This window comes from Pelodiscus sinensis, chromosome 18 (assembly GCF_049634645.1).
Source record: "Pelodiscus sinensis isolate JC-2024 chromosome 18, ASM4963464v1, whole genome shotgun sequence".
Taxonomy (NCBI): domain Eukaryota; kingdom Metazoa; phylum Chordata; order Testudines; family Trionychidae; genus Pelodiscus; species Pelodiscus sinensis.
The window spans coordinates 13,848,274-13,963,104 of record NC_134728.1 but is presented as its reverse complement, the minus strand read 5'-3'; the positions used below and the strand labels follow the sequence as shown (position 1 = coordinate 13,963,104).

The following is a 114,831-nucleotide window of genomic DNA, read 5'->3' as shown; positions in this document are numbered from 1 at the left end:
AATTAACTCAAAAGAACGCAGCCGTTTTTTCAACCGTGGAAAACCTCATTTTACTAGGAACAACACCTTTTTTCTAAAGTGCTCTTTCAAAAAAGGCGCTATTGAATGCAAACAGGGCTTTTTCAAAAGAGAGCATCCAGACTTATTTTGCTTTTTCAAAGTAAGTGGTTGCAGTGTAGATGCTCTCTTTCGAAAAAGGCTTTTTCTAAAGATTCTTTTGAAAAAGGCTTGTAGTCTAGATATACCCTGAGATTTTCATAGTCAAATCCAAAAGAATAAAAGGAATTAATTTAGTTCTTCAATGCCAACTTTATGAAATCTTATGATAAAGAAATTTAAATAAAAATATTTTGAACATAACAGGGCTATCATGTAAGCCATGTACATGAGCTCTACAGTTATACATGAACATGAAGAAAACAAATTGAATCTAAACAGGTCAGTCCCCACAGAAACACAGTGAAAAGGCACTCCCAAAAGCTTAGACTGAATTCACCCGAGTCTCAGGCTATGTCTACACTCGCGGCTTCTTGCGCCAGAAATATGCAAATGAGGCTAAGCGTGGAATATCGTTCACCTCATTTGCATACCTAATGAGCTGCCATTTTTGCAGAAGAGGCTCTTGCACCAGAAGGAGCTGCCTACACAGTAACAGCATTGCGCAAGAGAGGTTTTCTTGCACAAGAAGGGGCCTCAGAGTCTTTGATCACCAGATCTACATGGTAAGCTGAGTCAAAAGCAACAACTTCCCTCCACTTGCCTGTAGAAATGTTCAGCTGGAATTCATGCAGAGTTTTCCTCCTCTGCTGAAACTACTCAGCTAATCAAATAACCAACTGCTTAGTTAAGCATATAGAGTTAAAACAAATACAAAACTAGACTAGCAAAAGAAATGTGGCTTCCCACTCATCATATTTAGATAAGAGTAACATTGGTGAATCATATTAGCTGAGACATTTAACTAAAACAAACATTCAAAGTATATTTCCCTCCCAGTTTCCCCTGTCTGTCATCAGCACTGACAGAACCACCCTGTTGGAGGGTGAACAGTATCACTAACCTGCCGCAAAAGGCATCTGATTTAGGGAAAACACCTGCTTCCTGCCGCTGGGCAAGGTATCTCCCAACCCATTCAGCACCCAAGTCATGGCCTTTTGCAAGCTGTCTGGTGTCCTGTGAGTGTAGCAACAGGGAACCTACTGAGCATATCCAAAACTACCACATCAAATCCCAGAAACTTCTGACTATGGAGAATTAATTGTGTGTTCCTCTATCAACACTGACTCAGACACAAGTCATTCCCACTCCCACCCAGGGGTGGCCCATCCACATAGGCGCCTAGGGCGCCAAATTACATGGAGCGCCAAATGGGGGTGCAATATAATTTGGAGGTGGGGGCGCTGATTGCATGGTTCACCTAGGGTGCCAGTTGCTGGCAGCTAGTCTAGGGCCGCCTTCCCCACCCGCACCAATAGATTTCTTAAAGAGATATCTCTCTAGTACGCATGTTACACACAGGCTACGTCTACATTGTCCCCTATTACGGAATAGGCATGCAAATGTAGCACTTTGGAAGAGGCAAATCCGCGGGGGATTTAAATATCCCCCGCGGCATTTGCATTTTCATGGCTGCCGCTTTTTTCCGGCTTGGAGATAAGCCGGAGAAAAGCGTCCAGACTGGCCCGATCCTCCAGAATAAAGCCCTATTCCGGAGGATCTCTTATTCCTACTTGCAAGGAATAAGAGATCCTCCGGAATAGGGCTTTATTCTGGAGGATCGCGCCAGTCTGGACGCTTTTCTCCGGCTTATCTCCAAGCCGGAAAAAAGTGGCGGCCATGAAAATGCAAATGCCGCGGGGGATATTTAAATCCCCCGCGGATTTGCCTCTTCCAAAGTGCTACATTTGCATGCCTATTCCGTAATAGGGGACAATGTAGACGTAGCCACAGTGAAAATCTGTCTAAGGTGATTGTAAGCCATGAGAACTGATTGTGCTTCACTGTGGAATCACTCCAGCTTTACACTGGCAGAACACCTTTGATTTCAGTGGTGGACTAGAACTGCTATATCCATGGTTTACATGCCATCACTTTGAAATACTACAGGGGGCTTTCCAATGAAACACATTGTCTTGGGGCCTCCTCCAGCAGAGGGCAATACACAAATAGATACAACTAAGGACACATTGGCATTGTTCTCTGCTGTTTCTCCTTAGAGAGGAGTTAGCCCCAAATTTACCTTTCCCCTTCTCCCCTATGAGCTTTGAAGTTCTAGCTTTTATCATTGCAGACCATCTGCAGAGGAGATGTGGGATCATGAAGCAGACTTTAGCTATTGGATGAGACTTCCCAAGCTGCTAAAGAGCTTTGGATGACTAATTCCTATTGGGTTTAATGGGAAACAAGCATGAAAACCTCTTTGAAAAATCCCACTCACTGCTCTTGATGTTAAAATAATTAGCACCATGTTCTATTTTATTCTATATAGGCCCTAATAATGTGTTCATTACTGAAGTATTTGATCACTTTCCGGTAGCACATGATGTGTTGTGCTTAACATCTTTCACATGTTGCATTCTCTCATCTCCCCCGCCCCCACCACAGATTATGTTGCAGAAACTCAGGTCCCTGAAATGCACCATGCAATTGGCCTGGAAGTTTGAGTTAATTCATATAATGTAAAGTGTCCTGCCCCCTTTTTTTCCCCTTGTGGCCCTAATCTGGAGCCACTCCAGGATTCCTCCCACATTTGGGCCTCAGTAACACTAGCTGCCTGCACTACAGCTGTGGTTTCGATGGAGTTATAAGATCCTTTTTCCTGTGCAAATCTCTCTTTATAGCCTTCTAACATTGACAGGTCTGTGCTGGCACTGGAGGGGCAAGAGATGCTGTGCCTGAACTGACTGGCAGCAGGCGAGGGGCCAAGGCTGAAAAGAGAGGGAGAGAGATGCTGGGGAAAAGCAGTGACCAGAGATGGAGGGAGAGAAAAGTGAACTCTTCTGAGCCACACTTTGTTTCAGAGTAAACCAATGAGAGCAGCGTTCCCTGTAAGCTGTGTGCTTGTGTGGCCACTCAGGAGAGACTCAAATGCTGCCTAGCTGATTAGTAGAGTGCTCACAGCTAGATTTGTGTTTCTACTGAGGGTGCACATTCACACATGCTTTGGTGCACATAAAATATTCCACACATGGATGGAAAAAATCCACACAGGGACAGAAAAGGTTAGAAGGAACGTTGAATGAGAGGTATTTTATTTAAACACAACCAATACCGATCAGTGCCATCGCCTCCCACGCTTTGCCTGCCATTCCCACAATACCTGGTGTTTTTTTTAAAGCCTGAACTGCTGAAGTCAAGAGAGTGTTGGCTTTCATTTTAAAAAGACTGGACAATTCTAACTCTCATGATGCAATCTTGGGGCCCTGGAGCAAATGTACCGTAAAGGCTCACAAATAAAAAAGCAGCCCCAAATGGTTAATATAAAAAAACTTTATTTTTCCATCAGTGTCATGATTTTTGTGGGGCCCGACTCTCGGTGTTGGACTTCTTGGGACAGCGGATACTCGGTGAGTTGGCTAAAGTGTTGCTCCCTACAGCCCAGCTGGAACTGGAGAGACCAAGAATCAGACGCTCTCCCCTCCTATCTCCCTGCTGTGGCAGTTCAGCGCACGCTGCAGAGAGGCACCTGGAGAAAGTCACATCTCTCCCAGGCTGCCACATGCAACCCAGCTGGGGCTGGGAATCCAGGGATGTTCCAAACTTAGTCCCCCACCCCTCCGCCCCTCTTTCCAGCACCTACCTCCACCCATTTCCTATTTCCTCCCACCTACCCCCTGCTTCTTCTCCCACATCACTTTCCACAGTCTCTCTCCAGGGTCCAGGACCAGGATGCACTAATCAGGTCTGAGGCGTACACCTTAGAGCAGGGCTACTCAACTTCGGAAGCCCTGGGGGCACAATGATACTCTTAGCACATGACGAGGGCTGCAACTTAAGTGTGGTTGCATATACATGCAAATCTATGCAAATAGCGTCTTTCACACTGATAGGAAAGATGAAGGCAAGACTACACAACACACAGGCCCCATTTAAGTCAGTTCTGCTGACATTAATAAAATGCCCATATGACAGTACTTTTAATGAGTAATGACAATTCAGGAATTTAGCTACTAAAATGCATCTCAACAGAAGACCATTACATTGACTACTTTTTTGTTTTGACTGCCACCTATGGAACACATGTTGAGCCCCATGTAAACCCAAACCACACCCCAGGCTGCAAACAAACGGGCCCCAGATCGCACGTGGCCTGAGGGCTGCATGTTGAGTAGCCCTAATTTAGAGGAAACTGCCCTAGGCACCACGTAAAGCAGGAAGGGACCCCCCAGTCAGTCATTCCTGTGAACTCCCAGCTGCCCTCACTTTTCCCTCCCTCAGAGAGGTCAGAGATACTCTTAGTTACCCAACCCAGCCTCAGCCCAGGAGCTATGGGCCATATCACACCTGCCACCCAGCAGACAAGAATGGGAAACTACATCAGGATCTGCCCACAGAGACTCATTTTGCAACATCTCACAGACTAAGTGGCAGGGTTCATTCTCAGGCCTTACAAAAGGAGGGCGCAGCACAGCTCCCGGTAGGGGAGAACTAAGGGACCGTAGTGCAAAAAGGTGATTTACATTTGCCATCTCTGCCCAAACCCCGGTGAGCCGAACTGGTAAAAAAGGAAGCGGGATAAAAGTGTAGCAAAGCCAATTCAACCAGCGCATTTGATTTCTTTCGAGCGGTTTGTTTTGGTTCTTTCCCTTGTCGTGCTCCTCCTGCCCACTAGCAGTGCACACCACCTCTAAGGCAGCCTACCCGGTCCTTCAGCACGGCACTCTTGATCCAATCCCATTCAGCAGAGACACACTGACCTCATGATTCAAGATCCAGGTTCTCTGTATTTGCGAGGGACAAATACGCCAAGGAGGCACTTTTTGACTGGCCTGCAAAATTCACCGCTAGATGCTGTGATTGTGATTTATGGCTTCTGCTTGCAAATCAATCCCAAGCCACCGTGTGTATTCTAATGGGGAGCTTGAACTACAGAGAACAAAAATATGAATAGCTACTGACAGCTGACGAACAATTAATCCTGACTGATAAGTCAATGCTCCCCCAGGTTTCTGCATTGCAGAATCCGCTCTGAGCACTGCAGGTTTAAAGCAACTTCCCCTTCCCACAGCCTGGTGCCATTGGTTTATGAAGTTAGGGTTGTAATTTCATTAGTATGTCTTTTAATCTTCTCTGACAATATACGCTTAACAGGCTGAGAGGTGGGAAAACCCAAGCTGCTGGTCAGTCCATTTTCCCTCTTGTTCACTGAGCCAGAGGAAACCCTGAGTTGGGCAGGGTGACATTTCTGCCTGCAGTGATCCCAGCCCATGTGGGGACTCAAACAGGGTTCACTCCCTAATCAGGACTGGAGGGAGCCCAGCTCAGTGGCAGGACATGGTGTTGGTTATTCAGTGGGGTGCACCGGTCTTTCTGAGCCAATTCTGAACTAGTAGCACCAGCACGACACTGCAGGAGACTGATTGAGTTCTGACCAGGTGAGATCATTAAAGATCTTGAAGCACATTTTCCTGTGCACCCTTCAAGCACACTCAGACTGACTGTGACAACCCCCTCCGATAAGACAGGCCTAGTGGGCTGCCATTCCACAGCTTGTCCCTTGATCTTCCCCTGGTAAGTGAGAGGCACATCTGGTCTGTTCCTGAAACATCAGCAGCTCCACTGAAATTAAAGTTAGTACCTCTCTGTGAAACGTCTGGGGGCACCAGGGCTGAGAGGCACCTCACTGCAACCTGTTCTTAGCATGAGGAACCCTTGCCTGTGCCCAGAGCTGTCCTGTCCATACGATGGTTTGGGGTGGCTGCCCCAGACTTCGTGCTTTTAGGGCCCCCGTGGTGACTGCCCCAGCTGTTCTATGGACGGGATCAACAGGATTACCTGGGGGCGAGGGGCCTGGCACAGAACACTCACGCACATACCACGGCAGCAGGAGCCAGCTCTGCTCCGCCCTGCCATCCTCTCTCTGCTTACTGCGTTTGGCTCCTCCATGGCAGCAGAAGGCAGAGTACAGTTGTTTTTAGTTTATGAACATGGAAAAATATCTGACTTTTCACTATGAAAAAAGGCAGATGGGGGGCGGGGATAAGGTAAAAATATGCCCCAATCATTTTCACATTTATTTTCTATGAAACATTTCGGGGGAAAATATATTTTTGTTTCTTCAGAAATTTTGAAAATACCATTTTTCAATCAACTCTAGCAGGATACCTCTGAACATTTCCCATTCTATCCAGTAGAGGGCAGCTGAGCCAGTGTGTTACGTACTTATCCACAGCCCACCACAGTGACTCCGGGACTGTGGTCTACTTACTGAGACACTGAGGAAACATTCCCTGTCGAATGTGCAGCTTTTCCTTTGCTTCTCTGCAAACACTCCTCCAAGTAGCCAGCCTGGAAAGCTGCCATGATTGCAAGCTTACATTGCCAGATGCCTTGCACTAGGAGTCCCCAAGAGTTTGACCTTCCTGCAAGCCATGTTTATAGCCTGCTCTTCCCTCGCCTACTTGTCGAGACAGAAAGAAGGGGCATTGTTGGTATGAAGGAGGCGGAGAGAGCGGGGCTATCATTCCGAAAGGATTCAGTCTTGCTCTCCATTGAGCTCGAGTGAAACTGTTCCTACCAGAACTCAAGTGAGAAACCGTCTACTCAGTTGTATGCTTTATACCAAAGCAATAGTATATGTGACCTGCATGCTATGCCTTAAGGGGCAATACAGGGCTAGGGAGAATGAAGGGTCACATGTCCCCACCCCCAAATGCCATGGGGCCAGCGGTCAGAGCTGTCCTGTCCTATGGACGGTTTGTCCAACCACCCCAGGCCTTGTGCTTTGAGGGGTCCCATGCTCTAGGGAGCTTTGAGAGGCCCAGGGGACTAGCTCTGGGGAGGCTGGTACCAGCATTAAGGGTCATCCATCCCCCACTCACTAGCGGCAGGGTGGCAGAGCAACCTGGCCCCAGCTCCCAGCCATATTGTTCCAGGAAAGGGGCTGGAGGAAGGGGTGGAACCACCTTCCCTCTACTCAGTGGCTGCTAGAAGTGGAATGACGCAGCCGGGAGCCCACCAGGGGTGCAGAGCAAGTTGGGGCCAGGTCTCTCTGTTTCCCTCCCACCGCCAGTGAGCACAGTGGGGATCTGACCCCTCATGCTGGCACCACCCCCACCTCTCACTAGCCACATAGCTCAGGGAAGGAGCTTGGGGGAAGCGCTGTAGTGGGGGTAGGACAGAGCAGGGGTGCGGGCTTGGAAGAAGGGGTGGAGTGGGGGCAGGAAGAGGCAGGCCTGGGGTGGAGTGGCAGCGGAGCAGAGCCAGAGCCAGGGCCGGCATGGGGAGAAGTCATGTGGGGGGCAGATGACTGGTGGGTGTCCCCTTATGTCCCTCCCCAGCAGTGTGCCTTTGTTAGTGCAATCCAAACTATATGCTGTTGTTAATGCAATCCAAATTTGCATTTGCTTTTTTTTTTTTGGTAACGTCATCACATTGTTGACTCACGTGGAGTTTGTGACCCATCACAACGCCCAGCTCTTTCTCAGCTGTGTGGCTGCCTCATCAGTTATCCCCCACTTTGTACTTGTGCATTTGGTTTTCCTTCTCTAAAAGTAGCACCCTACATTTCTATTTGTTTAATTTGGTTGTCTATAGCAGAGTTTTCCAAATTATCAAAATCCCTTTAAATCTGCAGATCACACCACGTTAGGAGGGGTTGCAAACACTTTGGAAGATTGAACTGAAATTCAATCAGTACACTCTTTACTCTTGCGTATTTAACAAAGATGTTAAGTAGCATCTGACCCAGAACAGCTCCCTGTGGAATTCCACTTGAGACCTCTGAAAATTATTGCATCTGTCCACCAAAACTAGACAGAAAATCATATGCTATGCATTTTCACAATTTAAATGGAACAGATATTCTACTTCCTGCGAGGAAGAGGCACTAAATGGAACTCATGGCTTCTATTTATTCTAAACTGCTCTACAGTAATCTCTTTGATTGGAGCCAGGTTTTGTTTCAGATCAGACGAAGCAATTTCTTAGGGGATGACAAGTTAAGTGTTCTGGCCCAACCAAATGTACACTAATGAGCTTCAAGTCTGGGATTACTCTTTTGTCCTATATGCCAAAATCTTGCTACCATATGACTTCTGACTCTAAGCACTAAAACTACAGGCCTGTATCTGTGCTAAATTGGAAAACAAAAATAAAAACATACCTCTTTTCAATCGACACGTATCATTTGCATCATGCTCTTCAACTGCAAGGCAATTTTAGATGCACTAGATAGGACGTCCTTGGAAGAAAGAACAGTGTTAGTTCGATTGTGCAGATGGGAAAACAGAGACAGAGAGGTTAAATGACTCATCTATGGGCCAAACTAACAAACTGACTCACCCATGGGAGAGAAATCAAGAGCTGAGAGTAGAACTCTACCGAATAATCTCAGTGGGACACTGGGAGCTAGGTAGGAACTCCTCTATGAACCAGACCGTCAGGTGGAATAAATGGGAGCAACTCCATTGATTTCAACCAGAATTGCACCCCGATGGCGAATCTGGCAGGGTGTTGTTGGTTTTTTTTTCCTTCAGTGAAATGCCATTGCTTTAAGAAAAGTCCCTTTCAGAGCACAAATTTGCACATCATGTGCAATAACCCCCAGGATTATCTTGTCCTTTCACTTGTAAATCAGGAGCCCCTGCACTGCAATTCATGGAGTTGCTCTGGGGTAGGCAAGAGGCAAATCAGGCCCTCTTATAATCCTTTTACTGCTCTTGGGCAGTGTACACATACCCAGTTCAGAACCAGAATTGCGCTATTGGTCACAGCTAGGGATTTCAAAAGCAGTACAAGTTCCCACTGAATTTGGGCACTTAACTCCCTTAGTTTCCTGTGGAAAAAATCTCAGCTGAAAGCCATCAATCTAGGTGATCATTCCAGGTGGCACTTGTGCTTTGGGTTTCTGGGCCAGTCCCCACATAAACTGTCCTAGCTACTGTCTATGGCATCTGAGAATATAACAAACAGAAGATAAAATCAAGGCCAATTGAATGCGATAATCCAAGTGTTTAGGAGTCTTATTTTTGGCCCTTTTCATCCCTTGCCAGGGTTTTGTTAGTTTGGCCATGATTAAAAAGAACTTTCCTTTGGATCCAAAACATTCTCCACCTCCCCGCCGCATGCCACACACACGGAGAAAAAGAAAAAGAAAGAAACTTAGGATAATACTGGCACTTTTCCCCACTGCTCTCAGCAAAGAGTCCCTGTGGAGTCTCTTTAAAGAAACTACTCTTTAATGCAGGTTACCTTGTTAGCAGAGATCCTATTTCAGAAGGATTTCAATCCCTGCGGGTGACAAAATGATTCTATGCTATTGGAAGAAGGATGCTTTTCGGTGTTTTGAGAGGCGACCCTGATCTGAATCTGCAGCAGGCAGTGTAAATTCCCAGTCCAGTACAGAGAGGGCAAGGCAGCTGTGGCAGTCCACAGAAAGCCAGATGATTTTAAAAACCGAAGCCAAACTGAAACCAAAACACCCAAACACAATTGAGAGGTGGGACCAGATAGGTTGAAATCCAAGGAGAGACCAGCTCTAGGTTTCTCCCTTTCTTTCCCTTTTAGTCTCAAGGCTCTATCATTCTGTCCTCAGCTTCTTCTGCTGAGAGGAATGAATAACAACTTGCACCAGTGATCATCAATATGGACAGGACTCCATGCCCTTCCATACAAAGTCCCTTGGGCTGGACAAATAAATGGACACAAATCAGACATCAGAAATGGTAACATATAAACCTGTAGGCTGTCTCTAGGCTGGCAAGTTTTTCCACAAAAGCCACAGCTTTTGCACAAAAACTTGCCAGCTGTCTGCACTGGCCACTTGATTTTGTGCAAAAGCACTGACATTCTACTGTCCGAAATCAGTGCTTCTTGCGCAAATGCTTTGACGTTCCCGTTCGGGCAAAAGCCCTTTTCCAGAAATGTTTTTGCACAAGAGGGCCAGTGTAGACAGCTAAAAACTGTTTTGCGCAAAAAAGCCCCGATGGCAAAAATGGTGATCGGGGCTTTCCTGCGCAAAACCGCGTCTAGATTGGCACGGACGCTTTTCCGCAAAAGTGCTTTTGCGGAAAAGCGTCTGTGCCAATCTAGACGCTCTTTTCCACAAATGCTTTTAACGGAAAAACTTTGCCGTTAAAAGCATTTGCGGAAAATCATGCCAGTCTAGACGTAGCCGCAGAGAAACATTTTAACCTGCTTGGTCACTCAATCATGGATTTAAAAGTAGCCATTCTTCTACAAAGGAATTTCACTAACCAATTGAGGTATGTCTACACTGCAATCGCGTTCTTTTGCAAGAAAATTGGAAGAACAGAGAGGTTTTTTCCAGCATTAGTAATACTCATTCTATGAGGAAGAAGCCTTTTTCTGAAAGCTCTTTTGCAAAAAGGCATGTGTAGATGGGGAAGAAGGAGTTCTTTTGGAAGAAGAGGAAAGAGGAAAAAGCACATGTGCCCTGGTGGCCATTCTGTCCATAGGAATCACAGCTTTCATGCGAGAGCGCATCTATTCAGTCTGGACACTCTCTTTCAAAAAAGCAAATAGCTTCTTCGCTGCACTTTTGCGGTGTGGATGCTCTCTTTCGGAAGAAGATTTTTTGGAAGATCTCTTCCAGAAAAAGCTTCTTCCAAAAGAAGCCTGTCATCTAGACATAGCCTTACAGGGAGAGGCTGCAGAACTCGAATTCATCTATAAATTTGACACTGTTTCCCTGGTTTTAAATAAAGACATTAACTGGTTGGCACATTACAAAGCCAATTTTTCCTGCCTGTAACATCCATATTTTCAAAGCAAAAGCTATGAATGGGACACATCCGCCCACTTAAGTAGCCTAATTAACACAGGTTTTGAAATTGACAGAGACTTCTTTTGCTGTTTTATATATATTTGTTACGGTTATTTCCATTCCAACTCATCTGATGAAGTGGATCTTACCCATGAAAGCTCATGATGCTATATATTTTTGTTAGTCTCTAAGGTAATGTCTACAGAACTAGATTTTGAAATAAGTTATTTTGAAATAACTCCCAAAATAATTATTTGAAATAAGTTTATTCCTCTTCACAAGCAGGACTTATTATTTCAAAATAACGAGCCCATTATTTCAAAATAAAAGGCTTGGTAGTGTGGATGCTCGCCTTGTTATTTCAAAATAACATCCCCTAAGGTGCCACAGGACTACTCATTGTTTTTAAAATTACAGACAAACATGGCTGCCCCTCTGAGTCTATTAGCTGGTAGCAGCAGTAGGCTATTATCCTCTATTGGCAACTCCTGGAAGGTGACACATTTAATTTTCGGGTTATACAGGTACGTGAAGCATGTGAGTACATGGGAAATTCAAGTAATATAAATTTCACTTTTCTCCAGACGCCCCTCCTCTTTTAATTGCATAGGATTAAGCTTTACAGGTTTTTTGGAAGGAGATCAAGGCAGGGCTGTGGGAAGTGTGGAGTTGCTCTAACTCTCTGAACTTGCAGAAATTAACCCACACTGTGTATGAGATCTCTTCAAACACAAACAAAGTGTTACCTACCCTATGTCCTACCCTAGCCCAATCTCTCTGCCTGGGGAGAAGGCAATGCTAGCAGAAGACTGAAGAGAGTTGCTAAAGCTGGGTATGAAATTGAGCTGCCTCCAGGAACAAAAAATGATGAAATGCAGTCATAGGCAGCGACGTGGCTAGAAGTGCCAAAACTACATGAGAAGTGAATCATCTGTCAAATAGCAATGGGAACAAGGATTAACTCTATGCCTGAGGAAGAAGATCTCGATGCCTTCTGGAAGCTTTAACGAACAACAGTGCAAAACAGTCTAGGTTATGATTGGAAAGATAAAGTATTGAGGGGTGAAAAAAGTAAATTAAAAAGAGATAGATGCTGTGAAGTTTTGATGCTTTCAAGTTTGGTACAAATACCTTCCAGCAAGCAAACCCAGAGGGAGATGCAGAAATCTAACAAAAATAGTCTCAGTGTTGGAAGTGCTGGATAAGGTTGAATTGATTTTTTTAAAGTCTTTAAAAGTTTAAAACAAGGCCCTTGCTACTTGTGGTGTCTAAGAATCACAATTAAAAACTGTTTCCACTGTTCAGAAAAAAGGTTTAAAATAATCTCTCTCCTATCAAATGTACAGTAGCCTCCCTTGTTGTTTGAGAAGAGTAGTTTATTTACAATAATTTTGCCTCCCCACCCCACTAAGGGTACGTCTACACAGCAACTTAGTCCACTTTTAACATAGCAGGCAGTTAGTTCGAAATAAAGTTGAAATTCTGTCAAGCTGGAGGACTTCTTACTCCAACTCCTGAAACCCTAGTTGTACGAGGAGTAAGGGAAGTTGGAGGAAGAGCGCTCTATTTCAAAATAAGTGCTATGTAGGTACTCCCAATTTTGAAATAAGCTATGCAATTGATGTAGCTCAGTTTGCGTAACTTATTTTGAGTTAAGCCCTGTTGTGTAGACGCACCCTAAGGGCATGTCTACACTAGGGAGTTATTTCAAAATGTGTTTTTTTGAAATAATAAATCCTGAAATAACTATTTTGAAATAGCGCTATGAATAGCTTCAGAAGCAGGAGTTATTTCAAAAGAGCACCGCCTGGCTTTGCAGCCTGGGAGTTCAGTCATTCTCAGTAGCCCAGTGTTGGCCAGTCACACAGTTGAGTCAGTGTTGCTCACCGCTTAGTGAAGGCTGATCAGTGACCTGCAACAACTCTTCTTATGAGCTGTGATCCCAAAGACGCTGTGCCCATGAAGAATGCACATTGTATTGGACTTGAAAAATTTGGTAAGAGGTTTTAGCAAGATTGTAAAAGGAGAGTGCTTTGGACAGGGGGTTGGACTTGATTTCCTGAGTTCTATTCCAGGCCTATGATTCTATGATAATAACAAGTATTTGTGAGATTCAGAGTGTATATTTATTGTAGACCAGTGCTTTTTTTTTGTAAAAAAATAAATAAATAAATAAAAAAGTGCCGGTACTCATTTCTTGAGGAAAGTAAATTTGAAAAATGCCTCTCCCACCCTTCTTCTTACTGAATCTCCTAAACCCTTTTCTATTGAATTTGTGATAAACTTTTATAATAATGTTGAAATAAATAAATAGACTGTTGAAATAAAAATCAAAATGAGACATTTGTATATGCCATTTATTACTTTGATTTTAAAGAATTAATTCATGAAAACATACTAAATTGAGTTTCATCTTGCTGTTCCTGCAGAAGGAGTCAGTCAGGCAGGGGGCTGTGCCAGGGGAAAGCGGCACGAATGCTCCCAAAAAAAGGTGCCAGTACGCTGTACCGGTGTGTACCGTCACAAAAAATAGCAGTGTTGTAGACTATCACTGTTAAAGTAACAGTAAAGCCCTGCAAAAGGGTTACAACATAAAAACAGACTCCGCTCCGTATCAAAGAATAAAGATTTTCATAGCTTCCCAGAATTCAGCTTCTTCGGAAGGAAGACAGCTGGCCAGAAACCAAAACAGTGAGTGTCACTACTGGGCATTTTCCATTCTTGACTTCTCATTTTTCTCAACAGTGAATGGTGGAGAGCAAGGGCTTCAAAGTAATAGTTTGCCTACTGTGCCAGAAACCCTTGGGCCAGCCCTGTGCTCCAGTAAGAAACCACCAATCTGATTTTAAAAAAAGGCGATAGATGCTGCTAAATCAAGTTCTGCAAGGAGTGCCTGATCAACAGCTGCTCTAAATATGTGATCTGATCAATAGCGTGTAGGACCGGAAATGGTGTATTTATTGCCTCTTTGATGTTTGATACAACACTGTGCCCAATGTCTTACTCAATGTTCCATGATCCTCCGGACCAATTAGCCTGGTTTGAATTACTAAAGGATTTTCACATACTTGAGTACTTTGCTTTCATACCTGGGCCCTTTGCACGTGCACACCCAGTTCTGGGTTCACTCTCTTTGGAGTAGAGTTTTGTATATCCAGGAATGGAAAGAAGAACAATTTAAGACAATTCTGACTCCCATATGTATTTAACTTTTTTAATGTGTCAGCCCTTTACCTGACCAGTCTTTGATAACTTAATAAAAATGCATGGGGTAGAAATGCCAGGTCAGCAAACTTTCAAATGCACATTTTCAGACACTTTGAGATGAGGGAGAAGCACTTTCTGCAATGTAGTTTTATTAAGTGGGAAAGAAACATCTTAAGCAGATGATAAGCAATGGGTTCTAGCAGGTTGGAGTTGTGACTCTTGTCATTAATCTGTTTCAAGCCATCAAGGCTGAGGTCTTCAAGAGCCATTATTGATTTTGTGTGCCCACTTCTCAGTTTGATTTGAAGTGCAGAGCAACCACAGCTTCAGTTGAAATCAATGGGAGTTGCTCCAAAGAGTAGAGTCATAGGGTCCCAAGCTTGGAACCCAAAAACCTGAGGTGTTTGTGACCAGTGTTCACTTTTGAAATATTACTCTTAACCTCTGTGGTAGCAATGGGCAACTTAGGCTAGTGAATGGGCCACATGAATGGCTCTCCTATATCTCGGTTACGACGATCTTGCAGCCCAGTAAGACAGTCTCCTTGGGCAGGGTAGTTTTGCTCACTACGCTTGCATACCTAGAATTTGCAGGGTGTGCAAATCTGTTTTCTCAACAGTGAATGGTGGGGAGCAAGGGCTTCAAAGTAATAGTTTGCCAACAGTGCCAGAAACCCTTGGGCCAGCCCTGTGCTCCAGTAAGAAACCACCAATCTGATTTTAAAAGTACATTATGTTTGCAGGGTGTGCCAACTGATCTGTAGTGGCACTTTTGTTGGATGCAGAGGGAGTGCACGGCTCTCACAGGCAATGTTGTGTGCAATCAGCACACACCTCACTTCACATGCCCGTACTTTACCTGTGTGTCACACTGGTAACACTGCAGCAAGGAAGAATTAGGTTGGACATTAGGAAAAACTTCCTAATTGGCAGGGTCTTTAAGCACTGGGATAAATTGCCAAAGAAGGCTATGGAATCTCTATTATTGAAGATATTGAAGAGCAGGTTAGATAAACATCTGCCTGGGATGATAGATGGTACTTGGTCCTGCCGTGAGGGCAGGGGACTGGACTTGATGACCTCTCGAGGTCCCTTCCAATTCTAGGTGCTCTTTTGATTCTATGATTCTACTTGGTCCTGCCGTGAGGGCAGGGGACTGGACTTGATGACCTCTCGAGATCCCTTCCAGTTCTAGGTGCTCTTGATTCTATGATTCTGTAATACCAGAAGGAAAAATACTCCATGGACAAAAACCAGCAGAATCTGGCAACTCTGTACGTGGACGGCAGGAAACAAATTTATTTCACGGGCCACACATAAAACCCCAATGGACTACATGCAGCCCACATGCCACAGGTTGCCCACCACTGCTCTGTGGTGTACTTTAGCCATCTATGAAGTGTCGGTATCACCATCAATAGAGCAGGGCTGGTCGGAGGGTTAATTAACATTTGTAAAGCGTGGGAGGCACTTGGATGAGTGATGCTATGGAAGTGCCGAGTTACTATATGCTTCACACTTTTAAGAGAAAAAATAGATTCTGGTACATCCCACAAAGCTGAACCCAGATATTCAGAACTTCCTTATGAAAGTTAAAGAGAAAACCCTGCAAACAGTTAGGTTTTTAATCATCATTTTAATGTGATCACTGCAAGTGGACCACAGCCTCAAAGGAAGCAAGTCACACAATTTATCTGTGCTTGAGACTTAAATCAATCTAAACAGTTCTTCGTTGATTGATGGTTACTCAAATTAAGAAGTTCTCACCATCAACAATGCTCTTGTAGGAAAGGCAGGATCACAAGGATGGTATATATTGGTGTCATAATGCAAAACAGGAATGCTTCTTTTGCAATTAAAGCTGCATATTCCGAGGAGAACAACACCTTGCACACAGACACACCCATGTGCATGCAAGCACACAAAACAAAAGCAACATTTAGCATGCAAATACATCAGGAGCAGACTACAGCTTAATTTGAAAACCACAGTGTCAAACACATATGCTGGCTTATCATTTTAGCCCAGTAAGAATGTTAGTTACTGACTAATTCCCCTACATACAAATACAGAGCTGAGGACGTATTTTTCCCCAATGTTTCAAAAGTTTGGGAAGTGCATTTAAAAGTACATTATGTTGGCAAATTCTGAATTTGGCTAAGAAAGCAAAAGGTGAAAACAAATGTTCCAAAGTATTGTAAAATTTATTGTATAAGTATTGCAGCTTTTAGAATGACATATAATTGCCACTATTGGTTACTGTTACACAATAAGCGTTTACAACAGATTCTTGTAAATTGGCATCAGCGTACATATTCATACTAAAACAGCAAAATATAGATAAGTACTGCATTGCATGTGCTGTCAATAGTTTACATAAGTTTAAACTGGAACAGAATTCAGGATACAGGACTGCCTATAACAAACTTCAAAGCCAAAGCAATGCAACTGGAAGTTTAAGAAAATATCAATACAATGAAATGTGACTATAAGGCAGGCAAATTAGGACTTTAATGCCGTCCTTCATGAGCTTCTATAGTACAGCAAAAATTTGAAGCACAGTTTCTGGAAAAAAAATTTTTTTGTAGCTTTGTGTTGTACATAGAAAATCTGAGCTGACAGAAGAGAATAAAAATTCATTCTGTTCTTGACTAACATTATTTATGCCACACATCTGGATTTAGTTGTTTTTCAACCCTTAATAAAAATGTTGGGCTTTTTTTTTTCAGTATAGCCGTTAGTGCAATTTCATAGATTCATATGCATACAAAAAAAGGTCATTTCCCAAGAAAGCAATCAGTTTTCCTTACTTCCCCACTTAAGATCAAATGGATTATAAAATACTTAAGGAAACAATGCACTAGATTAGTAAAGCTGATATTCCAACTGTTGAAATCAAGGGTTGTGAAGGGAACTTAGTTTTACCAGTGTTTGAACCAAATAAAACCCATTCTTCCTTGCCATCCTTATTTAAAAATCCTTATTCACATTGCAATTCACTTAGGCTGTCTACACAGCAGTGGTATTTCGGAATAACTAATGCTAATCCGAAACAACAAAACGCATGTCTACACTACAAGCCTTTACTTTGAAATAACATCAAGCTTGAGGATCTCTTACTCGGACTCCTGTAACTTCATTTCATGAGGAGTAAGGGAAGTCAAAGGAAGAGTGTTCTTCCTTCGACTTCCTGCTGTGTAGGCAGCGCCAAAAGCCCAAATAAGCTATTTCGACTTAAGCTACGCAATTGATGTAGCTGAAGTTGCGTAGCTTATTCTGACTTTAGCCCTGCTGTGCAGATGTGCCCTACGTTTTGGTGGCACTTTACTGAAGAATGCAGTTTGCCCTACTATAAGATACAAAGAAAAAAAGGTAACATGACTTTAAAGCTAACATGTCAAACTTCTAGCAAACAGGCAGATTGGGACAAGAGGTTGCTAAGCATAAGCAATGTCTTGTTTTTTTCTGCTTTTGTTAAATGAAAATAAACAATATAAAGGATGCTCCTTCTTAAAGGGCTTCAAGCTCTTCCTCTCTCATTTCCATTGACATCAACAGCAAATCTCCCTTTCCCTTCTGGGGTGTAGGATCATGATCAAGTTTAAGTACAATTCTCATCTGTAGAAAGGCTGGGAGAAACCAAGAGTGAAAATACATCAGCTGTTGTGCGCACAGTTGGTCTTTAGTTAACTTGCTGATGATATGGGACATCAGTATTCAATAGAAATGGACCCTGAGCCAAAAAAATTAGACCATAATTCCTAACTCCCTGTTAGGATATTGGAATTGGTTTGGGTACGATCTTGAGTATTTTGGTAAAAAAAATACATAGATTACACAAAACAGAAAGAGGATTTAGGGGGAAAATGATTGGAGTGAAGTGCTGGCTCCAATAAAGTCAACTGACATTTTGTCATTGACTTCAGAGGAGCTTGGATTTCACCCCAAAGGTTTAAGTGATGTTGAAGTTGTAGATTGGTTAGGATCTTTCCATATATACTCTTATCTAAATCCCTGGTAATGGAAGTAAAGGACACCTTGTCAGAAGAAAAGCTAGATCCTTTTTGTCCTCATACAATACCTGGGTTGAAAGAGGAATTCCTTTCCATTGAAAATTCCATGTTTTGAACCTTCCTGTTTATATTGTCATAGCTTCTCCATTCAAGAAATAGGAAAATACTCTACCTGGGAAGTGATTGCAGTAAAGTCAGGGAGGAGGATGGAAAAGTGAACATCTTTATTTAAAAAAAGTTTAAAATGGGATTTTCTGAATTTTGACCATCTCTATTTGCAACATTCTCTTTAGAACACTCTCCTGACAACCTGCATTAGACAGTCCCTTCCGGAGAGCCAGTTATCTTTCTGAATGATTTTTATAGGTTTTTGGGGGGCACTTTAACTCTCCTTTTGCAATGACAAGACAGTTCAGTTACTTAACAACCTCCAGTCCATAACGCTTCCATATTTACTATATAGTTTTAGATGTGATGCACACTCCACCCAAAACCTGCTGAGGTAACCATTTTTGTAGCAAACAAACTAGTTAGACTACAGAACAAACAAAACAAACAAAAAAAGAAAAACCAACAATACTATTCACGCATTTTGGCTCAAGAGGGCAGTAGATATTATATTTCAGTTTGTCTTTTGGTTGGTATCTCATTTACAATATCCACCACAGTTTCCTACCCACTGGAGTAGGATATGTGCATAAATGTATTCAAGTTACCTTACAAACAGTCCATGAAAACAAATGGCAGAAAGGGAGCACCTTACATGGCTAGGCACATCAAACTGGGTCTAGTGTGTGAAAGGGAGCATTTAAAGAAGCAGTACCCCTTTTAAATACATAATGGGAAAATTTAATGCAAGAATTTAAAGGTCAGGACACTGACCCTAGTAACTCATGACACTATCAAAGATTTCTGTCTCCCTCTTTAAAGGGAAGGTTACTGTTTCTTTAATAAGGCACTAAATAGACATGTTACATAAAGGAAAGATAAATTTTAAAAACTTGTATAAATTCATCAGTTTTGTATCTTTTGTGATAAACTAGATTTGTTTCTTTTCATGATTTGTTTTTTTTTGTTTTGTTTTCTTGTTTTGAAGGTCAACAAAATTTAGGTGACGTGACTTATCAAGCTATGAAGATTTCAAAAGGCTGTGGAAAAACAGGTATTGATACTGCAAAGGTAAAGGACTGCTACTCAGCAAAAAAACCCAACAAAAAACAACAAACAAACAAAACAAAACAAAAAACCCACAAGCAAAACAAAGTAATGATCAACTTCAAGTTCATCTGTTCATTATCTTCTTTAAAATATATATAAATATTGTTCAAATGGTCAAAACTTCAAAACTGTTCTCATGGTTTGTCTGTTTTCAAGTAATAGAAAAGTTGCTTAACAATAGTTTATAGTTATTGCCTTTATATCTTTCATTTATGTTACTCTACTAGTTAGCATCCTGCAGAAAATGTAGTTACATCTCCTTGTAAAACTGTCATTCTTTGTGGTTCCCCCATCTGACCCTTCCTCACATTTGTAGATATCCTCTCCCAGCAAATGGAGAAGTGTAGCCTAGCTAATAATATCTGCACACAAGGTAGAGAGAACAGTTATTCCCTTATGTGTTCTCTCTCTTTCTTTCTTTCTCTCCTTATTTCACTCTGTCACATACAAATTCACCACAAGGGTAAAACGTCTATCAGATATCTACACAATAGAAAAATGTAAACAATAGCATAGTAAGACAAAATGCTTATGAAACAAAGATAAATTAAAAACATCCAATGATTCTGAGGAGGTGGTTAGCGGGGGTGGAACCTTGACTTTGGGGACAAGGGATGATGCTTGTTTGAATGAAGAAATAGTCAGAAGAGGTAAAGGGTTTTGCTTCTAAAGCATTCAGCATGGTTTTGTTAGCTTTTATTTAATACATCACAGGAGCAGATTAATTTCCATCTCTTGTTTTTCTCTCTCTTTCTCTAGCATAATAAAAGAAAAACAATGAACAACCAGAGGCAGCATACTAGGACTGCAGATACTTATGCAATATAACCGCACTCTTTTTATCCCAAATAAAGTTTTGCAGTTGAACATCATATGAAAGTGACACGAACAAACTACAGACTGTTCAGCATCTTTCAGTGTCCCATTTAAAAACCTATCCAAAAAGCCAGACTTCAGTTGTGTTACCAATTTACTCACGTTAACCTCTATAACTCTCACTTTCTCTCAAAATGGACCCCTTCAATTTAATATTTAAAAACAACAACAACAAAAAGCCATTGTTTTCCTTCAGACTGTCTATTCCTTTCCCCCTTAAAAATAATAAAAAAAAGGCTAGAGAGTTTCTAAAAAAGGGAGAGGGGGGAAATCAAGTATTCAAGTATTTTTTGTTTGCTTCCATTGTTTTTGATTCTCAGAAGTGTTGAGAGCTTTTTTTGTTTAACTCCAATAATCCTAACTGGTAACATACATGCAAACACACAAACTCCTCTTGTTCTATAGGGAATGTATAAAGCAGTAACTATCATTAAACTGCTCAGTAGAAGACTGTATTGTATGGGAAACACTCGGGTGACCATGGAAATTAAAGATTTGCATAAGATGCAGTCTCTCTTGCAATGTTCCTTCCAGGACAGTGTCTTTAACTTTAGGATTTTCCACCCCCTTCCAGCTAGTTTGTTATTCACTTTGAAATGTATCCCTTAACAGTTTTGTGGTAGACATGATAGAGGCTTTGACCAACACAAGCACTGACATATTTATATTAAAAAATAGTGCAAAATTTCAACATTTATATAAATAACTCTAAACCCCTGCTTTTGATTTTTTCTGTTTCTTTTGTTTTGTTTTTTGTTTTTGTTTTTTTTTTACAATGTAATACATACTTTTTGAGTTGGCACTCAAAAAATTGCCATTTTTTTCTCCTAGTTCAGAAAACAACAAAACTTTTTTTTTTAACTAGGCCTCTTCTAATACAAAAATACTCCTGATCCTCACACATACAGTTTCTCTTATTTTTAATATATATTTATATATATATTGCAGATCTTTAAACAAAACATTTTTGTGCAAATATTTTTTTCTTTAAAGTTAAGTGAAATAAAAAAAGCATTCACACACACAGCTGAACTAGAAACAACGACAACAAAAAATGAAGGACTACGGTTGATTTTTTTTTCCTTTTTAAACTTCTAGATGCAGCTCAATAAAGAAATGTTTTTGCAAGCTTTCTTGGCTTGTGCATTCAGACCAGACATAACAAGTAAATATTATACACAGAGTGATGGGGGAAGGGCTTCTTATTTTTTGCTCATCTTCCCCAACGCTCTCTTTTTCTTTTAATGAGAAGTGCAGCGTGTTCTTACTTTTCATGTTTGATTTTTTTAAAAGGGGTGCCCTTTTTGTTTCTCTTTATCCTTGTTCCATGCGTTTGTGCTGTCAAGGCCATTAATTTGCGAGTGGTGGAGTCTACTGCCCTCCAGTATCGAAGGCATGCCATTGTTGTTCTGCTGGTGTTGGAAAAACGTAGATCCCGGATAGTGACCTATCACTTCGCTGTAGGTCGGCGGTGGTCCTTCCATTCTACCATTGCTTCCGTAGCAGGTCGCGCTGATCCCAGAGTTACTGCTGGGTGGGCAAGGCCCTCCAAACACTGAGTTATCTATCAAGTCACTGTCAAAGATGGTTCTGTTGGGAGGGGCCCGGACCGATTCTCGATTTAGTTCCATTTGTTGCTCTGGATCTCGGAGCTGTAGTGTGCAGGGTCCTTGGTAAGGGGGTGGCTCCTCTCCATCTGATAGTGAGATGGTGGGAGGGAGGTCAATCTCATGTTGCATGTAGGGGTACGTTGGCTGGAATCTATTAAAACGATCCCGCTGCAAAAAGGATGGCACTGCTAGTCTGTCTGCGGGTCTTGGAGTGTAGATTTGCTGCTGAAGACAAGGGGGAGAGAGAGTAAGTTTGGGGACATTGCAGCCTGTATCAGAGCCCACATGCAAATAGATGAGGTAATTATGCAATGCCAGCCTTATCCTCACCTCTGTTACTCCACTTCCGGACACTGTGCTTTCTGAAGGCCACAGACTTCCTTCCTACATTGGAAAGAATAGAAAGAAAATTGAGAATCATTCCTGTCCAGCCAGTGTCTAAACTGCCAAATATTTTCAAAGGAATTCTATCAAGTTATATGCTGGGCCAGAACATCCACTGGTGTAAATGGATGTAGCTGCAGTCAATGAAACCACATAATTTGCGAGAGGGATGAACTTGGTCGGAGGTTGTAAAAAAACAGTCAATATTCTTACTTGCATTATTAAGAGTGTTAGATTATTAACACTGAAAGAATTCTTGAAATAGAATGTTCATCATTTATGCTTTCTATTTTTCTTGTTAAATTTCATTTAGAGTTTGGATTGGACAGTGAAAACAACACCAGCCAGTGTGACTCCCTTTTTCACTAGAGCCTTTTTTTCTTTCTTTTTTGGAGGTCTGTTTCAGTTATTGGTGCTCAGGCATGTTTAGCCCTGTCTGCGTTAAAACCATTGGCCTCCGTTCTGCAATCAGATTACCGTATCACCAACTTCAGGCATTCCAAAATCAAGAGCCAAGCCTCCAAAATGCAGGGATTACCTTAAAATTAATTATTTTTAAAAGGTTCCTTGTATTTCTTTCTGCTATGTGAGCTGTTATAGTTCACACTTTCAAACTTTTCTCTGCAAGTGTAAGGGTTGGAAATTTGTATATAGTCTGGGGGCTTAAATAAAAATAACCAAATATAGTAAGACTGACGATAAAATTGCGGTTGTGGCAATGCTGAGATCCATGTGGGTGAACTCAGGTGCCAAAATGGGGTTTTGTAGGGTTTTCAAAATAATTACAAATGTTTATATTAGGTAGGAGGAAAACTAACTTGTACAAAAGTGGCCATTTTATGTGTTATCCAACAGTGCATTCTGAATTAGAGGACTCCCGTTTCCTCACACCACCTCTCCCTCTCCCTCTCTCTCTCTCTAATTCCCCAATTTTAGAAAAGCATATTTTGTGATGTTGGATTCTTTAAGAATCCAATTAAGTACTTGCTTCTGAAGCTCTGCTTCTGCACACAAATCTTAAGGCAGTTCTGTTATCAGTGCAACAACAACACCCCTCAGCAATTTATATGGAAAAGAGTTGTCCCAGATTCTTTTTCACGTCTCTGTGGTTTTTAGGGTGTCTCTCTTTGAAATGCTAGAGGTTAAGTATTATGACAACTACGTACTTTGGAGTTAAAGATAATGGATCTATTATTTTAGTTTCATACCACATATCAATGCAGCTGAACATGTCTGGCAGTTGTGAGCAATGCAATTTTTATAGGGCATTTTGAGACTTAATACGTAATTGTCTATACAAGCACGAATTGTTTAGTCTATTCGATTGTATATGGCTTCCTTTGCCTACGGGAAGTGATATCCTGTAAGGATAGTCTATGGCAAAATTCCCTCAACATCCAAAACTACAGCGAGCACTTGCACCCATCACAGATTGAAATTTAGTCTGGAAACAAACTCTCTCTCCTCTCACACACACTCAAAAATAAGCAGGGGAAAGGAAGCCTCAAAATACCAAAGAACTTTTGAATCTTTAGAAATATCTTGTTCAAACCAATGGAACCACTTAAATTGATATGCAATTTAAATCATTTAAGGATCTGGCTCTTTGTAACCAAATGCACTCTTCTCAAAATGAGGCAGGGGATTATGTTGTACGGCCAGGAAAGGAATGCCACAGAAGAGATACAACAAACAGGAGGATGACTGATGAACACAGAGCCAAAATATGGCTTTGAGCATTAGGTTCACTGTAGCTGTATGCACGGATTAAAACTTTGCTGGCTTTCAGGTCTTGTGACCTCGATTAAAAGGAATCTGAAACCACTGGGCAGTGGAGGGAATCACATTGAAACAGCTGAGTGTTTACTTTGCAATCGCCTCATGGCAAACTTCCTGAGCGGCTACTGCCTCACTGCCGTATGCTCGATATTTTATATTTAACTTAGCAGTGGGCAGTGCCATTGCAATATCCCATCTGCTTTTCCATTTCCCCTGCAGTGATGTCAACCTGTTTCCATACGGGCGGCTGCCATGCTGCATGAAGGCCAGTGCTTTCGCCAAGGCAGAGGGAATAGCGCTACACCCTGAGGTAGGATTTTTGACTTTGCACTGGATAAGGCAGCTTTCAACAGGGGAGGAGGAATATTGTTAAGTGAACTAAGTTACTTTCAGGACTTTCCTCCCCCTGGAATCCTCACCTCCCAACCCCTTATAGCAGGGCTGCCAACTGGGAGGTAGAGGGGCAAAGGGGGCAGCTGCCCCAGGGCCCACTGATTTAAAAGGGCCTGGGGCTCCTGGATGATGCCATTGCTACTGTGGCAGCAATCGGAGTCACGAGCCCTTTAAATCACCACCTACACAGATTGTTCTAGGTGCCCCTAAAGGGCTGGCTGGGGGAGGTTACCTCAAGTCCCACCCCTTCCACCTGAGGTCCTGCCCCTTCCAGAGGCACAGCGCTAGGCCTCCTTCCACCTTGCCCAGGGGCTCGGCAAGTCTCTCTGCAGCTCTGCCCTGCAGTCTCCAGACATGAAACTCTTTAAGGTTCTGTACTAGTCGCTATACAGGGGGGCTCATGAGCAGGGCTCCTAGGTGCTACCAAAATACAAGCACACGATGCCCAAGAGGAACTAGCACAGTAGGAAAAGCATTAAAATGCAACGACCAGAAATCTCAGCAGTGAACGAGCAGGAGCTGCACAGCTCAGTTCTAGATCAACGTCTGAAGTGGTTTGAGCGTGGATTTTTATTTTAATTCATTCTATTTAAGCATTTCATGGCCTGATCTGGTGAACAACTGAGCTGCCCCCAATGAAGTTAAAGATGTGCTTAGCCACCAAGGGGCTACGTAGGCTAGTGGCCCTCCATCTCAGTGGTACGCAAGATAGTTGCAACCAAGACAGTCTCTTGGGAGAGGGCATTTTGCTAACGGCACTTGCGTGCCTAGAATTTGCGGGGTGTGCCCACTGAACCATAACAACGCTTTGATTGGATGCAGAGGGAGAGCCGCATGCTCCCAGTGCTGGGTGCAATCAGCACTCACCTCAATTCATATGGCCTGGCTTTACATGCCTGTCGCTTTCGTAATACTGGTAGGAAAAAAAATGACACTGACGAAAACCAACGAAATCTGGCAACCCTGGGCATGGGCAACGGTAAACAAAATGTCTTGTGGGCCACACACAGAACCCCCGTGGGTCACACATGGTCCCGGGCTGCAGGTTGCCCACCACTGTACTTAACTACTCCAGGACTGGGGCCTTGAACAGCACCCTTCACTATGGTGCATGAGCAGCACCTTATGTCTCATCTCTAAATATAGAGAGGAAAATACAAAGTGGCCCTGGAAAGCAGCAGCCATGAGAGTGCTATAGTACCAACCCCAAGCATTCTAAAATCACAAAGAAGGCCAAATCTCTCTCCCCCACATCCTCCTACCAAAATTAAGCCCCCCCTAACACACAACCATGAGATTGGCTTAAAATAATCAGATTCTCAAAATATTACATTGAGAGGAGTTATTCTTATTGTCCTTCTAACTTTTGCGCTCTTAGGGCTCATGAGTTTCCAAGCTTATCTCTGCGAGATTCTGGTGTTTGCACATGACTCCTTAGTCTAGGTCTTAATGAAAAAAATATCGTCAAGACTCCCTGCCGCTAGTCTGGCCCGGGCTGCATTCCTGACCCTGGCTGGCTGGGGCTCTCTGGTCCAGCAATATCTGTGGTCTGGCAGTTCCAGGTTTCATTGGTTCAACGCACACCTTGTATTTATAATCAAATGGCATAGCAACACTGAAGCTTTTGGGAGTTAAAACTGTGCTTGGAGAAGCATTTCTGATTGTGATTTCCCAATCCAGGGAATCAGTAGGGCATTAATAATAGAAGGGGGTGTCAAAGTGGAGACTGCCATTCTCATGGTGGAAAAGGCTGTTTCGAAAGGGAAGTTCTGCAGTGTTTCCTAGAAACAGTCACTCCCTGGATTTTTGGAGAAATGAAGGTATTTATGACAGGCAGAGAAGTCAACAGAGAAATATGATGCCCACAGTAGTCACATTAAAAAAATCGGGGATGGGGGAGTTGGAATTGTAAACCTTTCTTCTTCTAATTGCAATTGTTAAGCAGCAAGACAGGGTGGGCTCTACTGCAAATTCTTTAAAAAAAAAAACAAAAACCCTTATTGCAAGCAATAGACCACTCCTGTATTTCAGAACAGTAATTCCTCATTTAACACTATAGAGATGTTTCAGAAAATGATCATGTTAAGTGAAAACATGTTATGCGGGGTCAATTTTCCCATTGAAAATAATGGAAAAGGTGGCGGTTGCGTTTCAAACGGTGGTGTCTGTTGGGACCGAGACATAAGATTGGGGGAGAAAGGGGACTGGGTTACAGCAGGGAGAAGAGGTGTTTGGTTCTGGGGAAGGGAAGGGGAGAAGAAGGGAGGGGGATTGGGTTGGGAGTAAGCCCCTGTGGCGGGTCTGCTGGGACCCGCACTGCGTCTGGCGAGGGGGGGTCGCTGGGGAACTGCGCAGCGAGTGGCGAACCCTCCGCCGCTTTGCAGGGAAGTCGGGGAAGCCCCGCGCAGCTGCCGGCAATGGCTGGCTATGGAAATCGTGTTATTCTGGGGACGGTCATGTAATTAAAAAATGTTCCCCCCCAAAAAATCGTGCTATCACAAAAACGTGTTAAGCGGGCACATGTTAATGAGGAATTACTGTAGATGGAAAGTGCTGGGTCCAGGACTTCTCTGGGCATGCAAAAGTTTGCCATTGAAAAAGAACTTAAGTCTCCAGGCACTCAGTGGATTGGCAAACTGCTATCTAGTTCAATACAGAGAATACACAGGGATGACAGACAGCCATTGATGTTGGAACACTGTTTTCTACAGGAAAAAAAAAATCACACTGTGCTGAATCTTAAATGAGCCACTTTTAAAATCTTTATTATGATTGATCCTACTGTAATGAGCTTCCTGTTTAGCACACTAGGGGGCTTTTCTGTCCGTACAGGAGTGCTCACAGCATGCCAGTAACTAAAGTAATGTGTGGCTGTGAGTTAATTACACTACATGGGGGGGAGGGAGGGCAGGATTTTCTCTGGAGGGGCGGGGAGGAAGGAAATCAAGAGATGATTCATAATTAAAAATAAAAGATAATGTAGCTTTTGATCTATGGAGCTAATTTGTGTTACAGAAGTATTCCTTTAGTGGTAAATTCAAACCGCCTCTGATGGTGTTGTACACAATACAAGCGGCCCTGATCTGGCACAGTGTAAATCTGCCAGGAGACTATCTGGCGTTTTGCACTGCTGCCCTCCTCCTCCAAGCCCCAGAGGTTCTACTTCCAAAGAGCCCTCAAACACCACAGAGAACTACACCCACTTGCTGTCCTACGGTCCATCACCTGCTGGCGCCTTAGTGAAGAGACAGACAGGACTGCAATGCCCATGGATGTCCAATTTATAACAGAGGGCATTGTGGGTGAGCTTTTATTGAAGAGCTCTCTTAATTCCTGCCATGTGAACATCTGTAATATAAGTACACGGTCATATGAGAGACAGAGTTAGGCTATATCTAGACTTCAGGGTTATATCGGAAAAAGATACACAAATTGTGAACCGCAATTTGCATATATTTTTCCGCCTTTTTTTTTTTTTTCCAGAAGAGGCTTTTCCAAAATTTGGCCCATCTACACAGAGCTAAATTTTGGCAAAACATCCTCTTTCAGAACATCCCTTCTTCCTCATACAACGAGGAATACAGGGATACCGAAAGAATGCGTCCGCTTTTTCAAAAACTGTTCCAAAAAAGTGGACGCGTTCCTTGGACTGCAGAGTAGACATAGTCTTAGGTATGATCAAAATGTCTAGGGACCTTATAGGAGAGCGACCAACCCCTAATTGGGAGCAGAAAGATGTTTTCCTGATGTCAATGTTATTACCCAGTTGTCCATGATGTGGTGTCTTGTGCTCCTAAAGCATCTGGGATGAGCCACTGTCAAAGAGCCATGATACCAGACTAGAGGGAACACTGGTCTGATCTATTAGAGAAATCACTATGTCGCCTGCAGTTGGCTGGGAATATTTCAAGAACAGATTCTCTCCTGAACTTTCAGCTCCTGTCTCCAGTTGGCTGGACTGGAAACATCATAAAAATAGCTCTCTTTTGGTATTTTGTTACTGGCAGAAACCAAAGGCATGAGAATTTAGGAAGAACGGCTGTAAAAGTTTTTAAGACTACCTCCCAGGATCTGGATTTGAGTTAGAATTTCAGCTCTAATCCCCTGGCTTGTTTGCTTCCAAACAGGCAGATGCTTTTGTAAAAATGCCTCATCTGCAAGTCACCATCACATGTGTGTTGTTAAAGAGAGTTCACCTTGTAGTTTGTTCTTCTTGCCTGGTTTAAACAACAGCTCATTCCCTCACTCCTCTGAGACACATTCCACTAAGACGACATTACTAAACTGCATGATTTCACAGTTGTCGGTGTCTCTCACTTTGGTGAGAAGACCTTGACAGTGAACCTCAGTGGCCTTGAGTATTTCATGCCAAAGTGAGAGAGAGGTCTGTGGGACAGGGATGGTTTGCATTTTTTTTGGTCATTAAATGAATACTGGACAGTTTCGCCAAATACCTTGTAACTATCGACTTTGGGCTCATCAATAGGGAGTCATTGGGATGACTTACTAGAACTCACTCTTAATGTCAAGTTGCCTGTTTTTAAAAGGATAGCCTCATCTGATTTTATTATTATAGGAAACACTTGATACCTGGGAATAGTGCATCATCCATGACAAACTAAACATGTGTCATAGTGATAGAAATGTAGCCGTGTTAGTCTGGTGTAGCTGAAACAAAATACAGGACTATGTAGCACTTTAAAGACTACCAACTACCTTACCCATTACAAAGATAGCTTCCCCAATTATCACCTCTAATACCATTAGCTCACAGACATCTACCCTTCCCCACCTCTAATATCATTAACTCACAGACATTTACCTCTCTTCCCCCCCCCCCCCCTGCATCTCCCTTCTGTTCTGAAATGTGATTTGTCCTTTTCATATGTGTTCATTTTTTTTTAATTGTATCCTTTGGTATATATGGCTGTGACTATTTTCTTCCACTATTTGATCTGAGGAAGTGGGTCTGGCCCATGAAAGCTCATCATCTAATAAACCATCTTGTTAGTCTTTAAAGTGCTACATAGTCCTGTATTTTGTTTAAACATGTGTCAGTACATTTGCACTTATTGTAGAAACCTGTGATTTGGAAAAAATGACATATTTTGCATGGATTTGGGAACATTCCTTTTTTAAATTTTCTGCCTATGGAAACTCCTGAACAGTTCCAAATGGATGAAGCATTCTTCCTCCCTTCCTGTCCCAAATTGCTGAGCACAGCTGCCATGTCTTGCCTTCTACACCAGTGATAGTTTGACAGATTCTGATTGTTAAAGTGCTTTGTGATTCTTCAAGATGCCAAGCAATATAGAAATGCAAGGTATCAAAGAGCTCAGTAAGAAAAAAATCCCCAGAATGTATTTCTTTTCCATGTAGGTTTTTATAATGTTGCTCATCACCATAGTATCTGAACACCTTCTAGTTGCACATTAAGCAGCATGACTAATATTTGTCACGATACTGGAATGGATTTTGATTGAATTTGTGTCAACACTACAATTAAAAGAATTTTATTTCCTCTTTGTTCAAAAGAAGCAGGAAGCTTAAATTGTACCATGAACCTTTCAGGCATTATATCAGGGAGAATTCTCCTTGTTAGACTGAACAGTGTTTTCTGTGTGCTGCAATACAATAATGAGACAAAAAACTCATTGCACTTCTAGTTGTAATAGTGATATTAATGCAGATTTGTGGCCACTATTACAATACACCCTAGTAAATACTGTATGATATTTGCACCCTCATCTCTAAATTTAAACAGTATTATTTAGGACTCCCTGGCCAATGCAACACCCGCAGGACCAATGTATTTTAGGGTTATGTGAGTCAATAATGCATCTAAGAGTTTATAACTGGTGTTTTCAGATTCAGGGGGTACAAGAAACCCTCCTCCCACTGTCAAGCTGTGGTTCCCCCTTTAACATCTGGCCAGTTACTTGGCAGTGGCTTAAACATCCTCAGCTGCAGTCTGCCTGTTGCAGAGCATACAAAGGCTTCTGCACTTGCTCACATGCAAAGTGCCCAGGTTCCGACACGGGGTGGTTTTGTTCTCAAGGCACTGAATGCTAATCTGAAATTTCTCCACAAAATCCTGCAAGACCCCAACCCACCTGAAAGATTTGGCTTCTTCGAAGATGCCTGCCTTAGGGCTCTAAATAGCATGTGCACCTTACTAGATGGGCAAATGCAATTAAACTGGACACTTCTGGCCACGTGGACAGCAACACACACACAGATGGGGGAGTTACTTACTGAAGATAGATTCTCATCTCTCCTTCTCCCTTGACTGTGCCGGTTGATGAAGGATCGTGCAGAGAGTTTGTAGTGGTTCAGCAGACATGTGATCACTACCACCATCACCATCATCACCACCACGATTATGATTATCTGTACAAACTCCAACTCCGCTGCAAGAGATAGAGACATGCATTTTGAGCCGCCTTAGAAAAGCAACACCAAATAGAGTACAAGAAATCCTAGACCGAGTTCAGCCATAAAGCTAGTGCAGCCGCACAGCTGGATTGTTTCCACGGATGTTTCAAAAGCTCAGACACAGATGTTCCCTTCAAGCTTCCAGTTAAGCAACACAGAAAAGGGAAATGACTAGTAACAAGAAATAACAGTGCTCTATGGATGTAAGGAGTTAACCAGTTATCCGGTAAGTAATAGCCTTATCGGCAGGCTTACCAAGGTAACCAGATAGCTGGCACCTGGCCCAGCGAGAGCAGCCCTGCACCCATAGGGCAGTGTGGTGGACCCTGCCCAGCCCAGCGGGAGCCTGTGGTGGGCTCGGACTGGCATGGTTTGAGCAGCCTGCAGTGCAGTGGGCCCGGACATTTAACATTTTAAACAGGATTTTACAGCCCTAGAGTGCTCATCCATAATAGATGAAGGACTGTCTTTACACAGGATCTGCAAAGACAAAACGATTCTCAGTGTTGGCTTTATTGGCTGCAGTTGCGAGGCCTGAGTCCACGGATAACATTTCTCAAAATGTCCCGGGGGAGCCATCTCAATATCTCTATCAGACATGTTTGCCAGATGCCGCCACTAACTAGGCTGCCAATGTTTTATTTCAGGGCTGGATGCCCTGCCACCCCATTCAGCCAAGACGTGCTTCAAACACTTCTGGTCTTCATGACACAATTTTAAAAACCAAGTCTGAGTTTGCAGTACACTCAACAATGACATCGCCTATTCAGCAGAGGCTCTTGTAGTAAATTAAGCTTCAACAGCCTTGTGAGTTGGGGGGTATACTACCCCCTTTTTTTACAGGTTTGTAAATGGAGACCTCTCAAGGAGTCACAGCAAGCTTGGAATACACTAGGAATAGATTCCCAGTCCCACCCATGCCACAAGACTTCCATGCTAGCTCCAGTTTAATCTGCCAAAAAACACACAGTAGATCAGAATTTGTGCTTTTCAATGAGAGGATGGACATTGAATCTACACTGACAGCATCTCCCTCCTTCCCATGTACATAACACATCTACAGATATCACTCACTTCAGTGCTCGAGGGGCAGATATTGAATAGTGTGAACTGGCACAAAGATCCTCAGCAGGTTACCAATTAACTTCTGTGTCCCCCCAAGAGATACTAGATAGCAATTGGTATGGAATGGCTCCTAAAGTCAAAGGCAATATTTCCCCACTTATACTGCATGCATTGGCTGGAACTAGATATCGGAGACAGCACATGACAGCTTGAGAGAGAGTTTCTTGCAATCCTACTTCTGAGAAGATGTATCCAACATCCAGGGTGAACCTAGAAGACACCCTGTGCAACCCGGCTCCCTGACAACTGGCAACGAAGTTATCCTGTCTGCTAAACACAGATGCTCACCTGTACGTTTGGCTGAAGTGAAAGCACGGTGCTTGTCTATCTGTGCTATCCCCAAGTGATATTTGTAGAGACCAAGTCAAGGGGGAAAAGGGAGGAAAAGCAAAGCCAACAGTGCTGACGACATAGATATAAACCCATTCCTCCATGAGAAAAGCCACAGAAACCATTTTTTCAAAAGCTGTGCCCTCAGCTATCACAGATACTGTAATTGGCATTAAAATGTGAGAGCACCTAAAAAGCACACCATTACAATAAGACGTGTATCCAGTGGGATGAGTTCTGCTGACTCGGGCAGATATTTTATATGGAGCATTTTCCTTCTGGCAGCAGGGACGTAAAAGCAAATAAAAAGCAGAACAGGCCAAGTGACAATCCTGGCTGGTCACCTCAGGGTTATCTCTGCTCAGCAGCAGCAGCCTTTTCTGCCACCAGACCAGTTTTAATATTATATTTCCCGAATCACCTCCAAACCACTGCTGACTGTGCCCACAACCTTCAAAAGTGCTCTTCAGGTCAGTCAGAACATTTGGGAGCTTTAGTGTGAGAGCATGTCTTTTCAGGATTGGAGCCAACCACCCACCACCTGAGAGGGGTGGAAGGAAGCAACTGAGTGAAACTATCAGTCCACTTGTGAATCCAAGTGCCTGTACTTCTGAGGAAGTGGATCTGGCCCACGAAAGCTCATCACCTAATAAACCATCTTGTTAGTCTTTAAAGTGCTACCTAGTTCTGTCTTTTGTTTCAGCTAGACTAGACTAACACGGCTGCATCTCTATCACTATTCTGCACAAGCAGTGATGGAAGGGAATGTTGGCTAATGTCCCAGGGACAAACTCTACCCACGTAAAAAGGGAACCATGGGATCTTCAACGGTACATCAGACAAAGTGGTACCCAAACATCATGGCCATGAGCTCAGCATGCCAACGACACAGAACATCTCTTTTTCAAAGTTAAATCTGAAACCCCCACCTGCCGCATAGTTGGGCATAGCTGGTGGGAGAAAGAAGGGATATTTGACTGTGCCGGGATTGAGATGTGTGGTTCTAGAGATAGAAGGATGCTTAAAACCCAGTAAATCATCCCTGCCAGGCACAACACACCATGCCACACCACACAATTAATGCTAACAGTTTTAGGAGGGGGAAATCTAAGAACTCTTATACATTGCATTACTTTTTGTAATGTAACTGCATGGGGAAAACTTCAGGTAATGCTTCTCTGGAGAAAAAATGTGTGCATTACATGGGTAAATCCCTCTCTCCCCAAAGCTGCCATTTCAACCTGTTACAAAGCTACCGCTTCCAAACATGAGCCTCTTGGATACCATTTTTTAATGCGGGGAAAAACAGCTGGAGAGGAGCTGGGTGGAGACATTTACCCAGCCACAGCAAAGAGTCCGTCCCCCTCCTACCCCCCGCCCCAGCCTTTCAAAGTCCTAAGAATCTAGCTGTAATGCTCTCCACTGAATGGGCAACATACAGTACACATATTGTCCTCTGACACCCACATTCACAGCTGCAGCCTGTCGCTGGGGCTTATTTTGGGGCCTGTCATAAACAGAGGTCTTTAAATCCACTCCAGAGAAAAGGCAGCTCTGCACTTTCTACCTCAATGAGATACATGGCGAAAAGCCACACAATGCCATGAAGGGAAACAGTCACTCAGCCTCTCCGCCTCATTTAAATATTTGCCATTAACATTCAAGGGCCCTTTGTAGAAAGTCTCCCTGCATGACCAAAAAGATGAGAGGCTTTAAACCATTACCCAGAGCCCTTTTGTTTCCTTCCAACCATGAGAGGTTAAAGGTAACAGGCACCCTGACAGGGAGACAATCCCCTTGTCCTTGTGTTAACTGCTAGGGCCCTGGACATGCTTGGTTGCTTCCTAGACAGCTCGAAGCGCTTGGCAGACAGGCAGGCCGCCCTGAGGGTGGAGTGAGGGCAGACCGCATTTGGCAGTCCTATCACGCGCCGCTCAGGCCTCAGCCTCGCCTGTCAAGGGGGAGGTTTACATAGGAGCAAGGGATTTTTTTGTTTTATTAACCAGATTTATGGCTGCCTGTCTGCCACATGGAGGGGATTCCCACAGCCGCCAGCTACGTGTTCCTGTCAGCAGGAGACCTGCCTCTTGGGCTAATCTGCATTTCTTTAGAGTGGCAGAACTGCAGAACGCTGGACTTAACTGGGAGGAGAGATTCTGTTTCCCAATAGGGCTATTGTGGTCCTCCGTGCACTGGGAAACACCAAACCCCCTTTAATAAAAATGTTCCCTGGAGATGTTTATTCAGATCCAAAAGCCAATTGCAAATGTCTGCCATTCATAGAAAAAGAAGTGGGCGTCTCAGGGGAAAGAGTCCCAGTTCACCATCCTTTGGGAGGCCCAACTGTAAGAGAGGGCAGCACGTTGCAACAACCCCTTTCAAAGTGGGGGACTCTCTAAACTCCCATTTTCCATCCAGTCAAATCAGAAACTCTCCACACCCAGCTCCAGTAAAAAATAATTTCCAGCAAATATCCTGATTCCCCCCCCCACATTTTTTCCTATAAGGTGACCCCAGTCATGCAAAATCTGGAGTGGAACCCCATTTATTTATCCAGGAAGAAAAATGGAAGTCAGATAAAATGAATGGATACTGTGAGGCTATGGTATTCAGAATGAACCTGCACAATGGCTAAGGAAACATGGCTACCTCTTGGAATGCTAGGGATTGTATTGTAATAGAGAGGTAGCCGTGTTAGTCTGAACTTGCTAAAACAAAAGGAAAAACTATGTAGCACTTTAAAGACTAACAAGATGGTTTAATAGGTGGTGAGCTTTTGCGGGCCAGACCCACTTCCTCAGAAGTACAGGCACTTGGATTCACAAGAGCTTGCCATACACTAATTTCAAAAAAATCTGCCAGGTACAATTAGCAACTAAAACTGCAGTGGATAATGGGGCTTTGTCTACACTTAACAGTTTAAAGCACAGTCCTGGCAGGGTTTTAAACTGAAAGTGTGACCAGGGCACAAGTACTGGGAGAGAGCTCTTCCAGAGCCATATGTAAACTACCTCCACAAGGGGCGTAGCTAATAGTGCTGGAAGCAGGGCTCCCAGTGCTGTAGCCTGGTTCACACTGTCGTTTTACAGAGCTGTAACTTACTGCACTTAGGAGGATGGGGGTGTTTTTTCACACCCCTGCGCCAGAAAGTTACAGCACTGAAAAGTGCCAGAGTAGATTGGCTTCTACTCAGGCAGCAATGCTGGTCTGTCATTCCAACTGAACACTTTATGTCTGCTCTCTTGCCAATAAGGCTTGGCACAAAGTCTAGACGGTGCACTGCTGAAAAACATTCCTCTTCTAAGGACACTGCCCTTGTCAAAATGCCCAAGTTAGTCAGGGACCCCTTTCAGTAGGTGGATGACAGCTCTTTAAAACATAAGGGCACAAACAACTTCACACCTGGATAATGCAGATCCCTCTTTCCTCTCCTATTTGTTACACAGACTATCATCTGGAGAAACCACCATCCTCACATGATGGAATGTGTTGCTTGCTGTCCAATTCGCACAAAGCCGGATTTTAAAGGAGGCAAGCCAACTTTGCCTGTGATAAAGTGTGACACATGTTTTGGTCACTTGAAAAAAAGTATGTCGGTGACCAAATGGCTCATAAAACCTTAAAAAGGGACATGGTTCTATCCCAAAAGATTCTGAAAACTTTCTAAAGAAAAACAAGACTAGCTGGTTACAAAGAAAAAAGTTCTCACATGATGGGTGTTAGACACATCAATTAGCCAAGTCTTGCTAAACTGCTGAAGGAATTCTGTTGGTATAAGTAAAGCTAAAACTGTCTGGGAGTGTTTTTAATATCTCCCCCATCTGCAAAACCAGGTGTTTTAGTTATCATGTGTCCAATCGCAGATTTTATAGTCCTCTAAAAGTTGTGTAAAATAGTTTTTTCACACACAAAAGTACTGTGACTGGAGAGTCTGATATTGAACAAAGGAAGTTTTCCCCATGGGGAAGATTGGGAATGGTGGCAGGGTCAAGACTTTTAACCTCTCTCTGGTCCAGTAATAAACATTGTCTAGTCTGCCACTAATTTAACTAGCTGATTTAACCTAGATCCAATAGCTACTGTAATATAATGTAATTATTACTGAAGAGGAAATACTTCTTTCCAGCAGGAGTTTTTCCCCCGTTTCTTTTAAGGGCAACTGTTTGGAATATTACAAGTGAAAACTCAAGTGAGGCAGATTAGTGGCAGCGTGCAGGTGAGATGATGTGATTTATCATATGGTTCTGCAGAATACTGCATGGCAAATATTTTGATTACAAGTTCTGCTGTTTAAATGTATAATGTAGTTTAGCCATATGTACTGGGTAGGCAAGTTCATATTATAAACAGAACCAGAACTTTAATTTTCTAATGGGAGTGGGGGGTTACTTTTGTAATCTCAACATCCTACAAGTAGGCCTCCCACCTCAGCTATTGTTTTTTCTTACCTATGCTCATAGGTGTTGACTCCTTGGGTGCTCAATGGCTTAGGGTGACCAGATTTTACAGGGACAATCCAGATATTTTGCTTTGTCTTACATAGGCAGCTACCTCTCCCTCCCCCCACGCGTGCCGCACCCCAATCCCAATTTGTCACATTTGCTGTCTGGTCACCATGGCCTGGTGACAAGGTTGCAAAAGGGGCAACTACCCCAGGGCCTGGCAATTCAAATGGGCCCAGGACTCCCAGCCGTCACTGCTGCTAGGGCCCCAGGAAGTGCAAAGGGCTGGCTGGTGGGTCACAGTGCTGTCCAGCCTGCACTGAGGGCTGCTTGCCCCAGCCCAAGGCCCTGTCCCTGCCTGGAGCACAGAGCCAGCCCTCCCCCACCTTGCGCAGGGACCCACCATTTCTATTGGCCTCCCTGGCTACCCTACAGAGGCTGGAGCCTCCACAGGGAAAAAAAACAGTGGGTACTTTGCACCCACTGGCAGCCCCACAGGCCAACACCTCCCACCTTCTGCAGATCAGCTGTTGTGTGCAGGAGGCACTGGAGGTGGAAAGAGGAAGGGTGGGGTGGGAAGAGGGGAGGCAAAGATGGGGTCTTGGAGGAAGGGGTAGAGGTAGGGCAGGGGTCAAGCAACCTCCAACAACTCGGTAAGTCAGTGCCTATGTCTATGCCCATGTCCTTGATCATTTATCTTCATCTGCATGGGGAAGCACAAGGCTTCCTAAGTGCTTAGGAACCTTTTAACAGAGTGACTCTAGAATGTTATTGAACTAGCGATCTGAACACACGGGCTATTGTGTATCTCCGTGAGGTGTTTTCTAGAAAGGATGTGCTATGTTTTATAAATAAAAAGATTTCTCGCCACTGCACTGCCATCAATGTGCCTCTAGTACAGACAACACATCAGCGACTTTCAGAGCAGGTCTAAATCACAGGATGATAGAGACTTCAGCATCTGCACATTATTGTCCCTACCACAGTTGCTACCCGTGAGGACTGTACCAGTGGGATACTGGTAAGTCTCATATTGCCCCCAAACTCCAGCCTGTAGTAAGCAGCACAGCATGTGAGCCTGGAACTAAGCTCTTTTGAATCGTCTGTATCATTATAACAAGACCATTCACACCCCCCAGTCTGGCCTTATGGGGAAAAAATGCAATTCGAAAATATCCCACACAATTTGCTCTTGTCAAGCTTCAAAAGGGTCAGGTCTACATGAGGCATCAAAGTTTATGTCAACTCTTCCTTCTGTTTTAACTTTTATTCATGTTCCTCTTTTTGAAAACCCATGAAAGCTCCCTGGAAAGCTGGAACTGGGTAGTAAAATTGCATCCAAATGGCTAGAGTCAAACTAATGAATAAAGATCTTAATAAAACCCAAACTGTAGTGTAACCATGCTATTCAGGCACTGCGTAACTCAAAAAGCACACGGGGTGGTGGTGATGGGACTGCAAAGAACGTAATTTACAATTCTGTTGGGATCTTTAAAAAAAACACACAAGAAAAAAAACCTCACTCATTTTGTATTAGACTTCCTAATCATTGTCATTTTTCAATTAGAAGAGACCTCAATCCATTTCTTTCTGTAATTTCCCCCCAGGGAGGTGTTATGAATGCACCAGACTTTATGTGATGGACAAATTTGGCTTGCAAATACAAAGTAAGGTCACTCTAATTTAATTTAGCATAATTTTCACTCCTGAATACATTTCAAACTAACAGGTTCAGACACCACATTTAAGTGACATAACCTACTTCTCCATATTTTCTGTCTAGACAGACATTGCCATTTTGGGGATCAGCGTGTGATCACTCTGCAACTAAATTTTTTTTTAAATACAGATGAATGTATTTCTGGAAATGGATATTCAGGGTCAAGTGAAATCACTTATCAAATGCTACGTCTGCGTTTCTGCCTGCCTCCGCAAACCAGTTCTGTCCTTGAATATTGGATCATAGCATTACATTAAATCAAACAAAGGAGCCCAGAATGCTTCCCAAAGCTTTTGGGCTATGAAAAATACAGGTTACACACTGTTGTCCAGATGACAGACATGCACAGAGAAAAAGCTGCACACACACAGATACTTTGTGAGAAATTTGGGTAACACTTTCACAGTGTGCCACGATCCAGAGGGATCCTTAGCTCTGCCAAGCAAGAGTGCCCCTGTTATGTGGAAATTGCCTATAAGCTAAGAGGAGTGATGTCTCCCTTTCTAGTTAGAACATCATGTGTCCATTTGGTCATTCCTGGACTTCTGTCTGCCCACGGGTATTGGGAACTGAAAGCACCTGAAATGTATGAAAATCTAATCTGGTTAATAACTGCTGTCTATGTGACAAGACAGAGGACAGCTCATTGTCATTCCAACCAGCAGCCCCCCATGTGAGTGACTTTCAACTGGCAAGCCATTTCATTTATCTAGGCTCCAGGAGCACCAGAGCCAAGATTTCCTCCTCATTTGAATGAAGACCTGACTTTTTAGAATTTAAAATCAAATTGAACCAGACATTGAAAGGAATAACTTTCTGATAGCTGCTAGGAGCATTTCACATACTATGTCCACTGAGCATTTAATCCACAACAGGTTTACATTTTGTTTAAAAAGAAGACAGTGATTTGAGTTAATATTCCTTCTGTAAGCAATGGTCATTACTCTTCCCAAATGTATCAGGTTCAAGCATGCAGCGTTTAAGCAGAACTAGCTTTGCCACATGATATTTCTGAGGTCTTTGAAAGGTTATGATTTAAAGCGTTTCCTTATTTTACAAATTTTGTTCCCACATTCAGAACACATAACAATTGTTCTCTTCTGCTATATAGAATACCATTTATTTATGAATGCCAATACTCCAGAGCTGTATGGGAACAAGTATTTATGGAGACTATACCTATATTTTGCTGACTAATTCAAAACCACGGTAAGGTACAAAGGTAATTTTCAGTACAGTTTTTTACAGTAAGACCTTTGCTTTCAACTGGGTACAATCTGCAAGTCAGAACAGTTCTCTTTTAGGGTTGCCAACCCTCCCTGTTTCACCGGGAATCCCCAGGAATTGGGCTACGTCTCCCCGAGGCTGCTGAAGCCAATCTGGGAGATTTTTGCCCACTAACAGTTTGGCAGTGCAGTGGGGCTAAGACAGGCTCCTTGCCTGCCCTGTTTTGCACCACTCCCGGAAGCAGCTAACCCTTTGGGCTAACAGTCTCCGTGTACAGTTCATGCTCGGAGCACTGACTCTACGGCTCCCATTGGCCGGGAACTGAGGCCAATGGGTGCTGCAGGGGCAGTGCCAGCAGGCAGGGACAGTGTGGAGCCAGGGTGGCACACTCACCGCCACCTAGAAGCCACTGCTGGAATTAAGTGCTGCCTGGTGGCACTGGAATTTCTCCTGAGCAGTTGCACAAGTACACAGCTTACAAGGAACATTGCTCCTCACTCCCTCCTGCTTCCTAGCCCCTTACCCCAACTTAGAGCCTGCACCCCTCACTCCCTCTTTCACCCCCAAACTCCCTCCAAAAGCCCACCCCACCTGCAGCCCCCAAAACACCCTCCCAGAGCCTACATCTCTTCCTGTGCCACAACCCCTTGCTCCAGCCTGGTGAAAGTGAGTAGGGGGAGAGTCAGCAAGGAAGGGAAGGAGAATGAGTGAGTGGGGGTGTTTGGCTTCAGGGATGAGGTGGGTCAGGGGTATAACTTTAGGGAAGGGGGGGCAAGTCTGTTTGGATTTGTGTGAATAGAGTTGACAACCCTAATTACTATCCAGAGGCTTCAGTCATTACATGTATTAAATAATTCAGAGAATACCGGACACCCGAGATGGCTGGTATTCTCTGAATTTTTCCCCAGCCAGGAGGCGAAAATGATGGGCACCTGGCAACCCTACAAACACTCAGCGCCCGACTACCCTACCCTCCCGAGTCCTCCCCCCTGGCTCCCAACACCCTCAGCCCCCATGCTTACCTGGTTCCCCAAGGCTGCCGGCACAAAATGACTGCTGGCCAAAAGGCCTCCTAGGGGAAACAATGCTTCCCCTGGGTCTTAGTGCTCAACCTCTCCCCTGTTCCTATCCCTACACTCACTCTTAAAGGGGACATGCTGTTTTAATGCTGTTTTATTTTATTTTATTTTTTTTGGCTTAAGTCCTTGGAGTCCTTTTTTTGTTGTTGTTGCTCAATAACTTTGCCCCCCCCCTTTCCCTTCAACAGATTTTTTTCCCAGTGGTTTTTTTTTGGGGGGGGGGGGGGAAGGGGGTGTTCAGTATTTTTGTTTCAACCATCTGGCAACCCTGGTGCTTGAATTTTTTCCAGGTAAGATGGGTCAGGCTAGGATAGCATGAATCATTCCCCATACTCTCCTCAGGCTGTCCACACTTATTTTCTTCTAGCACAGATCTCAGACCAGGAGAAGGCCTTGCTGGCTCCATTGAGGTGGGAGGGCAAGACAGCACAAGAGGCAACTGAGCCATTGTCCAGAAATGGGGTGATCCACATACAGCAAGTCCTTCAAGGCATAGGGAGAGGAGACACAACCTGGACCAGTACAAGACTTGCTTGTTTTTACACAAAGTCAATCCCTTTTAACAAGGGAAGGGAACCACTTCTGGGTAGGGGCTCACTGACCCACAGAAAAATCTGTCAGGGCCCGCACACAAGTGAGAAGCAAAAAACACCCAAACCCCCAACAAACAAAAAAATCCACCTCACTGACGTGGCTCCTGACCGAGAAGGGGAAAGACGCTCCCCACATTCCCCTCACACACCATAGCCTAGGGTGGCCCAAGCTAGTAGATTTTGTTTGCTCCAGCCCTGAAGAGGGGTTGTGGGGGATTGGAGCAACCAGTGTGGACTCCCCAATCCTGGGGGGGAACACCAAGCCACGAGGGTCAGATCTAGGCAGGTTGGAGGCTGCATCCAGCCCTTGACCCTTAGATTCCCCACCCCTGCCTTTTAACATCTTTCTTCTACTGTACCCTTTTTTCAAGTTCCTGCCCCATCTCGGGCCCTCAGACAGTTCCAGGCTACCAACATAAAAAGTGATTGTCAAAAAACATGGAGGGGGAGGGGGGAGAAGGGGAAAAGTCCTGAATGACGTCGTGAATACAGAAAGTATAACAAGGAAACCCAGTTTATACCAGGGAAATTTCTAAAAAAATCCCCCAGCGTTATTAACACCAACTTATAGAGAGGGAGCCAAAACAGGTTTATGATGGAAACTCAGCTGCAGCTTTCATTCAGTAGCAGTCACTGCTAATCTATATATCAAGGTTAATTAGATTAGTAGGGAAAAAAAAGGAGGAAGTGCGTAAGAATTCCTGAAACTAAAAAAAGAACACAGACTGAGAGGAACACAGATTTTATTATATTAAAAAGTTTTAGCATCCAGTGGAAACCGCGTTTTTCTCTGAATCACAGTCACCCTCTTGCACTGCCTATGTCATTCTCAGCACTGTTCAGAAGTACTGAGCACATTTTCTTTCACTTAGCCTGGCTCTGCTTAAGGGGGAAATTTGGTTTTATCTTGATTTTGACCCATATTCTGCACAAGTGATAAAGGACTGTCCTGTTGAGAAAGAAACCGTGGGGGGAGTGCACAGAGATGGAACTGGACGGGATAAGTTGACAGGTGTCCCCAGACCAGTTTCTTTTTTAATAAGATTGGTAGAACAGCTATTTGCAAATCAGCACATGAAAGCCTTTGCTGCTCAAAGAGAAGGGTCTGACTGGGGTTGAGGGTTCTGGGGTGGGGAGGAGGTTTTGGGGTGCAGGTTGCCCATGGGCTGTGGCAGGGAGCGGGGACTCCCCCTTCGCTCTTTCTCCTCACTCCAGCAGCTGATCTGGGAGTGAAGAGTTGCCTCTCCCATTGATCTTTCCTTTGTACCTAAAGTATCTTTTTTAATTAAGTGCAAGAAATGTGGCAACATTTTCAGAGAAACAGGCCCCAAGAGGTTAATGGAATGGTCAAAGAACAATTTCCAGTGCTGTACATTAGCTTTTTGGCTAAGACATTTCAGCTAACTTTTGTAGCTAATGACACTGGGATATTGAACAGGGTCTCTTCTGTGCAAAAGGATTCCTGTTGCCTGACTACCAGTGCTCAGTAAACTGCGTATATACTGCTATGGGACGATGAACAGATTTAGAATCTGCCTCTTAAAAATGAACTAGGTGCAACTTGACTAACATCCTCCTGAATATCCAAATAGATTTAAGAAGAAATGGACTGAAGACATCTTTTAATAAGGGGTAGTTTGAGGATGTTCATTTTTAAAGCTGCCGATGGAATTTACTTTTAGGCAGGGATGTTACAAAGTGGGTAACTGGGTAACTGTGTAACCGCTAAAAATTTTAGCGGTTACATGAACCTGCAGCGCGGCAGCCAGCTCCCCGGAAGTGGAGCAGGAGCCTGTATGGAACAGTTCACGGTAACTGATAAGCCCAGGCTTATCAGTTAACTGTGTAAACAGTTATCCTATTACATCCCTAGTTTCAAGTCCTTTTCCTTTAGCCACAGCACTCGTGGAGATAATGCATAAAATTCTATATTAACACCTCCACTGGCTAATGAAGTATAAGCACCAGCACTGACTGCTGAAGACTATAGCCATAGTTCAAAGGAAGGAGGGAGGGAAGGTAAAATAAACACTCTCATTTTACACCCTCCCCCCAAAAATGTGTTTTTTTCATTTCAGGCTGACAAATATGCATTAGCTATCTCACTTTAAAATCCTAATGAAAACAAAGCCCTGTAATAGTACAAGGTACAGTAGGGGAGGCCAACAATGCGTGAGAGGACACAGACGGCTAATCTCGCCTTGCTACTTCATGTTCAAAACTACAGATGATTCATCTTTTCTATGATTTTACACCAAGCTAGCACATAGGGGTTCACACTGAGAGAAGAATCATCTTTCTGATGGTGAGGACACACTCTAAGAGGTATAAGGAGGGTTATGTGAATTCATGAAACAGATATGGTTTGACAGTAGGAGGAGAAAGAGGAATCAACAGAAACTTTTAGGGACTTCCTGACTTTGAGCTAGGTTAGCAGCCAAGTTCCCTCTAATCTTTTCCATCCACGTGTGGATTTTTTATCTATGTGCTGAATAATTTTATGCACCAAGACATGTGTGAATGTGCACCACCAGCAAAACCAAAAATCCTAGCTGTGGGCACTCTGCTAATCCACTGGGCAGCATTTGAAGCTCTCCTAAGTGGAAATGAGGTGAGCAACCTTTGAAGAGCTCTTAAAATCTCGCCAAACAGCTTAGAGAAAGGGAATCCTGCTCAAAGGTGAGAGCATACCGCAGAACTACTGAATGGAGAAGTCTGACATCTGTGCACGGAAAGCCTTTATGCAATGCTTTGACATTGTGTCATGCATTTCATATATTGGTCTTATTGCACTTTAAATACCAATCCAACTTTACAGGTGCTTTTTTGCAGACCTAGAGAAAATGAGGCCCGGATAGGTCAAGGGACTTGCCCGCGGCCATGTAATGAGACAGTAGCAGAGCTGGGAATAGACTCTAGGTATTCAGTGTTACTCCTTCATAAAGCATTTGCAACTATTTGTGAAGTCTCAGTTTATGAATGGGATCTAGCCCAATGAAGTGACAGAACAGGGAAGGACTATTAGCAAAGTTTTGGCAAGTTAGTGTGAAATGCTATTTCACATTAGGAGGAGACTTCACTCAAAACAATAACATTCTGATTGGGTAATATCTTTTGTATTCAACGAAAATACGCTGTCCTCTCCTACATTTAAAATAGCTTTGAGCAAAACACAATGAGGTTGAGGAGTGTGTTCTCAAGCCTATACAATCTGAAGTGAATTGTTGACTACAATAGAGCTGTAGTCTACCATTATTTTCTAAAACTGGCAGCACTGTGATCAGTGTTTTTCCCACCCTTGAGCAGAATAATTTTTGCCATGGGCACCAATATGGAGGTGATGTGCGTTACGTCACCTTCTTATTGGTGCACCTAATAAAATGCATGTGGTGGGGGTGGGGCCAGGAGTGTGAGAGGGAGTTCAGGCCTGGGGCAGAAGGTTGAGGTGCAGGAGGGTGAGGGCTCTGGGTGAGGGAGTGGAGTCTAGGGATGGGACGGGTTGAGGGGCTCAGAGCTGGGACAGAGTTGGGGGTGCAAAGGCTCTGGTTGGGGGTGTGGGCTCTGGGGGGGCTGAGGCAGAGGATGGGGTGCAAGGATGTGATGGGGCTGGGTCATGGTAGGATGTTCAGGTCATGTCAGAGGGGAACCCAGGCCTCGATGGGAGAGGTCTGTACCGCCCAGGCTGTGGCTTCGGGGTGTGTGTCTGGGCTACTCTGGCCGTGGCAGTCACAGAATCATAGAACACTAGAACTGGAAGGGACCTCGAGAGGTCATCACGTCCAGTCCCCTGCCCTCATGGCAGGACCTAGTACCATCCAGACCAAGGGTGGCCAACCCAAATCTGAGAAGGAGCCAGAGTTTACCAATGCACATTGCCAAAGAGCAAGTTATATGGCACCAGTCCTGATCATCTCCACACCACTCTCAGCACATCCGGCCCACTGGCAGTCCTACCGGTCAGTGCCGCTTCCTCCTTTTCCTCCTGTCCTCTGGGATCAGCTCTTTCTCAGTGGGAGACACTGGAGGGGGGGGGGAAAGCATGGGTGTGACAGGCTCAGTGGAGAGGGTAGGAAGTGGCAGGATCCTAGTGGGAAAGGGTGGAGGGGGACTGCGCCTACAGCAGAGCTGGGGGTTGAACAGTGAGCACCCTCCAGCCCAGTGGAAAGTTGGCACCTGTAGCTCCAGCCCTGGATTTGGTACCCATGTAAGGAGCCGCCTATTAACTTCTGAAGAGCCGCATGTGGCTTTGGAACCACAGGTTGGCCACCCCTGATCTAGACCATCCCTGCTAAATGTCTAGTTAACCTTCTCTTAAATATCTCCAGAGATGGAGATTCCACACACCACCTAGGCAGCTTATTCCGGGGTTTAACCACAGTAGCAGAACATGCACAGCAGGGGGACGCATCAGACCTGGGCGACCCCAGGTGCAGCAGTTTGGAGGATGGGTTACTTTGTAGCTGAGTGTGGGGAGGCCCTCCCCTGCCTGCCACAGATCCCTGCCTTGCACAGCTTCCTGGATCACCTGCATGGCATTAAATAGGCCACTATGGAGCTTACAGGGAACTTAGATTTTGATACATTTGTCCACACACTTCCTCTATGATCTCTGGAAACTAAACATCAACTTATATGGGTTTAAAGGCCCCAGTCTTCCAAATGGTCTTTAAAAAGTATTCTCTTGGTTTCAGAACCAGGAAGGGGGGGGGGGGGAATTGTACTCTCTTTCTCTCAATAAAAAGGAGGTTCAGAAATTCATGATAAATACTTTGTTCATGTGCTAATTTTCCATTAACACCTCCAGCAGCTGCCCTAGCAATGTGACTCACAAAGCAAAATGTAACGGCTATGTGCACAACCCTAATTTCTATTTTCATCCTGGTTTTCTAATCCTTTCATGTGTCTCCCCGCCCTGGGTATCTTTTGCTTGAACAGATTCCTTGTGGTTCCAGATGGCAGTGCCAGTTTGTAGAAACAGCTGTAAAGGCAAAACTGGGTCAGTGCAAGGTTTTGCCTTTAAGATGAGTTCAGATGTTCAGGATAGAAGATAAGTTGTGGGAAGAAGAGAGAGAAGATGCCTGAATCAAATGGTGTTCACCATAATGTTCTGTACCCCCATTCGGGATTTTTGGGGCAAAAGGTCTCCATGAACCTCAACCACATTTCTAACGTCCATAATTCTCCCCCTGCTAGGGTTGATGGGGGACTGGAAGGGACACAGTAGGATGCTGGACATACAGAACACTGAAGCAATCATCCTGTGGCGATCGATCCACCGGAGGTCAATTTAGCAGGTCAAGTGAAGGTCTGCTAAATCAACGGCCGATCACTCTTCCATCGACTCCAGTACTCCACCAGAACAAGATGAGTACGGGGAGTCAGCAACTGGAGAGTTTCTTCTGTCAACCTAACGTGGTGTAGACCCTGCGGTAACAGATCTAAGCCACGTCGATCTGAATTACACTACTAATGAAACTCAAATGGCATAGCTTAGATCGACCTGTCCGCAGACTGCGTAGACAGGCACTGGGATGCCATTGATAACAGGAGAGTCAACTCAGCCTGCCTGGTGACTTCCAGGATTTCCAAACAAGATGCCGCAGAGAGGCACATTTTTTGAGTAAGAAAATGAAAAGCAGCTCCTAGAAAAGAAGGGAGGGGCAGGAGCCTGGTGTATCCCAGTTTCCATAGGAAACACTTTGGATTCCTTTAGCAATACTATGACTTTCTGTAAGGCGGCACCAGTTTGGGCCCGTTGCCCTACCACTCTCCCGCACGTGAAGGGAGACGCACGTGCAGTTTCCCAAAGAACAAGCTAGTTAAGTTTTGGTGTTACAGCCTGAGACCTACGATCTATCTCCACCAGTCAGGCAGAGATGCTGCCTTATACCAGATCTTATGGACCTGATTTTCAGCAGTGCTCAGCACCCAAACTTCCAGGGTGCTGGTTGTTGAAAAAGAGAATGAGGGGGAAAAGACATTCCCCTCCCCCGCCCTTATGCCCATGTGTCAGCTGTCGACGGGTCAGGCCAGATACAGACAGACAACTTCATTCCTCGGTCATCGAGTTTCAAAGCATGCCTATTATTTGTACTGCAGTAGTGCCCAGTGGCTCAGTCTGGACCACAGCCCCATTCTGCGAGGTGTAGTACAAAGATAACAATAGCTCATTTCTTGCCATGAATTGCTTACAGCCTCCCACTACTCGGCCTGCCCCGAAAATCGGGATCTGCCCAGAGACTTAGTCACTTAAGTAAAAAAAACAAACAACAAAGAAGGGCTACATCTGCCAAAGTCTTGCTGGGAATCTCAAAGATGGCCCTATTGCTGTTTGAGGTGGCCTTGCCTACATCAGTCTCACAGATACAGTATGCAAGTTCTGTAGTTCAGAGGCCAGCAACCTACGGCACGATGCACAAAAAATTCTAATTAAGCCTGCCTACCTTCACATCACTCACTTTCCTGGAAGGTGCGTGTCACGGCTGCTCCTGCTGGTGGGGACAGGGACGGGGACGGAAACAGCCTGGGGCCACATTGGGGGATGGCTGCACAGGCGGCTGCTCTGGTGGCCAAGGCCATGTTGGGAGCCGGCAGCTGCTGGGGCTGAGGCCACATTGTGGGGTTGCTGTCGCTGGCATTTCAGGCCTAGAACACATGACGGGTAGGCAGGTTGCTGGCATGGCTGGGCAGGTTGGGGACCGGAGGGAGGATGCTGAAGCTGTGGTTGGACAGGTTTGGAGAGTGGGGGGTGCTGAAGATGTGGGCAGGTGGGTTGGGGACTGGAATGGGCCCTTGGCCGCATGAGGGGTGGCTGCTCAGGCAGCCATTCTGGCATGCTATAGGTTGCCAAACTCTGACTCACAGGCTTTTGTGCTGCTTAAAGTATCAAGCTGCGAGCCTGAGATCGGAGAACTCAGCAAGGCAAAACAACGTCAAGGATCGCACTAGATGATATGATATGCATCTTTATTTATTTATTAATTAATGAAACTGCTGTAAGTAGGATTATTATTGACTTTAAAAAGTATCACAGGCATGCTGACCCATAAATAGAAGTGAATAAGTTAAATCTCAGCACACCACTTCTGAAAGGTTGTTGACCCCTTCTGTAGTTGTTCCACGGGTCAAACAGAATGGGCAGACCTGGGACCCCAGTTTTTCCAGACAGAACAGGGGAACCTGAATCAGAGCAGAGAGTATGAATGTGTGTCTCTAGGAGTTTTCTTGATGGCTTAAAAAAAGCTTTACGTCAGTCTAAAATGAATAATTAGAAATATAGTTTCTAGCTTGTGTGTAACAACTGTGTTTTGGGCTACCTGCAATGCCCAGAGCAGTCAAAGGAGAAGGCAGGGGTCAATTCCCACTCCTCCACGCAGATAGGAATACGAGAGAGGAGAATTCCCCGGCAAAAGGACAGAATCGGGTTGACGTGAACAGCCTTACACTGGGGAGAGAGCAAGGGGCCTGCTCATGATTCAGCACCTCACAGGAAGCTCTGGGCTGCTATCCTTGGAGCTGCTCCAACTTACTCTGAGCTGTTTCTGCCCTGACAAGATTTCAACAGCTTCCCAAAGGTGGTGCATGCAGCACAGAATCTAGCTCCAGGTTTATAGCTACTGTGTCTACCAGATCCCAATCAAAAAGTGCAGGGAGGCCCTAATTTTCTTGCCACCAAAGTTGGAGAGGTTGGGAAGAAGGGAAAGAGTGAACACTAACTGGTAGATGATACTTGTTTATCACCTGCACATCAGAAGGATGGTTACTGTAAGAAAATTCAGACTGTCAAGCATGGCATCTTGTAATTACTGCACATCTTTATTTACCTTCCAATAACATCAGCTCAGTTCAAACCAGAAATGAAAAGACCCATCAGATCAACATCTGTCGACAACACAAGATAGAAAATAGTGAAGAAAAAGAACATAGAACCCCATTCTGATCTCCCATACTTTGGTGTATTGCAGGAATGACTACGTTGAAGTCAATGGAATTATACTGGCAAAAAAACATGGACATAAGTGAGACTGTAAAACCAAGGTGTCCTGTGGCACCTTAGGGTGCATCTACACAGTAGGGTTTACCTCAAAATAAGCTATGCAAATTGAACTACATCAATTGTGTAGCTTATTTCGAAATAGTTTATTTCAAAATAGGGAGCGTCTACTCAGCACTTATCTTGAAATAGATCACTCTTCCTCCAATTTCCTTTACGGATTGTACAATGAGGGTTACAGGAGTTGGAGTAAGAAGTCCTCTACCTTGACAGTATTTCAACATTATTTTGAAATAACTGCCTGCTCTGTAGACGCGGACTAAGTTATTTCGAAATATGTTGCTGTGTAGATGTACCCTTAGAGACTAACACGTTTATTAGGTCATGCACTTTTGCAGGTAAAACCTACCTCATCAAATGAGATGGAGTGGAAATTACAGAATCCAGGGTATATATAACAGCAAAAGAAGTTACCTGTCAATTGTAGGACCAGTCTTAATGAAGCTAATTAAGTTGGGCTGAATGTGTCTCGTTCATAGTACGTGATGTGGAAATAAGAATATCAAAGGCAGGATTTTACCCACGAAAGCTCATGACCTAATAAATGTTTTAATCTAAGGTGCCACAAGACTATTCATTGTTTTTAAAGTTACAGACTAACCTGGCGATATAATTGAGATAATCGAGGCTGAAATCAGGCTCATCATAGCCTGCACAACAAAGCTAGATACACAACTATGGAAGAGTGCGCTTGATTCAGTTCTGCTTCATGCATCCTCAGCACACACAACAGTTAAATTATATTTTCAAAAAGTCAACATGGCCAATTGTGTCATTCAAAGCAGAAATAACACCGCACAACATACTGATCCCAGCTTTAGAACTGTAGCACTGTGTGGAAGGAGTAACAATTACACCACAACTCAGAAAGGGAGCTAGTTTGCAAGAGAAATCCTTGCTCGAGAAAGATGAAACACCAAGAGATCAATGTCAGTTATCAGCTCAGTTTTTCATTCGTTAGACCGGATAAGCAAGTTCTGTAAGTTCTTATGATCTAGTCTTTTTTGGAGAAAATCACCCTCATGTCATGATTGCAAATGACAGCAATTGTGGTAATATCAACGTACGGGGGGGCTTGGATATTTTTGCAAAAGCATCATCTTGATCTGTTCTGACATCTGCTAGTACCCTCACTGTAGGATGGGACAGACACAGACTTAAGAATCAAGTTCAAAGCCAAAGCTACCTGGAACTGACAAGGACCAGCTTTATGAACATTAATGTTAAAAATCAGCTTTTTTTTTCTCAATTGGGTCACTTTTTTGCATTAAAGTAATTGGAAAAACAAACAAACAAAAGAGAGTTGGCAACAGGCAATTCCAGCACAGTATTGGGAGAATTTTGCAGGAATGGGGGACAAGAGACTAACCAGTGTTACAGGTGTTGTGGAGAGAATATATGACCTGAATGATGATCCCTTAGGAGAGTGAGATGCTTTTAAAGATTAACTCCCCTTTTTGCCCATCCCCTCACCTCTGTCTTCTGAACTAACATCTTCTATGCACAAAGAGACTGCTCCAAAGCCCAGTGGAGTTACTGGAAGGACAGTTGGTACTTCACTTAGGAAGCTATTCGCAAGAGCAGGAATGGTTATTTTACTTTTTAAATTCAGAATCTGATTTTATACTGAAAAACCCACTAAACTTCATGAAAACTTCCAAACCCTTCCTCTAGCCATCACTGATCCAAGAATGAGCAAAACAGCTCCGTCACCATCCCATATTAACTCTACCACAGCTAGATGGCTGCTCAAGTACCAGAAACAAAACCCCTTGCTCACTCTCTGAATTCCCCCTTTCATTGTCCTTGGCAACAGTAATAATGAACAGCTCAAACTTCCTGCCATGATCTCTCTCAGCGTCCACCCACCTCTCCTGCCCAATTCTGCCCTACACCAAAACACAACAATAACCTCCAGGCTTCCGGTTTTCCTGAGGCCTTGTACAGAGCAAAGAAAGTAAGAGAGACTGTGGACTTCATTTTTCAATCACATTGTCAGCAACTCCACTGAAATCAACCTCTTTTTTTCACGGGTGTAAATATCAGAGTCAAGCCCTGAATACAAGACGAAAGACGCTTTGGTTAGCCAGCCATATTTTAAACTTCTATGAAAACAAGACAGAGTAGTCCCATGTACCCTGGAAACACTCGGGATCAATATGTGGTTTGTTGCTGGATAGGTTTTCCTCCCAGCCAGCAGAAACTCATGACAAAAGAGCACATCTCATTTACGAAGTTAGCTATAAATACTTTTGCTAACTGCCATTTAGGAATTTCATTTCCTGCTTGAGCAAGTCCTGTTGAAAGAGGCAATTACCAAATTTGTTTCTAGTTATAGAAATAGATGTTTGTTGCTGCCCACATCTGTTTCGCCAAATTGTCAGCTAGGGACGCTCTAAGGAGAGCAAACTTCTTCCAGGGAGAGCTTTGCCACCTCCCAACAGCAATTAGATGGATTGGTTTTCCACTCCCCCATCTTCTTTTAAGCTCTTTCTGTCACCATAATGGTTTGTAGGACTTTTAACATGCAGATCCACACTTAGTTGTGAAAATCTAGATCCCTTCGGTTTGCTATAGGACAGTAACTTGTTCTTGCATCCTGCTGCTATTGAAAAGCTACTACAGAATATACATGGGATCTATTGTCAGAAATATCACACTAATTTGCCCAAGTTTCTCCCACAAAGTCTTCTGAACCCAACATCTTTTATGCACAGAACTCTACATGGGGCTGCTCAAATACCAGAAACAAAGCCCCTTACATCACACTTTGAATCCCCTGTTCATTCTCCTTGTCATGTAAGTTATGTATGTTCTGCAGTTTTGAATCTGGAGAAGGAATAATGGAATGAGGGGAGAATTGTGGGCGTATTCTACACAGTGTTCTCTGAAAACTGCGCACTTGAGCTGCTACCCAGGAGAGATTCAGGCCCTGCCCAGCTGATTAGCAGAGCACCCACAGCCACCAGCATGCGTTTCTACTGTTAGTGCACATTAACACATGCCTTGGTGCACATGACAAAATTTATTCTGCACACAAATGGAAAAAAGTTAGAAGGAACATTGATACACATGCTCTCCTCACCAGGTCTTGTGGGTCAAGCTCTGGTCTGGGGAGCCGAAGAGTTGGGTCCTGTTCCTGGCTTCTCATGTGACTTCTGACAAATCAATTTATCTCTTTTTGCCTCAGCTTCTTCATGATATTGCCCCACCATCCTTTGCTTGACTTGTCTTCTTAGGATTTCTGGACTATTCTGGACATTATCTGAACTAGTCAGAAGTTACTCTACACAGGGCACCAGTGAGACTCCTGGTGAGACCAACTTCACCAACAGACATAGGCAAGGCTCACTGAGCGGCCGTGAGCTCCGCTCGCCAGCTCCGCAGTTCTGTGCTCTGCGCATGCGCAGATTGCTCTGCGCCGGCTCTTCCGGGGTGTAATCTACTCTCCATGGGCGAGTAGATTACATTGTTTGTCGAGCCCTGTGCACAGGAGAGTCAGGGCTGGCCTTACCAGGAGCCAAACTGAAGCAGCCACCTCAGGTGCCAGACTGTGGAGGAGCACCACTAGGACCCAGAGTGTAGAAAATTGTGTCTGCTGCTGGCCCAAGCATCATTTGAGCTCCCCGCCTCAGGTGCCAAAATGTTGTGGGCCGGCTCTGAGGAGAGTCACAACATGTCTAAGGCCTTGTCTACACAACATAGTTTAGTTGACAAAAGTCAGCTGTTGTCAACAGAACAGTGAAGGAGTACATGCTGAAATACTCCTCCGTGGATGTAACTGCAGAGCTATGCCAGCTAGGGATGCAAAAAAGCCGGTTAGAAAGGTAACTGTGTAACCACTGACAATCTTAGTGGTTCCACGCGCTGTGGGCTCTACAGTATGAAGCTTAAATAAGTTCAATAGTGCAGAGCCCGCAGCAAAGCCTCCCCAGGAGCCCCAGCCATTTCAGGATTATAGTTGCATTCTGAAATTGGCATGAGTGTGTGGGGTGGGGGAGTAAAGGAGAAGGAATATACTGGGCTTGGTAAAATTACAGAAGAGAGGTTAATAAGTTTATTTTCATTACAATTGTAGCCACTGCCTGAGGGCTAACTAACTCCTGGAGCAAGCACTGGAGTTTCTACATATTTTTCTAATATATAATATGTGTGTAAAGAAACCTGAGACCCATTCCCCTGTCCCCTTTACCGCCACAAAGATGTATTTGATACAATCAGAGATCTATGTCTATGTCATATGTGCTTTGGTCACTATGGCAAAAAAGGGACTAGTTTGGAATCCCCATGAGACATCTGCTCGTAGGAACCAGAAGGTAGATGGATGGCTAGGGATTGTGGTGGAAAATTTACAGCTATTCAGTAAGGTCAACGCCAACAATAGGTTTTCACAAGGGCAAGGGGATGGGGAAGAGACACTCTTTCATTCCCTGCTCTTGTTCAACCCCTCCTCACCCTGCTCTTCCCAGATGCGATTAAGATGCGATTTCAGCTTGGTTTGTCACTAGCTTTGTAGGGACTGAAATATTCTGATGTGCTTTGGGCTCTCTCCTTTTTTTAAAAGTCTGGTTGCAGCAGTGGGTGGCTAGCTCTGTCCCCTCCCCTTTGAGCTTGGGTGAGTCTGTGGTGTAAACACTGTGACCCTGAGAATTTCCAGGGGAGTGCAGGGAATAGCAGTTTACATTGCAGTTGGGCTCGGGTGCAGGTAAAGAGTTTGATGGGGGTAGGAATAGGGGAGGATTATCCATGGACACGGCTTGTCCCTTTTTCATGATTTAACAATAAAATAGTAGCTATAGCAACGGGTTAATTAATGCACCTCATTTGCATAACTAAAAACTACAAACCCATTCAAACCATGCTGATATTTTCATTCTTAAACCTGGCCTACCGAGCTGTATTCTTCTTACCACAATGTGAATGCACACAAATAATATTTATAAAAGAAAACCATGGCTTTTTCAATGAGATCTGCCTATGAAACTCCAAGGATTACTCATTCTACCTAGCTGTATTCTCTTAGAAAAATGTTGGCACTTGCAAAAAAAATATTTAAAAAGGCAGCAAATAAGGAAAATAAAGTAAAATGATTTGTGGAGTGGATGGGAGGAAATGGTACATTCAAGGATTGGGGAGTAAAAAGATAGTGAATGTAAAGGTTTCAGACTATCGTATAACCAGAGGGGGAAATGTCTTCTCACCACAAACATGCATCTGCATGATGTCTAGACAGTCATAAAAAGGGCAATTAAAGTACTGCATGCTGCAGTAAGCTAATGTCTCCTCTCTGAGTCTAAGCAGTTTAATGTACTGTACTAACTTCTCCTAAAAAAATAAAAATAAAAAGGAAAAAAAGATTTGCAGGGGAAAATATTTTGAAACTATGTTTAAAATAAGCTGGTACATTCGTTCAACCTTGTCAAATATTCGCCTTGTAAGTTATACCATATCAAATATTCTGCCTGCGTCCTGTCTAGACTGTGATAACAAAGGGCATTTAAAGCCCTGTGAGATGCACAGAGTAGCCGCTTAAAGATGCAGTATTGCTTTCTACATCTGAAACCATTTATCAGATGGAATTAAAATGAAAATGGTTAGTGATCACTTGAGTTCATAACCAACATTTTAAAAAGCAAACCCCAAAACAAACAAAACCCCACCACCCACAGCTGTTAGATCTATATCCCATCAACACCATTCCAATACAGCTTTCCAATGGAATTTGGCTGGCATTTGTTTTTATTAACCAGAGATGTAAGTATCTTAGTTTGGCAAAATAATCTTTAACATGGCTATTCAGGTACTTAAAGCCCATTTCCAAGAATGTTACAAGATCCACAGTAACATAAAAGAGAGTGGGATGCCTTTCTATATAAAGGGTTAGAAATGAATCAACATATATAAATAACCCCCCCCCCCCCTGAATTTTGCCTTCAAAGCTGCAGGCTTAAAATTCATCAACTACACTTTGGCTGCGTCTAGACTGGCATGATTTTGCGGAAATACTTTTAACAGAAAAGTTTTTCTGTTAAAAGTATTTCCACAAAAGCGCGTCTAGATTGGCATGGATGCTTTTGCACAAAAAGTCTAGACACACCCTTCATGTAATAGCAACTGGTCTACCTTCACTGAGATGCAACCTGAATAGCCATCATCCTCCCTTAGGGCCAAAAGGCAACTTAATGCAAATTGAGTGGGTGATTTAAAAAAAAAAAAAAAAAGTTTCAACCAACAAAGGACACTTTTCTGAGAGAAGCACAGACAGTTAAACAAAATACAGGACTATGTAGCACTTTAAAGACTAACAAGATAGTTTATTAGATGATGAGCTTTCGTGGGCCAGACCCACTTCCTCAGATCAAATAGTGGAAGAAAATAGTCACAACCATATATACCAAAGGATACAATTTAAAAAAATGAACACACATGAAAAGGACAAATCACATTACAGAACAGAAGGGGGATTTGGGGGAGGGGGGAAGGAAGGTGAATGCCAGTGAGTTAAAATCTTAGCCAATACAAGAACCATCTCCTCACCCCACCCTCAAATTTTATCAGTTGTTTGAGAGCCGAAATATTATAAAGTATATGCAAAATACCTGATCTGGCTTAACTGAATTAGATTTACAATGCCTGGGATGCTGTAGAGATTAGTGAATGTTCTTGACAGATAATGCTACAGGGCAACAATTTCAGCAAAACCCAAGTGTAAGGCTATGACTTTTAAAGATGTTATTTTACTGTAGATAGGGTAAAACTGGCCAGCTATTACAAAGGGCATCAAAAGCATATTTTGAAGAGGAGGCAATTACGTATACACAGTTTCTATTCTAGTTGCATCATGTGGCAGTGATGAGTGGAGGGGGAAGTTTGTCTTTAAAGTTCAAAATCAGATTATCTCAGTTTATTGTACCACAATAACCCCCCAACTCTATTTGTGCCCCCCACGCTCATTGCTTAATTATTATTTTAATAAGACCGTTTCCAACTTCACCGCTTATTCTGCAATAGCCCAAGGGCTACAACTGTTCATTAGACAGAATTTCTGGTTTAATTGCACTGATACAGCTGTGTTGGTTATCTGGAAGAAATTACTAAACTGAGCAGCAAAGAATGGAGCTAGATGCTTTCTTCTTTTATGAAAAGTTTAATATTTTTCCCTATAAGAATAGCAGTAGTAAATTCATTGCTGGTTTTGCTGTCCAAAGATGGAATTAGCTCTTAATTGCTTCCTGGGCTTTCTGTCAGGTGTTACAGAATCCTTACCAGACAAAACTATTGTATTGTAGTGTTTGCACCTTAGAATCCATTTATAAGGATGTTTTCACATTGGTCAACATGCATCTCAAAACTTATCCATCTGTGCTAAGCAGTCCCTAGTTGGGATTTGAACCTACGGCCAAAAGAGTGTTTTATTTTACTCAATAGGAGAGGATGTCTACAAGGGCTAAAGTGCCATTTTGAAATGAAACAGTTTTAAATTTGGTGGTTTGTGCGTGCTTCAAGATCACTTCTCTATCTTCAGGGGAGCTACTCTTTTAAAGTGAGACATCATAAAGATTTTTGATGCAGCTATACACATTCACCGGGAGCCCAGTCAGACTCACGTTACACTCAGTTATCTCTTCAATGGGCCCTGCATATGGGTTGCCCTGTATCCGGTTTTGAACCAGACAGTCCAGTATTTGAACTTTCTGTTCAGGAAACTGAGAAAATATAAATGAGAAACTATAAATGACAGGTATTTTCTAAATAAGATGTAACATAGTTTGTGATGTAATGTCATGTGTGTCCGGTATTTTTGTTGAAACCATCTGGCAACCCTACCTTCATATGTATGCACAACATGTTTGCTAGCCAGCAGTAATAGTAGGGCATATCAGGGTGCCAAGTCCTGCTTGCATTCCAAAGTCAATTGGTTAATTTTTAGTACAAGGTGAGCCAGACTGAGGCCACCAGGTACAGCTTTTGGGAAGGAATGCAACTTGTTTCACTAAGCTGATGCAACCACTGGCTCAAGATATTTGGCCTGATCATAAAAGCAGCCCTCTGGCAAAAACACCATTTTGACAAACACTGTGTATGTGTCATCCTAGGTAACGGTGGCACATGGGCACAAACAGTGGCCAAACACTGGAATGGAGACATTCAGAGTCACTCTTTGGCAAGACACTGAAAAACCAATATTTGAGAGAGGCCCCCAGTGCCTCCGTCTTTTTTTTTTTTTTTTTTTAAACAATGCTCCCCAAATTCCAAAACCAGCTTTGCAGAACCGAAGCTTTTACTTCCAGCCTACTTAGAATGCCTCAGCTTTAGGGCTGGGGTAGGAAGCAGGTTTATTAGATTTTGTTCCCACTCCACCCTCTCCCAAGCTGTAAATTACCAGACAGATTTGCTCTGTAAAAATTTCATCACTTCTGCTTAACAGTCAGGCTTCAAACCTGCCACAATTCTGCAGCTGTCAAGTCAGCCATGGAATTTATTTAGAATTCTTCCTTGACTCATGTTGGCAAAAGCTAGCGATAATAGCCTTAGATATCTGGAGAAATAGCTATGGGTGGAGGGGATCTTTTAAAAAACACTGCATTTGCCATGACAAATGCCGAGAGAGGAAAAAAAACCAGCCCATCCCCCATAATTTCATTCTTCTCAGACTCCTGACGAAGTATCTTGTTTATACTATCCTACACGTGCTCATTCTATATATCTGATGTGCACAATCCCTATAAATACCAACGTGGGTAAATCATGAAGGATTTGATTCCATGGTGACTTTTGCCGAAATAAGCACTTTAACATTTGGTCCGTTTATTATTAAATGTTTTTTAATTAAAAGAAGTACTAGCCTACCACAATTTTTGTCTTCTTCCCATGGACCTGTGATAAACTTACTTCCAACTTATTTATCTAACAATTCCAGATATCAGGCAAACGGGCCAAACACCATCCTTAGTAGCAGGACCCAAAGGACTAAAGTTGAATTAAGCTACGCAACTTCAGCTGTGTCAATTGCATAGTTTAATTCAGCTTTTGGCGTTGTCGACACTGCAAGAAAGTCACAGAAAGAACACTCCTCCTTTGACTTCCCTTACTTCTCATGAAATGAGGGTTACTGGCATCAACAGGAGCAGCCCACTCCGTTCAAATTAGCAGTCTTACCTCGACTACTAATTCGAACCCTGGAAGATTGACAGAGGCAGTTTCGATCTTCCTCTGCAGTGTAGAGGTACCCAAACTGTCCAATGAAGATAAAGTTAGAGATGATCTAAGTTTAGGGGAAGCTGGGCAGTAGGGGAATAAGGCAGGAGAGCAAAGAATTAAACTAAAACCAGACGAAAAATTCTCCTTCCACAAAAGCCATTTTTGATGTAAAGAAATGAAAAATAACTCTCATTTCATCACAAATCTGTATAAATGAATCAACTGTTTCATTGCTAGGACTTTATTTGCTGAAAATCTTTGCAATTCTACTATTGCATTTCAATAAAGCCCTAAAGACAAAACCATCTTGCAGGCGGACTTCAAGAGACAGAGAGTCATGTCAGCTGCATCCTTTATATGTAAAAGTACTCTGCTCAGACCTGACTCGTTTTGTATCTTGGTCCTAGATGCTTTTTGGCAGTTTGCTCTAGACTTATTGGCATAGGCTAAAAGGTTTTTATTTAGACAGTGTCAGCTGAGCATCTGTGCATGTAAGAACTGGAGTGGGAGTAATCTTGACTGTATTTCAAAAGCACATTTCTCTTTGGGACCTGCCTTGATAATTATAAATCTGAGCATGTTTAAATAGCGGGGTTACTCCCATTGGCAGAGTCCCCATTTCCTTTCCCAAACATTACTCCGTATTCTGGGACACATTCCCTAATCAGTGGAGAGAAGGCTGGCTGGGAACACTCTCTAACCTCTGACCCCCACTAACAAAAAGTAGAGAAAGCGTCTAGACCTTTAGTCTGAATGTGAGAGAAGGCAAGTATTGTATTGCGGAGATATGGGCTTTGTCTTAGAGAAAAGACGCTGATATAGATACTGAAGGAGACACATAAAGGACTAGATAGGAAGGGAAGGGGAAAGCCAAAAGTAATACAAACTCTAGCTCTAATATTTGGTAAATAGAACCCATCACAGTGAAAGAGCCAAAATACATTTGTCCCTTCTTAGCCAATTTATGCTTTAGAATAGGCTTCCCTCACAGAGTCCCTCTGGTCAGTATTGCTACTGTCTAAGCAAACAGTATGACATCAAGTCTGCTGAACCTCTGGGAGCAGGAATTTGCCTGTCTGACTTACGGCATTCCATTACAACGGGCTTGGATTCCTCTTAGCCTCTTTGTATGCTGGAAATCTCTGAAAGCTCCATTAATGCAACCAATTTCTGTTCAATTCAGTGCAGACTGTTACAGAAGAGACAGCATATACCATGCTCTCTCTTGTAGAGAGTCTCTACTTTTATTTTGCTGTTAGTCTAAAACAGTTTGGAGAAGTCTTTTTTAACCTTGTGGTTAGGATGCTGGCATAGGAGGCAGAGTCCCTGTCTTCAAGTCAATTCCACTCTATGGGTACATCTACACTTGCTCCCTAGTTCGAGCTAGGGATGCAAATGTAGCCAATCGAAATTCCTAATGAAGCGGGGATTTAAATATCCCGCACTTCATTAGCATAATCTCACCCGCACGTTATTCCGCTCAACAGCTGTTTCGAACCAAGAAGTGCGCTCCGGGATGCATTAGTTCAAATCAAACCTCTTGGTAATAGTGTTCCTTCCTTCGACTTCCTGCTGTGTAGATAGCGCCTAAAGCAGAGTTAAACTATTTTGACTTAAACTATGCAATTGACACAGCTGAAGTTGCGTAGCTTAATTCAACTTTAGCCCCTGCTGTGTAGGCGTAGGGTCAGATACTACAGTGGGAAATGTACAAGTACTGTACAAGTAGAAACAGACACACACTCTGGGCACATCTAGACTACATGGCTCCGTTGACAGAGCCATGTAGATTTGTTTACTCAGCAAAGGGAAATGAAACAGTGATTTAAATAATTGCCACTTCATTTAAATTAAAATGGCTGCCGCGCTGTGCCAATCAGCTGTTTGGCGGCACAGCACTGTGGTCTGGACGCTACGCCGTCGACATCAAAGGCATTTGTTGACATCCCCAGTAAACCTCATCCCACAAGGCATAAGAGGGAGGTTGATGAATGCCTTTGATGTCAACCGCGGAGCATCCGGACTACAGCACTGTGCCGCCAAACAGCTGATCGGCACAGTGTGGCAGCCATTTTAATTTAAATGAAGTGGCAATTATTTAAATCGCCGCTTCATTTCCCTTTGCCTACAACCCTAATCTACATGGCTCCGTCGACGGAGCCATGAGTCTAGATGTGACCCAAATGTCCCAAAAGCTCTTCCCCCAGTCTTAAATTGGGTAACCACCAAATATCTGGGGTGTATTTTAGTACACTTTTTAAAAAGTATTTGAAAACATTAGATGAGAAAAATTTGGAATTTCCATCCTGTGGGAAATTCTGACATTTCAACACTGGGTTTTGGTTTTTTTACTTCACTAGGGAGGAAAAGTTGAAATTTCAAAATATTTCATAGAATGGAAATTTCAAAACATTTTGATTCAAAGAAATTTTAAAAAAATCACTTCAGCCTTTTTTAATCAATATACAATGTCTTGACAGTCCCAATGCTGAAATGTTTTATTTTGGTTTCTTGAAGTAACCTCAAAGGCTTTGTTTCAGACAGTTTAACTTTAATCTGCATTTTCCAACTGGAGTGCGTTGCTTCATGGGAGTCGTTTTATCGAAGTCTGATGTCCCCATTCTCACCATGGGTTAGGCTCCCATGTCAAACTACATTTCCCAGACATACTCTGGGTCATGTGCCTCCCATGATGCACCACAAAGAGCTTTTTCAGAAGGAAATCTGCAATGCATTATAGAAGCTTGTCCTATAGGAAAGCATTGAGGACAAAACTTCAACTCCCCTAAGCCAGGAGTGGGGAACATAGTGCATCGGCTCCCAGATTGCCAGGATCCGGCCTCCAAGACTCAGGGCTCCCCCCCTAGCATTAGGGAGCCCACACCACTGCTCCAGCCCTTTGTACTTCCATTATAGGGCTGGAGCACACAAAATCTACTAGCCTGGGCCCCCTACGCTCTGCTGTGTGAGGGGAATGTGGAGAATGTCTCTCTCAGTCAGGGGCTATGTCAGTGAGGGTTTGTTTTGTGTGGTTTTGTTTTTGCTTCTCACTTGTGCATGGCCCCGACTGAATTTTCTGTGGGTCAGCAGCCCCGATCCAAAAAAAAGGTTCCCCACCCCTGCCCTAAGGCGCTGTGTTCACAGGGAAACAAAGATTAATGATTCATTTCAAATCAATTCAATAAAACATTTTGGATCAGTTCAACAAAATGAACAATCAGTCCAGCATGGAACAAGAATTTTTCATTTAGATTTTCCAGAAAAAATAAATACAACTTTGCAAAAACTTCATTTTCCATCTGAAAATCATCCCAAAAGGAAGATACTCAAATACCTCTAATACTAATTAACTAAATAACTAGATTAAACAAACCAACAAATACATTTTATATGTTTTCTGTGACAGTACTTGGGGAATTATTGCTGTGTCTAAACATAAGTGGTATTTTCTGGATAGCGAAAGCCAACCAATTTGGCACCTACAGAGCAATGGCAGTGAAAGAAGAGGAAGATTTACACCTACTTATTCAAAAGTTTCCTTTCTACAGCACAGAGAAATCGACAGATCTTACAGTGGATCATCAGAGCCCACTTGGAGCTCAGTCACTAACACAGAGATATGCCTAACCAAAAGAAAAAAAAACAACAGGCAGATGAGCTAGCTTCCACAGCAACAACAGAAATTGTGTCCTTCTAATATATTCTGACTAGCAAAACATTAACTACTGACTATGAATACGCTTACTGCAGAGCATTGTAACTTTGTTGTTCACTTAGGTCTTGCCTACACTAACCCCAGCCATTGTTCTCATATACATGACTTCAAGTATGCAAATAGCGTAGCTGATGTCAACGTACTTACTGCAGCATCTTGTGTGCGAAAAGGTCAGTGGAGGCTGCTTTACCATCAATGCCTGCTATTCTTCTTGTCCTGGTGGAGTACTGGTGTTGATGGGAGAGCACTTGAGATCAATTTATTGTGCCTAAGTAGACATAATAAATTGATGGCCAGTGGATCCACCACCCAACATGATGGAGACAAGCTATTAGCTACAAAGTGGTCAACCTTATCTACAGAGCTTACTATTTGAAATTAAGTAGTTACTTGGAGTAATGGCACATATATTTTTCCATACTTCAGAATAGAACAGAATAGATCCTACAATGAGGTTTTATCGATAATAGGTAGAGGAAAACCAAATATTGAAAAACAGTGAAAAGAAAGAAATACAGACATAGGCCATTAACCAAATGATGGAGGTATAACAGGATTCACTTCCAATCTCCTGAGAACATTGACCAATGTGGCTTATATTTCAAGTATTTTGAGTCAAAGCCAAAATCAATGGACTATACATTTTTGCATATATAATTATATATTTAGCACTTTGCAAACATCAGTGTCATTTTTGAGTTTTTATGAGGGATGCTAGAAGCTATGGAGAAGGACTGTAATTCTGTCTCGTGAATGGGATATGGACTTGATTGTGGAGCAAAATAAACCACTCTGTCAGAACAAGCAATGAAGTTCCAGTGTCCACTTGGAGACAGCTTCCAGTTAAGATATTCATCCAGAAGGTAGTTTTGTTGTAACGTTTACTAGGTCCAGTAATCACCAATTCTATAGACAGTATGGAGCCACTAGAATCATGACCTATGGCTGACACATCCATTAATGCCATCCAGATCACACTTGAAATATTACCAGGAAACTGCAGGTGAAATATGCAAATACCTGAACCGAGTAACCAAGTAATCTTGCTGCTGTAAGGGTTGTTCCCACACTCCATTCCTTTCCCCTCCATTTTATTGTGCATGCTGAGTGTACCTCATACAAAATAGGACTACAAGCTCTTTAGGGAAAGAATCATCTCAAGTTCTCATGTCATAAAATACTAAAAATTTTTGGAAGGCCACTATGATGACACAAGAGCTGCTTAGTTTTTTGTTGCCATATATTTTGATAGTAGGAATTCCCAAGTGGCTCGGTTTAGCATTTGGCTCCCAGGTTCTTTTGAAAAAGGCAGTCCCTTCAGCACTTTATCCATTGTCCCTCCTCCTTTAAAAGGTTAAAGTCAACAGCAACTGAAGGTTTGAAAAATCTAAACTTGAAAATTGCACTAGGTAAAAGTGAGATGGTAAAAACAGAACAAAAAAACCCAGTGAACTACAAAGCTCTCTTGGATCAGTCTTACTTAAAACAGTATTCCCTGCCTAGTGCTTGTGTTTTGACCCCCTCTGTATGCAGAGTTTTAAGAGCTTTATCTCAACATCCAAAGAGAGATGTAGTTAGGGATTATCCAGCAAAGCCAGCACAGATCTTGGCTAATGCTGCCACTAGTGCTACTGTGGTTGAGCAAACTAACAAGTGTTCTAATGCCAGGTTGTCACACCTAAAGGGCAAGTCATTAAAGGCAAAGCAGGTTCCATTAAAAAAGCCCCCCCCCCCTTATCTGAGTATAACATGGGGCTTGCACAGCAAAGCGAGACTCTTCTTCCTCTTACATCCTCTCAGCTAAGTGCAGTTTTTAGTGCACCCTGCCTTAGAACTGGAAGCTTGTCACTCCCTAAAAAGGCAGTTACAGATGCCCAAGAATGCCAAAAGAGGCTTGCTGGCACATCTGTGTGGATTCTCAGGGGAGGTTTTCTGAAACCTAACACCGAAGCTGTGAAAGCTAGAGAATAAATCATTTTTTGGATTTGGGGGTTTTGCAATATAGGCACAATCTGTAGCTGCAGTGAGGGTCCCAGACAAATCCTCTGAGAATACCCATCTGACAGAGGGAGTTTTGTGTTGCAGACTGCAGCTTTTAAGTGCATCCGTAATCTTCTCTTGTTTTTCTAATGTGCTCTTTTTGTGTAACATTTAAGTAAAAAGTTCTTGAATGGAGTTTAAAAAGCAAAACAAAATACCCAACAAAATCCCTAGTCAGATACTGGTTTGAATTTAAGTGAAATTAATTTAAGGGTAAGATTTTTAGAATGCCTTATGTCACATTGCAAACAACTTGTTTGAGGATAATCAAGGGAAGGTATCTATGTTAGGCAAAGGAGCCAAGACATATGGAATTCTAAGAATAATGGTCATTGGAAAAACTCACATTTTATCTTCTTCTACCTCTATTCTAAAAAGACAAATTCTTAGTAGAATCACTTTTCACACAAAAGTGTGGGGGAAGAGGTGACCAGTGTTCCCTGGAAGCTGTATGCTTGTACGTCTGCTCAGGGGAGATTCAAAGGCTGCCCAGATGATTAGCAGAGCACCGAAGGCTAGGTTTTGTTTTACTGATGGCGCACATGGTGCACATAAAAATTATTCTGCACATGGATGGAAAAGATTAGAGGGAATATTAGGAGTGATACCACTGATTAAAGTTAAAAAAACCCCCTCATAAACACACAAACTAACCCAAACTAGAACAAGCCTTTGCTCACATGTAGAGGAGCAAGGGAATTGGTGTAAGTGTGATGCAATTAAAACCACAGGTGTTACCTACCAGTGTAATCAAACTGATCAGAGCAATCAGTTGAACATTTTGGCTTGCTAGACTAGTTTAACATATTTACAGAAAGCTTGTAAACAGCAGAGAATCTGGAAGGCTGTGTCTACATTGGCATGATCTTGCACAAAAGCGGACTCTTTTCCGCCAAAACTTGCTGCCTGTCTACACTGGCCGCGAGTTCTTGCGCAAGAACGCTGACATTCTAATGTATGAAATCAGTGCTTCTTGTGCAAGAACTATGATGCTCCCGCTCAGGAATAAGTCCTCTTGCGCAAATGTTCTTGCACAAGAGGCCAATGTAAAGAGGCAACATGATTTTCTTGCGCAAGAAAGCCCTATGGTTAAAATGACCATCAGAGCCTTCTTGCGCAAGAGAGCGTCTACACTGGCATGGATGCTCTTGAATAAAAGCACATCTCTTGTGCAAAGGCACATGCCAGTGTAGACGCTCTCTTCTGGAAGAGTTTTTGCACAAGAGTTCTTGCACAAAATCATGCCAGTGTAGACGTAGCCAAAGGGTTTGGTGCTGAAGCATTGAAAAAAAAATCAATTTTTTCCACAAAACAAATCCCTGTTAGATTTTAGTAAGTCTTCTCCTCAGCAGATGCTTTGGCTACATCTGTCCTTCACATTCCTCCACACACCAGCTCCTTCCAACTTGAACTCGCTTTTTTGTTGCCCTGCTCCTTGAGTCATCATTTCCACCAATGCAAAGTGAGTGCAAAGCCTTATAAAGAGTGGTGGCATTTCACAGCCATTTGACACTGGTGATAGTGACTCCACTTTGTCCTGTGTCTTGTAGAATCTGGACTTCTTTTATAGAATTGTGCATAAGGCTCCTTTGGTCACAACTTCTGATTGAGAATCCATTTATAAAAGGCTAACAATTGATTTACAGGATTTATAAGCATGTGTGATGAATGGGAGGGGTACTACCCATTTCTGGTCATTCCATCCATTCACTTAAATACATTGCCTGTAATGTTTAAAACCACAGACAGGACATAGAGAGTCTCCAGGAATGCTAGGGAAGTGGGAAATGAGTAGGCAGGAAGTCAGGAGAGCCAATGAAAACAGAGCGTGGGTTTTTTTAATTGGAAAAAGTTATCTTCTTGGTCCTGTCTTTGTGTGACCAGGACAGAGCTGGGAGACATGAATTGAGCCAGAGAGCAAGTCATGGAATATCCATGCATAGGGAAGGATTAAATCTTGGAACAACAGATATGTGAGTAGGACAGGAAATGTTTAGTCAGATGCAATCAGGTTATTTTTTTTTATTTTGGGGTTTGTTGAACTTCTCTGTGCTGAGCACATGTAACTACCCCCTTACACTGTAATTTTTTAAACTTCATCCCAGGGAAGCAATTCTCTGTGCTTTGATCTTTCTTTTTTCAGGCGCTCTTTAACACCTAGTAACCAAGTAATGTTTTACAAAGTGTGTCTTCTTTCTTTTGTTAATAAAAATCACCTTTTTAAGAACTGTGTTTGTAAAAATGCATTTTAAAATGTAGCCATGTAACTGCTAAAAATTCATAAAGGTTACATGGTTTCATGAACTGCAGGCTCTGTAGTATAAAGCTTAAATAAGCTTCCAGCACCACTCCTTGGAGGCTTTGCTGCAGACTCAACAGCCAGCTCCCCAAGAGCAGGGCCCACCTAGAGATCCAGCATGTATCCTGTGGCTGGGGGAAGGGGAGGGGAGGTATGGCTGGGCCCACCATGGACAGGGCTATTCCAATGGGCCCCACGGGGCTGGTGGAGAGTTACTCCAGCCCCTACCGGATAATCAGAACCAGTAAGTCTCGCCTGTTAAGGGTGAGGCTTACTGGTTAACCACTTAACCTTTTACATCCCTATTAAGAACATGATCTGAGATTCCTGTGTCCTCGAAGGCAAGGGGTTCTGTGTGCACCTGCCTCAGACTGCAAGTCAGCTATTAAGAAAATTTACAATTGTTTCAAGCTCTCTCCAGAGGGAGGGTTAAAGAGCTTGAGGATACCACACAGGAACAAGATCTAAATGCATCTTCCTAGGTTCTCAATAGGGTTTTGCATTTGAGTGGTGGTAGTGATACCATGTAAGGCCAAGGAATCTGACCTTGGGGAGTTTTTAAACCGAAGCCTGTAGTGGCAGAGTATGTTAAAGTCTCTTGCAGGCCCCCACCTTCTGCATTCAAAGTACCAGAATGGGAAACAGCCCTGACAGCATGTAACAAACAAGAGTAGCATGTATTATAGATGATTATGAGGCACATCAGTGTAAGGTGTTATAGATGATTTATGAGCCAATGTTAAAAACAACTTAGAGTCTCTATACACCAATGCCAGTCTAGACTGGCAAGTTTTTCCGCAAAAGCGATTGCTTTTGCGGAAAAACTTGCCAGTTGTCTACACTGGCCGCTTGAATTTCCGCAAGAACACTGATGATCTCATGTAAGATTGTCAGTGTTCCTGTGGAAATACTATGCTGCTCCCATTCGGGCAAAAGCCCTCTTGCGCAAATGCTTTTGCACAAAAGGGCCAGTGTAGACAACGCGGTATTGTTTTGTGCAAAAAAGCCCCGATGGTGAAAATGGCGATCGGGGCTTTCTTGCGCAAAACCATGTCTAGATTGGCACGGACGCTTTTCCACAAAAAGTGCTTTTGCATAAAAGTGTCCATGCCAGTCTAGACGCTCTTTTCCGCAAATGCTTTTAACAGAAAAACTTTTCCGTTAAAAGCATTTGCGGAAAATCATGCCAGTCTAGATGTAGCCCAACTGATTAATGCATGTTTTAATACAAAAAATGTCCTAACACTTTATATAAGCTACTTACACATGGAACCGCCATATAAATGATTAGCTTTTAAATGTACTCATTTCTGCACATTATGTTTTAACCAGAGAAGAAAAGATGTTTTATATTTAGGGAGAATTAAAGGAAAACCAATGCCCAAATTTAGATCCATGAACCCCATAAATGTAATGATAGCATTCTCAAGCAAGTAAAGAGCATTTTGCAAGTAGTTTCAGATGGCACATGGGACCAAATTTTCATTTGGGACTAAATACTGACAGCTCCTATCAACTTTAGCTGGATTTCTGACTTTCCAGCATTTGTGAAAAATCAGGTCACTGAAGTGCACACACACCTGCTTTCACAGAACGCACACAAGTGTTTCCTCATTAACCAAAGACTAAGTTTAGAACAGGAACAACATGTAAAAGAGTGATCAAGACTTTAAGAAGAACAGGGAAATAGTGCTTTAACAGTCATGTCCAGGCTAGACAACCGTGGAAGTTGCAGGCTACACAGGACAGCAACTTGGACTGTCAAACAATGGGAGAAAAAACAAACTAGGGTAGGTCTATAGAATTCCATAGATCATCTGAGGCAAGAGAACTACAATCATGAGGAACCATTTATAACAGCCAATGTGTCAAATAACTATTTTCAGACACGTAGTATTTTATTAATAGCATGACAATGGGATTTATAACCCATTTCCATTAAGTGAACCATGAAAGCTGTTTGTAGTATAGCAATACACAGATAACCTTCATAATTCATCTTCTAGCTTCTGAAATATTCAACTCTCCTCATTTACCTGGAAAGATATGAGACCAGGATTGACGCCTGGATACATTTGAAAGAAAAACAAAAAACCTCCACAAAGAACCATAGAAAGGTACAGAAGGGTAGCCGAGTTAGTCTGTAACTGGAAAAACTTAAAAAACAACAAATAGTCTAGCAGCACCTTAAAGACTAACAAAACATATAGATAGTATCATGAGCTTTTGTGGTCACAGCCCACTTCTTCAGATGAATGCTAGAAAGGTAGTGATGGAATGGACCTGTAGAAGTCACCAGGTCCAACCTCTGCACAGACGCAGAACCAAGTAGAACTAGACCATTCCTGACGGGTCTTTGTCCAACCTGTTCTTAAAATATTTGCAGTGGTAGAGATTTCACAACCTCCCTTGGAAGCCCAGTGCAGAGCTTTAACAACCTTATAACCAGAGAGCTCTTCCTAACATCTCACCTAAAACCTTCTTGCTGATCAAGCTCATTTCTTCTTATCCCACCTTCAGAAAACTCTGCATAGAAGTGCTCATCATCAAGCTTATGAGAGCACCCCTCAGGCTAAGTCTATACAGCACTTTATAGCTCTGTAACTTTCTGGCGTATGTGTGTGAAAAAACACCATTCTCTCCCAAGCACAGCAAGTTACAAGCTATGTCTAGACTGCCACCTTTTTTCAATTCCTTTTTCGGAAGAGGCTCTTCCAAAATTTGGCCCATCTACACTGGGCCAAATTTCGGAAAAACCTCGTCTTTTGGAAGAGCCCTTCCTTCCTCATAAAATGAGGAATACTGGGCTTCCGAAAGAGCGTGTCTGCTCTTCAGAAAAAAATTTCAGAAGAGTAGATGTGTTCCCTGGACGTCTGATATCCCGGAAAAACATAGCTCCCAGTGTGAACGAGGCTACAGCAGAGGTTGTTTAGATGGAACTCTGGGAGATCTCTCTCCCAGCACTTGTGCCGTGGCCACACTTTCAGTTAAGTGTAAACAAAGCCTCAGTCATCTTCTCGCAAGATTAAACATGCCCACCTTTTAAAAATGTCCTCGAAGGCCAAATTTTCTAAACCTTACATCATTTTTGTTGTTCTCCTTTGGACTCACATCTTTCCTCAAGTGTAGCACCCAGAACTGGACGCTCCAGCTGAATATAGTGCAGGACAATTACCCCAGAACATTAGCTTTTTTTTTTTACAACTGCATCATACTCTTGTCTCATATTCAATTTCTGATCCACTATACCTCTGAGGTCCTTTTCAGAAGTACTATCACTTAGCCAGTTACTCCTCTTTTTGTAGTTGAGCTTTTGCATTTTAATCTTGTTGATTTCAGACCAATTCTTCAATTTGTCAAGGTTGTTTTGAATTGTAACCCTGCCCCTCCAAGCACATGTAACCCTTCCCACATTGCTGTCATCTGCACATTTTAAAAGCATATTCTCCACTCTATTATCCAGGTCATTAATGAAATATTGATTAGTACCAGACCTAAGACTGACCCCTGTGGGACCCCCCACTTGATTTATGACAGTTAGACAGTGAACCATTGATAACTACTCTAGAAGTACAGTCTTTTAAATCAGTTGTGCACCCGCCTTATAATAATGTATCTGTACTCTTACGACCTTAGCAGTCTCATGAGCATGCCTTGCAACTCCCATCCAAGTAGCTATTTGCTACAATATTTTGGGGCCTAATTTTCAAAAGACCTCAGGAGCCAACTGTGGACATTTGAGTACTTGAGAGATCTCTGACTCTTAATGTAATTACCCCACAATCTTCAGTTATAGCATTTTTTTTACAAGCTAGTTTGGACCATTCCTGTTTAAAAAGTACTGAAAAAAAACCCATTTCCAAATCCTGTGAAGTTATAATGAATGAATTCCTCTTTTAATTCGCTATTATACCAGGACAACTGCTTGGATCCAGTAGCACTTACATCCAACACTAATAATCATGACTGTGGCTTAACCTTGGTAGGCTTAGATAAAAACACACAGACTTTTCAAACCTTAACACACACCTTGGAGGTCAGTTATCCTTCTCCCTCTCTACCAACCTTAACAGAGCCTCCCCCCTCATCTCCAGTAACAGAGACTCTCTTTTATATTGTGACATACAGTGGTTGGTGACCTCCGATGGGAGACTCATGTGCTGTCTTGGAGAGTCATGTCTTCTGTACAAAGGCCAACACTGCACTTGTTCTAATCCTGGGAGAAACCACATCCCAGACTTTGAGACAGCTAGCATATCAGAAAAGGCAGAGGCCTCTTACTACACTCACGTTGCAGTGGATACTTCTTATGATCTGAAGACGACTTTAGGTTTGGGTGAGACAAACAATTGCACTAATGAGCTGTAATAATCACAGTAACTAAATATTGTAACTGAAAACATGTGACCTTCAACTGGGCCAAGGATAACCTAGGCATTAAGTTCAAAGACCAAAACTTCCGTAAAAGTCACACAATCCTGTCATGAGTTCAACTGAAAGTGATGCTACAAATACCCATTTCACGCCTGATCTATTGATTCAACAGCTAAATGGTCTCAGATACCTGATCTAGCTAGAGCTCAGGTAAGGCTCAGATTTAGGTGATCATTCCTGGTGAAGGCTCACTTTGATAAGATTATAATGCAGCACTTGGTTATGCTGGGCAGAGAGCTACTGTGTCAGGTCCTCTTGGATATACTGTAGCATATTACTTAAGACAGAGTTGTAGGGATCTTCTCTTTAGGATGCTGCAGATTTGTAAATCTGTGTTTGATGCAGTCCTAAAACACTACGAAGACTTCTATTAGAAAGCAGCACTTTGTTAAACCCTACCTCACACCAAACAGGAATTAACCTTAGAACACCATTAAATTTTTTTAAAAAAAAGCAAGTTAAAGGTTTGTATAGAACTTGCCAGTGACTCAGACTGAGGTTTCCCTAGAAAGGCATTTATTAGTGATCAATACAAACCTACTATGTTATGGATAGAATGCACTGAATTGATTATTAACATAGCATTATTTAGTCTCAGCTCCTAATTAACATTATCATAACCAGTTTGAGCCTCTGCTTCCAATTACTAGCACAGGAAAACAATTCAGGCACCACTGATACAAATGGAGCTCTTTCACCCATGTGGCCACAATTCATGGAGTGGGGAAAGAAAAGAGCAGTAATGTCTTGCTAGGGAAGTGTTATTTGCCATCAACCGCTAAAGCCATAGTAGGTGGTTTTCTGCATTAGCCTAAATTTGATGCATACAAAGGACGGCAATGTGTGCAATAGACATCAAACACAGCAACGCAAGGAGAGTCACAACACCATAACTAGCAAATCAAAGGCTGCCTTGCATCTCTCTCTTCTCCCAGCCTCCCCATTGCAAGAGGGCAAGTGAGAAAGGAAAAGCCGCCCAGAAAGCAATTTAAAAGGTTATATTAATACAGCCTTTCTCCTGAAAGAGGCTTTTAAAATTACTTTCAGTGTTTCTGAGAAGACAGAAATAGGCAACTTTTTCACCCTAGAAAGAGATTAAAGGTCATCGTGTCAGTATAAATTACGACAGGAGCTAAACAGCTTGGGATTTGGAGGCTCAGAGTCTACTCGCTGACTTTAAGTCACTCTGTTTTACAGGAACACGTTCAGAACCACTGCAAATCAATTCTTTGCTCACAGAAGGAATTAGGAAGCTATCTTGTAAACTGTAAAGTGTACCCTCCATTTCCTTTGGCCAGATGGGACTTCACTGGGCAGCATGCAGTCGCAATCCACTTGCATGCAATAAAGTTTTGATTAGAAGCAGCATTGAATCAATTTTCCATGAATGGAGAGGGGAAAAAAAGTACCAAGCTGAACACCCTCTTGTGGTGACAAGTTCTACTCACCTCCTTGGTCTTTCACAGTCTGTGAGGTGACGTGAAGCCTCCCGCTGTTTCAATTTCTAAAAGCTACACAAGTAGCTAGATGTAGAATCAGTCAGACTTGGAATAGGTTATTTGGGGGGTCAGAAACCATTTCGCTCCCACATCACTTTCAATTCAGCTACAGGTGTATCTGTAGCCCAGTGGTGAGTGTGTTACTAGTCCCTTTCCATCCCCATCCCCACCCCGCCAACACAGAGAGGATAAGTTGTTACAGCCCAAAGCTACAGAGACTAGTTCTTTAGGTGTAGCAACTCATGTTTTTATCACTAACGGTCCTTGGTTCAATTGCTGGGTGCATCAGCCACAAGGGCGGCTATCCCTTATATGCCACATAATGTATGTACACTATGTGTTCATATGACATTTTGGGTCTGGCCTTAGTTGTGTGTGGGAGACACAAGTCTGGAGTTTCTGTCATCATGAGGTGTTTTAGGCAATTACATCCTGCCTTTCTCCCCCTCCTCATCTGGCAATCCTGTGCTCATATTTGTCCATTAATTTGAATGACCCATTTTACATAGTACAAGATATAAGTGAGGCTATCAAGAAACAATGTTCAAAGTGAGTTTGTGCAAAGGAATTGAGCCACTATCCCTTTCCCTTCCTTTCACACTACTCCTCGTCATTAGAGGAAAGGCCTGAGATCTGGGCACTGTTGAACCGGCTCGAGGAGGAATCCATCCCTCCTTTCTTAAATACTCAAATCCTTGCTTCATAAGAAAGGAAATTGATTGAAGAATTTATGTACACATGATTTGCTGCATTACTTATATTGGTTAAGATGCTGCACAGAAAATAAACATGGTTTTCCCCCTGTGCATGCTAGGAAGATTACCTATCATAGTCCTACTCTTTCTGTTATTCTGTAGCCAAAGCTGAAGACAGGCCAAACAAACTCTCAGGACAGAGAAAAACTGTTAAACAGCTGGTGGAATCAAAGGAAGCAGTGCTCATCCCACTATTTAACAGCTGTGCTGGGTCAAAGCTTTGGCCTGAAGACCTGGTGCCTTTTCCGTAGCAAGCCCAATTAGGAAGGAAGGAAGGAAGGAAGCTGGAAAGAAAGAGCGATAGAGAACGCTTTGGATGAAGAGCCCCGATTATGCTTCTCCAGAAAGGAGAGTGAAAAGCTCTATGTGGCAACAGGAAAGAGTCTCTAGCTTAATGTGAAGCTGCAAGGTCAAAGCATCATATCCACGGTTTCCTTTGTCCCTCAGTTCCAAAAGCATTGGGTACCTGCCACAGAAAGCATCAGCTGACTGTTGTTTGAGGCTGGGGAAACCTTGTATTCAAAGGGACGTCCCCTCCTCTCTTTCCCAAGAGGGACAAACAAAGCAATCCAGGCTCACGCCAGTCACACAAAAGTGCCAAGAGCTACTAAATTATCCAACTACTCAAACTAACAGCATCGATCAAGCTAGAAAACCAAGCTGCAGCTCTTGGCATTGATACAATTAGAGAGTACAGCTGCAAGAGCGTTTGCATTTTTCACCTTCCTGTAGTTACAATTAACAAAAAAGGTCTTTGCACTCCACCCACTGCCAAATACTGAGAGAATGAACGTTACAGATATAGTTTGACTTGCAACACCGTTAAGAGTCCCAGCCTTCTTAAACAAAAAACAAAATATAACAAATGTGTTTCCTAGAACTATTCCTATTATCTTGGGGATTGAAGATTTTTTTCGTTATGATGCCCCTCATATTTTCAAAACAACAAATAGTCTGGTAGTACATTAAAGGCTAACAAAACATGTAGATGGTATCATGAGCTTTCGTGGACACAGCTCACTTCTTCAGATGTCATCAGCCGGTCATCTGAAGAAGTGGGCGGTGCCCACGAAAGCTCATGATACCATCTACATGTTTTGTTAGTCTTTAAAGTGCTACCAGACTATTTGTTGTTTTTTAAGTTTATCCTGTATAGACGAACTCAGCTGTCCCTCTGAAGCTCATATTTTCAGTTCAATTACAGAGATCTGGATACATGATTTTATTATGCAATTAACAATAGAAGCCATAAAACTATTGTGCAAGAGACCCACTATACCTATTTTTGTATCAGCTATTTTTCAATTTGACTTAGATCTTTTTATTTATTTAAGTGGGCCTGTGTCTTGCAGGTGAGATTTTTAAGATATTGTGATTTGGTTTACTGTAAAATTAACACAAGGCTGCAGTCAAAAAATTCCTAGCCATCTAGTCAGGGAAGACATACTGAGAAAACACATTCTGATCCTACCTATGCCAAAGGGGGAAAAAAGCATATAGGATGACATAAGGTTTCTTTAAAGCTTTGAGACTGAAGTGCACTTGTCATTTGGAGTGCAACAAAGCTCGATGGTCAAGTGACTAAAGAGTCCCTTAACGTTCGGGTACAACAGCTTTGCTTATTCAAGAACAGTTAGTTCTTTACTCATTACTCCTACTTCAGGGCTGAGTCTCCCTCTTGCCCCATAACCGAGTAACTATATCAGACCCCTTCATGCAAGTTGCCCTCATATTCGAAATCCCTTCATTCAGAACTTAAATATCAACAAACACAGCTTCTTTAAATAAATATGAATAAAGGGATGTAGTGAATTTATCCAACTCAGTTTGTTCTTTATGTTTCTTTTTCCGCACAACTTAGTTCTGTGACAATGACTGAGGTATGTTGAATCAGAACAGTATTTTCGGTAGCATTATCCTAAAATTCTGCATGACTAAAGTCCTCAGCAAGAACAACTGCAAATCATCGGTCATTCCAGGGCTGGAGAATAAGTTCATCACTTCATACGCAACCAGTTAAAATAATTAAAATATGAATTACTTGTGAGGGTAGCATGAGAGGGAGACAAAACAAGAATATTTTAATATTTGAAAAATCTCAAAGGAGTAGCCATGTTAGTCTGTAACTTTAAAAACCAGGAGTAGTCTTGTGGTACCATAGCCCTCATCTACCATATCCCTGGCCTACACTAGGGAGTTATTCTGAAATAACCCCCCTTATTTCAAAATAATAAGTGGAATGTCCACAGTACCTGTTATTTCAAAATAACGGGCTGGTTATTTTGAAATCTGTACTCCACCTTTCCTCAGAAAATAAGCTTATTTTGAAAAAGTTATTTCTAGAGTTAGTTTTGAATTTAGTTATTTCGAAATAATTTCTTAGTGTAGACATACCCTTAGAGACCAACAAAAATATACAGGATCAGGAGCTTTTGTGGGTAAGCTTCTTACACACAAAAGCCCACAAAAGCTCATGATCCTATATATTTTAGTCTCAAAGGTGCCACAGGACTACTTGTTTTTAATCTTTGAAGTTATTGTACTACATACCTTGTTGGTATACAACATAGGAAAGGTACGTTTCCTTAAAAAGTCTCTACTAGAAGGTCTAAGACAAGAACAAAAGAGATACCGTTCACTAAACTGGAAACAATTAAAACCTAAGCTAATTTTCCACTCTAGAATAAGTAAGACAGAACAATGTGACTTATGGTTAAGTATTACTAGGGGGCTGCACCCCTTGCTTGCTATGCTCACAAACCTCTCACAGTGTTTGGCCAGGGGGAGGGGGCTGGAATAGACTGGGGGGTAGGTGTCCAGCCAGCAGGGAGGGTTCAAGAGCAGGCTGGGGAAGGTGTCTGGCTAGGGCAGGCATGTCCAAAGTCCGGCCCGCGGGCCAATTGCGGCCCATGTTCCAGTTTAATACGGCCCCTGCTTCCTCCCCCTCTCCTGGCTCCCCGGCGCTCTTTTGAACTGGCGCGCCCAGCGCGCCACTTCCGGCCACTCCCATGGCCTCCGCGGTCCTAGAGCCTGCCCTGTAGGGCACGTCCGCAGCCCCGCTCGGCTGCGGGTTCGCCCTGCTCCCGGGCCGCCGTGAGGCCGGCGTGCCCTGCGCTCTCCGCCCGCCTCCGACCCCGCGGGCCCTCCGCCTTGGGGCTGAGAGTGCAGGGACGGCCCTCACGCATGTTCACTTCTTCAAATCTGGCCCTCTTTGAAAAAAGTTTGGACACCCCTGGGCTAGGGGGAAGGGACAGAAGCAGGCTGGGCGTGTGAGGTCTCAGCCGACAGGATGTGTGACGAGGCTAGGGTGCAGGGAAGGGAAAGGGGTGTGGCTCCCGACCCCCTCTCCCCCGTGCGTGGCTCCTCCACCCCACCAGAGATGGGAGGCCCCTACCCCCATGAAGGAGAGGCCTCGCAATTTCCGGCCCCCACGCCTGTGAGGGGGAAGGGCGGAGGCCACATGGCTCTGGCTCACTGGAGCACCGGGGAGGGAGGGACCAGGCAGAGCAGCTGAGGGCGGAGGGAGGGGCTGTGGGACGCAGAGTGACGTAATGACATCACTCCATCGTCCCACAGGAAAAGTTCCTTTTATATCTATCTATATAGATATAGATCACACACACACACACACACACACACACACACACACACACACACACACACACAGAGAGAGAAAGAACTTTACAAGCCAACATTCTGTCAGTATGGAGTGCAGTTTAGAAAGGCCCAGTATTGTATTTTCTGGAGTCCATTATTGGAACCAGTGGAGCACATAGCTCAACTGAAATACTGAGCAGAGGTGGAGGGAGGCTGTTTGCCCCCCTCAGACATGACAGGGGAAGGGGAACTGGAGCACTTTCTACATCTGTACAAAAGGTTTAGGGCTTGGTTTTCAGAGGAACTGAACCTCTGCAGCTCCCACTGACTTCTCTAGAAGTACAGAGGTTAGTGGTACCTCTGAAAAATTGGGCCTATCATGTGCATGTTTCACATCACTGCCTGCTCCAGGCACCAGCACGTGTAAAGTGTCATCAAGTCTCCTGTGCATCAACAGTCCAGCATGAGTGCGGAGGCACCGCACTCTGGCCCCACTGAAGTCAACAGCAAACCTCCCCACCAGAGTGAGGATTTCACCCCAAGAGCATGAGCCAGAATGTTCTCTCACTCCACAGCAACTGGAGGGGCAAGAACTCTGTGAATTCATCTCAAGTCCACAAGGCCCTTGCTTCAACCCCTTCCCACCCAGCTCCTCCTTTACACAGGTGATTAGCAGAGAGCAGAGCTGCTGCATAGAGTGGTGTCCCAGTACACATGTGATGGAGTAGGGGCCTTTGTATTTTAAACCACTAACTCCATCCAGGAGACCCCACCCTTGGCCACACACACCCCACAGGAATGTTCAGATTAACCAAGTCTGGGTGAGTAACTCCACTAGACATGAATGTGTATCTAGGATCAGCAACAGCTGCATATGGAATGCAGAACAGGTGATGTGTATGGAAAGCAGGAGAGGTCGGGGATATGACTTCACTATTTTGAAAGGATTTTTGGTTTTAAAAGAACCCAACCCAGCAAATTGAAGGTTGGATCTTCAAACTGTCTCAACGCAGAGGTAGGCTAATACTGAGCACTTACACAAATGCTCACTTTAAGAGTGTTATCCCTAGTCCTAGAGGGACTCGGGATGCCTTTTCAGAGGTTCCAAGAACCCGAACCTCCCATTCAAGTCCATGGAAGCCATAGGTTTTCAGCACATCTGAGAATTAAGGAACTTTTACTTAGGACCCTAATTATGGATTTAGAAGCATTAATTTAGGAACCCAGATTTGAAAATGTTGGCCCCTCTCCACAGCCAGCAGGTGAGTCTAGCACATGACATGCCCAGTCTATTTGTTTAAATAAGTGAGAGTGAGAGAGGAATGCAACTCCGACATCACAAGCCCCATCAGTGTTTGAGCAAGTGTCCAGGTCAGTTCTCCTCATGGAGTAGATTTCCTGTTTGGGCAGAGACCCGATTTGCCCTTTGTAGGTGCACATTCAGCAAGTATGCAAAAGAGCCAAGATGGTCAGGGATTCAATGCCATGCTCTGCATGTTCCTAAACATCCGACTAGAAGCAGGGACTGCATGAGAGCAGATGGATCATTCAACAGTGGTCCTGTTCTTCTGAAGCACGTGGCACTGGCCACCATTAGAAGATGGACTCCTGAGTTAAATAGACCATTGGTCTGAGCCAGTCAGGCCGTTCTTAGGCTGAGCTACTTAAACTTTTGTGACAAACTATTCCCGTTTCTCAGCCAGCCCTAGTGTAGCGTTCAGCTTACAGAGTAATCAAGCCATTGATCTCCTGCTTCAAAGGAATAAGAGATCCTCCAGAATAGGACTTTATTCCGGAGGATCGGGCCAGCCTAGATGCTTTTTTTCCGGCTTTTCCCCAAGCCGGAAAAAAAGCGGCGGACATGTTTATTTAAATCTGCGGGGGATATTTAAATCCCCCGCGGATTTCCCTATTCCCACTTTCAAAATTAGCATGCCCCTTCCGAAAAAGGGGCCAGTGTAGACGTAGCCGAAGCCTCGTATAACAAAATATTTACTTCACACATAAAATATTGTTTCAGTTTAAGACAAAGGGCTCTGTCTGATCCTACACCTGCAGCAGAACACCATTGGTTTTATGGGTACGTGAAGACTAAAGATGATTCTGTGGCTCAAAATGAATCTTAGTTCTTCCCACATTGATAACTCAGCTGTAGTCAATAGACGGCAAGGTCCAGTGATTAGGGCTTTAGTTTAGGAGTTAGGAGACCTATATATTTTGTGGGTGCACACTAGGGATGTAAAATCCCATTTAACTAGTGAACTAGTTAAATAGTAACTGATTAAATAGGGCCGGGTATGGGACACGTTCCAGCCTACTGAGCTGGAGTGGACCCTGCACCATAGGCAAGGGCTGCCCCAGCCCAGCTGCTACCGACCCCGCACTAGGCTACACTAAGGATGTTAAAATGCGGCTAATTGACTAGTTGACTAGTCTATAGGCACGTCCACATTCCTCCTTTGAAATGTACAAGAGCCCCAGCGTCCTCCTGGTAGGACAGAGGAAACTTCGTGCGCTTCCTTCATGCCCCCAGACCGTAATTGGCCTGGGGGCGGGAGAGCAGCAGGGCCTCTGCGGGCTGGATCAACCTGCTTGGTGGGCCGGATTCAGCCTGAGGAGACCCTTTTGCCCACCCCTGCCCCAAACAGAAGATGAAAGCAGGAGTTTTGCTCCGTGCAGAGCAGTGTGACTATTTGCTGCACTTAGCACTCATGCATCTGCTCATTTGAGCAGAGAACAAAATTAATTATCAGCACCAGTGAAACACGAAGGAGAAAAAGTCACTCCAGGCTCGGTGTCCAGCTCACCTGCCTAGAACTAGCTCTCCACTCAGACAGGGGAACACCAAGGAAGGCAGCAGAGCTGCATTTGAGAGGAGAATCAACCCACCTGCCCATTGTATTCACTTTTCCAAGCTGGTCCATGGAAGTTCTGCTGGATATATGAAAATGGAATGTGATCCCTGCTCAGGGACATATAGCTATGCAAGAATTGGGCCAAATTCTGAGTGCAATGGACTAATGGCCTTCCTGAATAATGGAGAGCAAGGATTGGGCCATTATCTACACAGACAATTGATGTCAGCCTCTAGATTTTGCAGTAGGTTGAGGGAAACTATCACTGTAGTTAAGTTTGCCTGTTTAAAAAAAATACATATCACCATCTCAACACACTTAAGTGGAAATGATAGCATTTAAATGTGATCTATTGTATGAGCCCTCACAACAAGCAGAACATGATTTTTAAGCAATGGTTAGTCTGATTTAACTAGTTACATTCACCAGTGTAACTGACACCTGTTCCATCATCCTTAATACACCTACTTCTTTCTCCGATACCATAAATAGATTAGAAAAGTTTCTGCAGATGGCCATGACCCCATTTGTTTGTGCACTTAGCCATGTATGAATCACTCTTGGCGTGTAGCACTACTCTGGAATTACTGAAAGATAACTAGTCGGCACAGACACCAATAAATGAATCATGCTTTCCACAAGACCAAACCTTTGGGCTTTCACAGACACCAATTACAAAGTAAAAAGGAAAGAACAAAGAAATGACTAAGTCTGTTTGCATAGTGTCATGCAAAGTTGATTCATAGATTTACAGAATTTTTACTGACAGCATTTGCACGAGCTTAGAGTAGCGAACAGTCTGCTCGACATATAAGACAGAATGGGAATAAGTGATAAAAAACAAGAAACAAAAAAATCTAAACCCCAGAACTCACAACTTGCTGTGTCTATGCTTGAAAAGTTACATACATTTTCGTAAATGAAATCTTTTCGCTTTTAGTAACTTTAAAGCTGTTGGTTAATCAACAGCTCGCATGGTGTATTTCATCATGCAACTAAATTCTACTTGTTGGATTGCATGGGTCAAGTGTGCAAATATGAGCATTTAAATTGCACCTGCTGAATGGCAATTCCATATTACATGCCCAAATTTTCAAGCTGCAGGAGCAAATGAATTGTACTGCCGTTTGAATAGCTTTAATCTGGGACGCTCTGGTCTGGTGATATCCATGGTCCAGCATCATCGGGGACCTGAAGGTGCTCTGGGGTTGGAACACTCATGTGAAAAACAACGATGTGGCAGGACCACAAATGTTGCCAGCCCAGAGTCAGGCTGGTGGCTTAGAGTGGAGTCCTGAGGCTAAGGGCTGGCGGTGAGGAACTGGTGGATGGGAGTTGGAGCCAGTGGCTAGGAACTGGTGGCCAGTGCCAGAGCCAAGCAACTGGGGCTGCGGGCCAGCAGCCTGCAGCAGAGGTTGGACGCCAGCTGCTGGAAGCAGAGAGGCTGATGGCCAGCAGCAGAGGGACCAGCATTGACCTCCCCTGGTCTGGCAAACTCCCTGGTTTGGGACCTGTAAGCTCCCAGGGTGCTGAATCAGGGAGGTCCAACCTGTAAAGACTTGCATCAGCAAATATGTTTGCACATATATATGCAAGCCTTTGTGCGTGTATTGTAAGGGCTAAATTAGCCATATATGACTGAGAATTGTGGTCTTTTCTTAAGTGATTTACGCAGCATTGTACTTTTATTGTGCATGCACAGACAATTTGAAAGCATTACAAAAATACACCAATACACACAGAATAACTTCAACAAGCATCTTGAAAAGTTAAAAATGCTGCGTTAGATCTCCGTGTGAAAATCTATAGTCCAACTGATATTACATTTCCCAATGAAAGAAAACTAACGATTCTAAATACAGCATAAAGGCAGCTTCCTATCAAAAATAAATTCTGAAGTTCAAAAATGTCAGGAGATTGTATAAATTATACATGACTCTCAACATTTTTACTGCATGTACTGCAAAATTACTATTAGGTCATAAAACAGAAATAAGGTTTAGGAGGACTAGGTACGGATATCAGGCATGTGAGCATGTATCACTTGTAAATTCAACTACCAGGCTTGCAGGTTTTACAAGATACATGGCCATGAGCGCCCACAAGTCTGATCTCAGCATCAAGTCTTAAGTATGTGCACAGCATAATAAAGTCAAATTGAAGGAAGACATTTTAGTTGTATAGATGGGTGCAGAAAGATACTAGAAACACACACAAGACCTTGTTTGTTGTAAGGCTTCCTATAGAACTAAGTGTTATGCTGATCTGGAAACCTGGGTTCACATGATTATGTCATTAGATACAAATGGAATGGAGCTGGTCTCTTCCAAACATCAGCTGACTAAGCAGAAAACTACCAGACTGGGTCAGTTGGACATCTCTGCCCTAGAAAGTCCCATGGCTAGAGCAGTAAAACAAAAAACAAAAAACAATAAATCAGTCTGTACTAGAAGGCACTGGTAAAACTATTTGTGTAAGCACGCTTACTAGATCCACATCCTTCAGGACATCACATACCCAACCAACGAAGAAATCTTTACACCCATCAGCTTCAACTAAGAACGATTGTGTTCAAGAACCAGATTAAATGTTTTGTGTTTCCATTGATTTTTCTTCTAGATAAGGGATGGGGAACCTCCAGCCCTCTGCAAGACCTGAGCCTCGACATTTCCTCCTCCCCGGGGCTGGAACCACGAGCACCGGCTCACCTCACTGCAGGGAGAAGCTAGGATGCCAAGCTGCTCAGCAGAGGGAAAAATGATCAGAGAAGCTCTGAGTCTATGTGCACCTGCCCCTGCAGCTCCCATTGCCTGGGAACCAGGGTGAATGGGAGCTACCAGGCAGAGCCACCTGGCCACGTTGTGGCAGCTTCTAGGACCAGGGTGGGGCCAGGGAAAGGGAGGAGTCTGCCTAGATCCTGATATGCCATCAACCAGAAGCTGCTTGAGGTAAGCCATGCCAGGTCAGAGACCTGATTTGGGACTGCCCCAACCCCAAGCCTCCCATCCTCCAGATGCCCTTGCGGGGCTGAAGCTACCCCCTTACAGATTCACATGGGAGCATTGCTGTCTGTTCACCGTTGTCAGGGAGTGAAGGGAAAGTGCACAGTTTGCTTCATTCCTCACTCTGGCTGGAGAGCGCAGGGGGCAGATAAGCTATGCACTTTGCTTTTGCTCCCTCACAGGACCAGGAAAGGGAAGAGCAACCAGCCCTGATATGGATCCAGGGGTGGCCTTTAGAAACCCACCACCTGCCTTCCCTACACATACCCCTACATATATATTAACAGCCCCCTGTCCTAAGCCCCTCCTCAACCTCCAACCCTGACGTCTGCACTCCCCATATCCCCAGCCGGGAGCCTCTCCTTAAGGACCTGAGCAATGTAGGGTAAATGTGCTAGTGCAGATTAATAAAAAGTATTCTATTTAGGGGGAATAATCTAAATCAGAGACCCTAAGCATTAGGTGGAGAGGCGAGACAGTCAGATTGTTCAAAATGCTAGTGCCAGTTTAGGTTTCTCCCTGGAGAAAATTAGTATATTCAAAACAAACTCAATGCTTTGATAATAAATTAACATTTCTACTAATTTCCTGTTTGGCGTAATCATGCCGTTAGCAGGTGTACCAATACCTGTGATGAGCTCGACGTTTTAGGTGGTTCCAAAGTCGAGAACAGCAATTATTCTTCACACTTACATAGCACTTTTCATTACTAGTTTTCAAAACCCTGTATTTTACAGATGAGGAACCAATAATAAATGTTGGGAAATACGTTTTGGCTATTTTTTTAATTAAAAAAGCCTCTGCCTCCTGGACTTAGAGAAAATAATGGACAATTTTCATTACAAAGAAACATTTAAAATGCAGATCAAAGTGCAGCCTTCTAAGCTATATTCCTTGCTAAACCATCAAAGCCCTCTTTACCTGGAACAATTACACAAATCCTCTGAATAAGGATGAGACACTGATACAACTGAAATGTATCTGAAAAGAGATAAAAGTTATCCACTGCTGCAGAAATTCCACTGAGATTATTTTAAGCCATTTTTGGCAGTGTTAAGCAAATTAACCTTTACCCAAAATAAATAAATAAATAAATAAATGTATCAATCTGCAGTTCTTTGGAATTGAAAACTCATAAGAACCAACTGGCACACAAATGATATCTATCCCACCCTGTAAATGACTGAGCTAGACTTTTAGCAGCTAACAATATTTGTCCAAATGCAAATAGCATGCAGTGTAATATTCTGCACTTGTACCTTGACCACTCTTCAAGGAATTCAATCAAAGATCACTAACTATTGCAACAGTGAAGTCAGGAAGAAGCTACAGATGGTAAACTTTCTCACAGTGAGATGAAGGGTCAAATCCTGATCTCACCTAAATTGAGATGGAATCCTAGCACCACTCAAATCAGTGAGGAAAAAAGACTCTCATTGACTTCAGGGGGACCAGGATTTCACTTTGCATTGGCATCAATAAGGCTGGGATTTGATCCCCAGGACCAGCTCCATTCATCTCAGTTACACCTGATGAGGATCTACCCCAAATGACTGGAGCAAAATCACCCAGCAGTTTAGTCACAAAGCCATTCCTACTATGGCTGCCAACTTTTGTTCGATGCATTCCTGAAGTTTTCATCACACGACATTATCTTTAAAGATTAATCTTTTATTCCTGCAGACTCCAGGACATTCCCGCAGGGTTGGCAGCCCTATAACCCTGTACTCTAATGAATAAACTTGCACATTTCTTCTCTGAGTCTTAGGCTTTGTCTACACTTAAAAGTTTAAAAAGCAACCATGGTAGCTCTCCCAGCACTCTATGTAAACCACCTCCACACAGGGAGCAGCTAACAGCAAGGTAGCCTGGTTCACATTGATTCTTTACAGTGCTGCATCTTGCTGCGCTTGGGGAGAGAGAGAGAGAGTGTGTGTATGTGTGTGTGTTTTCACACCCCTGAGTCAGAAAGTTACAGGGCTGTAAAGTGCCATTATAGACTTAGCCTTAGTTTTATGCTACACTAAAACTCTAGCTATGTTAATTACATGGCTGTAGTCAATGTATCTTGATTCAAGTTTCCCTGCCATCCCTGCAGCGGGAGGCCGACGGAAGCAAATGCTCCCATCAGCTTCCCTTACTCCTTGCAGGAGCAGGAGTACCAGCTATGGACGGGGTGAGGAGGGGATGGGAAAGGGTGGCCTCTGAGTTCAATTTAGCAGGTCTTTACTAGACCTGCTAAATCAAACTTCAGAGGATGGATCGTGGCAGCATCAATCTTCCCCAGACTGAAGACATAGCTTCAGAGCTTGCATACAAGAACTACCATTAAAATTAATAGCCCTTTTACTACATGTTTGTTTAGAGCAGTCCCCTTGTGAACAGAGAATATACATAATGCAACAGAGGGCTCCTTGTACATCTCTACTTGTATGTCTTCCAGTTCAGGAGTTGTTAGTAAAAAGGCAAAATAAATATGGCTGATAACAGACACACGGTAACTATCTGAACCAAAGACCTTAAGGTATTGGATTAGAAACTGTACCACACATGCCATTTCTTTAAGCAAAGCAAATTTTCTTCATTGAATGATTGTTAATACTACCAGTTATAATTTAGTTACTGATTAACTAAAGGGTATTGGCTTGTATGATCTTTAAATAAAAACAATCAAGACCAACACATGCGACTGTGCAACTCTTTACTGCATGGGAAAAATATAGATCACCACAATTCCTGTCCATTACAGTCACTGTATACTTATGTGACCCCTTGTAAAGGCCTTCTCATTGCTATCCATTTATAATTTTGCATTTCAAATTTGTCCTGAATTTCCATTGATCCTGCCAACTTGCCAAAGGATTTTTGAATTTTAGCATGTTCAGAGAGAAACAGCAAAAGAAAAATAATAATAATAATAATAATAATTGAAAAAGAGAACATATTCTTTTTAGATCCCACTCCTTACGTTTCCAAAAAAATCAGGAGAGACAGAGAGAGGCTTTTAACATATACTGAAAAATGTAGTGGAAACCTCAGTTCCTACTTAATCTACCTATTTATCAAATGCATTTCTACACCATCCACTAGTCACCTCAATTATTAGTATTTGAGACCCTGATATAATTTCAGCATGCATAAAAATAATAAAAAGACTTAGTCAGTGGGTAACACACACCTCCATGAGAAAGAGGAACAAAACTCATTGCAGCAAATATTCTCCTAAGTGTATCATGATTCTGACGGAAGAGTTAGATGCATCATGTCAGTGCTTCACGCTATATGTGATTTCAGGCACACATGCCCTTCTAATGAATGCCACCTGACTTTGACCCACCTTATGGTATCAGGATCTGGAGGGCAGCAGATGATGGCCCACAGAAGAGGAGAAAAGTCTTACTCTTGTCCTCCTGGGGCACAGAATAAATGATCATTTTAAGGCATCTGTGATATCTAGGCATAGGAGTAAGAGATGGTAAGTTACATCTATATCTTCACTGAAAAAAAGAATCAAAAAAGGTGTTTTAACAGACAGAGAGAGCTAACTCAAAGAGAGCTGTGTATAATCCCAGTGGAGACCAAACACAGGTAATTCTTCCCTCAAACCTGTTCCTGTCTGCTCTTGGATTTTACAGGAGATGGCTCTTTCTGTAAAAACACACACTCCCTCTAGCCCCCTAATGAAGACGCAACCAAAGAGAGGCAGAACTCTCCAGAGTTTTGTTTGTAAATATATCAAAGTGAGATTTCAGCAACCAAGTAGGCTTTGTGTAGAGAGACAGCAGCTTTCTAAAAAGCTGGTAGCAGACCTGCACTATTCATGGCACATTCTTTTACATGTGCGTATCTTGTTTATGAAAACTCGAGTCAAAAAAATTGTAGAACGGAAAAAGGTCAACATTTTCGTAACTCAGATTATTTCAGTCAACGGCGGGCAAAATCTGCATTTGGTTATTAAAACTAAAGAATGCAAAGATTTAAAAGTTCTACCTTCGGAAAGAAATCCACTCACATGATTAACTCAGAATGGTTTAAAACCAGCAATCTAAGCCACTTTTTAAATGTGTGTCTAGGGTCTGCTTTCCAACTGTATGGATGTCAAGAGAATGTTCTCAGTTCCTTCGTTAACAAATAATTTAACTACTTTAATAATAACAATAAGCTCCAGAATGTTTTGACTAACATCAGTATAAGAAAATCAGCCAGCTCTTTACTCCCAGTGAATAATAGCACCTTACCACTTCAGCTTTCCCACTGACTCATTAGCCTTCTGCACCTGCATCCCGCTACCATGTTGAAGTTCTAGGGAAGTGCAAAAGCATTCTCTTGGTTATGGGTGTCCAGCCCTACCTATGACCCGTAACTTTCTCAAAAAAGTTCTTTCTGGTCTGAAATATCCTTGGTCTTCACAAGGAACCTATTACCAGTGTTAATGAGCCTAGTGCAACACAAACCGGGCTGTCACAAGACTACAAGAACTCCTCCGTGGATAACACTGAACTGAATAAAAGCAATTTTGCCATTTTTAGCAAGCTGGGAAGTGAGCTACTGAATGAAGAGTGCAGCACTGATTTGTTTATTCAGCTGAATAATTAGTTATTTACAGACTCAGACAACATTAAAATCACCCTGACCTCTTTCACCCAGCCTGACTGATTAGGGCCATAGGGGAGACGTCTGTCTGGCTTAACAAGGGGCAGAATACAGGCATTATGGCAAGTCAGAGTACTCTTTTTAGTCACTACAGTAGTCAAGACTTTGAACCTGGAGTAAGAAAAAAAAAAGGCAAAACAAAACCAAAAACCCCATTTATAATCCTAATCTAAGAGTGCCACACACAGATGACCAGATGCATTATCTAGCTGAATAAACACTCATTCTTGATGTATGGACTAGAGACTGCACTGAACTATGAAGCGGTGGCCTCAATACACAACTTACCTAAGGTTAAATGAAAAGTTTGCTGTTACGCTACTTTCATGCAGCAATCAAATAAATTGCTTTTAAGGCCAGTCAAAATAGTTTGAAAAAAAGAGTAAATAGCCAGCAAAATACTCTACTAATAATCAGGCCTGTGGTTGCACAATAATCTTTTCTATTGAATCCAGACCAGAAGCAGCATTAATGTTGGTTTACACTGCAATTTAACAGCTTTGGCCTCACAGAAATTAGTTATTTTGCCAGCAATTTAAAGTTAACTCCTGCGAGATTAACTGAAATTAGAAGAATGAATGTTAAAGGGCCCGATCCAGAGTCCAGTGAAATTACTAAACACTCTGGCCACTTCAATGGGATTTGGATCAGGATCACAGCACAAAAGAAGGGTGCAGAATTAGAAAGCCACTGTTTGGTAGAGGAGCTTAGCAGTATAACAGTCTCACATACAAGGTTCTAGCAAAACTGGTTCTACCTTTACAATAAAAATTGTGCAAAACAGTTAAGTTTTCTTTATTCTTCCTAGGGCTACACTCAGGCAGTAGCAACATCAAAAGCTGGCATCCATCTGCTGCTGAATCTTTCAGAAACTGGAGAAAAATCTTAAAACGGACAATACCTCTAAAAAGCCAAGGAATAAAATTCAAAAACAGCCCAAATGGGTCCAAACAGAAACTCTTGCCATGAGTGAGACTGTGGGAGAGACTTTTTACATCATTGCTGCTTTGATCTAACCTAGTTTAAAAAAATAAGTTCCTCAGATTCATTATGCAAAGGGACAGAGAAATAATTTGCATTCATTCATTGGCTGGCATAAAAGAGAGACATATCTTTATTTTTTATGTAGTACCATTGGTATGCATATCTAACATGGTCTGTTAAAGTAAAAAAAAAAAGAATAATGGTCTATTCAGTACTGATAGTGTTAATAAAATCAGGCAAATCCAGCTTAGTTTTGTCTGAACACGAATGAGATTAAATCAAGATTAAAGGTGCATACCGTACAAAGGGCATAGTTTATTTTAAAATTCAAGTCGAACACGTTTTAGTACCCAGCGTGTGAATGCAAATATATTTTTCAAAATTCAAACAACCTGAGTCAGGGAACACAAGAATCTGACTATCTAACATCATAAGGGCCCAATGCTGTCCTGAATCCTCTCTCTGCAACCCCAACGAAGACAATGGCAAAATTCCCTGCTGGCATTAATGGGCATATCTCAATTTACTTTCACCTACTTACACCAGGAACTGCTTTGGCCCAACGGGGTTGCCTGAGCATAAGTGAGGGTGGGTGTGCACCCCAAATTTCAATTTTTCACTGAATGCACCAACACACCCAGATCCAAATTCTGCTCTGAGTCTAACAGCATAGTATCTGGTGTAAATCAGATCAGAGTTGGCCTTCTAGAAGCAGAAAAACCACACAGGCTGAAACATTTTGACAAGATTAATTTTCCAGACAATACAGTTAAAAATAATAGCTAGAAAAGCCAATCCACTTCTCAAACAACAATAACAAGATCACCCTACAGAAACAAATACCCCCATCCCAGAAATGAAAACTCCGCATACAAACCATGGCTGTCTTTCTATTTCAGCTCCATATGGTCCATTTTCAAAGGCCAGAATGGCAAACACAAAACTGGAGGTATCTGATCAGATCATGTAAACATACTCACTATTCCATTTTTATGGATTTAAAAATAAAAAAGCTAATTTTCCAAATATTTGCTCCATTTCTGCCTGTAGCCCTATCACTGCCATATAATGACATGATCACATATAATTTAAATGTATTGGCTAATTAAGATACTTAAAAACAAGATTCATATGTTCAAGAATTGACAACACTATCCTGATGGGTCAAAATCTCCCAACCATCATTTCATCAGAAGGGAGAGAAATGTAGTCTATTCGGAAGAGCAGACAACTAAATTAACAAAACTGTCTCAGTGTTGGCCAAAACATCATTAGGTTTATATTATTAGCGGAAGGGAAGAAGCTACATAAAAATGATGAATTTGAAAATGATTTTTATATATATGTGCTGAAACAAGCAACAGTGGGGGAAGATCGATTATCATAATTGTCCATTGTACAAACTACTCAAAATTATATACGGGGGTAGCATTAAATGCAGTTTTGTCCATTAATATGGACAGATTTTCTTTATACGAGGATGCTGTGTCTCATAAATATTCTAAATCCTAACCAGCAACAGATGAAAGATCAGAACCACCATGGGGAAAAAAATTAAAAATAAAAACATTAATTTGCATCGAAGGAGCTATTTTACCATTTCAACTGACTTCCTTATCTCTATTAGGAGAGGCTTTTGACAGGCAAAACCTAACACTGCTCTCCCAGCAAAAACTTTACATCATTTGGGGGAAGTGCTGTGTCCAGGAGCTTTGTATTCTGTTCACCAAAGCCAAGACCTGGCTACTTGACAGTGCCCAGAATGGAGACTGATGTGGTCTTTTGTCATTTTTTACCTTTTGTCTGGTGCTTGTGATGTTTAAACACCACACAGAGAATTCCTGGAGAAAACATTCCCTCCAATGTGTGGCAACAGCATATGTTAAACTGGCTAATGAGTCAAATTTGATCATGATCATACAGGGGTGTCTACACATCAACAGATTCATGCTAAATAATTTAGGATCTGACATATATTTAGAAATGTCTGCAGACCAAAAGAAATTGAAGCAGAAAGACTTAGAAAAAGGGCTGAATTCTGTTGCCTGATGGTTTTTTACTTCACTCTGTCCCTTCAGCAGAAGCTCTACAACTTGTTCAGTCCCTGCAGTTACCCCTTTGGCGTTCTCAGACCTTTGTGAACAGACCCAAGCTTTTTTTATTTGGTTTCACAGCCTGTCTAGCAATACATCGTATTAGCCAGGCCCTCTTGCCCGTCAGACACGCAGGAAAACTTTGACTTATTTAACCACTCTTCCGGCTAGACACGGTCTTAATCTACTTCTCAGACCTAGCGATTACTATTTATAGTCACAAATTCTACATCGCTGGATGTAGATGTGTACACGCGCACACACACACACACACACACACACACCAAGCCCGTGCGCACACACAGCATTGACAAATTATGATCTACATAATTGTCGACGGGGTGGGGGGGGGGAGAAGAATAGAAAGAAAGAGGGGACACATTCTTCTACAACTTTACTGATTCACCCTAAAATCAAGATACAGGGTAACAGCTGACGGGCACACTTCAAAGCTGGAATTGGTACAGAAGGTAGGGACCCGCACAATCGCCCTGTTACAGCCACATCGTCTGAACTGCACCCTTTAAGAAGAGGCAACGGAATAACCAAGAATGGGAGCGAATAGTGCACTCTGCCGAGCCCTGCTTTTTGCAAAATCTAAATGGGGAGTGGAGGGGGGCTATTGAGACTACAATAGCGCGACGGGGTGGAGGAAAGCGGAGGGTAAGAGGGATACCTAAGATTGAGGGGGATTACAGCGGGAAAGCGCTGGAATAAAACAAGAGGGACGGTGCGTGTGTCTGGGAGCTACTGGATCCTCCAGCCTCTAGCTGGGACGCTGCATGAGCTTTAAATAGCCCTCGCGGTCTGGTTCCCCGTCTGGCTCGGTGGCGTAGAGACAAAGTTAAGAAAAGCAGCCGGCTGAAACTGACGAGCACTCTCCCTTCCCCGGACACAGCCCTTCCTCTCCCCCTGCCCTGCCGGGTGGACTAAAACTGGCAGCCTTATTACTACCCCGCAGGACTTACAGGTCTCCCATCCGCACTTAGTCCGGCGGCTCCACGTACAACTGAACGTCCTACCATCCAGTGCCCCCCCGGGAGACGAAAGAGTTGGTTCCCTAGATACACCGAGACCTTTCAAACGGGAACCACTTCACCCTCACATCTACAGCCACTTTCGAGGATTGGGGGACGGGGAGAAGGAAGAGAATTGGGGAGTGGGAGAGGAAAGCATGAGAGTGCAAAAATGGGACACACACACACACACACACACTTCATCCAAGCGATTCTCTCCTTTGCTGTGCGTAGCGCGCGGGAGGGGGGGGGAGATTAAACTATGCTCATTTTTTAATTTTTTTAAAAAATAACACCTTTTCCCTCCCCTCCCCAGCGACAAGGCAGCCGGAGTTCAGAGCAGCCGGAGTTCGCATTTTGTATTTCTACCCACAATAGAGCCAGTATCGACCCTGGGGTGGAGGGAGACACCCCCCCCCCCAAATAAATTACACCCAGGAAACTTTAGCGGGCCGGGGAGGGGGAGGAAGAGGCAGCGCCCGAGCGGCAGCAAAGGGAGAAGGAAGAAGTACTTACTGATCTCCATACTCGGGAACAAAGACCTTTTGCAGTTGCATGTGCAGGAGACATTGGGCTGGATGGCTACGGCTGTGCTGTTCACACCCATCAAGTTATACATTTAAAAAAAAGAAAAGCAAAGAACGGGACGTCGGCAGAGCTCTCCGGGCAGCACAACATAAAGCCGGGCTCCTCCGGGGGGGGGGGGGAGGGAAAAGGAACTGAAAACAGCCACTAAGGCAGCCCCCCACTGAAGGAGAAGGAGACCCGAGCCGGCTCTGCTGGCTTCCCTCCCCTCCCCCCGCCAGCCCGGGAAGTTTGCTCAGGGCTGGGTGAAACAGACTTGCTACTTTGTTTCGCTCGCTCTCCTGCCCAGGCAGGCTCCTAGCGGCTTTTTCCCCCCCGCCCCCCTTCGCTCCTCCTCATTCAAGTCCAAGGAGAGTCAGTTTCCTATGGAAAGAGGCGTCGGAGGCAGACAGACAGGGTGACGTCAGCGCTAGACTGGGACTGCCCTTTCCATAGCCCCGCCAGGCGGGGAGGGGGAGGAAATAGACGGGGGGGGGGGGGGAAGAGAGAGAAGGCGGATAGGTGAGGGACGGCTCTGCTGGCCAATCCCCGCCACCCTGCCCCGCGGGAGGCGGAGCGCCCTTGTGGGAGCCCGCAGTGTGAGAGGCGCGCCCGGCGGGCAGCTGGCAGGAGGGGGAGGCGCTGCTCCCTGGTGGGACGGGGCCGGCGGGCTCTGCGGGAGCCGCTGTTGCGAGTCCTGGCGGCGCAGCGGGCCGGGAGCGGCATCCCCGGTGAGCTGAAGCGGGGTCCCTGCAAGCCGGGCGCTTGTGCGGCGGCCCAGGGGAGATTCCAATGCTGATCGGCAGAGCGCCCGCAGCTGGGAGTGTGTTGCTACTGTGGTGCACATGCGCCCGTGCCTGGGGGCACGTAAAATTTATTCTGCACATGGATGGAAAATATTAGAGGGGACATAGTTCCATCCCCGCACCCCCCATAGACATGGGGTCTAGGACACATCCGCCAAAAAGGGGAGACTGCTGCCCCAAGCGTGAGGAACCCCTGCTGCCAAATGCTGACTCCAGTGATTCCAGATTAACTCAGTGTAATGCAGATGAGGTGTGCTGGCTCCCAGCACTAAGTCTCTAGAGACCCTGCTTTTGCTGGGGTAGACTGCAGCACAATTTGTAATGAAGGGGATTATTAGAAGGACTAGGCTGTTGGGATGCACCCTCTGACTTTCCAATTATTACACTTTAGCCTTTGGTCACTATTTTTCCTCCTTCACAATCACTAGAACTATTCCCACTACATATGTTTTAACAATAAAAATAACTAATGTGTAATTAAACATAATTTAATAGATTTCCTGACCAAATGCAGGAAAGTTGCAATCTAAGCTGTTACTAGGTTTTCCTTTTTTGTAAGGAAAATCCTCAGGGTGCATGTTTGCTGTGTAGGTTAGAGGCCTGCTTGTCAGAGCAGCACAGCTCTGGTTGACTTCAGCAGAAGTTATATGTCTCAACAAATGAGGCCCCAGAAATACTGTATTCTTAGTTAATGTTGTTGTGACCCACTGTTATGTATATATGTGTTTAGGGAATCTGTGTTTAGGGAATGTGTTTTAATAAAATGCACATTAAAAACATCCTTAGATTAATTTTCCTGAATTTCGGAATCATTTCTACCAGTGAAGCACGCAAAATCAGTGCCCTTCTAAAAAATTTGGTCTGGGACTATCCAGGGCTTTATCACAGTTTTGTAATATGACCAGGTCTTTTCAGCAGAGCTTGAAACAAAGTTGTCCAGCATTCCATTCTAACACTATCCCAGTGACTTTGCAAATGTGGTTGTGTAGACAGATCATAAGTGAAACATTGGGGGAGATTTCCAGGGAATGGCATGTGGAGGTTTGGAAAATAAAAGCTTGGCTTGATCACTTGTCAGCTGAACCAGCATTTGTCTTATATACATAAACCTCAATAAATAGTCCTGTGAGATACTGCTCTATTGTCATTTAATTTAAAAATGTCCAACCTGGTTTAATTTTTAGACAGATACAAAGTGGATGAGAGAAGAATCATTACAATTAGAGTTTGTGTGCCAAGTTTTAGTCAGAGTGATTTTTTTTCAGTTGAGCAATAGACCTGTGAAAATAGGGGTTTATAATAAAAATGCTGATACATGCTTTACTATAGTGGTGCAAACAAGGTGCCATAATACTTGGTAAATCCTGTTACTGAGAAATAAAGACAGCTTCAATTATCTTCCAACAAGGCATATTTTCCCATAATTCTTGATGGCCATAATTTATTTAGTATTTGGAAATAGATAAAGGGTCTTCAGTTGGATCTATGCTCCCTGAAGATGCTGTAAAAGACATGTTATTGAAAGATTATTTAGGCTATACGTTTTGCCACTGGACAGTAAGATACCTTCAACAATAACTAATCCAATATGAACAAGGGGAACAAATCTTGCATCAGTGATAGCAAAGGAACCTTAAGAGGCTCGATTGTGGTTCCTAACAGTGTAGAACCAGTGTAGGTCACCTTGCCAATTCAACAGACTTTTCTTTCCATAGTAAGGAAACATATTTGAGTGCATGGAATACAACTTTGGGTTAAGGAATTAGAAGGTGGAGTCTGTGGTTAAGGCACAGAACTGGGAGTCAGTAGGGCAGAGTTATTTTTCTAGATGCAATTAGGCTATGCTTTGCAAAACTGGAGGGCTGCTAAATTAGGCACGTGTGTAGGTACCTAAAACTGTGCCCAGCTTTTCAGAGGTAGCAAGCACCCTGGTGTCAGTGGGAGCAACTCTGAAAATCCCAACAATATCGGGATGCCTAAATTTGGATAGAAGTGTTTGCACCCCAGTTGGAAAGTTTTAGCCTAAATCACTTGCTCAGGCTTACATGAGAAGTCTGTGGTAGCACTGGAAATAAAGAACACTAGCCTTCTGGATCCCAACTCCAAACCACCGTCGTCTTCCAGCTTGTTGAGGCATGCCTCAGTTTCCTTGTCTATAATTCTTATCTTCTCTATGGGCTTAATTCATTAATGGCTACAAAGCATGCTAAGAGCCCCTTTAAGGTCTATGAAAACACAAAATATTCATTTTCTTACTGGCATGGAAATTTAAATGTTGGCTTTGATATCTAAGAAAAGCCAGTTTAACTTGAAGCTCAACTTAACTAACTTGGGCTTTCATTCAGCTGTCCAGCCCTATTCAGCAGAGTAAGTTTAAGCACATGCTCAAATGCTTTGCTGAATCAAAACCTTAAAGAGGAATGCTCTATTTTACCTTCAAAGCCTTAAATAACGTCATATATTTCACAGGGGCTTGGGTAAGTGGATCTTTTCTTCCCCCAAAAAAGCTTTTGATGCAAACTGAATAGCAAAGACCCTATTTTGATGGACCATGTTTGCTTTCCCAAAATGTGCCTTAAACATACAAGCTAAGCCTAGGCCATACTACTTGCAACTAACATATGCCTTCACACTTACGGGCTGGGCTGTGTCTACACTGGCATGATTTTCTGGAAATGCTTTTAATGGAAAAGTTTTCTGTTAAAAGCATTTTTGGAAAAGCGCGTCTAGATTGGCAGGACGCTTTTCCGGAAAAGCGTCCGTGGCTAATCTAGACACGCTTTTCCGCAAAAAAGCTCCGATCGCCATTTTCGCGATCGGGGCTTTTTTGCGGAAAACAGTACTATGCTGTCTACACTGGCCCTTTTGTGCAAAAGTCTTTCGGAAAAAGACTTTTGCCCGAACGGGAGCAGCATAGTATTTCCGGAAAAGCACTGATGATTTTACATGAGATCGTCAGTGCTTTTCCGGAAATTCAAGCAGCCAGTGTAGACAGCTGGCAAGTTTTTCTGGAAAAGCGGCTGATTTTCCGGAAAAACTTGCCAGCCTAGACACAGCCATGGTGTGTAGCATAGTCATAAATAAGTCATTGTTAACAATAACAACCTTACATTTCATGGAAAACGGTCAACCTAACCGGACTAATCTCGCAATCAAACATTCAACCCTCTGTGTTCTGTCTTCTAGTATATACCCGGTGTTCCTGTACAAGATTAAGTGACATTCTGCCTCATGTTTGATAAATAATTACAGCATTTCAAGATATAGATGCTCTCATTCAGGCCTCTGCAGTCTTTGCACAGCCAAAATTCCTATTGAGGCTAAGGAGCCATTAGTTATCCAGTGGGGTGAGCAGGATCAAGCCCAAACTTTGCTAAATGGGAATTTTGCAATTGATTTCATTGGGAGAAGGAGCGGGCTGTAGGTAACTGAAGGAAGAGTAGGCACAGCAGATGAAAGGGCATCTACCGTATGTGGCTGGGAAAAGATGGAAGCAAGAGTTTATACTGTTTCTGTGAATCATGTTCTTGTTTAAAGGGAAGATTTTACTCATGTTGTATAGCTTTGGTGCATATAAACTTCAAGTTTCAGATGCAAGCTTATGCAAGTTCATTTTTTCAACCTTTCATGCCCGATAAACAATCAAACACATAGGCTGTGTCTAGACTGGCCAGTTTTTCCGGGAAATCAGCCGCTTTTTCGGAAAAACTTGCCAGCTGTCTACACTGACCGCTTGAATTTCCGCAAAAGCACTGACTTCCTACTGTAAGAAATCAGTGCTTTTTGTGGAAATACTCTGCTGCTCCCGTTTGGGCAAAAGTCCCTTTTGCGCAAAAGTTTTGCGCAAAAGGGCCAGTGTAGACAGCTGAGATTTGTTTTCCGTAAAAAAGCCCCGATTGCAAAAATGGCGTTCAGGGCTTTTTTGCGGAAAAGCGCGTCTAGATTGGCACGGACGATTTTCCACAAAAGCGCATCGTTATAACGCGAACTCCGCGCCAATCTAGACGCTCTTTTCCGAAAATGCTTTTAGTGGAAAACTTTTTCGTTAAAAGCATTTCCGGAAAATCATTCCAGTCTAGACGTAGCTATACATTGCTGTTTGCAAGTTGACGCTGGTTTAAAAATGCAATGTTTACTACCCAGTTTAATCAGAAAAGCTACCTGTGGCCTTAAGAACAACCAGCATTTTTCCATTGTGATGTAAGAATGAATAATTAAAGTCATTCTAGATGGGGCTTGTAAACATTAAAGTACATCACCTGACCTTTATTGATTTATTCCAAACTTCTGTACTAATTTTAGCAGTCCCCCAGTGGTTACACCATAGGTCTAGCAGTCGGGAATGCTAGGTTCTCTTAGATCTTATCACAAACCTACTGTGAACCTTGTCACTTAGCCTCTTTCTCAGTTTTCCTCATCAATGAAATGGGGTTAATTTTACCTCCTGGGATTTTGAGAAGCTTCGTGAGTGTTTGCAAAGTGCCTTGAGACCCTGGGATGAATGGAGCTGTATAAATTATTCATTCTGCTCTCGTTATATGATACTTTTACTCCGCTTAACGAACAGAAGTTCGGTATATGCCTTCAGGATTTGTTCAATCACATGTTTAAATCTTTGCTTTTAGGACTTACTGCAAACACTTTGAATTTCATTATGCATTTGAGCTACCCCATGTAATTATTACACTGAGTATAAGTTCATATACCATGAAAAAAAAAGATCCATAATAGAAATAAGTAAACCTAGGAGTCAATTCATTTTCTTCAGAAAATAGGTCAAGACAGTTTGAAAAAGAGAAAAGAAAAGAAAGAAAAAACATAAAAACCCAACAGCTCCCCAAAGATTTGCTAACTAAATAGGTGCCCATTAAAGAGACCAAATATTTCACAGCATTAGTCCCAGGATAAATGTTAAATCGATATTCACTAACGCAATAGGGCAATAGTTACCATGGTGAATAATTCTATATTTATTTCCAAGCAAGCCTTTTTTCTAGCAATTCCAGACATGGTTTCCACTTTCTGGCGACTAACCTCTTAATCCACATTTCTTTTCGTTTTTGTTTTTTTAACTGTTTGGTGCTAGGGATTCCAATCTGCTCCATGCCAGTTATAGCAAGTGCTGTGGCATGATAAAGGAGAATAGTGATGTGCAGAGAGGCAGCTACATGTCAGTTTCAACTGCGTTTTGCACTTGTAGAGCACCATCCTTCTGAGGAGCTCAGAATAGAGGAAAAGAACTATTCACCCTACACCACATTCCTATGAGCAGAGGTCAGAGAGTGGGGGAACACTCTTCATGTCCCACCCAATTCCCCAGTGGTTCTCAACTAATCTACTTGTCTACCCATCTCAGGCACTTATTCTATATCCATCAGCATAGTTCATCCATGGTGACTGTGAAATCTTATTCTCCTTCCCTCTTCTTTGGGTGGATGCATCTCTGTTTCTTTCTCAGACTCTCCCTCAGCCATGTTCCTCCTTTCCTCCTGTCCCCTGGTGGATACTGCTCCATCTCTCACCCAATTGTTCCTGTTCCGTCATTCCTAGCAACTTAATTCCAGCCCTATGTATGGTGGGATTAAAAGAAAAAAGGGGGAAAACCCCTCTATAATATAGTCAATATAAGGGTCCAGTGTAAACAGCCAATTTAGATGGAAGAAGACATTTCACAGCTGCCTTGTAGTTAATGCTTTATTCTGTCTCACATTGGCCTAGGTCACATAAGGAAAGTTTTCTTCACAACGAGGAGTGCTAGAAAGTCCACTTGTTTTGATTTGTAATGACAAATTGTACTGAAGCCTTCAGAATGTTACTTCAATCTGTTCATCTGTTTTGGTCCCAGTACAACTCTCAGTGAAATCAATGGAAAGACTCCAACCTACATTACATTTGATGGGAAGCATGGGTAGGAAATATAATGATGCCACTAACAAAAAATAAACAGCCTCAGAATTCATGATTTCCACGTTGAAAACACTTTACTTTCTTGCTCTGAAAAAGCAAGACTAGCAACAACACAATGATAGTATGTAAAATAAAACAGCACTGGACAAAGTCCTTTCAAATACAGAAGCATAAACTACAGCTGATTTTTCTCAATAGAAAGACAATCACATGGATAGAGAAATGGAAGGCGAACAAAGGTGGCACTTTGATATGCTGGCTGCAATTTCAGATTTTCAAAGTTAAGTTTTCTAGCTCTTTTGGTGAATCAGTTCAGTTTTTCTGAAAGCTTAGTGCACACCTTTTAGACAGGTTTGCCTTGAGGGTAATTTTTGGGGAGCAGTTTAGATACCCAATGTATGTACACATTTCATATGTGAAGCTGGCCGCATTAGATGATCCTACATTATCTGTATAAAATAACTTATAGTAAAAACTTAGCCAGAACAGAATGATACATTTACATGCCTACATGGAGCACTATGGCTCTCACTCCATGTTTCATGACCCCTTGATGCATGTAGAAAAACACTCAGAGAAATCCAGATTCTGTTGTTCTTGCTGACTAGACATGTTCACAAGTATATTGTGGTGTCTTAAAAGGAGGAGCAGAAGTATCTTATTGAGGAGCAGGTAGCTATCCTTCAGTTGCCTCTGTCCTGCACTTTGAGATGTAAAGAAGCAGATTCCCTGCTCAGGTGAATTGTCAGCAGAACCTTGCCTGGACACAAAATTGGTATCTGCATCTGCAGAAAGGATCCCTGAATAGCTGCAAATTTGTAGGTGTGACAGGGTGCCAAGACCCCGCACCCAAAGCCTGGGACTCTGCGCCCTCGCAGAGGGGCCGCGAGGTGCATACCAGCTGTGCGCCGGTTGTTCCCGAGCCGCGGCTCAGCTGAGCGGCGCGGCGGCCCAGCCGATTGGCGCCGTGGCTCAGCTGGAGGGACGCTGCAGCGCAGCTGAGGCCGCCTTAATCCCGCCGGTGGAACAGGGCGGGGTGACGCGCCGCGTCAGAAGGCGTGGGGGCGGGGCGCGTAAACCCCTCCTGGCGCGGCGGGGACTTTAAAAGCCCGCCAGCCACCTGAGGAAAGGGGGGAGAGAGACGAGGAGACTGGCCGGACTTGCTGAGAATTGGAGGGACCCGGACGCACTAGTGACCATCTCCCCAGGGCACGCCGACGCCGTGAGTACAGATACCCCGTGGGTGGGAGAGGAAGGAAGCAGCCCAGGGCAGGGCGGTGAAATAGCCCATGGGCTGGTGCGTTTAGGGGCACACCCTGCCAGCCGGACCGAGACTAGAGCACAGTCTCAGTCCTTAGGGCCCTGGGCTGGGGCCCATGAGTGAGGGCAGGCCCGGCCCCCCCTTCCTTCCCCCACCCGAGGGAAAGGCGAAAATAGTAGGACCCGACGTGAAGAGATAAATTGACCGGCTTGGAGAACGGTTGACTGGACCCCAGACCAGACCGAGGGAGGGGACACGGTCACAGTAGGGTTTTTGCTACAAAATTTGTATGTTAGTTGCTAAAAACGAGCTGCAGATATCCACAGCCATGGATGAGGATGCTTGTGGATACAAAGCATATATCGATGGATCTGCAGGGCTGTAGTTGTCAGTGTTCCATGGAACTCCATTTTGTAGCTCTGACAATTTGTGCCCGCTGAGGATCTGCCTCGAGAAGTCTTTATCTGCCTGCCTGATGAGGGTCAAGGCTAGGAATGAATTTTAGGTGGAGGCTCTTACAAAATGAAAGGCTCACTTTTGTCTCTCTCGTGGAGACCTTACTGGTTCTTTCTTTGATCTCAGAGGAAAGCCCAACACACATTTTGAGAAAGGGTTTCTACATTAGGGATTTTTGCATCAGGGTAAGTTGCATTGGGTCAGACTAATTCTACACCTCTACCTTGGCGCTGGGGGTATATCTTCACTGCAGTTAGCCAGGCTTTTACCCAGCTGTTGCCTCTAACCCAGGAGCAATAATTTTTGATGGGGGATCACTCCAAGATTTTGGTAAGTGGTCAAGGGCCACACTTTTCTATGGAGGGGATATGGGGTCTGTGATGGAGGTTGTGTGCAGGATTGAGCGCAGGGTAGGAATTGGAGGGCAGCTGAGGGTGTGGGGTCTGAGAGGGAGTTTAGGTAAAGGATGGGGTGTAACCAATGTTCCCTCTATTTTTTTTCCATCCATGTATGGAATACATTTTTTTACGTGCACTGAGGCATGTGCAAATGTGCACCACAAATAAAAACACATGCTGGCAGCTGTGGCACTCTGCCAATCAGTTGGACGGCACCTGAATTTCTCCGGGGCAGCTGCCTAAGTGCTCAGCTTACAGGGAACACTGGTTGTGACCTGGGGCAGGAGATTGCGGTGCAGGGTATGGGATGGGCTATGGGTGTAGGAGAGGATTCTGATCTGGAGGAGAGGTTTAGGAGGCGGTGCAGGATCTGGGAAGGTGTTGTGACTTGGGGTGAGAGGGTGCAGAGAGTTTGGGTGTGGTGACCAGTGGCAGGAGGGGGTGGTGACCTGAGGCAGGGAGTTGGGATGTAGGAGGGGGTGGGGTGCCAGAGGCAGACTCTGACTGGGAGGTGCTTACCTAGGTGGCTCCTAGCCAGTAGGCAGGCTTCCTACCTGCCAAAGCCCCAGGCTCCTCAAAGTGGCTGCCTACTCCATGTACCTCTCTCTGTGCATGGGGGAGGAGATTTTGAACGTTGCCCTTGCCACCAGCACAAACATCTCAGCTCCCATTTCCCCTTTTACTTCTTCCTAGCTCTGGAATAGCCCTGAGCTCCATGCTCTCCAGCAAGTACTTGCACACCCATATTAGGGCTGCTCACTTTCCCAGCAGGACAGACCAGATGCCACTGCTGCAAATGGCATCTGGTCGGGAAAGCTGGCAACCCCACATAGGTGCTGTAACAGTGGGAGTGCTGCACCCACTGGCTTCAAGCAGTTTACAGTTTGGTTCAGTGGCTCTCAGCACCCCTCACTGTACAAATTGTCAGGCTACTGACTCCCACAGAGCTCTTACGCCTTGGAGTGAGGAGATGACTGGGAGTCAGAGGAGTGCAAAGAGTTCAATTATTTAGTGACCCGAGAAGCGTGGGAGAGCAGTGAGGTCACTACCTGAATTAGTAGTTCTGTCCACGGACATAGGTGTCCACAGGGCCACTCAAACATTTTAACTGTCTCCAAGGCAGAGCTAAATTTGAAATAATAACTCCCGGATTAACAAAATTGAAATAGTGTGTCCCCCACTACGGGGGAGGCTCAAAATTAGTCCAAGGCAGGCTCTGTTATTGTGGACACACTACCTCAACTTGGAACCCCAGGAAGCACTGGGGAGTAATTACTTCAACTTACTCTAGGGAGTAGTTATTTCGAAGTAGCAGCAATGGAATGTCCACACTTCCGCTGTTTCAAAATAACTGTTTTGAAACAAGCAATATTCCTCTGAAAAGCGGGAGTTATTTTTTCAAAATAACCAGCTCAGTATTTCAAAATAACGGGCTGAATAGTGTGGATGCTCCACTTATTATTTCAAAATAAGGGGGGTTATTTCATAACTCCCTAGTGTAGACGGGCTAAAAAAACCCAACAACAACAGGGAAATTACACTGCTTTCACTCTCTATTGCTGGGAGATTGATATAAGTGTGCATGCATCCCATCCATTCTCTCAAATAAGGAGAATTTCAGGCATATAGGTTTTGCGTAAAGGCCCCAGTATTCTGCGTACCCTGCTTTGCACACACAAGCAAAAATAAATAAATTAGAGCAAATGCAATTTATTTCTATTTCAGCTGCTTAAAGATGACCAAATATTTCAAGCCCCTCCAAGAATGTCCCTCATAAGGGAGTTAACAATGAGAGTCAAAGGTTCTGAATATGTAGTGTGTGTTCTTCTCCTATTTCAATATATTTCATCCTTTCACTCTGTCCTTGGAAATCAGCACGTTTTTGTGGGAAAGGACAAGTTGTTTTTCTTTATCTACCCACAGAAATACACAAAATATTTAAAAATATAACCATTGTGCAGTACAATCGTAACTATCCACTGCATCTTAGAGGATATGCACTGCTGCTTTAAATGTTTCCAGACCCCCAAGAGGTGGGTTCCAGACAGGGTTTGATGTCATTCACAGACAGGCGTTTCTGTGTCACTGCATGTAAATGACACCACCACTCAGCCAATCAAAAGTAGAGTTGCTTCAAGTGAAAGTTTCCACTGGTTACAAGGGAGCTAATCAGCAAAGAGAAGGAAGGACCCAGAGATCCAAGTGGGTTTTAAATCCACGTGGTGGAGCAGGGGGAGGAGGTGTCTGTGCGCATAGACACAATTCATTACCCTTGCAATCAGAGGCTGTTGTAAAAAGGGGCTGCTAACCTCAGTTTGACCCACTGCTATCACAAAGGAGTAAACAGCTTCTCCTTCTCCCTTATGCTAGACGCATTAAAAAAAACAGACTCTGCACTTGTTCTGCCTCACTGCAGAAGCTGCACCTATGTCTCTGTCTATGAAGCAATGGAAACACTTCCTAAAAACGGTGTTGCTTTGTACCTCTGATGAAGTTCAATTTAGGCATAGTTCAGTCTCCTTGGTTGTTTTTTTTAAAGAAATGTATTCCTCCTATTATTTAAAATGCACATATCCATGTGGATACCCCACATCTCCATATTCCAACATAGAAGGGAGAAGCAAACATGTTGCACTCACAAAGAAATGAAAAAAAAGCTATTTTCAAGATAAATTCATCAGTATTCAAGCCTAGACAAAGGGTTTGTAATATCATATTTCTGTGTGTGATTCTAATAGGATCCGATCCTGAGTCATGACTGACCAGAACCTACTAGAATAAAATCCATAACATTTAAGTAGATAGTATGATTGTAATATCAATACAAATACCATGGGATAATATCAGACATAAGGAGCTTTTTTTTACCATATAGGCTCTGGTCCTGCAAGCCTTATAGAGGGGAGTAACCTTACAGATGTGAATAGACCTGGTTTAATGATTCTATTCACCTGTGTCAAGTAACTCACGTCTCTGTGCGCACATGCATCCGCTTCCCCAAGGAATTTACATACAAGCAAAATAGCCTGATGCAGAAACACACCCAGGATTACATTTTCCTATGCCACAAAGACTCAAGTGCTTCTTGTCAAGAGAAGGGCTGATTCCTAGTGGCAGCTATGCTCATTTTGCAGGATAGGGGCCCTTGTGGGTTGTAAAAGGCTAAACCTTAATCAAATGCAGCACTGTTTCTGTGTGAAGACGCAGCACCAGGTCCTCAGGTGGGCAAATCATCAAAAGTCTTGTCTTCAGTGGTGCTGAGCTGATTGACACTGGCTGTGGATGTGGCCCTTATTTTTTAAAAACAAGTTTCAGACATTCTTTGTGTTGGCCACCAGACTCCTTGTTGTTTTTGCTGAAAGAGGCAAACAGGGCTACTGAAAACCTGTTATTCTTTACATTACTGAGTCTTCACACATACATAAGCACTTCCCAGCCATTACCAAATAACACAGCTGAGGAAGTGAGTGGTATCTCACAAAAAGCTTATGCCCTAAAAAATGTATTAGTCTTTAAGGTGCCACTAGATTCTGTGTTGTTTTTACCAAATAACACAGCTCTTAGTGGCTATGGAATGCACTGTACCATGTTATTAAACCTGAAAAGCTTTCGGGGGTGACAAATTCTTGTGTAAGCCTCTAGCTTAAAAACAATTCACTCTTGGCACCTCTGTCATAATTAGGTGCAGAAGGTGTCTACTAACCCCTCCAAAACATTTATGTGGGGCCAGATTCTGCTCCCAAAAAGTGAATGGCAAGGTTCCTTAGAGCAGTGGTGTCACCAGAAGGGCCCACTTGGGTGGGCCTTAAATACGAGTGGGTGGGTGGGAAAGAGTTGGGGGGGTGAGATAAGAGAAATGGGGGGGCATGCCCCAGCACCCTGGCCCCTATCCCCGGCTGGCTAAGCCCCCATGCTCAGCTCTCAACTGGAGCGCAGGGCAAGTTGTGGGGGGGTGTCATGGGTACAAAGTAGGTGGGTCACAGCTTCAGCTAGAACAGATTATACCTTTGAATTCTGTTTTCTTTTAGTCTCCTCTTATTTCAGACCCTCCTCAATTCTACCTGGTGCATTTTAACAGCATGGATTAGGAATTTCATTCTATACTAGATGGATCTGGTAACTTGCTCACTAAGAACTGGGAAGTGATCTGGTTGCGGCTGATATAAATCACTAATGAGCACAAGGCAAAATCTTCTTGAGGACTCTGTGGCTGTGTCTACATTGGCAAGATTTTGTGCAAAAGTGGGCGCTTTTGCGCAGAATCTTGCCACCTGTCTACACTGGCCACGAGTACTTGTGCAAGAACACTGACGTTCTAATGTATAAAATCAGTGCTTCTTGTGCAAATACTCTGACGCTCCTGCTCAGGGATAAGCCCTCTTGCGCAACAGTTCATGCGCAAGAGGCCAGCGTAGACAGGCAATGTTAATTTCTTGCGCAAGAAAGCCCGATGGCTAAAATGGCCATCGGAGCTTTCTTGCGCAAGAGAGCATCTACACTGGCACGGATGCTTTTGCGCAAAAGCACATCTCTTGCGCAAAGGCACATGCCAGTGTAGACGCTCTCTTGCACAAATACTTTAATGCAAAAACTCTTGCTTTAAAAGTATTTGCACAAAATCATGCCAGTGTAGATGTAGCCACATGTGTGTGTCTGAGGGTGTTGCAGACTCTTTGATTGGTCAGAGCTTTTGGAGGCAATCAGCCAAGCCGGCAATTGAATAGATCTATTGCTTTAGAAAGGTCTATTGTTTGCCGATGGGCTGCTGAACTTGCACTCAGTTTGCTCAACTTATACTTGTATGTTACAGACTACCAGCTTTGTTGATTGCATAACTGCACATTTGACACACCATAATAAACCTAGATAATAAACCTGTTAACTTGGAAGCTTCCAGACAAAAGGAAAAGGAAAGAAAAAGGAGGGTAGATTGGGAGTGGGAATCCCAAAATACAAACTCATCCATACATATGTTCTCTGTAAATTTATTTACCCAGCTGCTAAAATGATTTTCACTGACTTATTAGTTTTACATGTTTAAACTCTGCACTTTGCTATCTAAAATAATACATTTGGTAATTTATCTATAGTGTTTTCTGCTTAAATTAAAAATAAGACTCTGCAGTATTTTGCTCCTCCCTGTGTATTCTCACACTTTTCTGCTGAGAGTGAACCATAGGTATTAAAATACTGTGGATTGTTTTAGCATAAGAAGTGTTCTGTGGTGCTGATCAGGAATTGTGTCTGCATGTTGTTGTTTTTTCCGAACGAAAAGGCTGTTTTCATAAAATAGAAGTTTTGCCCTAGAAAATTTTGATTTTGCAAAAATGTTCTGATTTTCCAGTAGGAGAACTGAAGCAAAATATTTCATTTTGGTTTAGGCTGACACTGATTTGTGCCCATTCGAGCTGCCACTTTGCCTCATGGAAGTTGTATTTCAGGCACCTCATTCAACCATTCTCCTCATTTTGCCACACTCTGTGGCTGGACTACATCTCACAAAACTTCTGTCATGAAATAATATGGTGCTATATGTATATGACTAATTTATGGAGCCAGATCATCAGTTGGTGTAAATGAAGCTACAGCAAGTTACACCAGCTGAGGTGCTGGCTTTTAGTACCATGTATGTTAAATAATAAATAGTAATAATAATATATGTTGAAACATAAAGAACCAGATTTCTTTAGCTCTTTCTGCTGCCATGGAAATTTTGCCTGAGTTCTGCTACGTTTGCCCCAATGGTGTTTTCAGTCAGTGTTTAAATAAATCATACGAATCAGGAGTATTGTATTGGTAGATGGTTTTTGTTTTCCATTTTCCATTCTTTTCCTAATGATTTTGGTCATTTGTAAAGTGATTAATTTTAAGGCTTAACAGAACACAACCAAAATGACTCCTTCCCAGGGGCCACGTATCAATCTGATATTTAAAATGAAAAGAGTTATAATATCAGTTAAGACCTAGAGGCTTTACTTTTGCAAATCTTTTATTGTAGATTTTATGCAGCTAATACATTGCTAGTGTTTCCAAGGAAACTAATATGCCCTGTGTTCACTGAAGTGAATCTCACTGTTAAAACAATTAGAAATTTAATCTTGGTTCAGATTTTTTAGGGGTATCATCTTAACACATTTTAATTAAAATATGATTGTGATAATATTTTATACTTACGTAGGCTGTGCTGTAAATTACAGAGGGTAAACTTCATTCCAACACATTGTACTTCTGAGTAAAATACATTTTTCAACATTTCAGTAAAAACAAATTAAAAAGAAGTCTTGATAACTGAATTATCACCACTGTTCATCTCTGAAGACTTTTGGCCAGCTGATGGTATGTAATATATTTTCACATCCAATGCAGAGTTTTACATGTCAGTATATGGCTTAAACAGCATTCTAAACCTCAGCTGAAACACTGTTTGCCAGACAGTTCTAAGGGGGTATTAACAAGGATTAGTGTTAGCTGTTGCCAGCCATGGAACAGTGAATATCAGCTCTTGAACGAGGAACACTGTGGTCCTACATAAATACGAATCTGTTACATGGGTGATCTCAGGGTTTGGTCCATTACGTAGCCTCACAGTGGAGACTGATGGTCAAAAGAGTGGCTCCCATTCATCAACACATTTTAGCATATTCTTACATCCCACTGAAGGCAATATACTGTACAAAAAATGAAAGATGATATACAAAAATACCAGGCTCCATAAAATAAAGTCAATGAGACAGATGCAGTCACTTAAAGGTGAGTACGTGCTTAAGTGTTTTTCCGAACTGAGGAGCAATTTGTGCCTACAAATTGGGAGTTCACCACTGAATTGGTGTGTTCCGCGGCGGGTTCTTACAGCCTCATCGTCATTAGGGAACCCTGTGACCGGCCACCCTTACAGTCCTTGTTAGATCCTATGCTCCCTCCTTCCAGGTCCTTCCTGTTGACAGTCTGTTAGCAGTCCTACAGCATCTCTCCATGTTCGGCGGAACTTGCTTGGCCCGGTGTTTAGCGGAGATGGAGGGGGACCCAGGCCCTCCCCCGCTCTGAGTCCCGACCCAGGACCCTAAAGGCAGTGAATTGGTTTCGCTGTCTGGTTGGTGGGGAGTTTCCCTGTAACTCACCAACCCTCAGGGTTTTACTCATCTCCAGTCCCCGTCCTGGGCCACTTCCTCCTCTCCACTGTGGCACCCGGTCCAGCACTGTTCAGCGTTGAGTCCTGCTGAGTTCGGTATATGGTGTGCCCCCCAGGCGGTGCTCTTTTCCTCCCCTTGCTGTGTCCCACTCTCCTCCTCACTCGGTTGGTCTGGTCGCCATTTCAGTTGCTGCTGAGTGTGGCCACGTTCGGCGTCCGGTGGGCCCACCCCTGGCGCGCCTCGATGACATCACCTGAACCCCTCCCCTGCTCTTGCTGGGTTTTTGGTGGCACCGGTGCATGCTGTGCAAGACTGCCGGGGGCTGGCAATCCTGGCGTCCCACCTGCTGCCGCATGCTTCCTTCAGCCGGTGGGTAGCGTGGGATGCCGGGCATTTTCCCACCTCGGGGTCCTGCGCCTCATCCGTGGCGTTCCCCATGGTGTGCTCACCAACGAGCGCTTCCCCTACCTACCCGAGCGCACCCCCTCAGAGCCCGGTGCCCCGTCACATGGTGGGATAGAAGTTGTGTCCTAGTGTAACTGCTGGCAGGCAGATTTGAATGTGGGACCTCTAGAGCTTAGTGTAGGAGCCTCTACAGCAGAGGTCCCCAATCTTTTGGGGCTGCCAGGCACTCGGGGGTGGGGCTGTGCCTGCACCATGCACCCAGGGCCAGTACTGCGTGCCTGGGGCTCGGGTGCAAGAATGGCTTGGGCCAGCCCTGGTCACTCGGTGGAAGCACATAAAAGCCCCGGCAGGTGCCATGGCGCCCGCGGGCACCACGTTGGAGACCACTACTCTACAGCTTGAATTATAAAGCTAGCTAGTTCTCAGCTTAGGCTATAGAGCTCACTCATTCTTATCTCTGTAAGAGTTCTAAGTCTCACTACCTGGAGCAGGAAACCACAGCTAGTAAGGGTGCGTCTACATAGCAACTTTAACTCGAAATAGGATATGTGTTTTGTTCTATGCAAATTTCATATCTTATTTCAAACCTATTTCAAAATAGCTTATTTTGAAATTTGGTGCATCTGCACAGCACCAGATTTTTACTAGGATGGCAAAATAGTGCATCCATTATTTTGAAAAATATTTTGAAATAATGGGCGGCTTATGTAGATGCGGGGTAGATATTTTGGGATGCCAATGGTATCCCGAAATATCTTTGCAGTGTAGACAGACCCTAGGGCTACGTCTACACTGCAGGCTTTTTGCACAAGAATGGCTGTTCCTGAGCAAAAACTTGCAGAGCATCTATACTGCACGCGCATTCTTGCGCAAGTGAATTTACAGTACGGTGTCGGAAAACAGGGCTTTTTCTGGAAGCGTTATTCCTCTCCCCATGAGGAATAAGCAAGAGCTTTTCCACAAGAAGGCAGTGTAGACAGTCAACATGAATTTCTTGCGCAAGAAACCCCTATGGCTAAAATGGCCATCAGAGCTTTCTTGCCTAGGCTTTCTTGCCTAGGTCTGTGGGTCACACTAGCACCTAAATATGGTAGCTAGAGGCATAAATACCACAGTTTGCACCCACAGATTTCAACATTGCAAACTGAGCCTGCAGAAAGAAGGGCTGGGCCTCATTCCCTTTGAAAATTAAACCCCAAGGGGATGTCGGCAGTAGAAATCCTGCTGGGTTTTGCAACAGGTGTCCGCCATTTTCTCCAAGCCCTTTCCTACATGCCGGAATTGGGTGACTGACTGGTGTAGACAGTCAAACTCATAGCCTTTATTCTGCCAGGTTTCTAGCCTGTTGTGCTGCAGTGCTTGCTGAGCTAGATTGACTGTCCACACCCCTGAGAGAACTGTTTTCCCCAGTGCCTAAGAGACGCAAGCCGGGTACTTTCCTAGGTTCAAATCTCACGTTCCGACTGAGCGCCTCTCTATCTTAGGTTTGCCTGTTTAGGTTGCATGTATTCCTGGAGATTTCAACATATGACAAAATCTTTAATTAAATATTAATCTTTAATTCCTGGAGACTACAAGACAATCCTGGAGAGTTGGCAACCGTCCTCCTTTTGTTTATTTCTGACTCATTGCATGCCATGGCTGTTCTTAAGTACTCTGAAAACAAACATGAAGTCACAGTGCCTGGTAAGTAACTTAGAGTAAGACGCAGACACACAGCTCAGACTCTTTGTCTCTGATGTGTGGTGCTGGTGTGAGCAAAAGAAATATAAGAATCTCACAGTTGATCCTTTTTACAAGGCTTCACTGCAATAGTGTTGGCTTGGGGAAGGACCGGACGGTCAAGAGGTTCATGGGAAGACATTCGAAGCATGAGCAGTGGATGCCTTTTGCAAGACCACAGTTAAAACCACAATATTTTGGTTTGTTCCCCACATTTAAGGCTCGCAGATTTGCTTGATAGATCTTGACTCTGACATTCTGCTCTCCCCTCTGTGTGACAGCAGCAGAAATGAGCAGGGAGGGAGAGCAAAAGAGTCAAGGCTTAGGTCTTTCAAGTGGATCAGAGAGCGCAATTTTCCACTGCATTTTATTTTCTTGGTTCGACATAGGAGTCAAGAGGGAAGTGTGCTCTTGGCTTCCTACTCTGTCATTATCTGAACAGTTAGACCTGTGCCAGGTATCTCTTCTTCCGTCAGGTCAGTACCTACCCAGTGAGAAAGGAGGACATAAGGGGCTTGTATTCCCTCTCCCTGCTTTGCATAAAGCCATCTAGAATAGTGGCTCCCAACCTTTTCCAGCATACAGATTCCTTTTCAATCTATTAAAATTTTATCAATCCACCCCCCAAACAATATAACTGTGCTGGCAGCCAGCATGTCCCTCAGCTCACATTGCTTCCCAAGCCACATGGGTTGAAGTACATGATGGCTGTAAGAGGCTCCGTACATTTATTTTAATTTCTGTTTTAAAGTTTCTGTGGACCCCCTACAGTACCGTCGTGGACCACCAGAGGTCCATGGACCAGAGGTTGGGAACCATTGGTCTAGAACACCTATGGGAAACATAGTCCCTGCTACCACCAGGCCTGGGGGGAGGGAGGACATTTGGTCCCTGAAACAATTTGGGGCCCTGGTTCCTGCATTCCCTAACATCTAATGTCTCTTTTACTGTAGTGCAGCAGCCATGCTGCCGTGCACCGCCTAGTTGCTCCTAAGAAAATTTCCAACTGGCAGAGACAGAATTCTCCCTGGGAATGACTCTAGCTGCACAGCTTCACCTTACTTTCTATCTTACTGTTTGCAAATACAATTCACTATGAAAAAAGTAGCCACACAAAACATCATACATATAATATGGTACACCCCAATCAAAATACAGCCTTTCACATAACCCTGATATAAAATGTCATAACCAGAAGGACCTACAGTGTGAAACGCATCAGCATTAGGAGAGCCGATACCTCTAGCTTGAGTGGTATTTTTTTCTTTTCCAAAGGAGTTTGCAAAATTTCTTTTAACCATCTGCCCTGCCAGTGCTAGGAGATATTTGGAAAGCGTTCCATTCCCCTTATGAACATGCAGCAGCAGGGGTGCAGCAAATAAGAAAGAGAAAATCTTTCTAATGAACAACAAATGAATGTGAAAATCAGATCTACATAGTGTCAGCCTGAGTTCCTAAAGCTTTGGGGGTAATTAATCTAGATAAAATCATTGATGTACACTAGTCATAGGTCTACATGGCGCACCTAAGCTTTACCATTCCCTGAGCCATATTTGTTTTTAATACAATAATGACTCTTGCTAGATTCCTTTTCTCTGTAACTGAAAAAAAAAATATAAGTATGGTAGGTAGAGCTCTTGCTAATGTTCCTCAAAATGTGGTGAAATTTATGTGATGCTGTCAAATGCGTATTAGTATTCATGACACAAATCACTTTGCTTTAAAATGATATATTGGGCTGTATTGTGCTCTTTTGTTAAAAATAATAATGTGCTCAGACAGAAAATTTTAGTGGATCTGTGTACAATGAGAAGGGCTTAAGAACTTCAGATGAATCCTTCCCTTCAAAAAGTGTATTTGTGTTTGCAGGTCTGGCAATGGGTGAATTTTCAGATACAGTCCACAGTGTCAGACAAAATACACATCATTATGAAGATATTATTATCTGTTTATATTTTATAGCTCTGGCTACTGCAAGCCATTCCGGTATAAGTGACTTTCCATACAAGTCATTTGTAGTCAGAAACTTTACCTTATCAACTAGGAACTGCAGTCTAAGCCTCAAAAGAACAAGTTTTACAAAACACGCAGGTCCAGCAATGAGTGGAGAAAAAATGTGAAAAATATAGCATGCACGTGGATACACAACTCACTTTTATTAGCAAAATCTGCGTGGAACTTGTAGGGAGAAGCATAGGTGGCAGGAGGGAAGAGTTTAGAGGAGGCACCAGGAAGTCGTTTTGCACATATCTGAAATGCAATTGCAACATCTCTGTAAATAGTTCTATTTATAGCCAGTTTAATTTTAGACACATGGTGTCCTCTCCTGTTATTTCCTAACACTTGGTTCATGCAACACTTCCCACTACCATTATTTATGCATTTATTTCTTATGCACTGATCAACAATCTCATACCCAAACATATTACAAAATGTCACGTCGTCAGTGTTATCTCCATAACCCAATGCAACTCTCCGCCCTGCTTCTGAAAACACATGGTAGTAGAGATGAGCTTTGCAGCATGCACTGAAAATCCAGAAACCTGGGTTCTTGTGTGCCTAAGAAGGAATTAGATTCCTGAGCGAAGTGGAGAGGTGGGCACCAAAGCAGGCAGGGCCCTAATGACTATCTGGGAGAGGACAGATGTGGGAGCTACTGTGCTGGCTTTTTGCTGCTGAAGGGGTTTCCCCTTTGCCAAAGGGATCTTCACGCAGCTTTGGTAGCACTGGAGGATCTAGTTCAAGCTGATTTTTTGGCACAAGTACACAATTTTTTGAGGCTGGTATTGTAATTCTTACACACATAGAACTCACACTGAAATCTGTAGGAGTTCCTTTTGAGGAGAGCTTGCGCGATCAGGTCTCTTTATTTCATAAAACTTTCTGAATGTAGATTGCATTTCTTCCGCCTGTGTATTCATTGTGGTATTACCTCACTGGAAAAGGAGTGACAATCAGCTTGATAAATGGATTAAAAGGTCACTGGTTTCCTGTTGCTCCTGGACTTTCACACTGGAGCACACTTGTAAAAAGATAACATTTATACAAAAAGCAATTTCTTGGCTGGTTGTTTTCTGTATTCCCCTCAGTATCACGGAAGATATTTATATGCCTCCAAATCAATCCAGTTTTTCTTGCTTTATTCTGCACTGCAGTCGCAGTGTTCATATCAGTCTGTTGCCGTGAAAATTAATGTGACAACACAAAATGCAGCATTCTGACTAAAGGTGTGTGACATATTCCTAGACTGAGAAATGAAAAAAATGACTTGCAATTCATGTTAGTATTCCCCCCTCCCACTTTGCCTCCATTCTATTCCAAATCTGATGGGACAATTTTTAAAACGGATTATATTTTCCAACCCAAATAATGGGCACTATATTTGTTATTGGAAATTGGCAATTTTTTTTGGAAAAGATACAGTCTCATTTGCAAATTAAAGTAACTCTACTTTCCACATTGGAAACACATGAAAATTCATGTTCTAAGAACTCTTGCCGAGGAAAAATAGGCTCTGTCTGATGTTTGCACTAGTGGGGATACACTAATGTAGAGGTGAAGCACTAGTGCCTGACAGGGACTCTTGTTAGTGTGACTTATTTTAGTGACTACTGGGGTAAATTAGACATTTGCCATGGTGTAACAGTTTTGATGTTCATACAAGCTGACCTAGTTTCAAGAAGTCCATATCCATGTGGTCAAAACTGCAAAAGATAAAGGTCAGATTTTATAGTATGGGAACAAAATGGTGCAAACATTAAAAAGTTTCACACAAAGTCTCATGAAATTGTTGATAGCACACCGCCCTAACTCTTGCTCCAGCAAAGGTTTCCCTAGGGAGATGATGTATTGAGAGGCTAAAAATCCTTTATTTAAATACAGATGTTGAAAAAAGAACAGGAAAAAATTATAGAGAGTGAAAGCTAAGTGATCTGGGGCCAGATATCCAAAAAGGTAGCTTGTGTTTTAGGGATGTCATGTGCCCTTATCCCTGCATTCTTGGACTGCCATTCAGTTGCAGATGCAAATCTAGTTGCATTTCTGCTGGCAGAAATCTGATTGAAGTGCAAGTCAATGGTGTAAATACTCAGACTTGCTCCCAGAATTCCTTTTGCAGATGACAGTTTTGCTGGTTGCATTTTGCATCTGCAAAAATGGAGGGCGGGAGCGGGGGTATCTCAGCCCTTTTGGAAATTTACCCCCTTTTAGCGTATACCTGGCAGATTTTACATTTCTCCCCAAATCTTTGAAATAGATGGAGGCAGATTCTTGAGCCTCTTACTGTAGTGTGTAATCCCGTTGACTCCAGTGGAACTATTTGCAAAAGGAATAGTTGCAAGACCAGAAGTAAACATTTCAAAAGCAGCTGCAATTCCATTGGTCTACCTGACTGAAGCACTTAGGAAACCAAGTCTCAGGTCAGGTCTACTCCAGGAGTGCATTGCTAATTTAGCCATAGTGGTTTACTAGCAATCCTAGGGTACATCTACCCTGCATGGCTATTTCGAAATAAACTATTCTGGAATAGTTTTTCTGAAATAGCTTATTTTGAAATAGAACGTCTACACTGCAGGGACGTCTCAACATTAGTCCAAGGGAGGGGCTATTTTG

The 114,831-nt window shown here is 43.3% G+C and overlaps 1 protein-coding gene across 3 annotated transcripts; it reads right to left on the bottom strand.

The window, feature by feature from the left end:
- Positions 1–16,336: 16,336 nt before the first annotated feature.
- Positions 16,337–92,479, bottom strand: PMEPA1 (prostate transmembrane protein, androgen induced 1). 3 transcript variants are annotated; one of them, XM_075901140.1, is made up of 4 exons: positions 92,088–92,479; positions 30,680–30,834; positions 22,199–22,252; positions 16,337–22,090 (listed from the first exon to the last, which is right to left on the bottom strand). In XM_075901140.1, exons 1-4 carry the CDS (start codon positions 92,188–92,190, stop codon positions 21,545–21,547), a joined length of 858 nt encoding a protein of 285 aa, XP_075757255.1. In that variant the 5' UTR covers positions 92,191–92,479; the 3' UTR covers positions 16,337–21,544. The 3 variants fall into 3 exon arrangements, with proteins under 3 accessions (XP_075757255.1, XP_006125400.2, XP_075757256.1); XM_006125338.4 differs by having other exon boundaries at positions 16,337–22,093; positions 92,088–92,477; XM_075901141.1 differs by lacking the exon at positions 92,088–92,479 and adding an exon at positions 86,163–86,181 and having other exon boundaries at positions 16,337–22,093.
- Positions 92,480–114,831: the final 22,352 nt, after the last annotated feature.

Bases quoted from the DNA above. Each gene is read 5' to 3' on its own strand.
- PMEPA1 (XM_006125338.4), bottom strand. From the start codon at position 92,190: ATGTATAACTTGATGGGTGTGAACAGCACAGCCGTAGCCATCCAGCCC. The intron at 30,835-92,087 runs GTAAGTACTTCT...TATCTCTTGCAG, and splicing joins GTTCCCGAGTATGGAGATCA to CGGAGTTGGAGTTTGTACAG. The intron at 22,094-22,198 runs GTGAGGATAAGG...CCTTGTCTTCAG, and splicing joins CCGGAAGTGGAGTAACAGAG to CAGCAAATCTACACTCCAAG.